The sequence below is a fragment of the Uloborus diversus genome, chromosome 4 (genome assembly GCF_026930045.1).
Source record: "Uloborus diversus isolate 005 chromosome 4, Udiv.v.3.1, whole genome shotgun sequence".
In the NCBI taxonomy this organism is placed as follows: domain Eukaryota; kingdom Metazoa; phylum Arthropoda; class Arachnida; order Araneae; family Uloboridae; genus Uloborus; species Uloborus diversus.
Genome location: NC_072734.1, coordinates 94,412,967 through 94,533,566, shown reverse-complemented (window position 1 = coordinate 94,533,566; position 120,600 = coordinate 94,412,967). Strand labels below are relative to the sequence as shown.

The 120,600-nt window shown below is 32.7% G+C and overlaps 1 long non-coding RNA gene across 1 annotated transcript; it reads left to right on the top strand.

Annotated features, from left to right (window-relative positions):
• The first annotated feature begins 20,248 nt into the window (after nucleotides 1–20,248).
• Nucleotides 20,249–99,437, top strand: LOC129220466 (uncharacterized). The gene is made up of 3 exons (XR_008580469.1): nucleotides 20,249–21,264; nucleotides 93,595–93,672; nucleotides 99,126–99,437. It is a non-coding gene; the product is annotated as an uncharacterized LOC129220466 (long non-coding RNA).
• Nucleotides 99,438–120,600: the final 21,163 nt, after the last annotated feature.

Below are 120,600 nucleotides of genomic sequence, written 5' to 3'. Positions count from 1 at the left end.
AAGATAAACAAGTTTCTACTGTAATTATAAATATGCATCAAAAGTACCAAAGAAAAATTCAAGTTTAGAGTCGCAAAAAATAGCTGATTTCTGACACATTGGTTGACATTGATGTTTTAAGCATATTTAAAACATTGTGTGGATGGAAAAAATATATTGAAACTAAGTCAAAAATTTATCATTTTAGTTCAATTTATTCTCAAAATAACCCTTATATTTTCCAAAGAAAAATTGGCAGCCTCCCGAACTTTAAATTGAATCTCCATTATTATAGTGCGAGATTTTTTTTCCCAAAAATGAGAAAAATTATAAAATTCAACAAATTTGTTATTACATCATTCAAATTTTATAAACGATGCCTTACCTACTCTCCTAACGCGTTTAGCATTTAACCACGATGATAAATAAGATGAAGATTGTTGGGGGCCTCTTTTTCGTGGTCTTTCGCTCTCTTTCTGAATTCAGCTTCAAATAGTTTTTTCGACATATCTTAAAATTGATTTAAAACTATACAAGATGAGCAAAATTATCCTGAGAACGGAGCAAAAAGCAGAAAAAAAGTTCGTGGTACGAGCTAGAGAAGATACTCTTTAGAGAATGGTTTTGCTGGATAAAGATAGTGGCTCCAATTCCTAAGCCATGGGCTACGGCCAAGGGAACAGTAACGATTTTCCCTTAGGCCCTTGGGGTGGGGTAGACAAGTTCTCGTGATTGAAAAAACTAAGAGGAAGACATCATGTTGAGAGCTTTATGACGTTTAATTGTAGAAAAAGGACATTTAAGCATTTCCTTTTTTTTGGTGTGTACTTCCCTCAGCTTAGTTCCCATATTCCTCCTCCGAGAGGAAAATTCTTAGATAAGATATAACAAGTGATAAGTATTGGACACTCTGAGAAAACACATTCATGCTATTTACTGCGCCCTCCTACTCACTCTCTCTGTCTATTCTTCCCCCTCTTTATCCACATTAAACCATGCAAACTTTCTGCCAGCGCCTGCACAGCGTGTTTTTTTTTCTGGGGGGGGGGGCTTCTAATAACTTGTCTTTTTTAAAAAATTAAATTTAAGCATTTATTTAGTCAGTTTAGCGCCCCCAAAATATGGCGCCCGGGGCACGAGCCCCGTCTGCCCCCCTCTAGTTACGTCCTGGACTGAGGATCAGCATTGTGAGAACTAGCATTAATCAGTCAATTGTGTAAAAATATGTCTGGATCTTCTAAATCCATTTCTAAATTAAAATTTTTGCCTTTTGTGATTGTCAATAGCATGGCCGTACTTAAGGGGTGAGTTTTTAGGGTTCCAACACCCTCCAAAATTTTCACAACTGTTCCGAAATATGCTTTTAATATACTTTTTTTCTGAAAAAATTGTTTCAAATTGATTTATTTTTATTAATTTATTTTATTTTGGTTTTCAATTTCATTTAAAAATAGAATTTTTATTGACGAAACACATGTACAGAACTTTATCACCAGGAATTACTTTTAATTGTACTTCTTGTGGGAAAAATCCGCCAATAATCCTTCAATGTAGGTGGAGGGAATTCGCTCCTGCATTGAACGCGGCTTGAAGCCGGGTTGGATGCATAAAACAGCCTTATTTCGCGAAGCCGGGTTGACGCCGGGATGAATCTAGCTGCATAAACAGGGCCTTACTGTAAAAGTATTGAGGTTCAATGCGTTGGTGGTAAAGGGAAAAAAAAAATCACAGATAATCCGTGACTGCGTATAATCCGCACCTCATAAGCTTTGTCTTTTTTAGCAGATAATCCGCAGATTATACGCAGGAAAATACTACTTAGTTTTCTGAACAGTTTTAGGATTACTTGGGATTTTTTTTGAGGGGACAGGAGAACATTCCCCAGTTCCCCTCCTTGGATCCGCTTTTGCAATTCTCACTTCTCTTTTCCTTGCACTTTTCTTCAAGTTCAAGTTCTATAAAACAGAAGAATTTGCTGTACCTGCTGCGAAAATGTTTAGGTACACGTGAGATTTCGGGGGGAGGGGAACATTCCCCCAGTTCCCGAACGGATCCGCCTCTGCTATTGTCTGATCGTTTTTCCTGCAGCCCTTTTTTAAGTTCAAGTCCTATAAAACAATATCTTCTTGCTCTCTGTTCTAAAACCTTTTAGGTACACGTGATATGTTGGGGAAGGGGAACATTCCTCCAGTTCCCCTTCGTGGATCTGCTTCTGCTATTTTCTAATCGCTTTTCGTGGAACTTTTCTTCAAGTTCAAGTTGTATAAAATAGAAGAATTTTCCTGCACTCTGTTGTGAAATTTTTTAGGTATATATGGGATTTGAGTGGTTGGGGACATTCCCTCAGTTCCCCTCATATGCAGTGTTGGGCATTAATCAACTAAATCCTCTATCGACTAAAGTAATCTGACTCCCATTTAGTTCAGACTAATATTTTAAAAATTTAATTCAATTGCAGACGAAGATTAACGTTAGTTTAAACTAACTCGTTAGTTGACTAAAAAAACTAATTTAGTTCTGATTGATTTAGTTCAGATTAAATTAATCAGATTGAATTTAATCAAACTAATTTAATCAGATTGATTTAGTCAACTAAAGTAATCAGATTAAATTTCGTCAGATTAAAATTTATACTAAATCTAATCAGATTGAAATAAATCTACACTGTTAAAACTACAGATTGCGTTTGGATTCTTTAAGGGGTTCCTTTCTCTTCTCCCCCCCCCAATGAATATTAAGTAGCTCCTAATGTGTTACGGGGGGGACATTGGGGGTTGGGGGGCTGCCCCCCTTACCGATTTAAGACCTTAAAAAATCAATAATATTTAAAAACACCCCCTTTGGAGTGACGCAGTTTGCGACATGACCCACACTACCCCCCCCCCCCGCCCCCATTTGGTACACAATACTGCTTTTGGTCTTCCTTATCTTTATCTTCTTTATCTTCTTTACTAATAATAAAGCTGAAAGTCTCTCTGTCTGTAGGATGTCGTAGGATGTCTGTGACGCGCATAGCGCCTAAACCGTTCGGCCGATTTTCATGAAATTTGGCACAAAGTTAGTATGTAGCATGGGGGTGTGCACCTCGAAGCGATTTTTCGAAAATTCGATGTGGTTCTTTTTCTATTCCAATTTTAAGAAAAAACTATCATAAATTACGAAATTATCATAACGTGGAACCGTAACATGGGCACAAGTCAATTGGCGAGATACGAAATTATCATAACGTGTAACCGTAACATGAGTACAAGCCAATTGACGAGAAAATTCACAATACATTATTTGTAAATACAGGCGAACCAAAAGACCTTTTAATTTTTCTATTACGGGCGAAGCCGTGCGGGTACCACTAGTTACTAATAATAAAGCTGAAAGTCTCTCTGTCCGGAGGATGTCTGGATGTCTGTAGGATGTCTGTGACGCGCATAGCGCCTAGACCGTTCGGCCGATTTTCATGAAATTTGGCACAAAGTTAGTTTGTTGCATAGTGGTGTGCACCTCGAAGCGATTTTTCGAAAATTCGATTTTATGAATTTTCTATTAAAATTTTAAGCCCTTTTTCACAGAATCTTTACTAATAACAAAGCTGAAAGTCTCTCTGTCTGGAGGATGTCTGGATGTCTGAATCTCTGTGACGCGCATAGCGCTTAGACTGTTCGGCCGATTTTCATGAAATTTGGCAAAGTTAGTTTGTATCATGGGGGTGTGCACCTCGAAGCGATTTTTCGAAAATTCGATGTGGTTCTTTTTCTATTCCGATTTTAGGAACAAAATTATCATAAGATGGACGAGATTACCATAACGTGGAACCATAACATGGGCATAAGCCAATTGGCGATAAAATTCACCATACATTATTTGTAAATATACAGGCGGACCAAAAGACCTTTTAATTTTCTATTACGGGCAAAGCCGTGCGGGTACCACTAGTACTGGAATAAAGGCTTGATTTTTTTCATATCCAGATAGCCGATGCCTATTCCCTATTGCAGTTACTTATATGAAGGGATGCCCCCCTCTCAAAAAGAAATTCACTCCACTCAAATTATGGGGGGTGGTTAAAAACGCGAAAATTTTCCAAAAACAAACCTTAAAATTTTGAAGTCTGCGCCACCCGCCCCACTAATTCCCCCCCCCCCTGTAGGCCACACCACTTCTGATCTTATTCGAATAAAATGCTTGAATTTTTTTATCCAGATGGCCGATGCTTGTTCTGTTTCAAAGTAACTTACTTAAGGGGATACCCCCCTTAGATTGAACCCCCCTCAAATTACGGGGGAAGGGGCTCCCCCCAAAAAAACATAAGTACAAATTTTTTTCAAAAACAAGCGCTTAAAATTTTAAGTTTGAACCAACCTCTCCACTGACCACGCCCCCCCCCAGACCACACTGCTTCTGGTTTTATTGGAATAAAATGCTTGAATTTTTTAAATCCAGATGGCTGATGCATGGTCTGTTTCTGAGTAACTTACGTAAGGGGATACCCCTCCTTAAATAAGAAAGTCCCTCATATTCTGGGGGGCTCCCCCACCTTCAAAAACCTATTAAAACACGAAAATTTTTCAAAAACAAACCTTACAAATTTGAAGTCGGCGCCACGGACCCCGTTAGTCTGGATCACCGGATAATCCGGCTCGATCGATTTGACCGATTTCCCTTTACATTTAAAGAGCGATCGTCAAAATTCCATAATAATTATTTATTTAACCCTCTCACGGGCAAGACCGTGTTATGTCGTTGATTGAGTTCCATTTTCTTCGCAATGCAACTTTTGAATCAATTTGTTTTACTCGATAGGGAAAAAATTGAACTGTCACAGGAGAAGATTACAGACTTTGTAATAACAAAGTAGACATGTTTACTGTTTATTTGTAATTCTATGTGTTTCCTTTTAAGGTGATTTTCAGTGAGTATGTTTTATTTTGTTTTGTTTTTTTCATTCTCCGGATTTTCGATATTCCGGATTGGGTCGGATTCCAATTAATTCAAATTATCGAGGTTCTACTGTAATGCCCCCCCCCCCACCAAAAAAAAATTCAAAAAGATTATTACATTTTCTCATGGTTTCGATATTTTTTTGTATTTTTCAAGCAAACGTTCAAAATTTTCCCCGCGGTGTGGGGGGGGGAGCGGGTCCTGACCTTCATGACCCCTCTTTGTATCTGCAATTGACATACACTTGGACATAAAAATATACATCTGTACACCAATATACTCGGGATAACAAGTTACACTTATATACTCGTATATAAACGTATTTACTTGTGTTTGCACGTACTTTGATGTACATACACGTGGCAAATACAAAATTAGTGTGTAAACGTATATACTCCGATTAACACGTTTACGCACATACTCGTATATACACGTACTTACTCGTATATACACGTACTTACTCGTATATACACGCATTAACTCGTGTATGCATCATAAATATGTATTTTAACTTACAAATACAAATGTACGTCTGTACACGAGTATACTCGGGTTAAACAAGTATCTACACGCATATTCTCGTCTGTACACGTACATACTCGAAAATACAAGTATTTTTTCTTATATGCACGCATGAATATATATATACACGTTTAAAAGCTAATTTACCTCTGTACACGAGTACACTTGGGGTAACACGTATCTATACGCATATTCTCGTGTGTACAAGTACACACTCGTATATACACGTATTTACTCGTGCAAAAATGCATAAATATGCATATACGCGTAGAAATACAAATGTACCATTGTACACGAGTATACTCAGATTAAACACGTATCTATACGTCTTTTCTCGTGTGGAATCGCACTTACTCGTTTGTACACGTATTTTCTCGTATATGCATGCATAAATATGTATATAAACGTTTAAATACAAATTTACCTTTGTACGCGAATTTAGTCGGGTTAACACGTATCCGTACACAAATTCTAGTATGTACACGAACATACTCGTATATACAAGTATTTACTCGTGTTTGCACACATAAATAAGTATACAGGATGTATCAGTACAGCGTTTACTTTCAGGGCAGATACAGTGCACCTAGACGCGATAGTGACGACACAAAGCGTGAGACAGGGCACGATTAAGAGGAGAAAACATGTTTATTATTTTTAATGCAGCAAAAATACTGCTAAGATTTGTCTGGTGCATACAACAGATGTTGCTACGTAAACCGAAGCATCAGATGACGGTGCATGCGCACACGTGGTTTTTGTTCCACCAGGAAGTCCGGGACCCGCCCGGTATTTTTGCTAAATTTCGATATTACGGGCGGGGTCGTAATTTCGAACACCTTCTTTGATGATGATCGTTGGCCCCTTAATTTTATTTTTCCTTAGTTTTTTGCTGTACTAAAGATTCTGAACACGTTCTCTTCTCTTATTCGTGTTTTGTCTTTTTGGTGATTGGTGTTGTCACTACCGCGCCAGGAAAGTGTTTCCGACCATGCATTGCTATGTGTTTCCCCCCGTCTAGGTGTACTCTATCTGCCCTGAAAGTCTGTAAACGCTGTACTGATAAACATTGTGTACACTTAGAAGTTTGAATATAAATCCGTGCACTAATAGACTCGGGAAATACGTATTTATACGTAAAATTTCGTGTTTACACTTACGAACTCGTATATACACGTATTTACTTCTGTTTGCACGTAGAGATACAAAATTCCTGTAGACACGAATATACTCAGGTTAACACGTACAGCTCCCTATATACACGTACACACTCGTATATACACGTACTTACTCGTATATACACGTACTAACTCGTGTATGCACGCATAAATATGTATTTTAACCAAAAATACAAATGTTCCTCTCTACTCGAGTATACTCGGGTTAAACGCGTATCTATACGCATATTCTTGTGTGTGCACGTACATACTCGTATATACTTGTATTTTCTCATGTATGCACGCATAAAAATGTATATGCAATCTTAAATACAAATGTACCTCTACACACGAGTATACTCGGTGTAACATTTATCTATACGCATATTCTCGTGTAAATACAACGACCTCTACACACGAGTATACTCGGTGTAACATTTATCTATACGCATATACTCGTGTGAATACGTACATACTCGTATTCTCTTATATGCACGCATAAATATGTATATACAAAGCAAATTTCTCTGTACACGAGTATATTCGGGTTAACAAGTATCTATACACATATTCTCTCGTGTGTTCACGTACATACTCGTTTATACACGCATTTATTTATGTATAAACTCACAAATATGCATATACACATAGAAATACAAATGTACCATTGTACACAAGTATACTCAGGCTAAAAAAGAACCTAGACATCTATTCTCGCTTGTACACGAACTTACTCGAATATACACGTATTTTCTCGTATATGCATGCATAAATATATATAGGGTCATTCCATAGTGACTAACGTAACATTCGCAGCTGATTTTCAAACTCTTTTTACTTACACCGGGAGTAAAAATAAATGTGTTTTCGTTTAATATACAGATTTAAAATGTACAAGGTGACTATTTTTCATTTCTACCAAGAATTTGAAGCAAAATAAGCGCTGGCAGGTGTTTTTTCACCAAAAAAGGCATCGTGACTAACGTAACATTTTTGCAACCCTGAGAAACAATGCTTATGTTACGAGGCAAATTTTTCTGAAACTTACGCAGACATTTAAAATTGGCCGATATATTTGTAAGAGGTAAACAATCTATTTTTTAAATCGTACTACAGATTTGTTACAGACGAATCTTTTTTGGCCCTAAATGGTACTTTTCCGAAAAACTGTGTGTGACTAACGTAACGTGACTAACGTAACCATCGAATAGCAAGCAATGAATGCATATAAAAAACTTTTTATAATTAATTTCTTGCTCTTATATTACTTTTATACTTTTTAGGAACCTTCTTTGTGTTGTATTATGGTTCTTTCTTTACTTTTTTTCTATATTAGTGTAAAAAATTGAATGGAAGGATTCAGTTTAATTAACTCAATTTGAATGTGCGAAAAAAAATAAACAAATAAAAAAAATAATTTTACAAACTAAATAACATCATTCTTGGACTAATTAAATCCTAAATATCTATCTTTTAAAAAATTAACTTTTTGCAAGTTGGTAGTTTCACTGAATTCTAGTTTTCTGCTGATGTACTAGTTATCGTTATAAGAAACTCCGTAGTACTTTTCAATGGCATATTATTTTTTAAGGTTTACTGATTCATCGAACGAATAGTGTTGTGCATCCTTTTGAATTAAAATGTAATATTGAGAAAAAAATATTCGAACGTTTTTGCAGAATGCATTTTAATTCCAGATATCACCGCAAATGTTTGAATTTTTAAATGATCATTCTTGTATTTTCTGAAATATATGGCAGCAGCGCTTATCTGTCTCGTCACTGTATCATGTAACATCTTTAAATGTTTTCCAACGAGCAGCCGTTACTTCATTTTAATACTAGGTGGAGATGTATTTTCTAAAAAATAGAGACGTTCTCCTTTGTTAAGACTGTATTTCTATTATCTTACTTCTTAAACTTGGATTCTTGTGTTGAGTGCACATTCAGCAGAGTACTCATTTTGCTTTACTCACTTTTTTTCTTTTTTAATAATTCTTTGAATTGGAAGCATCTTTATAACGATCTTTAAAAAAGTATTTTTCTAAGTAAACAGAAGGTCTACAATGTAATATTACTGGTATTTTTCACCCTTTATATTTTTAATCAATATAAGATGCCTACATATTCAAAATTGCTCATGAAAATTTACATTAAATTAAATAAGTTTTAAATATTAGCAGTCATTTTTAAAATGTTACATTAGTCACAGGCAAACTGTTACGTTAGTCACAGCTCAAATGTTACGTTAGTCACACTAATTATTTATATCTACTGATACTAAAATAAATATTTTGCACTTTTTAAGTAGATATGACACAGATGTAAGAAAATAAAAAGTTCTGTTTGGTTCAATCATCTGGTTTAGTTTTTAAGCAGAAATTAGTACATTTTCGTGACTAACGTAACGTAAATATTTTCATTGAAAAAACCAAACTAATTAAAAGACTTATCTTATAATGTATGCAAAAAGAACTGTCAATTTTATTGGGCCAACATCTATTCATTTAGAATAAACATAGTTCTTTTAAAAATTTGTAAAATATTTTACATTACACAAGAAAACGTAGACGCATGTTTTTTGCACATGCTAAGCCTTTTCTACAACCTCGCACGTTTAGAGCCAGAAGAAAAAAAACCGAATGAAATTTTTGCAAACTGTTATTGGATTTATGTACTAGAAAGTATGCTGAATGAAATGATAGGTCACAATTAAGGCTTTGTGGGAAAAAAATTTCGGAGGTTGAGGTTGACATTTCTATGGAATGACCCTATATACGTTTAAATACTTTACCTCTGGTTCACGAGTATACTCGGATTAACACGTATCCATACGTATATTCCTTTGTGTACACGTATATACTCGTGTATACATGTATTTACTCGTGTATGCACAAATAAATTTGTACATACACTTAGAAATTAAACATATCTCCGTGCACGAATATACTCGGGATAACACGTATTTATACGTATAAACTCGTGTTTACAAATATGTATCGTATATACACATATTTACTTGGGTTCACACGTACTTGTAGGTATATACACGTAGAAATACAAAATTCCTGTATACACGAATATCGTCGAGTCAACACGTATATACACGTATATGCACAAAAATACTCGTATATACACGTACTTACTCGTATATACACGTATAACTCGTGTATGCACACATAAATATGTATTTTAACGTACAAGTACAAATGTACCTCTGTACACGAGTATACTCGGGTTAAATACGTATTTATACGCATATTCTCGTGCGTACATGAACATACTCGTATATACTTGTCTTTTCTCGTATATGCACGCATAAAAGTGCATGTAGTAGATTAAATACGAATTCACCTCTGTGCACGAGTATACTCGGGTTAACACGTATCTATATGCATATTCTCGTGTGTACTCGAACATACTTGTATATACACGTACTTTCTCGTATATGCACGCTTAAATATGTATATAAACGTAGAAATACAAATGTACCTCTTTACACGAGTATACTCGGGGTAACACATATCTATACGCATATTCTCATGTGTACATGTATATACACGTATCTTCGCTTGTGTGCACGCATAAATATGTATATACACAATTAAAAGCAAATTTACCTCTGTACACGAGTATACTCAGGATAACACGTATCTATACGCATAATCGTGTGTACACGTACATACTCTTATATACACGTATTTACTCGTTTATAAACGCATAAATATGCACATACACGTAGAAATACAAATGTGCCATGTTACACGAGTATACTCGGGTTAAACACGTATCTATAAGACTATTATCATGTGTGTACGTATTTACTCGTATATGCACGCATTTTCTCGTATATGCATGCATCGATATGTAAATACACGTTTAAACAGAAATTTTCCTCTGTACACGAGTATACTCGGGGTAACACGTATGTATAAGTATATTCTCGTGTGTACATGAACATACTTGTATATACACGTACCTTCTCGTATATGCACGCTTAAATATGTATATAAACGTAGAAATACAAATGTGCCTCTTTACACGAGTATACTCGGAGTAACACGTATCTATACGCATATTCTCATGTGTACACGTATATACACGTATCTTAGCTTGTGTGTACGCATAAATATGTATATACACAACTAAAAGCAAATTTACCTCTGTACACGAGTATACTCGGGGTAACACGTATCTATACGCATAATCGTGTGTACACGTACATACTCGTATATACACGTATTTACTCGCTTATAAACGCATAAATATGCACATACACGTAGAAATACAAATGTGCCATCTTACACGAGTATACTCGGGTTAAACACGTATCTATAAGCCTATTGTCGTGTGTGCACGTATTTACTCGTATATACACGTATTTTCTCGTATATACCTGCATAAATATAAATATACACGTTTAAATAGAAATGTACCTCTTTACACGAGTATATTCGGGGTAACACATATCTATAAGCATATTCTCGTGTGTGCTCGAACATACTTGTATATACACGTACTTTCTCGTATACGCACGCTGGAATATGACGCAGAAATACAAATGTACCTTTTTACACGAGTATACTCGAGGTAACACGTATCTAGACGCATATTCTCATGTGCACACGTATATACTCTTATATACACGTACATACTCGTATAGACACGTATTTACTGGTGTATGCACACATAAATATGTATATTTACTTAAAATTTCAAATATACCTCCGTACACGAACATACGCGGGATAACACGTTTATATACGTATATACCCGCACGTAGTCGTATGTACACGCAATAACTCGTGTATGCTTGCATAAATATATATATACACGTAGAAATACAAATGTGCCTCTGTTCATGTGATATTTATATTTTACGAATTTAATCTGAATTAAGAAAGTAATCAAATCAATTTGATTACTTTTAATCTGATTACTTTTAGTCTGACTAAATTCAATCTGATTAATTTAATCTGAACTAAATCAATCTGAACTAAATTAGTTTTTTTGAGCAACTAACGAGTTAGTTTAAACTAACGTTAATCTTCGTCTGCAATTGAATTAAATTTTTAAAATATTAGTCTGAACTAAATGGGAGTCAGATTACTTTAGTCAACTAATCAATCAATTACAAATTTAGTTGATTTTTTTAGTTGATGCCCAACACTGGTATGCACCATTCAGGCTCTTAGACATTTCCCCAAGGTTTTCGTTCACTGTATGTCGCTATTGCATTTTTAGTATTTTCCCTGTAAATTTGAACTACATAACATATCGAGCAACGGTTTATATCTTACTGTTGTTCCTGGTATTATGTGTCTTACTCTTGCTATGAGGTGACAATATAATGGATTAAACCTCTCCCATCGATTTTCGTTTACTCTGTACTAACTATTTACTCGAAATTGGCTCTGCGCGTTAATGCCAGAACACTGCACTATGAAAAATATGGCGGCTTCAACATTGAGTTTTAAAGAACTGAATTTGTGTCGCTCAGCTCACAACATAATAGTCCGTTGCGGTATCTACGTTGTCCAGGCTGTCCTGACAGTCGCGTGCAAATGGTTAAAAAAGTAAATCAGCCAATATATATTAGTTTCTTCGTTCATATTCTACATTAAAACTTCTTTTCGTTAAAGTTTGTCAAAAGAAATGGTCCTGCTAGGGGTTAAAAATTATGTAGGAATAAAGTTTATCTGTGAAGAATGACGTTAAACGTCTTGAAACTTTTAAGTTAAACTTATGGAAAAAAAAAGAATATATATATAATATATATATATATATATATATATATATATATATCCTTGCCGAAATTTATCAGACCGATAATACTTCGTTTTGGAAATAAATCATTTTCTCTGTAGGTATTGTGCGTATTTGGGTAAGGCCCCTATAACTAGGGAGCCGACGCATCCGCCATTTTCGATCAAAGTGCCCGTCTGTTCTTGAGTCATTGCCATAGGGTGAATTATTAAAAGACGCAAGAAAGAATGTTAAGATCGTAAAAAGTAAGTGAATGTGCAGCAGTGTACTGTGCAAATAGTTCACAGAAAGGATTTTGTTTCTTTAAATTTCAAAATTAATAACCCAAGATAAAAAAAAAATCAATTTTATTGACGTTTTGCTGGAAGTCCGAAGCTAAAACTCGGCAGTGCGAAAGCAGTAAACATTGTTATGTAAATTCTCGGTACTACTTTTATTGCAATAGAGTAATTTAGGAGGAATAAATATGTTTTTTGTTTTTTTTTATGCAACTGTTACATTTTTAAATCAATTGACAAATTAATTGCTAAGATCCAAAAATGCAATGCTGCCAAAAATAGGACTAATTCACTTTATTGGAAATTCAAGTATATAGTATCAGCACATAAAAATAGATAGTTACACTAATACTACTAAGAACATTAGTAATATAAAGTAATACTAGTTTCATATTTACTTAGCAAGTTAATTAAACATACAAATAACCGAATAATAATAATATAGGTAATATTTCACCGATTGAAATGTTTTCGATTTCTTGATGTTTTGTTGGTTTGTTTATTTTTTCAAAATATGACACTCTGTTGTTCTAATGTCAATTCGGAACAAAAACGAATGCATTACGCTAACATAGAATGAAGCTAAAAGGAAGCGGAAACACATCTAGTGATGTAATATTTCTCCGACTTTTGATCTAAAATGGCGGACAGTTCGGCCTGGTATATGTAGGGGCTCTAGGTTAGGGGATAGGCAGATATGAGGAATTTATGCATTGTCTGTCAATCAGAAAGTAGCCAGACGTTACCCCCCCCCCCCCCCTCTGTACCTACCAAATTCCATATTTACGGTTTATAAGTTTTCAATGAATGCGTCTCTGAGTACTCTGACGGACAAACAGACTCTTCACCAACTCGGAATTTTACTTTAAATAATTTTATTTTTGAAAGAAAATGAGTTTTTTCACTCCTTTGTGATTTTTTGTTTGCTCCTTGTGATATTTTTAAGTTGCTTTGCCACTACTTTGATGCATGTTTTTAGTGCTAAATACTTTTCACTGCATTGTATGGTTCTGATAAATTAAGCAATTATCATGACAATGCTTACCTTATTTTTAAGAGTTTAATAAAAAAAGAATTTGCTTCGAGCGCATTCGAAAATTTTTGGATGACTTTTGCAAAAGTAGAGGAATCTGGGGCAAAGTGAAATGGTGACGTAAAATATTTACTCTACTATTAGCGTCACCAATCAAGTAATATTTTAACTATGTAGTAACACATGTAGTCTTTTCCACTCGAGAAAAAAATTACCTCTGAAAATCAAAGAATAGGAATATGATTAAAATTCTTGTTATTAGCATTTTAAATATTAATAGGGACTTACAAATATTCAGGACACTATTTAAAGTGGGATGCTTAGTGAACATTGGGAAGAAAGGGGTCAAATATGCTAAAAAAAAAGAGAGAAAACCTCTATGGACAGCCCCTAATGAAATAACTCATGTCTTTGCAGAATAGTACACGGTTAGCATAAAACAATATTTCGGTTCTAAAAAGTCATATTTATTAAACTTATCACCATAAATGATACATGAGAATAAAGACAAATTGTGAAAGTTTGTTGCAAAGTGCGTAACTATTTTAATGTGCACGTTCCACACTAGCACAGCCAGAAATTCTTTCTAAAAAGGAATGTTTTGGTCACAACACTCCTTACACGTGTATTAACTACTGTATTAGGATTATTATATTTAATTCTAATCTGTGCGAGCAGTTTTTCGTCCCCATATTAGACGATTTATGCAAAAATGTTGATTAAAATAGGAATAAACTTTAAAAGTTAATTTATCAATTTGATTAAAGAATTTTGCGTCATCATCCGGTCAGATGTCTCATACCAAATTTCAAAAGAATCCAATCAAAAGAAGTGGGTTAAAATAGAGTAGCAAAATTTTAACAAGGTATGTTAATAAATAATTATACATAGGAAGAGTGAACTAACAGTAGGAATTGAAAAAACATGTGCAATATACAGGGTTAGCGAAAAAGAATATACTGGTTTTAAAAATTTGTATTTCATAAACTATTACACTTACCACCATAACTGACACTTAAAGATAAAAATAAACTGACAGTTTTTTGAACGTACGTAACTACTTAAATGTGCACGTTCCGCACTAGCGCAGCCAGAAATTCCTTCCGGAAGTGATTTTTTTTGGTCACAAAAGAGCTTACACGTGTATTAACTACAGTATTTGGATTGGCAACGATGTTAAAACCAAGACCTCTTGGGAGTGTTTTAAGCCCCCATCCCCCTTTGCTGCGCCATTGACGTTCCGCAACACTGGACTGGCCGTGCAGATGATGATGATTTACCCTTTATGCGTTGGCCAGCCAAATCCCCAAACCTAACACCATGTGATTTTTTAAGAGGTTTCGTCAAAGACAGTGTTTATACACCACCATTGCCTACAACATTGCAAGAACTGAAAGATCGTATAGGTGTAGTATTACGAAAAATTGACAGTGAAAAATTCCGAAATGTATGTTATAGATGTGTATCCCTTTACGAACACATCGAAAATTTGTGAGAACTTTCATAGTTTGTCTTCATTTTTATGTATCATTTATAGTGCAATAGTTTATGACATATAAATTTTTAAAGCCGGGATATTCTTTTAAATTAAACCTGAATTTCTCCCCCTATGTTAATTTGTCTTAATTTCTTCCCAGTTTAATTCATTAAATTTATAGAAAAACCAGTTTTTTAATTGAATTCCTAGTATAACTGATCAGCACCATAGATTTTAACTCCTATTTTATCTGGTATAATCTATATAAAGCATGGAGTGAAAGGTAATGTTTCGCAGGACATTTTATATCTAACATCACGCATTTTCTTCTCAAGGATCTATTCTGCTGTTTCCTTTCATAAATTATACGTTATAAAGTCGCTTTCTAAATGCTTTTGGCCCGTTTCCCAGTGATCTTATCGCATCTGAAAATTGCCTTTCCTTTATGATATTACACTCATTTTCATTTAATGACCATGTGATAAATGAAATAGATAATTTTTACGGTGGAATTGACGCTAAACATAAATTTTAGCAACCTTTTCTCAGTTTGAAATGTATTTTTCAGTATACAAGGCAATTGATCAGCTGTTAGAGTGAGACGTAACTGTACCAAATAATGCAATTAATTTCACTTAGCATTGTTTTCATCGTAAATACTTTTTCATGATAATAAATTGCTCATAAGAACAAACAATAGCTTTTCTAAGCTAAACCTTATTAATAAATTTGCTTTTAACAAAAGTTAAGAAGTGAAAAATATCAAATGTATAGACAAGGTCCATAACCGTATGGCTTCTCCTTAAGCGTAACTTCTCAAATAAAACTATTTGTATTTATAAATGATTTTTCCTGAAAGGTATAGTAAACACAACTACTTTAAATTAAGTTCAGAATTAACTATAATAACGCAAAAATTAAACTCCTGAGTTTTTATTTTTGTCAACGAATAAGAATCGTATACCGACAATTTGCATTAAAAGTCTAGTTATATAATGTTTCATTTAAAGTTTTAGGATAAACTTGTTAAAACAACAGAAACATGCAGGAAAATGTGAATTGTGTAATATAATACTTTCAACTACTTTATTAATAAAAAAATAACAATACAATATCCTAACGAAGAATCCAGAAATAATAACAATAATAAAAATTATGATAATGATGGAGATGACAAAGCACATTGAATAATAGCAATAATTTTGAACACCAACTAACAACAACAATACTTATTATAATAATACTTTTTGTAATTATAATCCTCACATAAATAATAGCAGATGATCGAGTAACAATGAAACTCGCGCCATGGCATGACAATTTGATGTTTTGGTAATGTTTAACATGCAGGGAAAGGTTTTATTGTGACAAGGCTGAACTCGATCCAGTAACTTAACTTTTTTACTGGTAAGACTGTGTCATTTCAGGGGAATGAAGAAACGAAAAAGCAGTCAGCTATGAACGCTATCTACTGGAGTTTAGGATTTATCCACTGGAGTTAGGGTTACAATTTCAACTATCAAAATATCACCAAACAGGCAATGGCTTCGTTAAAATATAGAACAGAAGCAATTTTCACCCATCATACCTTGACAGGAGACTTTCTAGTGATAATAATAATAATCTTCCTCAATAGTGATAATTAATGTTATAATCATAGTAATATCAATTAGTGGCCTACGCAGAGTTATTTCGCAGGACTTACATATATATAAATTCAGAACCAACTGTAGCCGCTCCCCTATCCATGGAAAACGTGGCAGTCCAATAGGAAAATCCTTCTTCTATTCAATGCACTAAAAAGTGAAACTCTTATAACTGATACAAGGCAATGAGAAGCAAAGGAATGTAAGTGGACATTTTCAGGTTTTGAGTAAAACGCGTTTGAAGATAACGTCCTAGGTAGACTTTCATTGATTTTTTTTTCTAAATCATTTGTACTGGTCAGCTCCAAAATTTTAATTTTGCCACTAACATCTCTTTGCTTCTCACTGCACTCATATTATACATCTTGCACTATGCAAGCTCTTTAGTTAAAATGTGGTATATGGAAGTACTTCAGTATGTGGCACGCGGAAAATGTGCTCAAGGACATTACACCCCCCCCCCCTTCCTCCCCAGAGTTTCAATTTTAACTAAAGAGTTCATATCGTGTAAGATGTATAATATGAGTGCAGTGAGAAGCAAAGAGATGTTAGTGGCAAAATTAAAATTTTGGAGCTAACCAGTACAAATGATTAAAATATTATTAACATAAGTTTGGTGTTGTTTATTTCTTTATTTTTTTCAATTTCCTATATGATCTTTGTTTATTACATGCAATTAAAATACAGCGTGGACCAAGAAAGATGTTTATCATTCTTCAGTAAAAATTAATAGCATAAAATTTTAATATAGCGAGACCGAAAATGGTGTTTATCATTCTACAGTAAAAATTAATAGCATAAAATTTTAACATAGCGAGACCGAGAATGGTGTTTATCATTCGACAGTAAGAATTAATATCATAACATTTTATCATGGCGTGACCGAGAATGGTGTTTATCATTCTACAGTAAATATTAGTAAAAATTTTTCGCCGAATGTGCCATAAAGTTCCATCACTTGGGGGATCATTATGGTCGACGATGTCTTCTCCGAGTTATCAAATATTTTGATTCGGGTAAACACTATAAATACTGAGCTTTTTCTTGTGCATTCCTTATTTTCTCCCCACCCCCCACAACTGCCTAACAACTAGAGCTATTTACTTCAGACAATTAATACCCGATCCACTTTTTGAGTTTTTTTTTTTTTTTTTTTCAAGAAAACAGCGTTTTATTCCGCCTGCTGGTATTTTTGCTTTTTACTTTTTCTGACTAACTGTTTTATACGCAGATAGCGTGAAGTTATGAAAGACACGAAAATTTTACTTGGTAGTTTACTTACGTGCATATTTAGAGAAACAATAAAATTTACCTTTTTTTGTGCTCAAATAAAGTACAAATAGAAAATAAGTCGGAAAACACTGCTGTGTCTCATTTTATTTTTATTTGATTCTGCAATAAAACAAAAATTCAACTACTTAAACTTTCAGAGCTCCAGAAAATGCTTGCAACTTATTGATAGAATTTGGAAAAGTATTTGTGGGAGCCCCATTGGAGCGTTATCACTTTCATCATTTTTATTCAATAAATTTTGAAAAATCGTTCTTTTGTCTGATTTCTATTTCCGCCGATGAATTTTATCGAATCCTCTCTCCTTCTACGTGAACTACACAGCTCAAAAATACCATCTTAATCTCATCTTCAATTCCATAAATTCTGATCTTCAAAGCTCATAATTCATGCTTACTACCAATCGATTTCAAAAAGTTTGAACTGAATGCATATGTATCGAGTATTTTTCATTACATTTTTTTCGCAACTCTTTTTCTGTAGACTTCCGTAATTAGTACGCCAAAAAAAAAAAAAAAAAAAAAATGTAATAATAAATGAATAAAAAAATGCAATACTTAATGTAAAATTTTTAAGGTTTGTAACGTATTATATCTAAAGTTATTTATATTTATATTTATATGTTAAAATCAGGATTAAAATCACGAACAGATAGGAAATGCATCACGACCCCAATTGAGCTAGTGAGCAACAGGCTGGTAGAACTCCCCCCTCCAACAGTTTGTTAGCGGACATGAAGCACAATCTAATGGACAGAACCCGTGTGTCAGATATATAAATCCTATTTTTACAAATAGTAATTCATTTCAAATCTTGTTACTTCTGGTTTTTTCCCCAAACGTAATTAACAGCCATTTTCTTAAAGTTTACAGAGCATCGAAAAAGTCGCTACTATAGGATTTTGATCTATATTTTGACGATTTTTCATTCAATATAACAATCGTGCACATGTTTCATTGCACAGATATATTGATTTATTGATGATTTCTTTGTGCATCTTAGAATAACTTTCAACGGATCCCAATTTAGCGCATCGAGATTTAATGTGGATAAAAGATATGGAAAAGATGGTGTGAAATTAATGTAAAAATAACTTTAAGAACATTTAGTAAGTAATTATCTATATAATATAGAAATTTGAAAAGAAAAAAAAAGAATCTGAAAAAAAAAAGTTTCCAAACTACAATTCTTGATTGGCCGAAAGAGTGGTGTAGTGGTTAATTGTTAATTGACATCTTACGTCTGAAGGGGCAGGTTTGAACCTGGTTTCAGTCGGTGGATTTTCATGATGCAGAAAACCGATAGCGTTCATATTGTAAAATTATGCGGAATGTAAAAGATCTCCCGAGCATTTGTTTGGCTTTGAATACGCTAGGCAAAATAAATTCTCCAGTTCACTTTCGCACCGTAAGAAGCCAAGTGCCTCCATCAGGTAGGGGTATGGGGTGTCAAAATCCGTGGAAAAAAAAGCAGCTATAAAAATTGTTATTACAGTTACATTGTCTTCATGATTGTTTTTCCTTCAATCATTGTTTCTAGGACTTATAAAGTACTCAAACTATCCGAACCGGTACAATTAATACAATCATGCATTGCAAAGAATGTAATAAAAATAAATATTTTGATTGATCTAGTTGATTCTAAAGTTTTTTCCATAAAAGTAAACTTGACAACGATTTTAATACTTTGCTTACTGAATAGTTTCATGATGAATTTTTTGACGAGAAATATACAAGTAATTAAATTAATTTTTAAATGTGAACCTTTTAAGTTATCATACGATTAAAAACTAAATGCCGTTTGTCACGAAACACTTTTAGATGACCACGAACAATTATAGTTTACGAGTATTAAATAAACAGTGAGCTGTTAAATGTTAAACAAATATTGCGTTACCATAACAGCTCTGAAGAATTTCGGAATTTTATGGGCAGTTTTCAAAATTAAACTCATTCAACTGCAGCCGTTTCTTCACAAAGTAAACAAGCGAGAGAACATTTTCAAAATGAGTTTAAGAGACGTTCGCAGCAAAATAATTAAACTGAAATTCGCATGCTTTGAGGTCTCTCTTTGTACGCCAGGTGTCGCCCGAGCCAACCGCCTGTAGAGCCAGAGGGCTGCGACGCGGAGTCGCAGACGGTAATTTTTAGGAGGCGCGCGCGCGGAAGTGGCGAAATTCTGCCGCGGAGAAAATTACGTTGTCGGTGCGGCGAGCAGACGACAACTGGGGCGAGTGGAACGGCACCCCTTCCGTTTCGGATTCGGCAGACGACAAAGGGGTGTGCGCAAGATGCACCTCGCCCGAATCGTTCTGAACATGAAGCAGTATTACAGTATTTCTCCTTGGCTCCAGTGTGATTTTGCTTATAAAGGAGCATGAACATGTCAAGTATGGCTTCGACGCTATAGCCCAATCTTAAATTACATTGTATAAAGTTTTTTTCTTTTTTTTTTCTCCATTATTACTCATTTTTCAAGTAGTGTCAAATAGATTTTTTATGGTTGTTTACCGATATTCTTAGAAGTTCGTAGTGCCTTCATTTCAAGATACCATCAGCGTTGCCTTCAAAGCAAATCTTCTCAAATAATAATAGCTCTTAGAACAAGTAAATCTTTTAGCATATCAGCTAATTTACATTTTCTGACAATCAGGTAAAAGTCTCTTTATACTTAAAGTTCTATTCGCACTTAGCTAGTACTTTCAAGATTTAGAACTTTTATCTTTGCCTTCTTGCTCTCATTAACTTATCCGGGCACAATTTTTCGGATCGTCTGCTAGCAATAATATTTATTCGACATTCTTTTCAAGAAGCAAAGTAAATGGCTCACCGCAGTTTTGTTTCAATTTCTTCGTGAACATTATTGTTTTTCGTGAACTGTCATTACACGGATTTTTCGAGTAACGGAAGTATATCAAAGCTGTTCTGCTCAAGGAGTTATTGCCAACAATGGATATAAGTGCTGCCACTTTTTTATTGGATTACATCGACTGTTGAAGACAGCGGGTGGAAATTTGGAATTTTTTTCCCGCGATCCGGACGACGACGATTTTTGGGAATCATGGCAATGTTCCGGGGGATCGGAGGACCTGCAGGGGCCTCTGGAATGGGAGGTCCTTGGGACAAGTTGATGTCCAAAGTAAAACGCCAACACTCAGGTCAACACCAAGGAGCGGACTCAAGGTTGGTTTTATTTCAGCCTTTTTTCCTTTTTTTTTCTATCTATCAATATTTAAAATAACTAAACTTATTTCATTTGGGGAAGATTTAGATAGCTGAGGCTCGGTATTTATTTCAACTCTGGCCCAATTTTTGATGCCAATGTGTACTGAAGCTGTCCATATTGATAAAATGAATATATTCTTGCCGAAAAGTTTGCGACCTTTCTAAAATTTCAATTATCAAAATATCCCACTGCACTTTAAATTTTACCTAAAAAAATATTTCTGCTGTCAAGTGGCATATCTATCTTTACATTGAAAAAACTTTTAAGTAAACAAATTATTTCATTAAAAACTAGGCATAAACAGCAAATTTTTGTGATTAAATCACATTTTCACATTACCTCCAATAAAAAGAATATTATAGCACTGTTTTTAATTTAAAAAAAAAAAAAAAATCCGTCCACTTTTAGGGTCTTTCTTTCAAGAAATAAGGCTTACTTTTTCGAAACTTTTATAAATTAGTTCCTCGACTTTTCAACTTCTTACTACTCCAATACTGCAAAATTAATGTACTGAGATCACTGTTTTACCCTTAACATATTGTTAACATTTTCCACACATGTTGCTGAAGCGAAGGAAATCCTACTGATGATTTTTAGGAAATTTTTTAAAAATTGTTGAAGATTAAACGGGGCTCAGAATTCAGTGCATTAATTTTGAAGTCAGTATGAAGCTTAAAAGTCGGTTAACTAATTTAGAAAAGTTCACAGATATCCCTAAAGTGAAAAGGAATCCCAATGAAATTTTTTTGTGTGTTGATGACTTCTTCGAATTCTTAAATTTTGATTTGATGATATCTTTCATTCTCAGAAAAAAAAATTAAATTTAGTTTTTTTAAGTTCAGATGATTCAGCAGGACTAAATTGAACTGTTTATACTGTAAAACGTTAAATAAAAAATTATCATTTTGTAGTCTTTGGGATAAACTGATTTGTTTAATTATTTTTTTGTCATATTTTCCGTAAAAAAGATGAAAAAATATTTGAAATAAGGCTTTAAGCATTGTAAAACTATAGTTAAAAAATAGAAGTCAAAAATAAATTTAAAAAATATATAAATTAATGTTTAAAAGTAAAAATTGAAAAGAAGGGGTTTAAGGTCTGGAATTTAGTGTCTGTCTGACCTAGTAATTTTTGAGGGAAAAAATCGGATTTAAACAAGCCGTTTGCATTCGAAAGATCTAACCAACGACATTGCAATAGCTTATTTCATTTTTTGATTCGAGCTACTTTTCGTTTAGTTTTAAACAGTTCAGAACTAAACAGCACCTTTTGCGAAATTTATGTCATATATTAATTATGCATTTTTTAAATTCACTTACTTTAATGGCATGTTTTTGAGCAGTTCATTAAAAAAAAATAACTTCTAAGTGTGAAATTTGAAACGTTTTAGTTACGAGAACAACTCATCAAAAAAAATGGGCACCTAAAATATGAAAGAATTGTAAAGATTGGGAATACGCTTCAGATTTTTGCTTTAAAAAATAATGTAACGGTATTAAATAAAGCCGAGATGCATTTCTCGTACACTTAACATTGACGAACGTTGGAGGTAGATTGGCTGAATCAAAATGAAGCAAATTCAAACCGTAAGAAAGCTGCATACGATTTCGTTTTTGATATTTATATTTACTTTATAAATAAATTATAAAATTGCCACTGAAATTGCCAGCATTTTTTTGAATTAAGATTTAAAAATATATACGCATTTTTTTTTAACAGTGATTAAGTTAAATGAACTTTGTACTCCAAAAGTAACTCTACTTTTAATATTACTTGATTAATATTTCTAAATTTGTGACGATGCCGTAACTTCATCAATTTCGTATGCAAGTATCATTTTAAAGGTTCTTTTCACCACTTTTAGTTAAAAAAAAAAGAAAAGAAAAGCATTGCAGCATTAGTTTAAAAAAAATCGGTTTATTCTGATTTTGATTAAACAATTCCTTAACGCATAGCGCCACTGGAGTGAGGTCGTGTGGCTAAGGCGGTCAGAGTGTCATATTAGTTGCTCGTGCTAGTAAGAATGGTAACATAAGGGAGGGGGGAAACCCCACAGTGATTTTGTCGTTTTCATTGACTTCCCCCCCCCGGGTTGATCTTGATTCAAATTTCCGAGAATACGTAGTCTAAATACACTGCAGGTTTCTTAACCACAGCCGTGCTGTTGCATTAGAACCAGAAACGAAAACATTTACTCTAGTATGGTAAATCGCAGTAGTGTGAATAATATTCCAAAGGAGATTTTTTTTCCATGATACTGTATAAAGCTGCGAAAGTAAGTAAACATTTTTTAAAAACTTTTTCGCTGATATCGGCGAAAAATTTGCAAACATTTACATTGTAACTGTTTTATTTGAAAAGTTACAAGTAAAAAAAAACAATTGGTAGACACTTTTTAAATGTAATTGAGTTATTTGGTATGTTTCTCCTATTTGTGCCAACTTATATTGAAAAAAAAATGTTACTTTCAAAATTTACGAATATTGTCAGAAATAGCTATTGAATGAAAGTTTTATTTGGTTGCAAGTTACCCTCTCAATTCTGCTTTCTAATTACTCTCCCATCTAAATGATTTCTTTCCATACGCATTAGTGTATTTTGTGTGGAAAAAAGAAAACAAAAGTGTAGTAGTGGAAAAAAGAAAACAAAAAGAAAAAAACCCTGCTTCCGCAGAACCTTGGGGAAAAACACAGAAAAGGGCTAAAATTGTTCATTTAAAAATACATTTAAATGCGTTGGGCGATACATCTATACAACTTTTATGCTCTAGAGCGATTCAAAAGTAAAATCTTTCTTTTGCAGCACCCTGCTGTTGATTCTAGTGGAATTTGTAACTGACTTAAAATGGAAAAATATCAACTGCATATGGACGATTAATATTGTTTCTCAGTTTGTTCATCCACGAAGTATTGGGTTAGGTCGATTTTCTTTCTTAAATTTAAAACATACTCAGCTAAGATTTCGCTCCACATAGCTTTTTAAAAGAATATATTTAGAGGGGAAAAATAAAGGTCATTTTAGGGGTAGAGAGGGGGGGGGGAGAGAAAGGGAAGCAATAACTAAAAAATAACATGACTTAAAAAGAGTAGAAGAAAAATCAAATGGCCATTTACTACACGGTAAAAGGCGCTTAAAATTAAAAGAAAATTAAAAAGCGGTGTGATTAATGCCATTTTCAAACTTAGTTTTTGGTGTCGACTTAAAAATAACACTTTAAAACATCCGTAACTATAACTGAAATATTTATTTAAGCCTACCCAGAGTTTGCGAAAACTTTTTCTTCAGTTAAATAACATTTGCTGTTGTAAATTACTCAAACATACTACAAATACAAAAGTGACGACGAGCAACAGGCTCTTGGCCCAGCTAAACAGGTCCTAGTCAATTTATTAGTCCTCGATGAACATCAAGGGCCCTCTTAAAACTATCCACCCCCTTGCTCGTTACCACCTCTTCCGGTAAATTGTTCCAAGTGCCCACAACTCTACTAAAGTAATAATTTTTCCTTATTCTCAGGTTAGCCTGAGATTTGAATAGCTTAAAAAAATAACCCTTTGTCCTGCTTTCGGTGCAAAAATTTAATTTATTAACATCATTTATTTTGGTAAATTTAAACAACTGGATCGTGCCCCCTCTGATCCTTCTTTGCTCCCCTCTAGGAGAAACCCGGGCAACGTGAATACCTTAAGCTTTTCTTGATTATTGTCGTTTAGTTATAACTTTAGAAATTGAAGCAAATGGTTGTAATCAGTCTTCATTGAATGAACTTGCGTAATGCTATAACAGTTGTCCTTAATATTAATTACACTATTAGATATAAGGCCAGTTTTCAATAATGTCATGAATATCCACTTTGCCCAACACCCCGGGTAGAGTGGATTCGTTACTAGGGCAAAGCGAACAGCAACATTATTTGTCACGAAACTAAACATTAAAAATAAAATAACCATCGAAAAATTAAAGGAACATATCCAAAAAATATTTTTTTGCTTCAATGCTAATTATTGTTGTTATTGCAAACGAAGAAATCAAACTTAAAAATAAAATAAACGTCGAAAATAAAATGAACATATTTGAAAACTTTTTTTGCTGCAGTGCTACTTATTGTTGTTATTACAAAAAAAAAAGGAACTGAACTTAATAATAAAATAAGCATCGAAAATTAAAGGTTCATAGTAAAAAACATTTTTCTACAATACTAATTATTGCAGTAATTATTGTAACAAGCAAAGAAATTTAAAAAAAAAGTCAGCATCCAAAATTTAGGAGCATATTGAAAAAAAAAAAAAACATTTTTCTGCTACAATATTAATCATTGCAGTTATCACAAACAAAATCATTACCATGCTGAACACTCTTTATGACACCACTGAGTACAAATACGACATTGTATCCTGTTTTCCATTGGCTGATCATCTTCTTCAATGAACATTTCATCACAGAAAGTACACCTTATATCATCAAATTTCTTTACTTCCTTCTTCTTATCATTCTCTTACGCAATTCTATGTTTTGTAGCAGAGATTTTTGATCAGTCTTTTTGGAACTTGGTCTTTTTAATAGTCTTCTGAGAAGCTTTAGTCGAAACATCATCTAGTTACTTCATGACAGTCTTTTTTGATTTTTCAAATTTTTGTCTTTGATTGTCCTTTACTGGAGTGCTTGTCTGGAGTGTAGATCTCTGTAGTTTTTTTTTTTTTTACGTGTTGTTATTGGTTTAACAGAATAGGTAGTAAAACTGAAGGACTGTAGTAGTTCGTAGAACATCCAGGTTTGGGTGAAGCGGCGGGAACATCATGGCCTTGGACTTATTCTGTTGTTTCAGATCCCATGGGAGTATAAGGACGGTCTTCAATTGTAGTATTGTCTTGAGATCTTGATATTGAAGGATTTCCGAACTCGGATGAAGTGACTTGTCATGACCGGGCAAAGTGAATATGGTATTCACTTTGCCCAATCCGCTTTGCCCTTCAGGTACATTTTTGAGGTTATTAAAAATTACTAAAAACCGGAGCATTAAAACTCGTCGTCTATGGATAGTTGAAAGCTACATAATCGTACATCAAATCCTACTCATAACAAAGAACATGTCACAAATAGTATTAAAGTTATGAATGAAACACTAACCTCTATAAATAAATTTTGTTTTCCCCAAAACATACTTTGTTCGCTCACTTGGGTCGCGTGAGGCGAACTCGTCCCGACGTGTTTGCCGCACACGGAGCGGCAACAGGCGAACGTTGATATGACATCGCGGCTGCCGGCCAACTAATTATTTGGGAGTTAAAGGCAAAATTCGCTTTGCCCGGGGTATTCACCTTTGCCAGGTTTCCCCTATACAAGTGACGGTAATTATACTTTGCTCAAATTTTGCAAGACTTCTAAAATTATGGTTAAAAGGGGGCGGGGCAATTTAGGAATTCAACATTTTATTGTTTTCCGTGAATTTTTTTAACAGTGAAGGAATAATCAGAATTTTTTAAACTTAGAGAATATTTTATTCATCTTTTGAAGTACACCTTGTAATTTTTTGACCTCATTTCCACAAGAATTTGTGGAGTTAGAAGCTGCTGTTCATCGACGGGTGCCATCAGAACTTGTTGCTGTGGGCATTACTGAATTCAAAATTTTTGTCTGTAATCATTAAGTTTTTTTTTCTCGTAATCAACATATTTCCTAAGAATTGTGATCAAGAAAAGTGGAAAACTACACGCTTTTGAGGTGTTTAATTTCAATGTTATGTTTTCTACCATTTGTTTCCACATTTCTTGCATTCAAAATATTTTTATTAATAATAGCAACCAAGAATTAGGTTCATATAGAATATAACTGAATAAAGAATATTCACACAAATTTTCAGAACGATTGGTCAATAACTCTTTGAGCTTGAATACCACCAGTTGAAAAAAGTTTTTTTTCCAGAGAAAAGTGTCTGAAAAAGAAAACTGCTGAGAACGTTTTCGAATCTATAGCCACTTAAAGTGCTTATAGCATCGGAACTAATCGGATATTTTTTTCCGAAATTTTGGCAACATATTCTTGAATAGTTTTAATAACATTTTTTGGCATGAAGGAGTTGATTTTTTTGATCCGTCTAAACTGATCCCCCTCCCTTAAAGTTTGGGTTGGAACTTCTTTAGAGACGGAAATTTCTTTTTACTTTTTTTTTATAAGTTATAGTCATGTGAATGGTATTTTGATTTTATTCTTCAATTCAGTCATTAAAAATGTTGTGGTTTACTTTCTTTTCCAAAAATTTTATTTTAAAAATAAAATAAATATTTTTCAGTCATTTTTTGTAAAATAAAAAGTAATCTTGTATAATAGGTATTAAAACTTTTTACGCTTAAATAAATAATGTTCTTTTGATTGTTCGGAAAATTGTCTAAAAAATGTGTCAAAAATACATTATTTTCATGCACGTATAAAATTCTTAGTGTATGTTGTTTAATAGGAGTAATATGATATGTTAACACTGCCAAATGCAAAGTGTTTGTAAATGCTATCATAATACAAGTATTTAAGTGAACATACCTAAATTATCATAAAAATATTTTTTTTATTTAGATTAATAAATTTAAAACACAATCTTTCAAATAATAATATTTTAGTTCTACTAATAATAAACACAAATATAGTGAAATATATTGGACATAAAACTACTATTATGTTTAATTTGCTAAAAGCTAGACAAATTTAGGTCACGCTTATAAACAGACATAGTTTGCATATTTAACGTCACTCCATCATATCAACTCCTGACAAGCTTTTAGAAAAGCACTCATAATTTTTTGTTCTTTGGCATTGTTATGCAAAACGGTAATGAATACATTACTATCCTTCACTCTGAAGAGAAAATTATTGTGATTAATCTGTCGACTAGATGTTTTGACCAGCAATTTTGGCTGCGCTAATGGTTTCTAGTTGATTCATGGTCTATTTCGTTACATATTTTCAACCTCAAACGGACTTCAGCTGAACAACTGGACGTGGAGGATATTGAAAATAAAAATTTCTTGTATGAGCAACAGTATTAACTAAGCATTATTAACACTAATGTTACATATAATCCCAATGAATACCTTCTGGTTTCTTAGTTTAACGTTTCGAGAAAACTTGAAATAAGTAGTGCTTTTTTTTTAAACTGATGATTAAAAAGCGTTTCTCAAAATTACCTTAAAGCAAACGAAAATAAAACGGCAAAGATAGCAAATACGAAGAGTAATTTGAAAAGAAAAAACCCCCTTGATTTAGGACATGATTAACCTTTAAACGTGCCGCATGTCAATAAAGATCGCCTAAAGCAGTGATGCTCAAACTATAGCCTGTGGGCCGCATCCTACCGCTAAGCTGATTCGTGTGGCCTTGTAATTTTGTTTAATGTTACAAATCGAAAAACACGATTAATGACAATGTTACAACCGAGGAGCCATATATTCAGAAATTGTCTTCTGAAAAAAAAAAGAAGTATTTAAAAAAGAAGCATCAAGTAAAGATAACAATATTGTTTTTTCATTTTTTCCCCCTTTTCCATACTTTCCTATGTTATGGAGGAAATTTTAGAGCATCTCAAAAATTTTCATGTAATAGGGCCCGCGAGAATTATTTTAATATGAGGTGCGGCATTCGGATATATAAAAGGTTGCGCACCACTGGCCTAAAGCATACCCTTAATCATTTTAATACTCTTTCAGAGTTATAATTATTATATTTTAGAGCAATCTTCGAGGTTTTAAAACCATTTTTTTTTAAAATTAAATTACACTGCATGTATTAAGAAGATCACCTCACCAGTGGAAAGGAAAAAGCATTGTAGAGTTAAATTTGACATTTTGTGATCCACTCAAACAAGCCGCTGGTCCTTTTATTGCTCTTTTAGAAAATTCAGTCAGTGAGATTTTCGATATTTTATTTTTTAAGTAAAGCTCCACTGTAAGATTTAAAATTTAAATGCTTGGCTGCGTAATAAACGGTAAATATTTTCAAAGCAATCAAAAACACGGAGACTAAATGTTTTTTTTTCTTTGGCCAATAATCGGAAGTTTTGTCAAATTCATCAGACTTGGTAAACGCTTTTTCTTCAGATATTCAATCAATTTAGTAATCAATAAATTGAGTTTTTCAAGTAAATTTATTCTGCACTTTATGAGTGGATAAAAATGCTCTTTTGTCCTGAAATATATGGAGAACATAATCATAGAGAAACATGTAAGCGCAGTAAAGTGTTTTACAGTTACAAGAAACTCAATCTTCATGCAAAGAAACGGAACGTAAAAAAAAAGCAGCACATGGAGTCAGCAAATACTTTCCGTCCCATATTGTAGCAGTCGAAAATTGATTAAATTTTGATACCAGATTTATTTTTCTTAAACATCTGTTTATACCATGCATCTTACCTTGCCGGTCCGGCTATCTTGCTGGACCAGCAGCTTAGCCGTGTCTTAAAAGATCCACTAATAATCGCTCACAACTCTCCACCTTCCTCACATGGCTAAAATAAATAAATAAATAAGTTACTCAACCAAGAGCTTTTAAAAATCCCAGTCGACTACAAATAATTATTTTTTCTTTTTCCAAAACAACTCATTTCAATTTTATCACTCTTATCTTGGGACGTAAAAGCGATCCTAAGTTCTCCCATAGTGTTCCGTATCGTCAATGGATAAGAAAAGCAATCTCTTACTCGCTCCAGAACTAGCAAGCGCAAACTCGCGGGCATGTACAAAAAAGTTGAACTTACCCCTGAGGTTGGGATAAAATATGCAAATAAATGAAATTACAGTTAGGTTACTGAAATTACAGTCATACTCCTGTATTTTCTTCCAATGTAGCACCATAATGTTTTCGTAAAAAAATGTCCTGGATAGAGTGATTACTAACCATAAAAAATGTGAAGACTGAACTAAACGTATGAAAAATGTTGATGAATATATTAAAATCCTTCACTCTGGTAAGATAAAATAATTGTTATTAATCTGCCGACTAGATATTTGACCAGCAGTTTTGGTTGCGCTAATGGTTTCTAGTTGGTTCAAGGTCTAGTTTGTTGTACATTTTAACCCCAAGCGCATTGTAAATGCCAATTTCTTGAATAAGCAACAGTATTAACTAAACATCACCAACATTAATGTTACATACACTCCCAAATAAATTCCTTCTGTTAGCTTAGTGTAACTAGTTTTAAAACAACTTTAAATGAACAGGGTATTTTTTTAACTAATGGTTAAAAAGTGTTTCGCAACAGCCTCTAATGACCACTGGCGACAAACGACAACATTTCAATTTTCAGTTCTACACTGAGCACATTTTGGAAAAAAAGTATCTTTCTTTTAGCACCGGAAAAGTTTGCAGACCAGTACGAAAAAAAACCGATGAGAATTTATTTTTTAATTCCAATTCAGGTCCAATTTTGACATAAATTACCGAACGGGGGGTGAAACATTACTTGCATATGTTAATATTACATATCGTTGGAAAGGGTAGAATTTTGCGCGTTCTACGCAATTTGTTTCAATGCCCTAACTTAATTAAAGCGGGAGTCATTTGTGTTTTTTCAGGCTTAGCAGAAATCTAGGAACTACTTTCTTCATTAAATATATCAATAAAAAGTGAAGGAATTGTTTCAGATTTCGTTTTGGCACCATTTGAAAAAGCGACATTTTTTATTCCAGATCTAACTTGACCTATGGTCGAAAAACTAAGCTTCTATATTCAAAGGAAAAAAAATACATGCCTTTTTAAGTCAAATTCAAAAAATCTCATTTCCATTCAAGTTATTAACCATTTTACTCTCGCGTTTCCACGGTTACGCTTTTTGAATCCATTGTTTCTTTCAGTCTTTCTCATTTTAATTTCTTAAACTTATTTCATCTTTTGTTTCAATGGTTACGCTTTTTACATCCATCTTTTTCATTTTAACTTCTTAAAAGTATTTGAATATCTGTCGTAATTGGTTTGGATGAGAATGTTGCATGCTGTTTCTTTTTCTTTTATTTTAGCCTGATTGTCAAATATACGTCACCTGACACAATTTTCATATTCAAGGTAGACCGGGCAAAGCCGGGCGACGCAGCTAGTCCATATTAAAATGCAAATAAATTATTTAACCTTTATCATGCATAATGATGTCTGTATTCTGCCTTCAAACTGCAATTTCCTCTAAAAGGAAACAAGCAGCATCATTTTTCGAATTCGAAAATAAAATTCTTCTATTACGGCCATTGATCGCATATAACGTACGCATAAATAAGTAAACCCGACAGGCAGTTTTCAAAGACGCTCTTAGCCGCCATAAAATCATTCCCATAAGGCACGGATACTTTAGTTCTAGTTCTCATAACAGCTTTTTACAAAAATTGGATAATGTCCAAGAATGCAAAAAAGTTGCACAAAAATGTTGGAACCACCTAAACGCATTTAGCTAAAAGGTTTTACAGTATTAGACAGCGCATCGGAAGAAGCTGGTATTATTTTATAGTGACTTTTTTTGTCTGTTTTGTCGCAAAACTTTCCAAGTAGTGTTTGTTTCTGTTTTTGTAGTGGTTGTTCCTCTATGGTCGAATGCCCGACCCACATTTTAGTGGTCCATCTTTAACCTTTTAATTCTTTTCTTAGTACTCCACTGGAAGAGACGAAAAGTCTGTAAAGTTGTCAGTTGCTTTTTGAGTATTTAGTAAGTTCTTTTTTTTTATTGCGTTATGGGAGTTAAGAATTGTTTACTCGAAGCAATTGGACCTTGTGAAGTATTGATTCAACGCTTGAATCTGCTTTTTATGGGCCAGAATTCAGTTAGTTTTTTTAAAACTTTGGTTAGTATTTTGGACTTGATTAATGATTATCAAAATTCCCAACAACTTCTAAAAGCTTCCGGAAAGTGTAAGAATGATACGGAGAATGAACTTTTAACAACTTTGTATAAAGTTCATCTATTGAATGGCGTCTTCTTAGTTCTTCTGCTGAATTAATGGTTTTATTCTTCAAGCTATTAACTATTACATTAGTAGACAGCGGGGCATAAAACCAACTACTTACCTAATATTTTAAAATAAAATGAACTGAATTACCAGGTGAAAAGCTATGGTTGTGAGTTGAAATCCTATAAAGATAGATACTGTAGTAAGAAGGTGAAGCGCAATTTTTATTTATTTATTTATTTTTTTGTCATTTATTGTATTTTAGTTTTGTTGTACAAGGTTGCTTATTTGCTTTCCTCTGACGACAAAGCACGAGAGAAAACGTCAAATTCAAACCTTTCCCAATTGTTTACATGGAACCCAAAACGAGTTTCTTCAACTATCCCAAAACCGTATTTCTTCAGATACTGCGCTTTATCTTATCATGGAGGTATAGATGACAAAATATGAGTTTCTTTTTGTAGATGCTTAAGTATAGTGCTTTTTTTAAACGTATTTTCCATCTTTTTAAATAAAAAAAACGTAAGTAACAATAAAATAGTTCTCATTTTCAGATTACCTTCAATGGGGTCGTTTCCAAAATTTCAAAAGTATTTTTTTTCTGAATAAGCATGCTTAAAAACAAAAAACATAGAATCTGACTATTTTTTAAATAATTTGCTTATGTTTAATATTAAAAAAAAATACTTAAATCGGTGCTCTTTTATTGTTTACGCTTCTGCCGATGATATCACAAATGATGAAATGCCATTCAGTGTTGCCATTCACATCGTTACTCACGTGTATTGGCAACGATATGGTTGATAGCAAGCGTAGAGCGCAATATTTAATTCGCTTCCTGATTATCATAACGTAGAAACGCGGTAGAAAGATGCGCCAAAGTGATCATTTGTGACGTCATCAAGACCACGCCTTGTTTAAAAGATCGGACATTTAAAAAATTAATTAAAAAATAACTGTTGGGAAAATGAAAGTATTTTCTGGGTCCATGTTATTTTTTTTTGCTTATTCTATCCATTTCAATGACTAAAAGTAGTACTTTTGACTACAGGAAACAACCCCATTGCCAGTTATGCCAATTATGTTGGAAACGTAGAACCGCATAAAAATTTAGAATAGCTTACTGGACGTGATTAGGTGCAGTAAACTTTTTTGTCTGATCCTCTAAAAATGTTTTGTTTGAGTAATGTTTATTTAACTCTTGTTATTATTTTTACATTGATTAATGATTCAAAATGACAATCACTTATTGAAATTTTCCTGAAAGTATAAAAAAAAAAAAGAATACATTTTTTCAGGAGATTAGCAACTTTGTAAAGTACTTCCATTGTATGGGATCTTCTGAGTTGTTGTGCTGAAGAATTGATTGGATTCTAGAAGTGAAACTCTTAAATTAATGGACAGCCGAAAGTGCAACCAATTCATATGTTTTTTGAAATTAACAAAAGACATATTAGAAGCTATGGTGAACATCAGATAAAAACATACAGATGCGAAAATGGTATTTACTAAATTTTGATTTGTCGTAGTATTTGCATTACCCAATTTTAAACAAGATAAATAACTCTAAATAAATAAAAAAAAAATCAGATGCGCAGTAAGTAATCAATAGTTTAAATTTTCAGAACTCCCCTAATATCAAGTCATACGAAATTGTAGATATGTTAATCCAACCACTGAATAATTGAGAGTAGTTTACTACATACAATTAGGCGTCATGGAATCGGTTGATTTAACGATAAAATAAACTTTTTCTGGAGCCATTTCCTTTCAACTCTTGTTAATATTTTGATATTGATTAATGATAGTCAAAATAATAAGCAATTACTAAAAGAAAAAAGCTTCCTGGCAGTGTGGGAATAATACATTTTTTTCAGTCAATGATTATTTAGTAACTTTGTAAAATTTTTATATTGGATGACGTTTCTCCGAACTATGGTGATGAATAAATAATTTAGAAACTGAAACATTTTAAAGTAATTGACAGCTAGACGTTAGACATAATTCTTATTATATCTTTTGAAATAAAGTGAAACAAATTGCCAGAATAATGTTTTCTACGTTCCTTAATGTAACACATTTGAAATAGAATAAATGTCAAATGTTTTCCGCTCACTCGTCAATTTTTTTTCTATTTATATAAAAAGATAATTTTTATGCATTTGATAGCACACAGACTTCTAGCAAAATCATGTCTAAAATAGAATAAATAAGTCTTTGTTAGCCGCAGCCGCGAAAAAGATTACTTGTCATTAAAATAATATAAAAGTTATATTATTTTAATGGCAAGTAATCTTTTTTGCGGTGCATGGGAAAAACTTTGGCAACTTTCTACATGTTTATTAATATTTAAAGACATCGTAATCACATTTATATTACTTTGAAATGCGCAAACGCCAAGTTCGATTATTACAATCAAAGATGTAAGACATTTTAAATCTGAAAAAAAAAAAAAAAAAACACCTGTTCTTCTTTTAGTATTTTGCATATGTAGTTTGAAAACATTTTCTGGAGATGATTGTGAGTGGTAGTAGTAATTTACCTTGAAGCCGCTTTTTAAAATAGTGGCCATTCTTTTTTACCTCAAGTGCTAAACGATATATTTTATGAATTTATAGCCGCTAAAATTAACCCAAACGGAATTGCGTCTTCTTATTCAGTAATATCAATCGGAATTATAGATGTTGAAGGTATAAATGAATAATTTGTCTGTACTAAAAGCCATTCCAATAAAGTTAATCTTGTTTTACAAATCGTTACCTTTTGCATCACTTTTGCGTTATCTAATTGGTTAGTGCAGTGAATAAAAAAATTTTGAAAAAAAAAAAATAGAGCCGACTTCAAAATTGCTCTAAAAAGTGAAAAATAATTTTATTCTTTAAACACCATCGATAATGCTTTTAAACATAATTTTTGAAGTTGGCGCAAAAACAAAACGTAAAATCCAGGGTAACCATGCTTCGTTCATATTTTTTTTCAGAAAAGCGTCCAAAGTTACGAACGAAACATTTATATCGCTATTCAAATATGCCGTCATCAATGCATAATGTATGTGATAGTGAAGAAACTGGTCCTGGTTAAATTTAAAGTTGTATTTGAGTTATGGCTGTGAATGATTTTATCTATCGTTTTTGCGCCAACTTCAAAAATTATGTTTAAAAGCATTATCGATGGTGTTTAAAGAATAAAATTATTTTTCACTTTTTAGAGCAATTTTGAAGTCGGCTCTATTTTTTTTTTTAAATTTTTTTATTTCATTCTTTTTAGTGTAAATGTAGGTATTTCAGAAATAATAAGAAGTTACCATCACGAAACTTCACATTTTTTTCTTAAAAATGCTCCATACTAAAAAAAAAAAACTATTGACACGCGTTAAACTTTAAGCGATTGGCACTAAAAACTTATCTTTGTTCCTCTCTGGAAATCATGCGTAGTTAATTTAATTATAACCATTTCAGTATTACGTTTTTCCTAACTAATTTACATTCCACAGCATCTAAGTTGCTCATGATGCAGTCCTGTATTTTCTTACTTAGTCCCGATCATCTGTTATCGGCATAGATGATAATGATAAAAATACTACAGAGTAGTTGAGTCAAACCTAATGGTAGCATTGTGAAGGCTAAGCAGGTCCTAATCACTGCATCACCTCGCTTCCAGGTTAGGTTTACCCCTACTATGGAGCAATAGCACTGAAGAAAGGAAGATTTTGATAATTCACATAGGGTTACTATAAATCAGCAGGGTTACTAAAATAAAATTATTTACGCCAAAAATGAGACGACAGCACCAGATTCCCCATTATCGAAATATCCCTTGAAGAAATTTGATGCTTGCTTCAGAGAAGCCTTCATTCAAAATTATCATTACAATTACTATTAATGTTATATGGCACCAAACTTTTATAACAATGAGTTTCCTATTGTCGCGTAGATGAAGATAGCGAAGACAATGTGAAAGCCAAATGAAGCGAATACTCGTTAGTCTCAACTCGAGATCTTTATTCAGAACCACGAATGAACGTTACATCTCCTTATATACAACTTGAGAAAGTGCTGGAACTTTCCAGACTTGGAAAGATACAGAAATTAATAGAAAATTCGAGAAAATACGGGAAACAGTAGAAACGAAATTTTAGTAAAATTCACTTTTTCCTAGTCGGGATTTGAACTCGGGTCGCTCGTGTGGGAGGCGAGAATTCTACCACTGAGCCACCGTTATCCACGGATGAAACGTGCGAACTTCGCTACAAAATCATTTAATAGGGAAATTGCATAAAATTTACTGTTTTTTGCCCATAACTTTTTTTCCAAAGAACAAATATGGTCAAACAAAGTAATGGGACCTAAGTTGAGCCATCCCCTATCCATTAAAAAAAGAATCATCAAAATCGGTTCACTAGGTGAGACGCTATGAGTGGACAAACAAAAAAAAAACATACATACGGTATGAATTGATAACCGCCTCCTTTTTGAAGTCGGTTAACAACTGAAAACGACAATCCATTTCGTTTCGCAAAACTTTGAAGAAGTTTCTTTCTTTTTTTTTTCGTTTTTATGCTTGAGTTTCACTTTTTTGTTTAGAAGTTTTGATGTATGATTTAAAAATTTTCTTTCAGAACTTTCGATGCATGATTTTTATACTTTCTCTTTTATTCTTTTACTTTGTATCGATAGAGTTATTCTGCGCATATTTTGGCGAGATATTAAGCTAAGGAATACACTCAATGCACCTTGGATATGCATACGATACTTTTAAACCAACGTAAGCATAATATAAGAGTTATTTCCAATTCCATTTATTGACGGAAAAAATCATTTTTTAAAAAGAAATCATGTGTTTAGCTTAAGAAATTCAAAACTAAAATCCGCTCATATAAATTACCTACTTTTTAAATTTTACTAGCATTCTTATTGCCCTGAAATTTATTGTTTAAGACAGAAAACAAAAGAAAAAACTTTACGCTTGATTCATTTTTCTAAACAAATTTGAAAAATGAGCGCAACAATGTGACAGATATGAATAAATGTGGCAGGAGTTTCATTTTATATTCACTATTTCAAGCTGTCGTGGAGGTATTTTTCAAAAAACTAATGACCCTTTTCTTTAAATGAAACGGAGAGTGTGCATCAAAGATTTGCTTAAATAAAGCTGCTTTTTGAAACAAAATGATAACCTTTCTGAGAGCACTAAATAGTATAAAAATGTTTTCGGAGTGTATTTCATAGAGATATTTTAAAATGTTCTAAATCCATGCAACAATAGGGAAAGTATGTGTCATTAGAGTTAGCAGTGTTAAGGAAATGTTGTAATGTATGCACATTTTGCAAACTAAGAACATGTCGGAACGTTTCTAGTTATTTCCGGGAAACTTTTCAGGATTTAAAGGGTTTTCACCAGTTTACTGAAAAAAAAAAAGAAAAGAAAAGAAATGAGTAGGGGACAGTGGGGTCCAGTTAGCCAAAAAATATAAAATTCAAGACTTTTAGAAACTTTGCTTCAATCGGAATTTTTTTAAGGGGATTTGTAATACAGCTTAAGCGCACTAACTTTTGAGGCACAAAAAACTTCACCGCTATTTAAAATTTTTGAGATAATATAAATAAAAAAAAACATAAAATTTCGTCTTACTGTGCCCCAAGCATGGGGTGCAGTGAGGCAGCATACGGCACACGGTGAGGCAGCATACGGCACACGGTGAGGCAGCATACGGGACACGGTGAGGCAGCATACGGGACACAGTGGGACAGCATACAAGGCACAGAGATTCAGCATATATGATTGAGTGACACATAATATGTTCAACGTTTATGATAAAAATTAAGTCATACTGATAAAAAGATTCAAAATTCATCGTACATTCAAAAAAAGTTAATTTTTAAACCACAAAAAGATTGATTTCGATTTGTATAATTTCTTTTCGCAGGAGCTGTTATCAACAATTTAATACTTTTATTCGGAACGAATGCAATATCTGGTACAGATGATCAAATAAAAGTAGTCAAAATGGTTTTATTTTTGCGCAAAAAAACAACTGCACAAGTCTCCATCATTATCAGCTACCATTGTGTCAAATAAGTCTACATTTTTTCCACATTTTTGACATTTTTTTTCATTTTTATAGTTTTTGTGTTTTCTTCATCTAAAATTTGTTTTCCATGAATATCACTTGCAATGATACTCTTCTTTTACCCTTTTTATGCTCTTTCTTCAATCTTCAACCTTTTCTCTCTTAGGTTTTTGGATATCTTCTGAAACTCTAAGAACCTACGAAAACACTTTTGGCTACACTAGAGCAAGAGTGCTCTTTTGTACCAGTTTTATCTATAATTTAGATTATTGTGATCTATATTATCTGCAGAGTCACTTAGAATCAGAAGGTTAGTTACAATTGACTTTCTTATGGAATCGCCAAAAAATGTTCCTTTTTTCGTCTTACGTGGTTTAATTCGCGCTTTTTGATGAAGTAAAAATACCTGTAAAGTACTTGAAACTTCTAAAATCATAAAATGAAGTTTAAAAAACGTTCCCTTTCGAATCAGAATTTAAGATGGGGCACAGTGGGACTGTCTCTCACTGACCCAACTACGACTGTTTCACTATACTCTACTCCGCCTTTTTCTTTTAATTCAACATTTTAAGTTGTTCGTTCAAAGCCTATCCTAAATGTTTTGAATGATAATTAGCTACATAGGTGTAACAATGAAAGTGATCAAATGGCTAATTTTAATTCATGAAAGAAAATGTTATAAATCGATGCATGTGAAAGTCAAGAAAAAAACTTTGCTTGCCTGAAATCAGAAAAATACACGAGCAATAACTTCATATCACAGAATCCACAAGGTCAATTGCTGCAGATTCATGGGAACCTTGCACCATTTAGTTTATAATCTTTACTAATAATAAAGCTGAATGTCTCTTTGTCTTGCAGGATCTTCGTCCGGATTTCTGTCAGGATCCCTGTGACGCGCATAGCGCCTAGACTGTTCGGTCGATTTTCATGAAATTTGGCACAAAGTTAGTTTGTAACATGGGGGTGTGCAACTCGAAGCGCCGAAAATTCGATGTGGTTTTTTTTCTATTCCAATTTTAAGAACAAAATTATCATAAGATGGACGAGTAAATTACGAAATTATCAAACCGTGGAACCGTAACATGGGCACAAGCCAATTAGCGAGAAAATTCACCATACATTATTTGTAAATATACAGGCGAACCAAAAGACCTTTTAATTTTCTATTACGGGCAAATCCGTGCGGGTACCACTAGTTAAAAATAAAATAACTTTATCCCACTGTACCGCACGTCTCACTGTGCAACAGCCTCCCCTACATTTACAAAACGTTTCCTGAATCACTACAAGTTTCATAAATGCAGACTTCTTGCTTCACGAAAAATATTTTTACCTATTAGTGTTAATAATGTATGCTCAGCTTTTTTAGAAGGTGTTTTGCCCTTAAATCAATTACGAACTCTCCAAATTAACTGGCAGCAAAACGAGGTCGAAATGCAGTCTTTGGATGCTGTAGAATTTCATGAATTGCTGGCAAGTAAACTACTCCGTGTTTGCTTGCAATTGCACTCAAGGCCACGCAATTTGCATATGCTTATAGTTAAAAGCTGTTACTGAATTCGAAACATCTCAAACCAAGACCAACATGCAAATTTCGTTTAAATAAATTATATTCCAAATTTAGTACCTTAAAACATTATGAGCGCCTTTATCCCATTTTTCATTGACGTTATTTTTGATTACAACGTAGTGGCGATAAATTCTGTCCTCTTCGAAGAAAAAATTGTACTGAGGAGAAACTAAGTTCGCGATCATGGTAATCGAATTAGAATTTCACACGGCGATTGACATCTGCTTGTTCCTGGAGCCGCTTACAAGATCGTAGAAAATTACCTTTAGGTTACATTAAAGCACTGTTTTATTCTCTGACATGCACTTTGCTTGGTACGATTATATCTCGTTTAAGGGTAGTAAACAAGGTTCAATGCAGTTAAATGCTTTATTATAGTAGTTATGTAACGAAAAATATTGCTTGTTGAGTTGGAATATTAATTTTCCAAGGCGTTGTATTACTACAAGTATAAATATAAATTTAATAAATCGAAAAATATTTTGAGGTCATTACGAGAATAGACGGACAGTTTAATCATTTTTGAGAACAAAATTTTTTTTGCTTAAAGTAACAATTTGAAAGGGTAATGGACAAAATTTTGTTTCTTAAGAAGTCACAATCGTGATTGCGATTTGGTAAGTTAAAAAATTTTTCATTACGTTTAAAAATTTATAATTTTTTAATGAAATACATAAGTTGTTACACTGTAAAAAAATTCTAAAAATTCTTGGAAAATAAAGGTCAGCTAATGTGTTTTATTTTTGCCCGTAACATATCTGGCAAAAATCAGGAAAGTTTCCCGCTAAAAATTAGTAACCTTCCTGAATTTAACCTGGAATCTTTTTGAAAAAATCAGAAACCTTCTCAATCAAAGCCAGTTATGTTTCTGGAATAACTGAGGAACTTTCAGTGAAAACTTATGTGTATATGATAATAGCATAGCACCGTTGTGATTTGCCAGGAAAGCTGCTAAAGAAAATACAGTCGAAACTAAGTGGGAATTGCAAGCATCTGTTACAACATCTGGAGACTGCATTACGCCCTTGATTGGCGCTCAGTCAATCCGGAAGGGTGTTAACTTTGAATGGGAAACAGCTAATAAAGAAGCCTAGTATGTTTTTACAATGGTAGCTTAAAGTGTTTTTCACCACATTGTAAAATCGACATTCATGGAACTTGTTGTGATTCAGGAAACCTTTTTGTGAAAAATTATTGTTTTTCACAGGAAACTGGTTTAAACCTTAAAGCTTTAATTATAAATGGAGGGAGCAAGTCCAATAATTGGCTTAGCAAAAGCATGGACAAAGATCTTAAATCACGCGACTTGGCAACGACGAATGGTTGACACGTTTTGCGTGAAACTAGAGAAAAAAACCTAATTTCTTCTAGTGCATCGCTTGGTGTCCTTGTTAAACGAATAAAAGTCTTCACTCCCTCCATTTTATCTCTTCTGGATGGTCTAAGCCTTTGAAACTCCGAAGCGTTACCCGGAAGCAATCTGATGTTTCTGATTTTTGTACTGCGTACGAGCGGGACAAAATGGCTGCCTTGTCATGAAATGACTCTTTGGAGTAAAAGTCAAAGTTAGCGGTCACCATCAACCACAGAGTCACTAAATGAAAGAAAAAAAATCCCGATTAAAAGATGTTATGCAAATCGCCACAAGATCGCCATCCCCCCCCCCCGAAAAAAAAATAAATTGATGACTTTTAATAGTACAATTGACATTTAGTAATTATTTTTTTCAAAACTAGAGCCCACATTCAGCGTTTACAAACTAATCTGTCAAAATTAAATCAGTCATATTTATTAACGTATTTCTAATTGTATAGGGTAGACCGGGGCACGTTTACGCATGAGGCACATTTACGCAGTGCCCTTTTTTCAAACAAATTATAACTGGAGAGCCAGCAGTCATAACATATTGAAGCTGCTCCATCTTTATCTTTATCTTTACTAATAATAAAGCTGAATGTCTCTCTGTCCGGAGGATGTCTGGATGTCTGGATGTCTGTAGGATGTCTGTGACGCGCATAGCGCCTAAACCGTTCGGCCGATTTTCATGAAATTTGGCACGAAGTTAGTATGTAGCATGGGGGTGTGCACCTCGAAGCGATTTTTCGAAAATTCGATGTGGTTCTTTTTTTATTCCAATTTAAAGAAAAAAACTATCATAAATTACGAAATTATCATAACGTGGAACCGTAACATGGGCACAAGCCAATTGTCGAGATACGAAATTATCATAACGTGGAACTGTAACGTCGGTACAAGCCAATTGGCGAGAAAATTCACCATACATTATTTGTAAATATACAAGCGAACCAAAAGACCTTTAATTTTTCTATTACGGGCGAAGTCGTACGGGTGCCACTAGTAGAAAATATACATACAAGTTTTTAAGCATCAGTCGAGCTTCGGTCTAGCATGTAGAAAGAATAATCTGTTTTCTACCAAGTCGAGTAAATTTTGAGTTGAAGCTTATTGTGAATGAAAAATACTTAATTAAAAAAGAGTAAATGCATAAAAAAATAGCAGAAGTTTATCCTTTTTTGAGAATTTTACTTGTATGAATTGAAATGTTATTATTTTTTTAACGTTAAAAATAAATCCGAACTTGGCGACGGGGCAAGTTTACGCGCTGACGTCGGAGCACCTTCACGCACGTTCTTACAGTGTCTTACATCTAAACGTGCGGTGACGCGTTTTTTCGCTCCGAACTGTCGCAAACCTTTTTAGCATTTTCAGGCTATTTAGTTTTGAAAACCAACATTTATTTTTTAATTGAGTTACAAATTCGTATCTTATAGGTTACAATCATGGTGTGTTGTCTACATGCTCAATCAGGTTTTACTTTATATACTATTCAGTGTGTAATAAATTTGCTTTATTTTAACGATGGTAAGACATTGTGTTCAAAACACTAACAGAATCACGTTAGGTGTCAAAATAAATATGAGTAAATTTGCCCCGGACACAGAGCACGTTTACGCAACCGATTTGGATTCAAAAATATTTTTTTTTAACGTTTAAAAACATAAATTGAGCAACAACTGATTATACCAGTTTTGACTCCATTAACTAATTCATAAAATAGCCATGTCTAAAATTTCCTAAGTTAAAACGTAAAAATTAGAAAATTCATTGAGAAAAATCCGCGTAAACGTGCCCCAGTCTACCCTACTTCAAATTTGTAAAAAAAAAAAAATATATATATATCGTTTAGCAGTTTGAGTAAGGAAGAATGGCCTCTATTTTGAAAAATGGCTTCAAAGTAATTGCTACTATTGGCTCTGGCAACTAACAATTTTCGCCAGTTTTTCCCTTTCAAGTTTTTTTATTGCATTGTTTACGAAAATACGGTAATTTTCAATGTATTTTGACTTTTGTGTATAGTAATTTGCATGAGATAGTTTATGGCTTTTATATACAGTAGAGTCCCGAAAACTCTCCCTAATGAGGATCGCGAAGTTGACGAATTCGTGAAAACCGGTTACCAGGAATGGATTCGTAACATTTCCTTGCTCGGTATTTTGCGGTTTTTCAAAATGAAACTGAGTTTTTCATCAGTCAGCTAGGATATCGAGTGCCAAATTTTCGGTATCATACTCCATTTTATATTTAAGGGGTTGTAGAAAAAATAGGAGCTGACGCTTCTTTGTAAAATGAAATTTAGATGTTTCTTACTGTCATTGAACTTTGAAAATCAATTCTCAGACAATTTCTAAGTAATTGCTCTCCTCCCTCCCACTCAAAAAAAAAAAAAAAAGCCTCATTTTTTTTCATAGAATTGTAAGGAAACGAATATTTAGACGCTACTCAATTAATTTATCAGAATGATAGCTATTATATATACATATATATATATATATATATATATATATATATATATATATATATATATATATATATATATATATATATATATTTTTTTTTTTTTGAAAAGCCTTAAAAGTTAAAATAGGTAAAAGGCAATTATTCTTTCCTAAAAGAAAAACAAGAGGGTCTTAAAAACCAGAATATTTTTTAGAAAAGGGATTCAGCTCAGAGCAAAATAAAATCCCAGAACAATTTTAAAAATATTGAAGTAAAATAAAAAAGAAACGAAAAATGATATAAATTGATAGAAGATGAAAAAGTTCCGAAATGACTTAAGTCAATTTCGAAAGAGTCATTGATTGAATTGGTTCTTTTCAAAATATTAAATCAAATATTTTTTTGTTTTATTTAGAACGATAAACCTCCACGAAAAATGGTTTTCATGCCAAAAATGTAATCACGTAATTGAAAAATTCTTCAATAAAAACTAAAAGTTGTATAAAGCCTCTCTAATTTCAAATTTTTAACGTGATATTTTTTCCCTTTGCATTTTACGCAAAGATATTAAAATGTTCCAGATCGCCAAATTATTTAAGCTGTTTATTTTCATCATGTTTCACTATTTCAAACACTTTAAGTATCAGCTCGTAAAACTATGCAACATTTAGTTTATTTTTACAATATAATTTTAGCGCAAGATATCTGTTTTCACAGTTTTGACGCCACTGGAAAGAGCGGCTTTTTTTCTTTTAGATCTAACTCGACCTATGGTCGAAAAACTGAGCTTCTATTTCCAAAGGAAAAAAAAAATTACAAGCCGTTAAAAGTCAAATTCGAATAATCTCATATCCATTAAAATTATTGATCTTTTATTTGACGTTGCCATAGTTACGTCTTTTCGATTCGCTTTTTCTTTCTTATTCACAAACTTAAAGAGTTTAAATTTTAACGGAAAATCTTACGTTCAACTCAATTCAAGCCCTGAACTAAATGCAAAATATATTACTAGAGATACGAATATGAAAGCGACTTTTTAAACGTACAAAACTGCAGTTTTGCAATGCTCAGGAATCCCTTAGCTCTTACGACTCTGCAAGTTTGTACAAGTTATATTGAAACCCGGGGAAGGGTTGCTTTTTATTCCAAAGGGAGCAAATGCGTTTTTAATCTGTTTCTTTCTAATTGACGATTTAAATTTTTGCGAATTAAATAAAATTGCGAAGCGATCTTCGGGGGTTGGTGAGCGTTAGCGAGCGGAGGACAGGGCCTCCTAGTTGTTTAAAAAAAAGGATACGCTACTGAGATCAGTGTAACCACTGCTTAGATAATAATCTTTCAACAGTTCTAGTACTCGATGTTTTTTTCTCTTAAGAACCATTTTTTAATTTTTAACTTTCATACAATTTAAGTCGTAGAGTAACTACTAGTAGAAGTAGAGTTTTCTGTAAAATGATTCGCTTTGATCTTAATGTTTGGAGTAGTTGTGACAAAATTAAGATATCTCTTAAAGATCTAAATTTTCATACACTGTTTTCCCGGTATTTTTTTACTTCGATACAAAGAGATCCAACTCTGCTAATAATATTTCCTGCCAGAAAGTTAAATTTTGCTATTAAAAGAGCGAGGCGGATGTTCAAGGATTACATTTTACTTTTAAGAAAATCATTACTGCATGCAAGACAGTAGTCATTACACAAATTCCATATTTTTCCATGTTTTATTTGCCGTTACTTCTGCAAGCGATTTCATTCTCCGATGTTTTTCTGGAAAAGCTCTGCCAATATTAGCGAAAATTCAGCTACGCTGTATAATTTACCACAGAAATTAATGCAAAAATATTACTGTCTTGCAAATCTACTATGTTTTCAATTTATTTATTAAGAAATTATGCATTATACGAAAATCTGTTCGAAAAAGCAAAAGACACATTTTGGTGCCGAGAATATAATGTGATCGTACAGAAATCACCTCTACTCTAGACATTTCTCTATATTAATGGTGACACAGGTATGACAAGTATATGTGCTTGCCAGTGATGTAAAAAATGTCTTTTGAAAGAACATGATAGCCTTTCACCGACAGTTTAGTTGCCATGGCGTCTACAAATGTAGATGTTTTAAGCTGGATTAATCATTAGATAAAGCGCAGTATGTAATTGAAGATTACACACGTATTTTTTCACTCAATTTCTATAGCATAATAGCAGAATGCAGTTTATCTTTATGTGTTTGAAGTTTTTGTTGTACTACTTTGATTAAATTTATGACAACATTTTGTGGTACTAAATTAAGCACTTGCACTGTAAAAAAAGAATTTTAGAAACTTTTTGGAAAATGGCAAATAATGTGTCTACTTTCTGCCATTGACAAAAGCAGGGAAGCTTCCCACTAATAATGATTAACCTTCTTGAAATTAACCGGGAATCTTTCTGAAGAATTCAAAGACTTTCCTAATGCAAGCCAGTCAAATTTTGAAAAGTTACAGAACATTTCTAGTAAATTTAACAAAAGTTTAAGGATCGTCTATATTCAATAAAAGATGAAAATTGTAAGTTTTTAAAACTAATAATATTTTAAGCAAATAAAATGCAATATGCATTAAATCGTCTGCGTTGTAAAAGTAGTTTAATTTTACAGCTGTTTCGATAACTTGCGATTAAGTACAAAACGAGCAGCATTTATCTTCATAAAATCAAATATAGAAGTTTAAGCTCCAAACAAAATGGTAAAATAAAGCTAAAACATCTAAAATGTCTTCTTATGGAGAAAAACTGCAAAATGAATTATGGGCCACAATAATCAATACTTGGAGAATTTTTTTGACTTTCAGACGAAGGTCACTCAGACATGACTAATCCTTTTAGTGGGCATTTCTTGCAAATTTATATTAATGCTGATGGCATCGCTGACGTCGGAAGTACTGAGTGGACAATGAATGGACACCTTCAGCTCTTCGTCGTCAGTGCGGAAGTCCTGACTGCTGGCTGGCCATTAATAATCCACCACAGAAGCTAAAAGTCATTACGGCTGGACATTTTGTATCACTATTGGTGGTTGCTTAAAGAAAATTGGATTACTAACTGCAGATTGGCTGTCTTTAGTTTGTTCTTCTTAAAAGTACCAAGAAGATTTAATTTCTTGTCTCTCAGATGTGCTAAAAAGAATTTGAAAGAGTGAAAAACGCTTTTGCATATTTTAGTATGGTTTTATTTTGCAGTGCAGTGATTTTGCTCATCAGTTGCGGAAGTGAACTACATAATTTATTTTTGTACAAAATAATTGATTACGTCTTCACATTACAATACAGAGATGTAGCAAAACTTTTTTCATGGTGTGAAAATATTTTTTGAGATTTTTAATATGAATAAAATTTATTTCGTAAACGTAAAATACATGAAAACAACGAATATCGTAATAGCAATAACAAAAATAAAGTAGAATAAAACAAAATAAATAGATAAATTAATAAACAGCACGCAACATCTTAGCGTCAAGTCAGCGTAATCAATAATAGGAATGTCGACATCTTAAATTCAAATTTTGTTTCTCTTAATCACGAATTGGTATAGGATCCTACTCGTTGGGTTTCTTGTTTCTAAAAATGGCTGCTATTGCAATTATAATTGCAAAAAACGTAATTTAAGTTCAAGATGTCAAAATTCAAATAAATGCCAGGGGCTAGATGCTGAATGTTGCGAGCTAGAAGCTCTTTTTCTCTAAATTGATTGTGTTTAGTCGGAAGGGTCGGATGTAAATAAAATCGTTTCCTAGGGACAATTACTCTACCGCCCAGGTTGTGGGACATGGACGCTACGTCCCAAGAGAAAGTCCCTTTGGAGGCCGGTTGACAGTGCTTCTACAGGGTTCGTACGCTCCTTCAAAACTCCTCCAATACTCCTTCATTTAGGAAATTTTTTTGAAGTGCCCTTCAAACTCCTTCATTTTGGTTTTAACTCCTTCAAAACTCCTTCTTTCTTAGTTCAAGACTACATAGTCCTCCTCTATGACAGTGACTTAAAATACTTCGATCAGCAACTTAACATCAACACAAGGGCAATGGTATAAGTACAGATTTAATGTATTAATTTTGGTTTTTTTTTTCATAGAGATGTGATTTACAAATTGAGCATAGAAGTCGTTAAAGTTGAAGATGAAAATATTATATGACTAAGACATTTCATAAGTTAAGTAAAACATGCTTAAATAGTGCTTGGCTATTTTTTCAAGTATTATGATTGTTGCTTTTCCCTCCACCACTTTTTCAGTACCAAAAGTCAGTTTGTCTAATTATTATTTAAATACTTAGAAATACATAAGTAGATGTACTATATTAAGTGATTGTGTTAAAAAAACTATTGTTTAGTAAATCGTAGTGACGATATTGTAAAAAGGGTTATATGTTTATGAAAATGTGACATGTGACAAGAGGAGGAGTTAGGTGAAGTGTGACACTTTGGAACAAAGGAGAAGGGGGCAAAAAAAAATGTGATGTCATTTAAGGACAGCTCAAGTACTTGTTTAAAATCTCCTTTTACTCCTTCAAAACTCCTCCAAAACTCCTTCATTTTATTTCTGAAATTGAGTACGAACCCTGTTCTAGAGAACATTCCGGAACAGAAGAGTTTGTATTATAAGTATAGGAAAATAAAATCAAGGGAATGTCGACTAACTTCGGTCAAGTCAGAACAAAAAGCAATTCACGATAGATTAAAAAAAAAAAAAACTATGGAGGAAATGGAAGGGTAGACAAGGGAAGGCAGGGAAGAAGTATTGCGAGCTGTTCTAATTTCTAACAAATGTAAATTTTAGCATTTTGTATTTAAAATAGTAACAAAACACTCAACTAAACTCTTTAATATTTTTAATTTTCACTAAATTTTTAATTAAAATTAAAATTTTGAAAATAAGCTTGATAATTTTTCTAAGGAGAATTTACTGTTTTTAATACTAGAAATTCTCTTACAGATGCGTTAAAAATATCCCTTGCCCTGTATAATACCGTTTGGTGCTTAAATTCATCGATAGCGAATGAAATGTTTGCAAAATATTTTATGCTAAACTTTTAATACTTTTAAATTAAATATATATCCATCTTGAAAACCAAGCTTTTTCCTGAGTAGAGTTTAAATAAAATATGAATCTACTTGGCATGAAAGGCTTAGCCATTTGCATCACTACGTAAGGGTAGTTTCAATCACTGGTACTATCCAACTGTAACGTTAACTTCAATTTATTTCACCCATGCTATTTTATGCTCATTTTTTTCTCGTTTCTTCGTGTAACATTTCGGGAGAAAAAAAAAACTTTTCAAATGTGCTCCAGAAATTATTTAGTCAGTTTGCAATTTTCTGAATTACATTTGGGCATTTTAAATGTTTTTTACCGAAACAAACTGAAAGGTTTTGATGTGGTTGTAATATTGAGAAGAGGTGTAGAACCGTGGTTTACTGAGATGTTATATGCATTTACGAAAAAATATGGAGATAAAGGAAGAAATAACTTCAAGATAAAAATAAAAAAAGGAGTGAAAGAAAGGGCTTTAGCTCCATATTTTTAGGATAATTATGTACATGTAATATTTTTGAAGTACATTGAAATATATTAATAAATATTTATCTCATTCTTACAACTTTCAAAGTCAACAAATAAAATATCACATATGTTTCAAAATCAATTTATCTCAAAATCAAACAGTGCAAATAGTGCCGTTACAATTGTTATTGGGGTAGTTTAAAACTGAAATTTATAAGCATGTAAAATTAGATATGTTACCAATTTATAGTTTTATTTAAAACTGTGTTTATATTAGATACTGTTTCCGACCTTATTTCCCTGTCCGTGCCGCTGAGAGTGTCCGTAGGGTCTGGTGGGGGAAAGTGGTCAATGGGGTAAAGTGGTCATAATTCAAATAAATGGCTTTACCTTAGAAATAAATGTTCGAATGAATGTGAAAATTTTATTTTAGAGTAGTGCAGTTAGAAACTACATTTTGAATACCAAATTTTACAACTGGCAAAATTTTATTTGGTAAAAAAAATATTTTGTGTGATTATGATTTTTTTAAAAATATAAACACCTTTTTTAACTTCCTTGGCAAACTTTGTTTGTTAGAATTATGAACAGATTGACTGCACAGGAAGCTTCCTACATGTCTCAAGAACTCATACTCATTAGCAGTTAGCTGAATCTATTTTGAATAATGTTTTAGAACAATTTTAGTAAGATGGGGTAAAGTGGTCATAATATTAGGCTTAACGAATACTGTTCTTTTAAAATCACTTAATCTTTAAGTATAAGGCAGATATAAATTAAATATTATTTTAACTTAATATGTATTGTTTTTACAGTAAACAAGGTTAAATTATATGAGTATATGCGCATGCATACGCATATACTCGTGTAGGCACGTATATATACGTATTCACATAAATGCACCAATAAACACGTATTTGGGTATCTAGTAGTATTTTTTATCTATACAGATATACATTCGACTATACACGTATATACCCGCTTATACTCGTACAAATACGAACACTTATATACTCAGGTAGACACGACGTATATACGCGTACGTACTCGAGCTGACACTTACATACTAGAATATGAAATACATGTATACAGTGTGAGTTTAAGCTCTCGGGGAATTTTTTAAAAGGTGTTAGAGAGGAGGGTTGTTGCGAGCCTTTCTTGCGATGCGTGTATTAGAACTACTACGGGCCGTAACTTTTAACAAGTGCTCTAAATATTTCTTAAATACTAAAATGTCGGGTAAAATCATCTTTGTGTAACAAATTTGTGACCTGTTTTCATTCCATCGATTTCTGGCTTTGTGTGCATGTATCGCGTCAATGACCATAAGTTCCTTATGATTCTTTGCTTCTTATCCTACTCTTTCACACCACTTAGATTTTGCCCAAGATCTTGGATTCACTATGTAAGCATACATGTAAATTAGCGGATATACTCGTAGATATATGTGGGTACATGTACTAGTGTTTACACGTAAATGTACGTATATACATCTAACAAGTATAGAATCGTGTTTACACGTAAGCATACGTATATACTCTTGCTTCCACATATATATACGTGAGTAGATACGTACCAAACACGCACAGGATATATCCACGAATTAACTCGTGTATACCCGTATATGTATGTAAGTACACTACTGGCCGTTAAAATTGTTACACCAAGAAGGAATAGTCTGAATAAAACAAAATTTTGCACACGTGATGGCAACATTGACACTAGAAAACGATTACAAAATGAAAGCAAAATGATCATTTATTACTGGAAAAATCTCACATTGAATGGAGGTTTAAGTACCCTGTTGCGCCACCTCTAGCTGGAATGTAAAAACCGATACGGTCGAGCATTGAGGTACAGCAGTTTCTTACGATGTCTTACGTCTTCTCGTACCACAGTTGCTGTAAACGCGCCACTAATTTGATCAAACATACAGGCTGTCCAATTTACCGTCTCAAGTGATCCCAGATATGCTCAATTTGTGACAAGTCACAAATCGCAGACCAGAGCATCACGCAGACCAGAGAAAGTGATAATGCGGAAGAGGAAATCCCTTTACACCCTTGTTGTGTGACCGAGCATTGTCATGTTAAAAAATGGTTCCTGGGAGCCCCGTAGTGAGTGCTAACAGATATGAGTTTGATCGAATGAGTGGCACGTTTACAGCAACTGTGGTACGAGATGACGCAGGATATCGTAGGAGACTGTTATGTCTCAATGCCCGATTGTTTCGCTTCAAGTACATCGTACATTCACACTAGAGGTGGCTTAACTTAAACCTCCATTAATTCGAGATTTTTTCAACCATAAATGATCAATTTGCTTTAATTTTGTAATCACTTTCTAATGTCAATTTTATTATCACGTGTGTAAAATTTAGCTTCATTCTGGCAATTTCTCCTTGGTGTCGCAATTTTAATGGCCAGTAGTGTATCTATCTACACTTATATATGCGTATATACGTCGACTATACACGTATAATACTCAGAAACTCAGGTATGAACGCATATACTCGAGATACATGTGCAAACACGCAAATGATGTTCGTTTTGCGCGTATATACTCGCATATACACGTGACTCGTATATACTCGTGTAGACACGTATACCACTCCTGTAGGCAATCACGTATACATGCTAATATGCTCATGTATACACGAATATACTTGAGTAGGCACATGCATGCATGTATCTGATGTATACATGTATTTATTCATACATGAACATGTTTACTATTGTTTACACGACACATATATACTCGTGCATACCCGCACATACTCGTACATATAATTGTAACTATAAAAATAACCGAAATATACAAATAATAGGGTTATTTGTAACAGTTTTGCAGCTGTTTTTAACTATGACCACTTTACCCCATGCTATGACCACTTTCCCCCACCCCATGGGGTAAAGTGGTCATAAATACAAAGGGAAATGAAAATGTTATAAAACTACTTGAATCAATATTTTTTTTTCCTGTAATTCAATGTACGTGTTCTTTAATAATGCAATGTAAAATAATAACAAAAAAAGTTGAAGTATTTAAAGAATTTATTGTATTTATTATCCACCTAAGTTGAAAACCTACGATTTTATGACCACTTTACCCCACCAGACCCTATATAATTGGTATACGATGATAATGGTATGATATATCTGAATGTTGAGGTTTTTTTTTTTCTGTTCCATCCACACGCACATATGTACCTACGAACGTTTGGATAGCCAAAATATCCATTCTGGTGATCTCCAAGTGAAATGTCACGAGATTCCTCGCGCCATCGCCATATACGTATGTATGTATGTGCTAAGGCACGTATTTATCTCGCAATCTCAAAAACAGTATGCCGTAAAAGGTTTATCTTTTGTATAAAGGGTCTATGTCGGGTGTAGTTGTGAACTTACGACTGCTTGAATTCGGATTTTGAAACAGGAGTCTTTTACATGTTTATTGAGGCAAACCTCTTATCTTGAATGCAAATTGATGTCATAAATGGCGTCTACTTGACAATAATTCATCAAGCTTTTGGTACACAAGTTTTTGCACAAATGTTTCACCAACCATGCGATTTATTGCCAAGTTGGCGGCAAGTTCGACGATTAAAATAATAAGAAATAAATAAAAACCTTTGTGCTGAAATGTAACTGGTAATCAACGTTTTTACGTTGAGATTACTGCGTACACGTATTTCGAGGTTTCAGGAAACTCTTTTCCAATGCAAATAGTGAGTTTTTAAATGACTGTTCATTCCCTCTGCTTTTACAGGATGCCTTTTCATCCAAAAGCTCACTCTTTGCATTCAGAGTTTCTCTGAACCTAGGAACATGTGTATGCAGTAATCTGCCAATTTTGTCCGTCAAAACGATGTTGATTTTCAGTTAGATTAAATTGATGTTTTGGTTTTTGTGTCAAAGTGGCGATGTTTCGCGAGTTTCTAGAACTGTTAAACCTGTGTAAGTTGACCACTTGCGGTGCACTACTTTAGTGGTCAACATAAACAGGTGGTCAACTTTTAGAGGTGGATTTATATGATAAGGGCTAATTCCGTTCCTGAAAAAAGCGGTGAACTTACTGTCTGTTCTCGAACTCCGCGACTAGCAGCTGCGAACGGTTCCAATTGATAAAGGGGTGATGGTTTAAGGAAGTGCACTTCCTGATGCATTCAGTTTTTGTTTGCTCGTTACTTCCTTCTTGCTATCACCCCTGTTTTGATAAAATCAGAAGAGACCTGACACATGCGCAAATTCGAGTAAGGTTTCGCGCTAAAATATCGGACAGTAGACAGGTGGTCAACTTACAAGGGTGGTCAACTTCACAGGTTTTACTGTAAAATCAGCGTTAAAATTGTCTTTATTTGGAAAATTAATCTCTAAAAAAGTATTTTCTGCACAGCTTTACAAAAAAATAAGAGTGCAAGTACTTAAAATTGCTTATTACTTTCTAAAGCATTATTGTATTTTGTTTTTATTCCTTATACATGTTCCGCATAGTTTTTGCACAATTTGACGTCTCAGACGTTAGCAAAAACATGCCTTTTTTTAACATTTCAAACTGCCATTCTCTATTCCCTATGTTTACCATACTTGTGTAAGGTAAACATAGGGTCTGAAAGGTCATGCATTCAAGAAGTTATACTTCTAATGCGGGTACGTAGTAGAGATGCGACATTGATGGCAAAACATCGATGTAAAAAATTAAAACGTCGATGGTATTGATACATCGACCAAAAAACATCGATGTTTTAAAACATCGATCTTTTTATCAATATATAACATACATTTTTGAATATATTACACGACAGACTTACATATACGATAATCTCTAACAACTTAGGGGATCAGTGAACTCTTTTGACATTGCGTCAATTCGTTGAATTGTATTCTATTATTTCAGAAATTTCTATGTAAAGCCAAAAACTAATTATATGCCATATATTTGTTAATTTAAGAAACACAAAAGAATATGTAACGGACGAATGTAATAAAAATACTAAACCTCAAATCAGGAATACAATTTAATAGGAATAATTTTGCAACATAGGTGTAAAAATGAGATCTGCATTTAAGAACTATAGGACTTCAGTACTTCTTTCGTCAGACATTAATTCCTTTTGTATATAGTATAAGAGGTATGACATTGATGTCGATGTTTCCGAAAGTTCAATGTTTTTGGGTCAATTTATTAGATACCATCGTTTTTTTTTTTCTTTTTTTCTTTCATTTTGAAGATTGATGTTTTGTAACATTCATGTTTTTCAATCGATGTCGCTTCTGGGTGAGAAATTTTATTATAATTTTAAATTAAAATACAAAAACATCAACATCGGAAAAGCATCGAACCCAAAACATCGATGTTCCAAAAAACATCGAAACTAAAACATCGATGTTAAAAATATCGATGTTTTAACCAAAACAACGATGTTTCCAAAACATCGACATCGATGTCGCACCCCCTAGTACGTAGTTACACACATCCATTTGTTTGAATAATTAAATGGCATCAGTTATGAAAAGGCGTACAAGAAAATAGTGTAGGAGACGTAAAATATTTTTTGCTGTTTACAATTCGCATCGACTCATAAATGCAATCCGCTATATTTGGCTCTAGAACACGACAGTAGTGTCATTAATGTCACTATTAAGTGAATTATTCCTAGAGAAAACAGTGGTATTAACTAAAGTGCATTAATTAATACTACTTACCACCTTTCTTTTAACAAGTGTACTGCCGTGTGCAGGTAAACTGCAGTATCTTCAGAAATGAGTTTTCGAGGCATTTGAAGAAATGTGTAGTAGATTCAATACTAACCATATGAAAATGTTGGAATTTGACGTTTTTTTCGCGCCTCCTTTTTTTTTAACGGAAACCAAATAAGCGAGCATGTACAATAAAGATAACGTACAATAAATGAAAAAAAATGCAAAAAAAAAAAAAAAAAAAAAAAAAGAAAAGAAAAGAAAAAAAAAGCCCTTTACCTGCACGTGGCAGTGTATTAATTAAACAGAAAATGTAAATAATTTACAAACAACAAAAAATTTCTTAACATTCGAATTTTCGATTTGGAATGAGAACAAGTCGTTTCTTTTTATTTAAGCAAGTCTGTTTTTAAATGGCATTTTGAAGGTCGTACTAGACATGTCAAAGAACATATGTGGCTATGAGAAGCAAAGGGATGTAAGTGGACTTTTTAGAGTTTTGAGAAAAACGCATTTCAAGTTCAGATGCTGGGTATTCTTTCATGAAAAGTTTTTCTAACTCATGCTGTATAGCAGCATTTCCTATACTAGTTCTATCTTTTGCCATAATACAGAGATGTGTTCCTGCTATTTGTACGGGCAATCTCGAAATTTTTAATTTTTGCTCTTACATCTCTTTGATTCTCACTGTCTCATGTATAGCTTATTTTGGTGACGATTGTAATTTAGGATTATTCCCCTTTTTAGCTAATAGTTTGATTGCTTGGGGAGTTTTCATTACTTCAGATCATTTTTAAGGATATTCAAGAGCAGTTTTCTTTATCTTTTCACGATTTATTATTATTATTATTATTATTTCCATTTCCCAAAGAAAACATTTGTTAGATTTTAAAGCATGTCCCAAACTTAACGCAAGATTTGAATTGCCGCCATTTTTACTGTTAATTTTTAGCAACCCTGGAAAAAAGTACAATTTGACAGTTGAGAGTTTTGAGTTATTAAAAATGGAGAGTTATACAATACAATAACATGTTTTCATTATTGAACAAGTATTTTAAGAATAATGAAAGTTGAGGCCGGTCAAGCTGTTACTGTTATTGGTGCTCGATACCGCAACATGGTAATGCACGGATGGTTGTGGACTTGTTGACATAGACCTTTGACTTCGAATAACCTCATAAGAAGAAATCTAATGATGTTAAATCACACGATCTTGGGGGCTGATTCTGATCACCGAAACGAGAAAGTATACGACCAGGAAATGACCTGGATACTGATTATCATTGGGATCGTTCATCGTTCCCTTATGAACGTACTTATGATTTGTGTACTAAAAATATCAGAAACTGCTTGGAGATGAAGAAAAGCTCCAAATCGGCCAGGAATAAGGCACTCACCAGAACATAAACGTTACTAATTAGTTTCATAAGCAATGAAAAGAAGCAATATTTCAAATATTTACTTAAGAAAATTTAATGAATTGAAAATATTACTGTAATCTTTTTCATTGTGGTACAAGTACGTGGACTAATAATATTTTCGACGGTTAAGGGTAGGAGGGGTCATGACCCCCATGACCCTCCTCTTGTATCCGCCACTGGAAATTCCACATACTTTAATTGAATTGTTTCACTGGTTGTATGGTAGCAAAACACTCCATTTTTACTAACTCTAAACTCTCAGCTGTCAAATTGTTCATTTTTCATGGCTGCAAAAATGGTGGCAAACTCAAATCTTGGGTTAGTTTTGGGACATTCTTTAAAAAACTTTCTTTTTATGAGTAGCCTCCGTAAAGAAAACACGTTGGTAACTTTGACAGTTCTGCCGTACTTCATTTCGCCTGAACATTTTAAACATTATTAAGAGGATTCAAGTGTTCATGAATATTAGTCATTTATTTCACTTCTCTTAAGCATATAAGAATTATCTACTGAAGAATTGCTGTTTGCACGTTATAGAAAGAATTAGAAGATTAAAAACTTCTTTTTTTTCAAATAAATAGATTAAGATTAATCATAATGAATCTTTTATCACTAACAACAGTTTTGAATGCAATTTAAAATACCCTCAATGTAAGGAATGTATTTAAATGGCAAAAAAGTCCTTAAAAATAGTCTAATCTACACTGGTGTAAGAAATTAAGATAATTTTTAGATTTGGTCAATTATTTCCAGAACTACTGGACCAATTTAAATGAAATTTGGTATGTATATGCATTGAGACAATACAAAACAGACAACCCTCTATGATATAAAATACACACGCATGATCATAAATAACGCTCGTTACAGTCGGATAGTAAGAAACAGCGGTTGCAAAACTGAACAAAAAATGGGTTAGTAGGGGTTATGGTTCCCTCTAACAGACATATAGGTCACGCAGTGTGACTCCATACTTGAAATGAAGCAGTTAATGGGATCCTGGGGTAATTGTTTCGACTCGTTCAACACCGCTATAATCAGGCTAGGAAGGGTCTCCGGATTAGTGTTGCAAGTTACTATTGCCTTTACGAGAGCGTCCCAGACATACTCTATAGGATTGGAGTCTAGAGATCTGCTTGGTCAATCTTTCCAGTGAACATGCTCTCTTTCAGGAAAATCGTCGACCAGAAGAGCTCTATCGGGCCTTGTGTTAACATCCATTAAAACTAACTCAGGGCTAACAGCGCCCCTCAAGAGGTGAGCATAGGCCTCTAAGACCACATCTCTATGCCTCGCAACTGTCACAGAGCCTCTCTCAACGACATGGAGGGATTTGGAGCCATCCAACATGATGCCTACACAAAACGTCAAACCTCCTGGTGGATATCAGAGGGTAGGTAGCAGGTCCCGGGTCACCTTAACCGACATTATTGTTCTGCATTCATATGAATAGAGGCAGGAACTTGCTACTTGCCCTCCGATATCTGCGAAATCGACCATTATCGTGGTGGTGATTTGACGTTCTGGCCAGGTATCATGTTGGATGGCCGCACACCCCTCCATGTCTTTGAGAGAGGCTCTTTGATAGTTGCGAGGTATAGGGATATGGTCTTGGAGCCCTCTGCTCACCTCTTGAGGGTTACTTTTAGCCCTGAGTTAATTTTAATGGATGTTAACGCAAGGCCACATAGAGCTGTTCTGGTAGATGAATTTCTGGAAGGGGAGGACATTCACTGGTTGGATTGGCCAAGCAGATCTCAAGACTCCAATAATATAGAGCATGTCTGGGACGTTCTCAAAAGGGCAATAGCAACTTGCAACACTCCTCCAGGGATCATCTATAGCTTGAGAACAGCGTTGTTGAACAAATAGAAACAATAGCCTCAGAATCCCGTAAACTGCTTCATTTCAAGTATGGAGTCACACTGCGTGACCTATATGTTAGAGGGAACCATACCCCTTAATAACCCATTTTTTTGTTCTATTTTGCAAACATTGTTTCATACCATCCGACTCTATCGAGTACTATTTATGATCATGTGTGTGTATTTTAACTTTTGGACGGTGTTATTTGTTTTGCATTGTTTCAATGTATGTACATACCAAATTTCATTAAAATCGGTCTCGTAGTTGTGGAGATAATTGACCAAATCTGAAAATTCTCTTAATTTCTTACAACAGTGTATAATCGCTGGTCGATAATATATAACTTAGAAATAATAGTAGCTAATAAACTTGCGTACATTTTTAAATTATGATTTAGTTAGCAACAATTTCTCCTTGTTAATGTAAAAAAATATTTACCCGTGAAAAATCAAACTAAAATACTTTACGCCTAATAATTTGCTAAAAGCTTTGCCAAACAAATGATTTTAGTAGAGCGACTACTATTCTAAACATAGAAAAGTCAAAACTTGAATGCCAAAAAACACTAAAGTTTACAGAAATTCAGTACGGAGCAGATGATTCAATTTAAGCATTTTATTTATTTATATTTTATCCAGACAGGTTTAGCTCACAGTTATATTTTTCTCTGCAAGCACTTGTCACCATACGTCAAAACTTTTGAAAGCTACATTTGGCAAAGCATCAAATAGCGCCAAACGTTGACAGATTATGACGAATGGAATTTTTCGTGCGCTGTGTATTTTATGAAAGTGATGGTGTTTCCTTCTAGACTACATTATTAAACTATTTTTTGTTATAATCGTTAATTCTGAAGTCAAAGTTTTATGAAAATACTGTAGATATTCGCTTTTTTATTCCAAAAATAGGAAAATTTCATTAATTGCTTATAAATGCAGGAAACTTTGAAAAATTGAAAATATTTTAATGCATCATTTCAAAACTGCTCATAAGTATTTAAATTATGTCTCAGCTTGGTATTTTTAGAGAACACGTCATTCTTTCTCCTTAAAACTATCCATAGTGTGTGTTTAAAGGCACTTTAAAAACTGTCTTTTAAAAAACTATCGATAAAATTTTCAGCGTTTTATGTCTTTATCTGAACTTCATTTTTCAATGTCTAACTTGTCTAACTTTAACAAGGATACTGATATTGATAGAATAGAGTGCATTTAATCGTCAGCAGACTCCGTAAAGACATCATCAATAAAAGTCCAGGTTTAAAGTCCTTTTAAAACGTTAGCTAATACAGAATTGACACTTAAATTGAATTAGGATTGATAAGAAATCTATTGCCCACAATTCGTAAGCTATATTTGTTAGCGAAACTGATCTCCTTATAGGACAATAGTAACACATCTAAGACGAGGAATAACTGTAAGATATCTTATTGTTGTTCTGAGACGAAGAAATCATATCGTAGGACGAGCACTAAAACTTGATATTTATAATTCAGTATTTTCACACTAATTCAAGCAAAACTCAGCCATTTGCTTTTTTACGATTTTTGGACAATTTTAAAACTTTATTTAAATGGCATTATACTAACTTTTCTAAATTTTTCTTATTAAGATAAATATTTATGTCTTCTATCGATCAAAAGTGTTCAGCAAAGGTGAAACATTCTATTTTACCAAATTTTTATTTGGGTGTGTTTATTTTCTGTGTTTCACTTTTGTAATCATATTACTTCACCAGTTGCTGTTATTTTTGTATTTTTTAAAGATGAAGTCCGGAAGATGTTTACTTTCTTGAGTTTTATAGGCACCAGGAAAAAATGCGCTGTTAGGGGGTGAAACTATTGGCTCAAAAACTGCCAGAGAAGTGACAAAGTCACACATAATCTATAAGAACAACATCACGCGTTCTTTTTATCTGAACTTAAACATAATGATGTGTATACACAATAAACATTGCATTGTACAAATGTACATTTTAGTAACGATAAAATATAAAATCATATATTTGCGAAGGGAAATACTGCATCGACTAACACTAGCATGCTTTATGGCAGTGCAACAAGAATTGGTGTAATATTATTTGAATTTTGCGTAACACTGTCAGCCTGCTTTTAACTTTAGTCTGTATTACGTAGATTATTCGCAAGAGCATAATTTAGCAGTTTTAATGCTAAATTTCAGACTCTTAATTTCGCCAGGTGAGGGTGACATTATTTTTAAGTGATGTGAAAATAAGTTTTTTTTGTGTATTAATAAATATTTTTTACCATGTGTTATGATAAAATGTGTTTTGATGTTTATTTTCGTGTATGATTATGGTAAAAAACATTGTCTCAGGTTATTTAAAAGGAAGCGCTGAACGTGTTTGTACAAAAAGTCTAAAAAAGGGAAGCCAGGGGAGTATACATTTTTAACTATTTTCGGCTATTTATACTAAAATGAAACAATAATAGCGATTTGACTGTGTCGGCCAAATAAAAAACAATATTCCTTTTTAATGATTCAAGCATAGGATAACAGTAATACAGTTAGTTCTACCTAAAAATTTTCTATGCGCCGTTGAAATTCAAATAGCGTATAAGTAATCCATTTACCTAATTGTAGAACTCATCCCACGATTTACTGCTATTTGGGACAGGAGTCGGGGGTACGGGGGGAGTGATGATATTGCTTTTGTTGCCAAACTGAAGAGCTTTCTGAAAACAAGATTAGTTTGGAAATTATTTTGACTTGCGTAAAGTCTATTTCGTTAAAAAATCATGTATTTCACTTCGTTTTCGACGCGGCAAGTTGGATTTCTCTGCAAATTAGGTTATAAAATATTAGTGTTAGGGAAAGATATGAGCTGTTAATTTACCCCATCTTCCAATAGAAACTAAATAAATAGATTGTTTCCTTTCTTTTATTCTATTACTATTACTTGTTTCTATTTTCTTAATCACATTTGCATTTAAATAGTCATACTTATTGAGCTACTGACATAGCTTGAGGTGTTGCCTTAATTTTATACTGTACAATTCCAATATAAAACTCGGATAGGGTAGATATTTAAGATTAAAAAAACATAACATGCACTTGAACATTTTAAAAGTTAAATGAAGTTTGAAAAGACTTTTTTTTTTTTTTGAAAAATTCGTGTATATAGCAAGCATAAAGGGGACAATACAAGTCGTCTTTATTAGCTCGTATAGTAGTTGATGTAAACATTCTTAAGTCATTTTTGTAAATGGCAGCTAACATCCCAAAATCAGTCATTCCATTTTTAAACTTTGATATTATTGTAGTTATTCGGATATTTATAACAACGCTAGAATATTGCTATCTTAATCTTGGAAATTAAGTGTTTCTTTCTAGATAAACATGCATCAGGAAAGCGTCCTAATATGTTCATTAGTAATGTTTTTTTTAAATGCTAACTAGTTTTGCAGAAGATTTTTGTCGTTGAAATTTTTCAAAACTTTCTTTTGCTTTGGATAACGTTATAAAATACACAAAAACGGTTGCAAAGTAGCTATAAAAAATTTAAATTTACTAAATAACTAGTATTTAATGTATCACGATATTGTGTATGTAATGTTGAGCTATTTTTTCTTACACAATATAAGTAAAAAAACCTCTTCCAAAGACATAGTTATTTATCTAGCTTTTAGCAATAAAAGCTTGGAAATGATTGTGCAATCAGAAATCTCAACGATTTGTTTCCTTCACTAATAAAAGTAGAAACCTTTCGCATGCATATGATATAGCGACGAGCGATAGGGGAGGAACATCGACAAAAATATAAAGAGTAGAGTAGTAGAGTTTGCGCATAATTCAACAGAGCAGTAAAAAACAGCTAAACTGTACAAGCATTATGACATTATGATTCTAACATCATTTGTTGGTTATGCATTTTCATTGTTATTTTGCTGTTGCACCCTCTACAACTGCGAAATTTTCGATATGATAAATTCGTCACTTTCTGTGAACGTAACTTAATATAAATAATACTCGAAGCTCCTTTACTGAAGATATGCGGAGTAACTCGTATGCATTATGTGGTACTTCCAGGATTTTTTTCAAAAACCGTTTAGCAAGGTGAAAAAAATTCCGGACCAGGGGTTCATAAAAGGAAAAAAAAATCATGCTTTTGAACTTTCCGCCTCTCTAGCCCCTCAAAAAAATGTCAAGGGTTAATGTAATGTTCCATTTTCCTCCAGTTAAAAAAATAATGTCAATGAAAGCTTCGAAAACTAAAAATACAATAATGGGCATCATTTCCAAAAAAAAAGGGGGGAGGGGACGTAGTTTTATTTTGATTTAAGAGATTATGTTTCATAAAAGTCAGCAACAATGGTGTCAGAAGCATTTAGAAGGTTTTTTTTCGCCACACAGTGTAAGTTAGGTTTACCTCCAGTTTTGCTGACATTTAAAATCCCCCCCCCCTTTAAATATATTATAAGTACATTTGAAACTGAAAAACAGGGGGGGGGGGATTTCGTGTCGGCGAAACTGGGGAAATACCGTTATTTATCATTTTTCAAACCGAAAATAAGAAACGTGACTTCGGAAAATTCATCTACATTTCGATTTTCAATAATCAAAATGCACATATAATCGTGTTTTACTTAATTATTTTAAAACTATGGTATGTAAGGACAAAAAATAGAATCATTTTATGAAATTGCATCATAAATATTTCGTTAATACATAAAAATCACGATATGTTTTAAAGCATCTCAAATAACTAACGTCGTACGGCGATATAAAATTAATAGTCCTGAAAAAAATAATAACATTTCATCAGTAATATTATACGCAACGAGAAATGCAAAATTAAAAATTCATCAGACATTTTTATGTGCTTTTTGAAGTAAAAGAAATCATTAGAAAGTTCACCTAGATATAAGTTTAAAGAATATAATTAATTATAATTGCTTGTCTTTGTAGTTAAGATTAATTTTTTTCCAATAAGTAAAGATGTAATTTTAAATCCGTATATCTGATTTTTATCAAAAACGCTCGTCAAACTCTAAAATGAAGATTTTATTATTTTTCCGAATGCCTGCTTTAATTACGTTTTGGCGACAAATGCTTCTAAAATTAAATGCATTGTCTGTAATATTGGGAAATAACTGTTTTCTTTTGTTTTCGAAAGATTTTCCTTCGCTTCGCTCGTTAGTTTACTTTTTTCCCTATAACTTTCCTTTTCGTTGCGAAAACTCATTTTTCTTTTCTTCGAAACAAGTGAAATGCATTAATGTTATCGACATTGCTGTTTGTTTAATTTTACATCATCATTCTTGTATATTTGTTTATGATTCGTAATAAGTTTGTGAAATGTAGCCTAATTAATCACTAATGTATGTTTATGTTTGAAAGGCTAAACTTTTAAAAGTATTTCTGCTATGCGTTGATTTCTTTCCTGTTGAAGTTTGTACGCTTGAGAACGACTATTTATATACTCTAAACAAAATTTCGAAACATTCCTGTAAAATAATGGGCCGTTATTTTGCCTCATTTCTGCTAATACCACATCTGATTAAAACTAGGAAAGTTTCCTGCTAAAAACTAGTAACCTTTCTGAAAGTACCTGGAATTTTTCTAAAAGAATCAAAAAGCTTCCCAATCACTATTAAGAAAGCCTAATATATTATTGCACTGCAAACTAAACATGTTTTTAATTACAATGTACAATCAGCATCCTTGGAATTCGTTGCAATTCAAAAAACTCTTTCGCAAAAAAATTCCTTTTTCACAGAAAACTGGTGTAAACCCCGAAACGTTACATTAAAGCAATTAGTGACATTTGAGATTTTTTAGTGCACATTGTGAGTATGAACAACATGATAATACTTTACTGAGTGATAGCAAATATCTTCACAAGCAACTCCATATAGTAACTTACAGTCGTGAATGTAGTGTTGACAGGAAACATGCACAAAAAGGCTGGGACTGACAAATGGGAAACATATCTAAAATTTACAATGTAAAAAAAAAAAAAAAAAATCGAAACGTTCTTGGAAAAAATAGGCAACTAATGTGCCTAGTTTCTGTCAGTAACATATCTGACAAAAAACAGGAAAGTTTTCCACTAAAAGTTAGCAACATCCCTGACATTAAACTGGAATCTTCCTAAAAATTCAAAGGTCAATCCCAATCAAAATCAATCAATCAGCCATCACGTTTTTGGACTAACTCAGGAACCTTCAATGAAAACATACATATGTATACAGTACAGTGCTGGCCAAATTATTAGACTAAGACTGTTTTAAAAGAAAATTCTTTATTGATTTTTAACTATAGATACATTAACGAACAGTGAAATAATTATCTAATAGTTAGTACGGCTCTAATATTTATGGCTTAATTACTTTAATATTTAGGCATACTTTTCACAAGGTTTACACAGTTTCTTAACTTTTTAAAAAAGGAGGTAAAAAATTGTTTACACTCACTAATTACCTAAAACTAACTTTAAATATAACAGAACACACTAATAAAAAGAACTAGTGAACTGTTTAAGCTGATTGAGGTTATGTTCCTGGTAGATAGATAAACAAAGAACATAAACAAAGCAGACAGTGCTGCCACCTGCAAACATTAAATTATGCTAAAATAACGTAATAATTAGTGTACAGTATGTACTGTACTTTAACAGTAAAATAAATAGTATTTTAGTACAAATAGTGTACAAAAAATAAAAAAAAACCCTCTTTAATCTAATAATTTGGCCAGCACTGTAATAGCTTGAACCCTTTCTGATTTTCCAGGAAAGCTCCTAAAGCAAATACTGCCGCAGCTAAGACGTAATTGCAAGCAATTGCTTCACAGCTGCACTATCTGGAAACTGTGTTTTGCCCTTGATTGGAGCTCTGTCTCTGGAGGAGTCGTACCTAAGCTGAAGGAGAAACATTTAATAAAGAAGCATAACATTTTTAGCTGGTAGCTAAAAATGTTTTTTACCACCTCACAAAAAAAAAAAAAAAAAAAAAAAAAAAAAAAAACTAGTTTTTCACAGGAAATTAGTGTAAACTCTTAAAGTTCTAAAACGTTTTCCACAAGTAATCTGACGTTTCAGACTGTTTTTTTTACAGTTCTATTACACAAAGACGGTTTTACACAACTTTAAAGTTTGTAAGAATGATTTAAAGCAGGTGTCGGAAGTTGTAGCCTGCAGCTATATTATATTCTTTGCAATCACATTGGATCATTCATTATATTCTGACAAGCTCTCGCCGATCTCTGCGTTGTCGTTGCAATGCGTGTATTAGAGCTACAAGTCGCAACTTTAAACCATTTTATACCTGTCTCGAAAGCTAAAATGTTGTGTAAAATCGACTTTGTTCAATAAATTTGACCTATATGCAATATACCGGCAGCCCGGATGTCTCTTCTATAGAGACTGCAGTTTTGTCCTTGTTATGGACTCATTAGTCTGGAATAGTAAATAACTGAGCTGAATGCAGGTGTCATCTCGATAAAGCTGAGAGCTCAGAAAAAAAAAACCCCCCGGAAGATAAAGTAAATTTATTTTACCAGCGAGAGTCCGTGGCCATAGAGCGGATCAACTCGTAAATTGAAGGTTGTCGGTATGTTGCCTTAGTCCTGGCTTATGGGCGGTAACTTATTGAATTTGACCTGTTTAGCATTCATCGGTTTCTGGTTTTGTATGCATGTAGCGCGTCGAAATTTGCTTTTACGACCATAAGTTCCCCAACTGTTTATGTTTGTTTAGATGTTTTCTATCGTTCAGTAAATTATTGCCGTATTGTACAGGGTCACCCAGCATTTACGTGGCGTACAAAGAAAAAAAAAACATGCATGACTTTCAAAAATTCACATTTTAAAGAACTTCTAGTTCATAAAAGGTATGCTGTAGCTGACAGATTTCAATAAATATGAAATGTTCATGCATTTGTGCCCACAGCAAAAAATTAATGAAACCGAAAAAGTTTTTTGATAATCCTCCAAAGAGGGATCTTTCTGGGAATAAGCTGCAAATTTCAGAAACTGATTTTATTGTTATATACAATAAGTTTAAGGATTTTCGTGAAACTACCACGTATAGTCACAACGATTTTAGAACTTCTTTCAAAAATTTCAATTTCGTTCGCCTGTTTTTGGCTCATAACACCTAGAGTTGTCCATAAAACAGTACCAAATTTTCAGAAAACTTAAAAGCATATAAGAAAATTATTATACTAAAATAAAATGTTGAAAGTTTTCTGAAATATGAGTTTTTAAAGCAACAAATTTCTCACTGCGTACGTGCAAAATATAGATATTAATTGCTTTCATTTTTTTTTCGTTTATAAACTACTAGCGGTACCCGCACGGCTTTGGCCGTAGTAGAAAATTAAAACGTCATTTGGTTCGTCTGTATATTTACAAATAATGGGTGATGAATTTCTCGCTAAAGTGCTATGTTCATTTGCTCGCCCATGTTACGGTTACACGTTATGATAATTTGGTAATTTACTCGTCCACAGTATGATAATTTGCTCGCTAAAATTTTCTTAAAATTGGAATAGAAAAATAAGAAAATCAAAGTTTCAAAAAATTGCTTCTAGGTGCTCACATCTATGCTACGAAATAATTCTGTGCCAAATTTCATGAAAATCGGTCAAACAGTCTAGGCGCTATGCTTGTATCAGACATCCAGACATCCTGAGACACAAACTTTCAGCTTTATTATTAGTAAAGAATATGCAAAACGAACAAAAATTTAGTTTTGTGAAGAGTCACTATTTTTCTGTCACTTCTTTCCATTTTCCATGTGGTGACATTTAGGTGCAAAAAAGTTACCAAGAGGTTGAATATTTAGAAAACAATTAAGTTTCACATTTCTAATACAGAAAAAAGTTCTTGCAGTAATTTTCATTGTTTAAAGTTAAGTTTGTCAAAAAACGTTTTCTTACTGCTCTCGAAGATATTTTCGGTGGAATTTGAAGCTTTCTCTTATGAGTGGAATTTCGTTAATCTATACTAATAATAAAACTCAAGGTTCTCTGTCTAGAGGATGTCTGTAGTATGTTTGGATGTCTGTGACGCGCATAGCGCCTAGACCGTTGGGCCAATTTTCATGAAATTTGGCGCAAAGTTAGTTTGTAGCATGGGGGTGTGCACCTCGAAGCGATTTTTCGAAAATTCGGTTTGTTCTTTTTCTATTTCAATTTTAAAAACAATTCCCGGAGCAAAATTATCATAAATTACGAAATTATCATGACGAAGAATGGGAGAGCAAATGAACATAGCCAATTGGCGAGAAATTCGTCAACAATTATTTGTAAATATACAGGCGAACCGAATGACTTTTTGATTTTCAACTGCGGGCAAAGCCGTGCGGGTACCACTAGTGGACTTTACACAGAACTAAATACTTTTTTTTTGTTTTTTGGCTTTTGGTTTGATTCATTAATTGTTTACACGCGTAAAATTATTTTATTTTTCAATCAGAGTATGTGTTTCTATTAAAAAATAATACATCTATATATACAGAGTGCCACAAAACGAAGAAATGAAATTTTACAGGAGAAGCGTTTGAAGTTGAACTCTTCAAGCAATTTGAATTAAGAAAAGTAAGTTTGCTGTGCTCTCCAGTGGTTAATATTAGAACAAGAAATCTGTCATTATTTTCCAAAGAAGATAACGTCATTTGAAGCCAATTAAGGAAAAAAAAATCATATTGTGACACTCTTCTTCCAAACGAGTGAGATTAAAAAAAAAAAAAGAATAAAGCGTATAATTGCACAAAATTGCAGATTACTGTAGACACGTGTTTCGGGGCTACAAGAAACCCCTTCTTCAATGCAAAATAAGCAATGCACCGAGCTTACGGATAAATCGACATTCGAATTTTCATCCGCTAAATTACTTATTTTGCATTGAAAAAAAGGTTCCTCGTAGCCCCGAAACACGTGTTTGCAGCAATCTGCAATTTTGTGCAAATATACGATCTTATTTTTAGCACGAAGATATTTAGTCAACTTTATAGCTTATATTATTTAATTTTTATTCTTATTTGTCTTCTGACATCATTTTAAAAAATTAGTTTAGATTATTTTTTTTCATTTTTATTTTATTTATTTTTTAAACTATTTTTTATGTTTAAAAATGTATGAGCTTCGCTTTGTTAAAACGCCTTTTAATTTACGATGTCAATTTTCCTTTCTTTTCTTTTCCTTATCCAAACGGAAAAAGGTTTTCTCCCTAATTCACAAGGATAAAATATTTCGATTATCACGCCTCATAAATATTCTTTTCCGATATTTTTGTCAACAATATCTATTTGCAGAAATTTGACGCATTTGTTTTCGCTGCTGATTTTGTCTGGAGATCATCGCTGTGAAAAGTAATGAGATTGAAAATTTTCGCTGAGAAAAACGGATATCCGAGCATTTTTAAAACTAATCAGTCACATATTTTTTATTTGTGCTTTTGAAATAAATTACAGTAGGAGGAGGACACAAAGAGAAAGGAAATGTACGTATGAAATATTATTTTCGATATTTTATTTGGGCGCTAAACATTTATCTCTAACGCAATTTCAATGAGATCACATTTGTAGAAGAAAAGCTTTAAAGTGTAATAGAAAACGAGAGTTGTCTAGAAAAAGAGGAATGTGCTTTTTTAAAAAACATTTTTGGTTTTCGATTTTTAAACTAAATATATTAAGATTAAGCAGCTAATAACTTTACATTCTTGTTAAAAAATCAGTATATTTCTTTCATTTATTTATTTTTTCGTAGATTAGTTGTATTCTTTTAATGCTGCTTTTTCTCCTAAAGAGTCAAAAATACCCTAATGTTTTTTTTTAAACAAACAAAGTACGATTCTTTGTGAAGAAAAATCGGGTAGCAAAAGACATAAATCCAATACTAGTCGTTTTATTCCAGAAAACAAGTTGCACAATTATACGGATGCTTATTGTACGCATGCAAAAGGAAATACTTTTTGAAGTCCTTAATTAATCTCTCAATTCCACAAAACAGAATCGAAAAATTGTGTTGCATGACTGCACTACAATTTTTGGCACCGACTACTCTATTTCGGGACTGTTACCCGGGGATCGAGTCTCTGTTTGAGTGGCATGCCTTTATAGCTTATCAAAGTAAGTATTTTGGGTATAACATCTTCCTTGTTAATGTTAATAAAGTGTGAATTCTCTTTGTCGCAATTGATCAAGGTTAGCCTTGAACTTTTATTTTTGATATTTTCCTTCCACCCACCGCTTTTTGGATCTGAAGTGAACTGAGCGATAGATAAAAATAAATAGAATTGATGTAACACCGAAAATGATTTTTATGCGGTCCGATTTGTAAATTTGTTATTTGAAACTGTAAATAATTTTGTTAATATAAGCTGTAAATAATTTTGTTAATATTGAGTTTTTGTTTTAGATAGTATTGTGCATATTCTTTAGTCAATTTAAATAACTCTCTCGGCAATTAAAGATGAAAACGCCCAAAAAGAATCTGCAAATGGTAGGATTTTTACCTACAATTTCAATTTAAGACACCGATTAATACACTCTTAGCTTTTTTGACTCCTTATGTCACCCTCCAGTTCTTCTACAGCTAAATTCATTAGGCATACTGAACTATGACAGATTATGCATTTGTCGTTATCGATTTTGATTTATTGAGTCCTGAAATTTTCTAACTGACGAATTTGAATTTTTACGTAGTGGTTTTGCTTGTTTTCTTTCTAGAGCAAGTCTATATATTTCAGTTACGAATGCTTCTCAAGTGCCCTTTAGTTTAACATGAAATTACTGACTTTTATACAAGAGAACTATATTTCATTTTAAAATTGTTCTTACTGCAGAAAAAAAAAAGAAACGAAATAGTCTGCAAACTACCTTATTACTCCTCATTATCCGGCATGCCGGAAATCAGCAAGGTTGACCAGCATGCCGGGAAATTTGAATTTTCCGGCATGCCGGATAATTCGAGGTTTATTTTGCAACAAAACAAAAGCAAGTTCAGTTCCAATCAGAAAGCAAACCACTGTACGCAAAAAAAAAAATAAAATAAAAATAAATCCTGAAAGTAACCTTCTTTCAAAAAAAAAAAAAAAATGAATTTTGACATCTTGAATTCAAATTATGTGTTTCGTAATCACGAGTGTGTGTATGTAGGCGTGTGTGTTTGTGTGTGTGGATGTATGAGTGTTTGTGTGGGGGGTATGTGTGTTTGTGTGTAGGGGGTATGTGTATGTGTGTAGGCATGAGTGTTTGTGTCTGTGTACTGGCATAAGTGTATGGGTAGTTGTGTGTATGAATGTGTGTGTGTGGGGGGGGTGTATGCGTATGTGTGTGTAGGCATATGTGTTTGTGTATGTGTGGGTGTCTGTATGTATGCGTGTGTGTCTGTGTTTGTATGTGTTTGTGTATGTGTGTAGGTGTGTGTAGGTGTATGTGTGTTTGTGTGTGCGTGTGTGTGTGTAGTTGTGTATGTATGCGCGTGCGTTTAGGACATAGATGCAACCTGGAGACGACTTTCGCTATAGGAGCAGCATCGTGAGGAGCCGGTCGACGGTGATGGTGCGGAGGGTGGCAGTTTTAAAATAAAATGAAAAGAACGCCAAAAACAGTCAAATGAGAACAATAAGCAATCCTGATTGCTCAAAAAAAGTGCATTGAATTTAATGCGCTTGTTATTTATGGTCATTATTAATGGATTTAATTATATGCCAATAAAGTAATCAAATCGGAAAGAGTCATCGTTACTGAGATTTGATCATATTTTTTTTAAATAAATTATTTTAGGAGATAAGTTAAATTTTTATTTACTGAATAGCTATGGTAAATTCTTAACCACTGGTTAAGAAGCGGTAACTTATTGCTTAAATGTTTGCTTACTTAGTTTTAATTTAATTTTTTAAAATTGTTCGTTATTAAACAATATTTTTCTTGTTAAAATAACAAATGACATTGTTAGTAAGTATTTTTACATTGTTTATGAATACTAATAAGATATGTGTAGAACTTAAATTCGCTTTTAAGCTGAACATATATTTTTTATAGTATTAATTTTTTTTTTTTACAAACCTCGTTTTTTCCCGTCATGCCGGAAAAGAACAGGTAAGTGTTATTGAAAATCTGATGACCCCCGAATTTTGTGGCATGCCGGATAATGCGGGGTAATACGGTATGTGGAGAACTTTCGCTGTTGTCGAAGATCGAAGTTGGTGTACGGGAAAGTAATACACGCATATACACACATACACACACACACACACACATATATATATATACACACACACCTGTATGCGCGTGTAGATTTTCATTTACACTTCAAAGTTTTGCTTTACTTAAATGTACTCAAAAAACTATTTCAAAAAAAAAAAAATCTTTTGAATTGAAAGAATCTTTTTATAAAATTTTACAGAATTCCATTCCAGTGAATATAAATCCTATATCAAGCATAATACTTGAACTAGAAACGAAAAAGGAAAAAAAAAAACGTCCGTCTTCCTAAATTCCAGTGGCGAAAACTTTTGATACATCGGTCAAATCTCCTCTTAAAATTGCAGCAAATTAATTCCTTTCGCATCCGTGTAAGCTTAAAAGGTAGAATTCGAGAATAATTCTGCTTTTCTTTCAACAGATTTTGCTTAACTGTCCTTCAGCCCCCATGGTTACCATAATCGAAAACCAGTAGCGCATAGTTTCCCTTGCTAAATTTGATTCTTTTCTTGTTTCTTGTGTCAATGGTTGTTGAATAGATTAAAGTAAAAACGCACCGGAAAATCGATAAAAGGGTGTATATTTTACATAGGAATATTTTGCTTCGGAAGCTTACATTACTTAACATGCAATAAATTCCTTTAACATCCGAAATAATCGACTGTCGGTGTACATTTTATCGGATTTGAAAAGTATGATTTGTATATGTCATTTTAATAATTTTCGAACGGTTTATATGGATTTATAGGGGGTTGATTTTTTCCATGCTGTAAATATTAATTGTTTAAAACGTATTTTAAAATCAGGCATTCTGTAACAAAACTCCGTTTTCTATAATGAACTTCCTTATTAAAAAAATATTTTTTTAATCTTTTTATTAAAATGATTCAATAAATTCGTAAATATTTCACTCTCTGAGATCGATAAACAAGCTATACTTTTGTCTTACCTTTCTATTAACATATCAGAAAATAACTTATGGACACTAATGATATTACTATATCTTATCACTAATGATATTGTTATGCATAGTAATGATATTATTATTCTAATACAAAACTGTAGGGGGGGGGGTGGATGGGGGTAATTCTGTATTTTTATATATATCTTGTAGTAATGTACTAGGATTGGTAACATGATTTAAAAGCATGACTGGTCTCGTGACGTAGGGCCGTTAATACCTAAAGCATTGGTTTCCTAGGAAGGAAACGCCGACCTTCGGCGTCACTTCTCGCCGAGAGGAAAACTTAATTCTTCTGCGCATGCGCGCCCGAGCAAAATCGACGTTGTGAGTGGCACGCCGGAATCACTTGACTTTGATTTCGGCGTCACGCCGAGTAGCGACGTCAAAGCTCGGTGATTTCGCTTCTAGGAAACCAGGGCTTAAGCCGAGGTTATTGGAGTTTCGTAAAGACGGTTGAAGCTAAGAATTTATACTGAAATGGGAAAATACTTTAGAGTGAAGAGGTAGGGGGGCATGCTTTTCTGTTATAATGAAAAATCTCGACTACACCACCACTACTAGGTTCAACTGGAATGGTATTTTTTGTTAACAAATTATTAACGACGGCCAGCGACTTAACCTTTTTAATGAGATGTAGTCAAAAAGAGAACTTCTTGATTGTGTTCTATTTTTGACAACATTTGCGTTATGATTAAAGGAAATAAGAAAATTACCTTTATAACGGGTCTTATATTGTCTAACTTATACATCTCGAGTATTATTTGGTATGCAAAATGGGAAAATACTGCAACAAACTCTTTTTTTTGCTGCGGTTTTTTATATACTGTAACAGATAGAAGGAAGCCATTTTATATCATTTTTTCTCGAGTATTATGGAAAGCTTAGAAAGTAACTAATTTTGTATAAATGAAGTAGGGCTGCAATCAATGAATTAAACTCTATTAAGTTATTCATAGGGAGACGCTACTGAAACCAGTTGATTTTTAATCAGCACAAGAGGCGCCTTCTTTGAAATGGAAACTGATCTGAAAGGTAAATACAATGCTACACTTGCTATTTCTAGTACGACAATTTCAACGCTATTTCTGCATTCTTTAGGTTTCAATAGCAAAATATATCCACTGCATTTAAATTTGAGAAAAACATTTAATATTAAAAATAAAAAAGCGACATCCCTTACTCGACTAAATTAGGAATAGCTCTCCTTGCGCTTGAGTTTTAAAGCAAATATACCTAGCAGTGTCTATTCAGTAAACAATTTTTCTAGTTGCATCCCGGTTTTGAATTATATTTTTATGGAATTAGGCATCATAAGTTTGTTTTTATATTTATAACTGAAAGTTTTTAAAACATTTGTCTGCAGTGACCTAGCTATCAACAAAAACAAATAAAGTTCTATTGTAGTTTAAATAGTAAATGATCACTTAAACATAATTGAACGTTCAGATACACATAATATCACCAAAAACTGTAGAATTAGTAACATGCCATTAAAAACGTTTTTAATCACACGTGTAATCTTTACTAATAATAAAGTGGAAAGTCTCTCTGTCTGGATGTCTGTAGGATGTCTGTGACGCGCATAGCGCTTAGACCGTTCAGCCGATTTTCATGAAATTTGGCACAAAGTTAGTTTGTAGCATTAGGGTGTGCAAGTGCACCTAGATGCGATTTTTCGAAAATTCGATTTTATTCTTCTTCTATTTCAATTTTAAGAACATTTTCCGGAGCAAAATTATCATTAGATGGACGAGTAAATTTCGAAATTATCATGACGTGGAATGGGAGAGCGAATGAACATAGCCAATTAGCGAGAAATTCGTCATCCATTATTTGTAAATATACAGGTGAACCGAATGACCATTTATTTTTCAACTACAAGCAAAGCCGTGCGGGTACCACTAGTTATTTATAAGACAAAGCAAAACTGGGAGAACTTTATGATAGCGTTTCACTTTTTTTTTAGAGAGAATAAATGAAAAATGGCTCAGCTACCCAGCAAATGAACACGTTTGAACAGCAGATTTAAGAACATTTCCTTTTTGGAATTATATAGTAGAGTGGTTCGAAAAAATTGATTTATTTATTTCGCAATCGCGTCCCCTCACAAAAGTTGCAGTTTGGTATGTTCAATCAGGAAAAATAATTAAAAAATTCTAAGTTGACATCTTCAGTTCGCGCATTAGGCTGAAAGTTTGAAAAAATATGCTAAAAATTGAATTTTTCACAAAGTAATAAAATTAATTTTTTGTATTTTTTCTTAATGCAACAGCCATAAATTATATAGCTTAGTTTGAACCTAAAAAAATATTTTATAGCTTTTACATAAGATATTTAGTTCGCACATACGCCTTAGACTGGGCATAAAAAATTTGCCTAATTTAAGGCATATGCGCAATCTTACGTAAAAGCTATAAAATATTTTTTAGGTTCAAACTACGCCTTATTACTGACAATTTATGGCTGTTGTGTTATAAAAATATAAAAAAACTAATTTTATTTTGATTTTGCGAAAAAAATCAATTTTTAGCTTTATGTTCAGCCTCATGTGCGAACTAAAGATGTTAAGTTAGGATTTTTTTATATTTTTTTCTGAATTAAGGATACCAAACTGCAATCTTTGAGACCTAATGCTGTTTCGAAATAAAGAAATCGATTTTTTCGAACCAACCTATCATATAGATGGAAGTTATTGCTTACCGATTAAGATACAGTAATAAGTAAAGGCATTGAAGTAGGCATTTTCAAGTTTTGAGTAAAGCATGTTAAAGTTCCGGTTCTAGGTGGACTTTCATTGGAAATTTTCGCGAAATCATGCTATGCAGCAGAATAGACCAGAGCTGCCAGTACCATCTCTTGTCCAAAACAGAGGGGCGGTTATCTTACCATTTTTACTGCTTATCCCCAAATTTTCAAATTTTATACTTACATCCCTTTGCTTCTCACTGCTTCAATTCATTTTGGAAAAAAAATATATGAAAACTTACTTAAAAAACATAAAAGAAAAATAGAAGTACGAACTGTTCATTCGCTGGTCAAATTGCACTAACCAGGAAACATCACGATCAAGGAAATTCAAAAAAATTCCAAATTGGTGGCATTCGAAAGAGCATTGGAAAACATGTTTATGGCACTGAAACTGCGTGCCCTCGTGACCACGTTATCGAAATATGATGTCTTAAAAAATGCCGAAATTTTTAGTAAAGTCGCCAAATTTAGCGAGTTTTGTTCAGAAATGGAAGGTACGGCGCGAATTCAACATCTGCATCTGACAAGACATTTCACTTCCATATTTGGTCACCACCAAAGCGCGTGAGAAATATCGCATTAATTCTTTACTCGGGGTGACTACCATGGCGCGGGGTGTCGTGGCACAGACTGCAGCATTGAAATTTTTAGGGGCTTGTGTTCCGGGATATTAACGTGCAACTGTATAGGGGAAAACGCCACAGCCCGAAATATTTGTTTTATTTTATTGTAAAAACAATGGAATTTTTTGTTATTCTTAAGACTGTTAAAAAACTGATGTTTAAAACTTTTATGCTTCTGCGGGTGAAATATTTCCACTGAAAGAGTTTTTTAGATGATGAAACTGTTTTGAAAAAATATGATAACCGTAGAGAAACGGTAAACACACTTTAAAGTCTTTTTTTTTTTGAAAAGTCGTAAATCTGAAGTCAGCATCTAAATACGAAGAAAACGACATTTTTAAAGATTTCAAACCATGTTCTCAAATTAAAAAAAAAGATTTCTGTCAGTTATTTCCAGTGTGTTTTTCGTTATGGGTATCGTTTTCAAGTTATGTGTAAACCCTCTAACAAGTCAAATAAATTAAAAAAAAAAACTGTATTAATTTTTATTTTGCTCGTATTTGAATTCCCTTTTAACGTGAAACATGATTGGTAAAAGTGACTTCAGTATTTTTAAAAATGACTAAATAACATGCAATATGATGTGCATTTACGTTATAGCGACTTTCAGTTGCAGTGACAGACTTTTTCGAACTACAGGGGTTGTAATGAACGTCGACTATAAAATTTTTGATAAGAATCTGTTATGAAGTAATTTCCGACATCGTTAGTTTTGCTGTGCAAATTTTTGACATTTACTATCCGTTGTTTTCTTTTTTTTAATTATTATTTTTTTCGATTTTAAATTAAACATTTTCGCTAGCAGTGGTCAGACAATAAAACTTCATGAATGATAATAACTTTTGAAAAAATAAATAAGAGCTGGGATACTACAATCCATGATCATATTCTTTCAACATCAAAAACTATCCATTTTATTTTCAATATATAAGCTTTCATAAGCAGGTTTTTTTTTACTTAGTCATATTAATTCTCGTACATAATTATTAATTACTTACAACACATTTCATTACAAGAGTACAAACTTAAATTAGTTAAGTAAAACACACTTGAAATGCACTTAAATTCTGAAATGCATTATTATCACGATTACAAAGTTAAATCCTGCGTTCAATTTTGTTATAAAGTTGTAGCTCCTCTGGATAAAGCTCTCTAGTTTCCATTTCACAGGCTTCATAGTTACTTTTTAATTTTACCCACACAAGTAAAGGGTTAATTCGAAACATCGTTTACGCGCTTTGCAGATGACCAGAAATGGAAATGACAGTCTTTCTAGACGCAGGCGATGAAATCACGTGGTATTTTCCATTTCTTGCCAAATCTTTAAATTTGGCGAATTTTCGTAAGATTTCGACAGACTTTGACCCCCCATATCTCAAAAACAAAAGGACGAGGGCACACAATATTTGGGTCAAATTTTTTTCTAAAGATACTCTTTCGAATGCGACCATTTTTAACTTTTTTCATGATTACTGAACTCGTGATGTTTCCTGGTAAGATAAAATTTGCGATTTCTTCGTCAGTAAAACTTTGCAATGTACGATTTTTTTTTTGTATTTCCCTTTCTCTTTTCCACTCAAATAAAAGAGAACACCTTGAAGCTTAGAAAGTATTGAAATGAATGGTATTTAACATAAAAAAATTATCCTACATTTGAAGAGATATTATCACTTTACATAAAGCGACCACAATAGTTATTTTTATTTGATCCAGGAAAATTAAATTGGGTCTCCATTTTAAACAACACATTAACTCTTTTAATTGCCTATCGTTTTTATTAAAAAAACAACAACTTATCTTTGAAATGGCACGTAACCAAACAAATAAAAAGCGTTTACTTTAAAAGAAGTTAAACTTCTTCCAGTTTTTAAATTAATTTTCTGATGTTGGAGAAATTGAAATGTCAACACACTAAAAGTCGTTATTACTGACAAGTTAATGTTTCGTTCTTGCCGACTTCAGCTTACTTAATATATTTCTCTTAGAGAAAAAACAAGTACGTTAAAGTAAGCAGTTTTGTCACTGCTTTCCTCGAATGCTTATTTAAACTAAAAACATCAGTGGTAGCGTGCTTAACCCAATTGCTTCATCTCACTGTAATTAGGTAAAGCTAGTTAGTTGATAAAATCTTATTAGCTCTTGGTGAATTTCCTGTACAATTTCTTGTTCAGAGCTAAAATTTGTTTTCTTCTGCTTCTGCTTATTGAATTTAAAATCTTTTAAGGCCATCCATCATAGGGGTAAAAAATTTCGTTTCGTATTTTAGGAAGTTATAAACATGAAACGCCGGATCTTTTGTGTTTAAAAAAATTTTAAATGGTTTTAAATTTTACTACTTATTTCGTTGCATTTTAGTTTTTAGATTCGTACTAATAGAAATGAAAACAAAGTAAAAAAACGAATAAAATAAAACGTAAGACAGTTGAACTGTTAGTGAAGTTTATCTATCTACGGAAAAGCTTTCATTTATGTTTTAAAAATGTGCAGACTTCGAAAGCATGGTAAGAAGAAACTGCCCATTTTAATATTGAAAAGGCGTTCCTTATAACGCAGAAACACGTGTCTGCAGTAATTGACAATTTGTGCTTTTTGACGTTGTTTCTTACTGTACTTTTCAGCACAAAGATATTTATTTTGCCACATTATTTTGTTTTCTGTTTTTAAAACGGTAATCTCTTTCTGGATAGCTTTCTAACCAAACATAATGCGTTCTACTTGATGAAAGTAAACAATTTTTGAACAATTTTTAAATTAATCAATTTTTGTGAAGATTTCAGTTCTGTTTTTTTTGTGATTTTAACTATTCCCAAAATCGTAGGGATTTCTCTGTTTTTTTTTTTAGTTTTATTTCTTGATCACGGATGCTTAACTAAAACGCAAAAAAATTTACAAATTTCCTATACAATTTTCTGAATTATACAAGGATAGTTTTAGAAAAAACGATTTGTCTCTTATTCTGAGAGCAATTTTATCTCCACTGCGAAAGAAAATTAAGAAGTCAAAAAGCGTGTGGTATAGTTATAAAAAACCCCTTAAGAAACAAAAACTTGACATTTAAGCTGTATAAATTTATGCGTTTAATGAGGTTCAAAAACGTTCTTTGTTAAAAGACCATGAGTATTTTAATATTCTAAGAAAGTTTGCTTTATCTCAAAAAAAAAAAAAAAAAAAAAAAAAAAAAAAAAATCAGCTGCATTAAAAAAAAATAGTTTTTTAATTAAAAGCAGCTTAACAAACAAAAATCTGCTTTCCAGACTACGCAAATGTGTTATTTTACTTTCTTAATTTGTGTTTAAAACCGTTGCAAATTTCGTTGTTACTAAAATTAATAAGATGACAGATATAAAAAGTATTAAATGCATATAAAAGTTTAGTTTCGTGCGGGAAAAAACTTTTAGTTTCAAGGTAAACGTTCAGTAGCTAGAGAAACTGTAATTTTTAAATGTTGCAGGAGGCGAAGCGGCATACGCTCCACAAATAAAAGAACAAAAATACAAAATACGAACAAACATTTATATAAATGGAGTGCAGTTTTCCAAGTAAATGGGGAAAATGCCTCCTCCTACCCTCGTCTAATTAAAGCATTTAGGAGGACTTTTTCAAGTCCAAACATAAACAATAAATTTAAAACGTCAAATATAATAGTACTTTTCATATCTTTATGCAGGTATACAGCGGGAAACATGAGCTAGGGCCGTGCTGTGTGCGGTGCCATTTAACTTTTAAAGGGGAGGGGTTAATGAATCTTAGTCTCTCTTTTGAGAAAGTTCTTGTTCTTGGAGAGGGAAGTTTTGCAATATTTGAGAGAGTTCAAATCGGTCTTGGAGGGCGTGATCATTTCTGAAGCATGCATAAATATGAAGAACATAATGTAAGTTACGATCAGTTCATATTTAAACTTTTATTACACTGATTATTGAAATAAAACAAGAGGTCACCATCAATCAGAAAACATTGGACAAATTTTGCAAACCGGGATCATGCGTTAATTAATATTTATAGTTTGATATTGAAAAATGATTTAAGCAAGAACACCTTTTTTTCCATTACCTGTAACAGACACACCAGTAGTATACGTAGGGACTCTTCTAAGCATGAAAGCTGATCTTATTAGCCATTTTGGTACCCTCCGTGCAGCATTAAATGTTTGTTGCGTTTATTTAATTTGCCAATCATCGGGTTGGGTAGCTAAATGTCTCAAAATCAGAAAGCGATCTTTATGCGGATATAGTAGCCTGATTGTATCTTTTGTTATAAAAATTGCGACAATAACTTGACCCTTGTTTCTTGGTGACTGTGGTATAGGTTAGCGGGAGCTAGGGAAGGTTTGTAGCTTATTTTATTGTAGGAAAAGGTTCCCCATCATTTCTTTAGTATGCTATTTCAGTGAAATTAAAACTGGTTTGACACGAATTTTCCCATGGAATTCTCATTTGGTCTATTAATAATGTTTTTCTTCTGGGTAAAATATGGTACATTTAAACTTAACATTTGTTAAAATAACCTTTAGATCTATTCTAGACACTATTTTTTGAGTGATAGATATTAAACCCCGCCAACTTCTGACTTATTAGCTCAACTTACTAGCTAGATCACCAGCATGTATACCGTTTTGTATACCATGAAAAGAGAGGTATACTAAGCTTCGCTTGAATCATCTGGCAGAAATCTGCTAATCCATGTCAAACTGATTATTAATATACTTTAGCCGTCGATGATTCCTTGTGGGATTCCTGCAGTATACATAACTCTTTTTCGTAATAAATAATCTGAATGTCATCTAAAATGGCAAAAAAAAAAAAAAAAAAAAAAAAAAAAACACCGAGACAATAGAAAAACAACAGGATCTGATTTCATGTGGCCTCCCATGCTAATTATGCCTAGCACTCAATACAGAGCTGATGAGCTGGGCGGTGTTCAATATTTCATTTTTCAGCGATAAAAAACTATGTTTAAATATTTTTCATTTTAGCTATTGTTAAAATGCATTTAATTTTAGCAGGCAAACTTAAAAAAGCATTTTTGCGTTCTCAGTTCTGAATTAGCCCAGCTGCTCCAAGCGTCTTGATCTTTTTTTTTTTTTTTTTTAAGAAATTAGATATTTTTTTTTATTTACACAGTTTATTTTTCCTAAACCAATTTGAAACAAAACGTAGAAAAGTAAAAAAAAAATAATAATAATATTTCAACATAACAAATATGAAGTACGCAATTCGCATTTTACCACATAAGTACTGTTTTTTTCCAAATGCTGCTAACACAGTTCTTTCTTACACTGTAACTGCACACAGTTCAAAATCGTTCTCCAACACATTATCGGCTAAACCTGTGTTTATTAAGACTCTAAGGACTAGAAAATACTTAGAAACTTCAAGCGGGAACTTCATAACTTCCGGAAAATATCTGATTAAGTCTACCCCCAGATTGTCAGTCTCTGAAATAAAATCCCCAGTAGCGTCATTACTTCCACGAAAAGCCCTCTTTCAACAATGCTATCGTTACGCCCTTCAGACTTGGTATATTGGCTTCCATAAACTTGGATTCTTGGCACGATCCCAGAAGACACCGGCTGACTTAATGTACCAGACCTTTATCGAGTGTATCTTAGGTAGGTTAATCTCATTCGCTAATCGAAATAGGTATCAACGGTTTTGTGTAGGTGGGAAATATCGATTAATTTTTTTCCTTCATAGTATAGAGCACGAAATAACACTTAGGAATGATTATTCATAGATATTCGTTTTTCATCTCCATAAATAAAAAAAAATAACATTTTTGAATAAAAGTATACTTATTGAAGAGATGAGTACAGTTAAATCCCCCGGTTATCTCCAAAATAGGACGGCACGGTAACTTTGAATAAGCGAGTTTCACTGAAATTCTGTAAAATAGGTAAAAAATGAATGCATGCAATAGTTTAAATAAGAACTCAAATAAATTCAAATATAGTTAGCAACGACAACAGTGTATGTAAAAAATGTATGTAAATACTGAAAAATGATCGCTCATTATTGTAAACGGATTACACACAAACATAGGGGAAATGTTGTAAACAGATCAAGCTAGGATACACCAAAAACGTATAGGGAAGGAGATATGATTTTTTTTTCTAAAAAAAAGGCCTGGTCATTCGTTCAAGCGTCTAAGTAGAGTAGATTTCAAAATCAGTAGGTCGTGTAGATCTAAAGCAGACCAGTTTTCAACTAGTAGTGTAAATTTCAAAATCAGTAAGCAGGGGAAATCTGAAGCAGTAAGAAGTGTAGTAAAAATCAAGTTTCTACAAGTCAGGTATCGGTGACCTTGAAGAGTTGGATGTCGTCAGAAAAATTTGGTCTCTCGTTTTCGCACTTAAGTATTATATTTTCGTAAACGAGCTGATGTGTGCATCACATGACTTCTTTTTACTCCAATTTAATGTCATTTTCTCATTATCGGAAGTTTTAATGTGATTCAATTAATGTGTGAGTTTACTCTCTAAATATATTATCATCAAATTTTTATCTTTAATTTCATAGTAAATTTAAAAAAAAATAGCCAAATTGGCGACAAAACTTGGCAACCAAGAGACTGGCGATAGATCGCCAAGTGTCCGCCATATTATAACACCATTTGAGTTTACATAAAATTAACAATGATTCTCCCTCAAAAAAGGGCAAAAGACGCCCTTTGAAGCACCCGAATGCAACTAAAAAGCGAGGTGCACAACTAGACCCCACTAGGAGTCTACGTACCAAATTTTAACTTTCTAGGACATTCCGTTCTTGAGTTATGCGACATACATACGCACGTACGTACAGGCGTCACGGGAAAACTCGTTGTTTTTTTCTCGGGAATCGTCAAAATGATTATTTCGCATGGCTGTACGTTCTTAGGCACTTATCCACGTGTGGTCGAGTCGAAAAAAAAAATTATTGCTGTCAATCGCGACTGCTTCGCATTTATCAGCTAGTTATATTTATTGCACCAGCATAAATTGTATCTAAACTAAATACTTCTGCTGGTACTACATAAATAACCATTATTAGCTCACACAATTATATTAAACTCCTACTAGAATTAAACTACATATAATTGTACTTAAATATGTTTTCATATTTACAATATTTTGATTTTGACTTACCAGTGCTCTAAAAGAACTGTGTTACCTTCCATTGCAGCCCTGTTAGTATTTTTATATTTTAGTTACACTCAATCAACTGTAAATTTACTCTTCTCAAACAACCGAATAAGCGAAAATTTAGTTCATGACAAAAAAAAAAAATTTGGTATCTTTGACTTGAGGTGCAGGTAATATGGAACCATGACATTTTTTGAATTTTAATATTTATTTTGTGATTAGGTTTTTCCGCAATGAAAATCAATATCTAAAGATGTTTTTAAGTACAAAAATTGTTTTATTCACATTACATGAAGTTGATTCTTCTCAAATATAACTGCCATTGTCCACTCTAGCACATTCAGTGTGAGTGAAACGTGGACAAATCATACTGTGTGCGATCAAATCCTCACTTTATCTCCTGAAAATTTGCCACCGAAAAACAAACACGTTGCACCTCTGCGGCTCCATATTTTCTTCACCATCTTAGACTTGACATGCCCTCCCACAAATATATTTGGAACTTATACACTTTCCCACCATACTAGATTAAGTGACTCTTAGCCCCATGCAATTTGACGAGAGTAAGAATTTAGCTCCATTAAGCTGCAAAATTCTTCGCATGCCTTTCCGATTTCCTGAGGATGGAACTATTGTGTTCCAACCCAACCACCAGAAATGCATTATTTTGAGAAGATATTTTAATGGGAAACAGAGCGATAAGCTTTCTTTCCCCCATAATCTAATGTTTGCCTACACAATGAAATTTGAAAGAACCAATTTTCCCTTATGCTCTTTTTTTCCGTTTCCTTTTGAAATTCAGTTTGGCGAAAGATAAAAGCTGACGGGCTTTTGTTCTTGCGGTAAAAAGTTCACCAGAAAAGATGTTCAGATTATTTTATGAAGTGAAGCCGAACTGGAAGCATTGCAGAAAGTATTTACAGACCCTTTTATTATTTTTCATTATTCTTATTGATAGTGAAAGTGACAAGTAAATGTGCCGAGTAAACAACTTTGTTTTGAATTCGATTTTTCTTCACTTCTAAGGGTTTCGAGAGTTAAAAAAAGTCCAACTTTCTGAATTATCGGCGAGAAAAAAGCGATAATCGAATATTTCTGTTTTTGTCTTTACTAGAAAAAAATATAGACGTTTAACTTGACGTCACTTGAAGTTAGAAATACAGTGCAGTTCATGAGTAAATAAATTGGAGTAGAAGCGTTTTGGAGGAGAAGTCAATTAGTTCATCAGTTCCGTTCAAAGAGAGGGTTGAAATCCTGTCTCGTTTATTTATCGTCTGCCAAATTAAGCTTATGTTTTATCATCAATTCTAAATAATAATTTCGAAAAAGAATAGCAAAAAAAAAAAAAAAAAAAATCCTACGTCATTTACTCAATTTTGCTTGACTAGTTAAGGCACATTGCCGTGAAAGGATCAAATGATCATGGCAGATATTTACCTATATGATAGAAAAAAAAGCTAAAGAATGTGTACGTAACAATAAAACTGCGATCTGATTAAAAAAAAAACCCAGCAATGTTAGGTTCTTTAGAAAGAAACCCTTTAAAGTCTTAAATGCGAAGAAACTTCACTATTGATGACTGATTAGCATTAACATAACAAATCACACTGAAGAAAATAATGTGGTGGTGTGGTTCTTATAAGGTGCTATTTTGAGAGCCCACTAATGGTGTCCCTGGAATATAGATTACAAACATGATAGTGGCAATACAAGACAAAAATGGCCACTACTGTTTGGCTGTCCATAACTATTTTCCTTACCTTGATCAAGTAGATGGAAGATTCACGGTTTTGCTGTAGAATACATAAGCGAAATTACTACGAAATAACAGCAAAAACTACAGTAAACTCTATGAAATTCTGTTAAAACAAAAGACATAATCGATGTGAAAATCGACAGCAAAATATTCTGCCAACCGTTCTGTCAGTGGTTTCAGCTGTAAGGTTTAAATGATTTTTCTTGCAGTACCTGAGATATCCGTATGAAACTTTTCCTTAAAAGACTATATTGATATTCCTCTTTCTCATTTTTGTTAATGAGTTTGTCTCCGTATAGTGAACAACAGTACAGGTTTGTCCTCTAGCCTGCATATTATTATTAATAACATTACCATTCTTATTATAAATAGATATTTTTATTGCGACTTCACATGTTTCTTAAATGTCTTTTGCTATTGTTATTATTCAAAATACACTTGCAATTAATATTTTTGAAATTTGAGCAATATATATATATATACCCTTGTTGTAAGTAAGTGCTCATATTTTACACATCAGTTTAATAATTGTTAAATTAGAGATTTCTTATTTAAAAAAGCCCATGCATATGTAGATAGATGATTTCAGAACTTTTATGCTTTTATGCTGCATTAAACCTGTTTTAATTAAGAAATATGTTGAGTGTCTTTAAAGAATAATTCGCTAATGAGAGGTAATTTAGTTTTCTCAAAATAAAAATCTCGCGGTTTAAAAAAAATTCGTATCGAAAAGAACGTTGGTTTAATCTTTTTAAAGTATGATGTCATTTTAAATTGCTGTAATTAATCAAAAAGTTAGTATTTTAACAGTCTTATGTAGATCTTAGGCTATTTGTTTTTTTAAACTTGCGTGTAGATTTGATTAATGTCCTTACTCGCTGCCTAATTTGATTAATTTCATTTAGACAAATGTCACCATAGTGAATGGAATAAAATGCACTGGAAAACTTTTCAGTTATAGTTTTTAAATATCAGTAGTTAAACTTAAAGTTTTATATACTAGTTAGATAGTGATGTTGAATTGCTTGTGTTATTTAAAAAAAAGTTTTTCTTTTACCGTCTTAGACAAATTGAAATAAGATTTTAAATATGAAATTTTCAATTAAAAAGAAAGAAAAGTCAGTAGATCAATAATTCATGGCGCAAATACGTGTATTTCTGTAATTATTCAGGTAAACTTTGATTCGCGATTTCTCTATTTTTAAGAAACTCGCTCAAATCTAATAGTGTTTGAGCTGATGTTGCCACTGTCTGCATAAAATGAATAAAAACTCCTATTGTATGTAATCAGGCTCACATAAAAAGATCTCCGGCCTTGGAGGAGTTCATTCTTCTTTGAGTTGAAAAAAGGGCCATTCCACGCCAAATCAATGAGCCTCTGATATTGTTCCATCGTCGATTTCTAGAAAATGTGCATGTTTAAGTCTATCCACGTGATGATTACAAAAATAGTTTTTTTTTTTTTAAAGATTTTGTTCACCATTATCATTTTGTGAGACACCACAAAGTACTCGAAACGTGACATAAAGTGACATTTCTGTAGTTACAACAATTCCTTTTTCTCAGCCTCTATAGGAACTAGAGTGTCGTACTAGGTTTAAAGCTATTTTTATAGAATTACACATATGTCACTTGGCAAGGTTACGTAACATTAATATTTCAAAGTCATGCAAATCATTATTTGACCTTGAATATTTTAAAAAGTAGATTTTCTAAAAATCTGAAAAAAAAAAAAAAATTCTTATTAATGTGATCTATACGTGATAAAAATTTCAAAATGGGACTGCAATGAAATCATACTGAAAATTAATTATGAAATATTTCGATGCCGCAGAATAATGCATTTTTTCCAATGTGCGGTTGCTAATTGAAAAGGAATAATTAATTTTCAGTACGATCCCATTGCTGCGCCATTCTGAAATTTTACCACTTGTAGACCACATTAATAAGCAAAATATATATATATTTCAGATATTTAAGAAATTTACTTTTGAAGTATTGAAGATTGTTTGCAAGACCTTGAAATATTGTCGTTACGTAATCTTGCTAAGTGACATATCATGTGAAAGCCTGTTAAAAGAGCTTTAAAATGACCCCTAGTACGAAACTTTAGCTCTTATAGCGGAGAAAAACTAATTTTTGTAACTACCGATAGGTCACTTTTTGCCATTTTTCGTGTACTTTGGCGGTTCGCAAAAAAAAAAAAAAAAAAAAAAAAAAAAAAAAAAAAAAACTAATGGTCAAAAAATCCAAAAAATTTTTTTTCTATCATCACGTGGGTAGACTCAAACCTGTAAATTTTGCAGAAATCGATAATGGGTCAATTTAAGAGACTTTTTGATTTGGCGTGGAATGACCCAAAAGAGAAATTGTTAAATTAGCACAGCGTCAACAATCGTTAAAATGGCAAATCTTCTTGCCTATTTTAACAATTGGACTCGTTAAGGTTCAAACGATCGGAAGTCAATTTTCGAAAGGCATAATGCAGTATCTAAGATTAAGCAATATTCTTTATTAAAAAAACAATTAAAATATATTATGAACCTGGTCCAACGTTATTTTGCTACCTAGGGTAAATTTGAACCATGTGAGAAATGTGATGTTAAAAATTATATTTGAGGCAGTGAAAAGCAAAAGGATGTAAATGGTTACCTGCAAGTTACAAGTGGTTAATTACACTGGTTATACTGGTAATGTTTGGACATAACCAGAAAACCTATTCTCTCTGATTAGGTACAAGAGATAGTACTAATAGCTCTAGTGGGTGCTGCTATACAGTAGGGTGTATCGAAAAAAACTTTTTTTCGAAATTCAATTTGTAAAGTTGATGAAAAGTTACCTCTACCAACACACATATTACATATAAAATATTATCCGAATCGAAAAATATTTAGGTGTCCCGTACGCGAGACCTAAAGTTTATAACTTTGTTCAAAAATTCATTTTTCTATTTGTTTTTATTAACAGAAAAAAAATGTTAAAAACTTTTTCAAGTTGAAAAATGTACACAGTAAAGTCGGAGAAAAAAGTAAGGGGAAAGACTATCATAAACATAAAATAGATCTCCTGCATTTATTCTAAACTTCCCTGATTTTCACAAAAAATAAGGTCATGTGGCTTGGTTAGAAATAGTGTTTCCAATCCCGAAATTCCGATCCCGAATCCTGTGGGATCGCGTATGATATTTTGCGGGGTTAATCCCGTGGGATTGAGAGCAAAATCTCGCAAGATTTCAAATCCCGCAAAGAGTTTCTCTGCAAACGTTTTCCAACTTTTCCCGTTCAAAAATCGAATACCTTCAAACATCATTTAAAGTTTGAATCACCTTCCTCGTATTTCTGCAAGAAAAACTTTGTGTCGATGAAAGTAATTTTGCATTCTCATTCGAGTTTTCAGCTTCATACGCTCAACAATTGAGAAAATGCGCAGAAATTATAAACTTTTCGAAAACCGTCACTAAAAATCACCAAGAAATTTGCGCTTTAGAAAAAACTGAGAAAGTGCAGCAGAGATTACAAAACCCCCTAGAGTAGCCAGAATACAATGTTAGAACTCTTCAGTAAGCTTAAGAAAAACACTCAAAGCCTTTTACTTACTAAAGGTGCACAATATTTTTCTCCGAAGAAGAAAGCGATGAAAAACATATAATTATTTATGCTCTCTAACCTGTAGAAAGTGCCTGCCGACGTTTTTGTCACCATGAAGTTGATATTATAAATGTGGATGGCACTTTGAAAATTATATTGGATGAATTAGGTGTCAAATCTGCAATATTCGGCAAAGAGTCGACAGAAACTTGTATGAAACACAGGATGACTCGCAGTATGTTATAAGAGGCTCAAGTTTTTGAATGTCTCTTTTAAGTGAGAGGTAAAATTTGCGAAGTTATATAAAAACTTTTACTGAGGCTGTAACTTGGTGAAACCAATCAGCGTTCACTCCCTGCGTTAATGGATCAAATACACTGGTACAATGACCAACATTAATGTAGTCAAATTGGATACAGCAATACACAAATCGAAGACATCGTATTTGTCCGAAATTTGCAGTTCTTGTGCAAAAGCCAAGCAAGACTCCCATAAGAAAAGAAAAATCAAGAGTTTTATGGAGAGCTTTTTCTAAATGTCCACAATTATTTAAAATCAGTAAAACTAACTGCTGTGGAGTCATTGCCCGCGTTTTCATCAATCGCATTGTTTTTTGGGAAAAGATCCCTTCCCATCGCATACGAAGCGATGGATACGTTTTTGTGTACCAAACGATATTTGCTTATTATTATGTAACTTTGCAGTACTCTACAAATGATGTACTGAAAAAGCCTCCAGCAAAATTCCCGCATCCTTTTAGAGCTGTTGAAAAACAGTAGTATGGGAAAAGCTTGATATAATATGATAATACACATAATATTTTACCTATGTTTTGATGTTTAATTTTTTATCTTTAATAACACACTTCTATGTTATAAAATGAAAACGATGTTTGCAAGATTATTTTATAATCGTTAATTTTATTTTGAACTTCACAAAACTAATCTTACAATATAATCAGAAAATGAATTCAAAAAACTTTTTCCTGTAAAGCATCAAGATATGTAGTAAAAAATTTTTATTAACGAAGACATTTTTATACCAACATTTGCAAACAATTTTTAAAAGCTAATACATTTATCTTGAAAATTCTTTAAAAAAAATCTTATTTTTACATGTTACAAGTGCGGGAACCTAAATGCCGCATTAGGGCCTTTTATTTCACGATAATTCCCGGCTTTATTACTCACAATTTTCAGCTTGAAATAGTTTTAACATTTTTTCTGTTGTTCAAATTTTTTTTTTAGAAAAATTGATTTTTGATGAAAATTATATACTTTTTAAGCCTTATGCGGGACACCTGAATGTTTCTTGATCCGAATAAATTTTTTTGTGTGTAAAAGATGGGGTCGGTAGTTTTTTTTTTAAAAATCAACTTGACAAATTGAATTTCTATAAAGAAAGTGTTTTTCGATACACCCTACTCTACAGCATGATTTGGAAAAAAATAAATGAAAACTTACCAAGGATTTGAAATTAAACGCGATTTCTAATAAAATTTAAAACGTCTATTTACATCAAGAGCGTTACTCGACCAGTGAAATCGCTATTATATATATGAAGATTGCATCTGAGTACTATTTAAGATGTAATCGAAGTAATTTCTGATAGAAAAAAAAAGTTTGGCTGTACACGTTAAGTAAAGCGCTTAGGGGGACCACTTAGCTAAATTTCTGATTATTTTTTTTTGTTTAAATTAATGAATCTCAACAATTTCCGCCCCAGAATACTTCTTTATACATATTATGTTTATTAGAACATATTTTATATTTTCAAAGTAACAAATGTTTGTTTCTAGTGGAGAAATTTTAAACAAATCTTACCCTAAACTTCTCACATTTGTTTGAGGCCGGTTAAACTGTGTACACAAGTGGTGTACCTACGTGATGTTTTTGTAAAACCTTTTCAAAAGAAAGTTCTGCCAATTACTGTTTTTTCAAAATTAAGTAAATAATTCGCCAGAAACGTATTGAGAGAAGACATATTTCATTGTACGAAACGCACTCTCTATTAACTTCCACTTTTTCCACAGTGGCGAATTTAAAAAGAAATCATTTTCATTCTGTCAATGGAGAAGAACAGTTTAGACCACTTTAGTCAAGTACTTGAAGTTGTTCAACATCTTTACAGTAGCAAAACGTATAACCTGAGGAACGGAATCATCTCCATGCTATCAGTAAATTTGCAAATTTGAGAGAGAATGTGATGTATCCCACAATTTTTTCTCAAGGTAGGGCTAAAACTAGATGACATTTTTTTTAAGTTAACGCACAGACCATATAAAGTGTTCGGCAAATGATCAGCAATAATGTTAAAACCAGGGCCTTTAGAGGAGGCTTTGATCCCCAAATCTGTGCCACTACCTCTACGGTCTGTGACTTCAACCTACTGAACATGATATTAAGAAGGCTCTTTAGTGTTGGGGTTATCAGGATCACTTGTTTATTTTTTTCAAGAAATAGAAGCTGCTGCCTTAAAGTTTATCTGCATAATACTTGCTGTTCCGATTTCATAATGCCAATATATATTTTTTCAATTTATGTTTAATGCGTTACTAGGCCTTTGAATTACGTGCATTCCATTTTCTCTCAGACCAAGTCAGACCCCCCCCCCTCCCCCAACTAGCAAGCGTGACTTAAAAATAACCCTTGAGCAATAGTGCAATTTTTTGGGGTTATATTCTTCTGTTGACCATTTTTTCTATTTTTTCTTTTGAAATCAACTTCCACTGTTTCAGTTTGCAAAATTATGCGAACTCGCAAACGGAAGAAAAATTTATATTGTAGCACATCGTAAAAACTACTGAATGTTTTGAACTCATATTTTTAATACCCCTATAAAATTTCTTCTACATTTTGTTTTATTTAAAATATAACATGGTTCCGAATCGTTTATTTCTCAAATAATAATTTCATAATTCAAAAAAAAAAAAAAAAAAAAAAAAATCAAAATTTCATATTTGATAAAGTAATGACGTTTTTATTGTTCGGTTGGTTCATACTTTGATCTAAAAAAGCAATGATGATTCATTCAGGTATTATTTTCAAAGATATCGAAAACCTTTTTTACCATTATGAGATGATATTTTCTCAATTTAATTGTGAAGCAATGACTGGAGCAAACTAAACAGAATTCGGTATGCGAAGTTAAAGGATGTTGCTGATCATAATTGTGTAATAAATTAAGAGAGGGCGGGGGTCTCCAAAAATTTAAAAATTGATGCACATTTTAAAATGAAGACTACCCTTTAACAATAAATAAGTTACATAATTATGTAGATTGAATTATTTCTGAAAATACACATGTCTCTAGTGTTAGTAGTCATCGAATATGAACGAGTGGTTTCTTTGTCTTTCCTAACTGTACCACGCGACTTTGCCGACATCCATCTGCAAAGCGCGGGAAAGATGTCTTCCATTTCTTTTCGAAACTCACTAAATTTTTCTTCTATTCTCTGAACTTCAGCAGATTACCAGATCTCATGTTTCGATAACGGGAAGACGAGAGCAAATAATTTATGCATCCAAAAAAAAAAAAAAAAAAAACTCTTACTAGGGTAACACCCCCAGTAATTGGCAGGTCACCAGTAATTGGCACTTCCTACTAAAATGTCCTGAAATAAGATTCGTATCCAATCTTTTAAAAGTAGAAAGTTATATACCAACTGAATTTACATTTACTTTAAAGATTATAATTTCAATTCATATTACTAAATGGTAGCAGTGCTTAGGAAAGGAAAACAATTGTGGCTTGTGTCAAATCAGCCATTTTTGTTGCAAAAGCTTCTTCTCTGGCTTAAGGGAAGCATGCACATCAGTTCATTAAATCTGGCTTAAAATATATTTTAAATTTACGTTGTCAAAGGTTTTGTTTAGTTGAAAAGTGTTACTTTGAGTGGGTAGAAATATATTTTTTGTCCCTTTTTGGATTTTTAAAATAATGATGGGTGCCATTTAGTGGTGCTTCTGTATCGCTAGTCTTCAATAATTGGCACATGTGCCTATAAACACTAATGTGTTGTGCAATATGTCACTAGTTTCATTTCTGATTCTTTTGCACCAACTATATTATATGAGTTCTACTATTGATTCGAATCCTACAGTTAATTTTTTAAGAGACACAATAAAAAACAAATATGTTTGGTCGTCAATCAGATATTGCGACTGTAGAGAATCGGTTCGTTTTTTATGGTCCTTTAGAATCATCAGGTCAATCTTCCTTTTTCTGTGGAAACAGCTATAGTTCGTAAAATCGAAACTGCATACCGACTAATGAAACAGCAATAATCTCGATATTTTTTTTCCACGCAACACTCCAAATTTATTTTTATTTCTATAAAATACTTTTTCAACGTCAAGATTTCTGTTAATTTATGTAAAATTACCTACTTTAAATTAACATTAATTATGTTTCTTATGATGATAAAATTTTTATGTAATATAAAAGTGAAAAAAAAAGTTATTTTCCAGTACTATTACTGTGTGCCAATTACTGGATTACAAAGTGTCATACACTGGGGGGTATCGGGTGCCAATTACTGATGATTTTGGTACCTTTATATATGTATATTTTTATAAAAATATCAATTCAAATATTTTTGATTTTAGTGAACTAAATAGACGCACAGATGTGCATTCTTTAATGCAAAAATATTTGCAAGTGAATATTTTTTTTCTAAGTAATGAAAACAGAGGTAATTTTAAAAGGACAAGCTCTTAAAGTGCCAATCACTGGGGTCGTTACCCTATGATTTTCTGATTGTTGTTTATTTTTCCATAGTTACACTAGCGTATAGTTAACTCGTAAATAAAGATAAAAGAAAGCATAAATAGTACTGTAAAACCCCTCCTAACGGACCCCCCTCAAATGCAGACACCTCTCTTATGCGAACAATTTTTAATTCCCCGATTTCATGGCAAATAACATTATTAAACCCCTATCCTGCGGACACCCCTCTATTGCGGACAAAACTATGTGTCCCGTTAGTATCCGCATTAGAGGGGTTTTACTGTATTCTCATATTTATAATAGCCAATGATCGAGTAATGCTCCTGACGTCATTGACAATGAATCTCGTGCCACAGCATAATAATTTAGATAATATGTTTTGGTAAGATTTAAAATGCAAGGGAAGGCTTTATTGTGACAGGTCGGAACTGCATCCGGTCACTTAACTGTTTTACTGGTAAGACTGTCATTTCAGGGGAATAAAGAAGCATAAAAGTGGTCAACAATGAACGCTATCTACTGGAGTTTAGTGTTCATCCACTGGAGTTACGGTTAAAATTTCAACTATCAAAATATCACCAAACAGGCCATTGCTTTGTTCAAATGTAGAAGCAATTTTTACTCCTCATACCTTGACGGGCGATTTTCTAGTTTTTTAATAATAATTTTTTCGAATTATGCATATTTTTCTATATTTATATTTATGTATTTTATTTTTAGGTAAGTGCTTGAATCCGTCTGTTTCTACACAATAATGGTGTGTGTTCGAAGAAATTATGGCTTTGACTACAGCTACAAGTAATCATTTGCTCTAATCTGACAATTAAGAAACTTTTTTATTGCCAGTTTATATTGTTTTGCTACTCTTCTTATTTAACTAGTTGCTTCGCCCGACTTTGCACTGTCTAGCTCGAAAATAAAAGTTTTGTCAAGTGACGCGTGTTCAACACTCAGGCTTCAACCAAAACAAAAACAGTAAAATTTTGCGACAGATTGCGGAAAAATAACCAAAAAGTAAACATTTTAAATCCCCCCGACTACAGGAAAAGCCTTTGAAACAAAAGCAAGAACTTTACTTGTTCATATTTGAGAAACAAAATAGCAACAGATCTTTCGTCTCAATGATTTTCTTCATGCTATAAATTTTAATAAAAGCACTGTTGCGGAAAGTTGAGATGAAGCACTGAATAATTTGAATGGAGGAAAGCCTTTGAAAAATAGGGATTTTATGTCGAAATCTATGTGTCATAATTAATAGTTTTTAATTGATATCTCCGCTAATTATTATCGGAGGATTATGTTAAATAGCCAAACATAAAGTCGGGAAGATTACGAATTCATTGATACCTGGTTCGATGGTCAGTTCACTGTCGTTCGGGAGAAGTAACTTGAACATACATACATAGTTACATACATAGGTACATACGCTCCGGGTTCAATTATATAAGATGTTTCGTGAATAAAATAAAGCTTTACTTACTGACCGTGCGAAGCATTCACACTTGACGGAAGGAGTTAAAAAATCCGATTTTTAAAGAAATTTTTTTAATGTCACTAAAAATTATAATTTTTTGTTTACTTTTTGCTGATAGCGGTTAAAAAGTCTTTAAAATTTTGACTTACTTTTAAAGTTTGATGAAATATTAAATAATTTGAGGAATTGTACCAGCAAAAATTAAATTTGACAAATAACACGTATGATACTGCGATTTACCGTGTTCAAATAAAGGTTTTTTAAAAATTATTATTTCAATGCAACAACAAAACAGTGGTTTAAAATCGTGCCCCAATGGTTAATATTATATATTCATTAAAATTCGGATCAAGAATCAGCTGAGGAAAATAGTCATTCAGAAATACATTTTCTTACCCATGGGAGGATCAATTCCTTTGCATTATTAGCAGGACGCTTCTACAACCTGAGCTACCAGGTCTCCATCTCAGGTTGCTATACACTGAAGCACTGTGTAAAAAAAGCAACAAAATAAGTTGGAACTGACGTCTGTATTTTGTTAAAATATTTTTCAAAATTTAAACTGCGATCTACCATGTTAAAATCTATATCTCGCTGCCTGTAACATCGACACAACTGCAGCTAAAGAATCCTGCTGTGAGTTTAGATTATACAGTAATGGAAATTTGGATTATAATGCTTCTGAAGAAATTACAACATTAACAAGATGTTTTTCGGTCCCTGGGAATTCGAACTCACGCCCTAAGCATTATTATAGCACGACGTGGAAACCAGATGAGTCAGTTTTTTTCCACTTTAGGAAGATAGCTATTGAAGTAATTCGTAATAAAAAAAACTGAATAAAACTTTTTTTTTTTGACAATACAAGCAAAAGGTGCACCTCTCTCTCTTTATTTTTCCATTTCTCTTTATTTTTCACCGAAAACGGTGTAAAACAGCTTTAAAAGGATACCTTATGTTGGTTGCCTTACATAAGTAAAGCAACTTACTTATGTAAGGCAAAAGTAGGCCCCAATAAAAACAAGAACGCGTTGTCACAGAAAAACAGTTTTGAGAAATAATATGTATGGTGACTCTTTATATTTCGTCGAAAGCAGTGTAAAAGTTTTAAAGTGATGCCTTACTGATGTAGTTTGATCAAAAATTGAGGGAGTTATGACTTTGGGTCAAAAAACACTTTTGAGAAATAATATACTATATGATTAGAGCTTTATGTTACATTTATAGATAGTTTCGCCTTTTCGACGGTTGATGCATAACGCCTTTGCAAATACGGAAACAAATTAAGGGTTTTTTGTGGAACATTTTGCTCTCTATTTTTTCGTAACATTCATGATTATGACATAACCTTTCAAAATGTTTCTATTGACATATATTTTCCGGACTAACTGCAACTATAATTTTTAAATTTGGTAGAACAAACACAAAGTTTCTGAAGAAAATTTTAGGCATATTTTCCTTCATGTACCTACATTGACATGGGCATATTGAGAAGGTGGCTCAAAGATTTTTTGGGTGAACCTCCCCCACTAAAATCTTTAGACGTCGCTTTTCCTAGGAAATAATTAAAAACCTATTTCTTTATATTTTAGAAACAGTGGCAACAGTCATAACTACACTGTTAAAAATTTTCCGGAAAATTTACGGTAATTGTTACTGGCATCCATGTTGCCAGTAACTATTACCGTAAAAATCAAATGTTACTGTAAAATTTTACGGTTTCCTCGGTAGGCCACAGCAACCAGTTGGCGCTGGGATTGCTTATTTCTCCGGTATAAATTACCGTAAAAATCAGCGATGCGTCGGCGATGCAATTTTACAGTAACAATTACCAGAAAATCTTCCTGAATTTTTAACAGTGTATAGAAAACTGTCTCGTTAACGTAATTAAAAAAAGGACCCAATCTGTAAGTCCACGGGTCCTCACAATTTGTGAATCCGTCCAAGATGGGACTATGACAGATTTCTGGAGCCTTGGGAAATTATCTTCAAAGATACCGACCTACAACTTAATAAATGCGATATCTCCGATCTGTACATCGCATTATACTATTGCTTATATAGATTAAAATTCCATAGAGTAAATTTATATTCAACTTTTTGAAGCAGCGATAATTTTACACTACCTTTATTACGTAATTTGCTTTTTCATTCTTTTTTAGAGAAAGTACGGTAAAGATAAATAACGTTGTTTGCTATGTTCTTGATGACTGTAAACGGATATTTTTGAAACCATGTAGATATTTTGCTGTCATAACAACAAATAGATACAGTACATGATTTGGGCATATTTTCACAGAAAAGTGCACGCAATGGATGAAAAATTGTCAAAATGCCATCTGTGCACCTAAATAAATAAATAAACAGCTTAAAATGCTTTAATAGCTAGAAGAAGGCGTAAAAGAATAATAGCGAAAAGGAATTAAAATTGTTTACATTGTATAACCATGGTGACCAAATCGGTCGAAACAACTCAAGGGATATTTATGTGCTTTGTAGTTTAACTTAAGGGTTTTTTTTTTTTTTTTTTTTTGGTATTGTTAACTGTGAAAAGATTCACGAAATGAAAAGTTTTGTAAAATTGAGCAATAAGTGAATTTCGACTACCTAACCCAAACTACCAGTGAGAATAAGGATTTTTCTGTAAGACTTAGAGTTGTATAGTATCGATAGTTATATAGGAGAAGATAGATTAAATAAGGTTACCCTGTTTAGACCTGAGTAGTGAGAAGGTCTCATGAAAAAAAAGTACACACACAAAAAAGAAAAAAAAAGTGAAAAAAAAAAAACATATGCCAATGAAACTTGATGAATCATGAACTATCGAGGGAAAAATATCGAGGAGGGGTTAATATATAAAGGAAAAAATGTAATTACAAAATAGTAGTTAATTTTTTTTTACTGCTAGATCTATTTTTTTTACCCCTTTGTGGATAATTTATCAATTGCAATTATCATTGCGAAGTTGCGGTAATTCTTAGATAAAACTTAATCGCTATTGTTGAACGCGCTATAACACGTTTTGAACATCTAATTGAACCAAATGAAAAGCACATCAAATCTAGACTGTAAGTTGTACTTTTGTTTATGAATAAATTTGTGGAGTAGCGAAAAGAGTAAACTATATGAAAACCATTAAGGAATTTCTCATTTAAAGTCAAACCAGATATACTCTGGCTAGTTTATGCATTTGAAATATACTACTACACCCTTTTTTTTCTTCAGTAAGCAATAAAGTGTAAAAAGTGTGCGATTTTTTTGAAATGCACACACTTGCCTAAAATTGTTAAGTGTTAAAATCATATCATACTAATTACTTAAGCTGATTTTGAAGACTTAACGAGCTGAATATATATTTCTCTCGATTTCTATATCGAAAAAAACAAATGACTCTTGCAATGACTCTTACAAGTGAACTTGCCATTTGTAAGTGGGACATCATAAAAAAAAATAAGGCAAACATGACGAAATGAGAAGATACGTGGGGGCGTTGAGTTATTTTTGACCCTGTCACGTGAGGCATCGTTGCTAACCTTGGGCCGTGGAAAATGCAACTATTTGGGTGTTTGTCGTTGGCAGCGAAATTTATGTTCTCGACAAGTGCGCTTAATGCTGTCAACTCGCTCTTTTGCTTGAAAGTTCTTGCTGGTATAGTGCCAAGTGCACAATGCGCTACACATCACTCTGCACATATTCAAAAACTGTATTGGATTGGTGAATTCTTGCTGGAATGTATGAATTATGGCTATTTTCGTTTTAGGGTGGCCAACATTATCGTGTCGTCGACCGCAAAAGCATATCCTTGATGCTCATAAATTTTCTAAACATATTGCGGTCGGATCTTACTCCTCATGTCGTGTGTTCTTCTTGACGTCAAAAAAAAAAAAAAAAAAAAAAAAACTGTGTCTCTGCGTCGAAACGTTCTGTACTGGAACACCACGCAGTAAAAAATCATCTTGACAGTAAGAAATGAAAAATGCTTTTGTACTTAATTGCAAATCTATGCACTTTTCACATTATTTAATTAATCTTTATCTCCCTGGACAATAACCATAGAGCCAAATAAAAATATAAATAATACAAGTTAAAAATAAATACAAAAAAAAGAAAAAGAAAAAATTGAATTGCTTCAACAGAATTTTTTTTATAGTTTTTTTTTTTTGTAAAAAGAAAAAATATATAATTTTGCACACGTGACAAAACAAATAAATTTTCGCATTGAATAAAACTTCATGTTTCAGAAAAATGTCTCGTAAAGCAAAAATAAGTTAGATAATAATGAATTTTTTCATAAAATATTTAAGTATAAAAATTTGAAAATAGGCTTGAGCAAACAAAAAAAGACATAGGGGAAGGTCGTTTAGTATCGGACAGCGGGTAGTATCGGACAAGGCTGCTTCTTAATTCTGCCGCCAGGGGCAGCACATACTGGGTCAACATAGTGTGCCGTATTGGGGAAGAAAGCCACAGACGCCATATTGGTTCAAATCAACCGTTCGTTCTGGTGTGCAAAGCTAGTTGTTTGTTTGTTGAGAGAATTGCAGTGCACGAACTTAACTTCTGGGGCATATATTTACACATAGAGTAAGTTATTTTGTTTCATTGTTATACTTTTAGACTGATAGTATATTAATCTAAGTATTATGGGCTATAAAAGTGCCTAGCTTAAGTAATAACATAGTGGTGGTTAAACAACTGTAGCTTTACAGTCGGGTTGTATCGGACAAAGTTACTGGCACTAAAATAAAATACTGACGTATTTTTCTTTGTCCAACAGGTTGAAATGGAAAAATCACGACATAAATGGGATGAAACAAATATGAAAGAAGCCATTGAAAAAGTTGGACTTAATAACATGACAATTAGCCAACCATAGGCTATATTTTTCAACTTTTATAAAAAAATATTACTTATTTTCATTTTTAGACATGTATACTATTCTAAGTAACCAACTACTTTGTTCGTTTCGTTTTTTTGCACATTAAAATGTTATTTCTGAACTATTTGTTTTAATTTCAACATTTTAATGTTTTGTCCGATACAACCCTCCAAAATTTAAAATTGGCCAAAAATAGAGTTTGACAAAAATTTGTTTAAAAAATAAGAATCCATGTTTTTTTAACCAAAGTTTACAATCTATGTTAGATAACTTAGTACAACATAATTTAGTGTAAAAACTAATTCCATACAAATAAAACAAAAAGTGTTATGATTGAAATGGCTTAGGTGTCCGATACTACCCGACCTTCCCCTATCACACTCCGGCAAGGATAGTGACACAACTCAAAATTTGGGGGAAAATTACTAGCTATCAAAAGCGGTCATATAGGGGGCAAGAAAGGGGGGGGGGGCTCAAGCCCCTCTTAGAAATGAGAACTTCCTTGCTTTTAGTATTTTTTTCTTTTTAAAAATGTAAAAACATTTTTTCTCCAGTCATTAATGAATAAGATAGTAAAAACTTCAAATTGTAATGACAATAATCTGTCCTGAAATCGGTTTCCATGGGGAAAATACCCAGCTAAACCATAGGTAAAATATCTGAGCCCCGTTACGATTTTGCGTATAGGCGCCCTTGCTAGCTATTGATTTCAAATCTAAATTTAATGCTTCTTCTGCCGCAAAACTCGCACAAAGTTAGCTTACATAATTGGTGCAAGATAGCGTAAAAACGATGTAATTAATAGGGACACTTTATAAAAATTTCCTAATTTAGAAGAAACACTTTTTTCTTAAGTATGCAGTATTAATTTATAAAATATAAATTAACCAGTAAAAGTCACATTACAAATTGGTGCGCGTATTGTAATTTTAGAGACTAAATCGCTTAGCACTACTATTGTGTAAGACCTTGATTATCTCCAATGCTTTTTTTTTCTCCCGAAGTGTGATATGTGGATGCCTTAATTGCCAAATCGATTAACTCCACTTAAAAAAATCCTCATTTATGCTTTAATAGTGCTTTATCAATTATCAAGAATTTGTATTAAAGTTTTGGTTCAGTACATTGCTAACCATGTGATGGCAGAAAATGTAGCACGAGAGCCTGTTTACTCCTATTGATAACAAACACCATCTTCTTCATAACTCTTCTTTACTTTTTTCATGGAGTTAGTCGATTTGTCAAGTGAAGCATCCATGTGTCAGTCGATTTAACGTTCCGATCGGACTCCTGCTTTGAAGTGGCCCTTCTTAGAAGATGCCACTCCCTTCTGTTTTAAGTTATACCAGCTTCAAGAAAACTATTGAGTGTCTCAAGATATCAAAAATGTGAAGAAAAACCGTTGTTTACCTTTTCCAGTGTGAAAAAGTTAAGGAACCATTGATGTCTGCACAAGTGTAAGCAGCTCAAAACAATCAAACAGCTCAGTTACAGCTTCTAGAGATTGCAGTTTTGCCCTTGTTTTGTCTTCAATACTCTAGCAAAAAACTCATGTAGGAGCTGGGTATACCTCAAATGCAATTTTGAGCTTCAACGTAAGATGCTGTTTTTAACCCAATTCACTAGCTTTAATCTTCACGTTTTGATGTGAAAACGTACCGTGTGGCACGCTGGTGTATTGAAACATTTTTTTGCTACCAGATATACTTAGCTTTCATGTGAAGTTTTTTGACTGAAGCTCATAAATGGCTTTTCCAGACAATTTGGCCCGAAACAAAGGCGAAACTACCATATTTGGATAATGTAACTGAACTGTTTGGTATTTCCTTGTTATACAATAACAGATCTCGCAATAAGGTTTGCACTAACAATTTCCTTTTTCAATAGCAAGTGCAGATTGCGACCCTTGGTTAACACTTTAGACATAAGTTTTTGGTTTTCCCAAGAAATGAGGTGAAGTAAATTGGGAAAGCGGTTAGCTAAATTTTGCATTGTACACTACTGCAATTAGAAACATGGCCTGCTCATTTGATATTCTGTTCTTGAATTTGACAACTAGCTAACTAATTCACATAAGTTAAAACAAACAAAATCAAATCAATCCTTTGTCACTATAAAATAAAAGTCGGGGAAATTATTCAACGGAGCATGAGTTTACACAACGGGCACAATATAAAATATGATTGACATTAGCGAAACTTTTTTATCAAATATAATCTATCTTTCTGTCAAATATAATTTATATGGGACAAATAAGAATTGTTTCATCGCATAGTTTTGAAAGAAAAATAATTCTAGCGTAATGAAGGCACTTTACTTCCCACAAACCTCATTAATTGTGTTTTAAAGTTCATTTAATTTAATTACTTTTTCATTGCAACTCAATGAACGTAGGTAAATTTATTACAAATGCAGTTTATTCTAGTTCACCATCAAAATTAAGAACTAAGTTTTATATTTGGAAGAAGTTACGAAGTATCATTGCGAAACTAATAATATTTCCCTTCTATCTTTAAGCAGTAGTAAACTTTTTGTTGATAAAACGATGTACTTAAATTTGGTTTAAGGCCATTTAAAAATTCGAAGAACAGTCGCACCTTCTCAGATGAAAGCCATTTTTCAAAAGACCCTGTCAGATTGTTTATCATTCTTTCGCCATTTAGCGCATGGGACAAAAGAAGACGCGTTGTTACCATGGTTATTTTAAAAGAGAAGGAATTTTCGGCTCTTTTGAAGAGCGTTAAGTACCTTAAGGTTGAGTTTATTCTTTAAAACAATATTTTCATGAATCTTTGTTGCAATGGAATTCGAAAATGCTTTGCACGTTTTAAATATTTCCAGTGATTAATTGTAATGTTACGATTATAATTTGCTGCAAAAATGAAAAATTATGAATGCGTCAAGCACAATGATGATGATGAATAGAGCAAAGAGACAACATAGAGGTGAATAATAGTTTTAAAGCTTGTCTTTTATTCAATGCATATCTCAGTAAAAACTGAATTGACTTTTGTAAATATTAACGATTCATAAACTAGGTTGTGTCGGTTTAAAAGAAGTTGTGTAGAGATGCATTTTTGATCAAATAATGGTCAAACGTATTGTAAATTGCTGTGAAATGTAAGCACAGAATAATAATTAACTAACACATGGTGTGTTTCTGGAATAATAGAGAAGATATTTATTTTACACTAGCTTACTACCCGGCGTTGCCCGGGTGCTTCTCAATGCAACATATCTTTTAGATAATTAAACGGAGGAATTCTATCTAAATGACAGTAAAAACCTGCATTCACACCACTCAAGGCTCAAATTTTCAAAAGACTGTAAATAGCACAGAAAGTTGAGCATTTGCAGAAAAAATAGCATCAAGTAAAAACGAAAAAGCATGAGGCATGTTATCGGGGTTATGTCAACAATGTTCTTTGGTTCTGTCGTGTCCACTGGCACGTTGTCTGCGGTTGAAACAGACAGGCGGTACATCCATTTTCTTAATGCAGAGACAAATGATTGTCTTGCATATCTTGTGGGACAACCTTTTACGTGGTGCTTCGAATACGAAAACCGTTGTGCTGTGTTTGAAGGTTTTGTATACCTCAAGACATTAAAGCATGCTGTAGTACTCTTCACATACATTTTATTCTGGAAAAAAAATCATGGAATGTCTTCCTAGAAAGAGTCGTGAGTAAAATTCAATGGCTTTTATCAGTTACAAATATATGCAAAATATGACACCGTTACAATATTTTCAGATATAAAAATCATCCTCAATAGCCCAAAAGCTAAACAGGTAGTCCACTGTACAGAAAATACGGAATCCGGTCATTGTTATTAATAGTCGTTTACGTTCCGTTTCACGGATTTTCTGGAGGTGTTTTTACTTTCACGGTTTCACGTGTTAGGTAGACTCATTTTATAAGTTTTTGTAAGTGTTCAGGTACGCAAGCACATTCCGTAGAAAACTGTCACTTCGTATAAATAATTTCACAAAATGTGTCTGTTTGCCCTTTCCGTGTAGATTTAGTAGCATGCCATGTAGTAAAATTGGATAAGTGTAAATTGCATAAAAAGACGTACGTCAACTACATTTTATTTTTTTATATTTATGTCAAATTTCTATTTTCGTAGGTGAAAATGACAGTTAGACATTAATATTGGTGTCTTGCAACGATTCAAAACTTGTCTTGATTAAAATTTTATTTCCAATTTTTAAAACCTCACACTTTTGCCGTAAATGTTGTACGCGATAACTCAAACTGATGCAAGTAGTAAGAGCACTTATTTAAGTTTGCTGCTCTAAAGTATTCCTTTGAAAATGTCGAAATTTTAATTTACAGAGGCACAGTCGTCATGAGGGGTAGGAATGATTCCAATGAATAATAGTTGCCATAGATATAGTTACAGTTCTTAATTTAAGTTACATAAAGCATTAAAAATGAAGTACGTGGGCGCGAACTTATGGAACGAACTATGTAAAACCTGTCAATTGAACTGCATTATAGAAAAAGAAATAGGCGTGCACATTTTGGTCACTATCCGCGTCATTTTTTTAAAAATTATTTGCAGGTCATGAAATTAAAAGAAAGAAAAAACACCGTCTTGTTTCTACTTGCAACTGTATAATAGACAATTCTTTTGTTTATGTTTTACAAAAGCTTGTTGCACATTCTGTTCTCCTTATCCACAGCTTTAAAACGGAGGAAATGTATTTCCACGTTTAGAAACGTAATCCAAATACTAAAAAGTTAAATTATTCAAAATTTTCTAATTCGTCAATTAAACTCAAATGTTGCTCCTAAATACAATTCTTAGTCCCCCTTCCAGCAGCAAAATGAAATACATTTTTGAATGAACCCAACCTTAATCATGCAACATAAAGCTATCTATATGAGAAATAGGTAAATTTCACATGCATTTAAAGTACTTAATCGCCTGCCCTTCTGACTTATTGATCGTGATACAGAACTTAAGTCTCACTGGAGATTTTAATTCCTTGAAGTTTAAAGAATAATGTATTACGATTAGTGGTTATACGTGAGATACAAATTGTTTCACCTTATTCCTCCACTGCGAACAGAGTTGCTTCTATTACACTGATACGTAACCATTTTAACCTTACAGAATTTTTTCAATGACAGTTGAATAACTAAGTGATAAAGTAAGACAAACAACGTTAGAAAAAGCACAAATTTCCCAATTACAGCAGACACGTGTTTCGTGTTACAGGGAACGCCTTTTTCAATGCAAAAAAATATGAGCTTATGGATGAAAAGACCTATCTCGTTTTGGTATTTTCTGTGCTATTTATGTAGAAAATACGGATCAAAATTTCGCTTATTGTTACGGTATTATTACTTGAAAACTTATTAGCGAAATGCGCAAGCAAGTTGAAGAAGAACCGACGGTGATTGCGATTTAAGAACTACTGAAAGACAGCATTTCTTTTTCGTTCGGCTTTCTTGCCAAACATGCTTTACGGTTGTCGCTAATCGACATTGCCGGCCATTGTTGAGGATACTTTTTGTGTTGATTGCATTTAAAATATCTCCTGGTGGTTATATGTTGCTAACCATTTTCATTTGCTTTGAACCAAGGTTCACAAATTTAACGATTACAGTTAAACTTGAAAGGAACTTCATTTCGTTCATTTTTTGCAAACTTTTCATTCAGACCAAATTCATAACTATAAGAAATCGTTCGTGTCGAAAAGAGCAATTTTATGATTAAAAATATGAACTTGAACCTCTTTGGATCTTCCTTAAATTTCAAAAGCCTGTCTATATGAATTCCTGAGCAACAATTTAACTCTGCCAAATTTGGAAGAAATCCGACTAAAACTGTAGATTTGTATAAGGAACATACACACACACAAACACATACACCCACAAACATACATCCATTTATATATATATATAGATACATGTAAGGAAAGCCTTGACCACATCCCTCCCCTTTGAAAGATAAATTCCGAATGCGCTATTATGCATTACTGTGAGTATTTTGCAATTTATTTGCTTTATTAGTACCTTTACCGCTGCTCTTGGACAGCCTGAGGCGACTTCTATTAAACCGAATTAGGTTATTGGTTATAGTTGAAACGATTTACTTAAAGATTAGACGTAAATCAAAGAATAGTGTAAAGAAAATGTATACATTGCAAATTGGTTTCATAAGGATCATAGAACATTAAATTAAATTTCTGTTGTAAGGATGAAATAGATGTGGTTTTAATAAAAGTAGTCTAATGCTGAAACAGTCAAAGATTGTACGTCAATATTGAATGCAATATTATTACCTTACTCATGTTTGCGATCAAAAATTACACGCAACCTTACTGTTGTGACTTTTTTAATTAAACAATGTTTAAAAATTATAACTTAACGGTAGCATTCAAATTAAGTAGAACCATGAGTAGCATCACTGGATCCCTTGGCTTCGTAGGTCGCAGTTCAAGAAACGATGGACAGCATCATTTCTTAGATCTACGGCTTTCTCGTCAAACATGCTTTAACGCTCATCGCTAAACAGCATTGACGGCCGTCGTTCTGGATACGTTTTGTGTTGATTGCATTTAAAATAGCTCCTGGTGGTTATATGTTGATAACCGTTTTCATTTGCTTTGAACCAAGGTCCACAAATTTAACGATTAAAGTTAATCTTTGAAGAAACTTCATCTAAGACAGTTTTTACGGGCTTTTCATTTAGACTAAATTCAAAACTATACAAAAATTCGTTCGTGCAGAAAAGAGCAATTTTATGACTCAAAATATGAAATTAGACCTCTTTGGGTCTTTTTAAAATTCCAAAAACTCGCCTATATGAATTCCTGAGCAACAATTTACCTTTGTGCCAAATTTGGAAGAAATCCGACGAAAACTGTGGATTTGTATAAGGAACATGCACACATAAACACAAACATACATCCATTTTTATATATATAGATTTTACTTTTGCAGTTTTTTCTATTGAATATATTTGTTTCAAAAACTCCGAATAATTTCGCATCATATAACATGAAAATTAACTGTAATGAGTAATAGTAAACGCAAAAAAAATTCTATTCGATCTATATATAGAATAAAGATCTGCCGTGGGAAAGTAAACAGCAGCAACTAAAGAAAGTTTTTTTTTTTTTCATTTTTGTCATTTATTGTACTTTAGCTTCACTGCATAGTGCACAACCTTGCATATTTTGGTGTTCAATTTATATTAGTTGTAAATTAAATTAATTTTTGATCTGCTACTAAACACAAAAATAGTGTATTCTGCCGTGCTAAACGCAAAAGTCGTATTTGTAGCTGTGTTAAAAATGAGAAATTTACGTTTAAAGTTTTGCACGTCCATGTATCTGATTCAGATGCAAATTTCTCAGAATTAAATAAATATGTATATTTCCCAATGACAAATTACCATTAAACTTTGATTTCGGTGAAATATGTGGAAAAGAACCCCCTGATGACCTCACATAGTACTGCACATATGAGATGTAAGCGCCAAATAAGGCCACGTAGGCCAATCAAATCAATCCTACATTTGCTATGTAGGATATCGAAAACTTTCAAGAACGTGAATTTATTGACACCATAAAGCCAAACTAATGATGAAGTTAATAACAAGATGTTTCTTTTCAACAGACAAAAGTGTGTTGAATGCTAACTTGCAAAAGTGCAAGTTAACTGGTATTACAAAAGAGTCTTGTCGAAATTGCCTGGATCGTATCTTACAGTAAATTTTGGTTTCTTCATAGTCTACTATATAGGTACTTGGTATAAAAAAGTTGCAAATTGCTCTAGGAAGCCTTATTTATGTTGTTGAGGAATTCAAAAAAAAAATAAAAAAATAAAAAAAAAAATGCTGCTTTTTAACATCATTTTTTTTCTGTGATTTGATAACCCTAGAACAGAAGACTGCTGCCCAACAGGGTCACAACTGGCATTATAATGCCTGCAATGGCCTTATTAAGACACCGAAGGATCGGATAGAGGATATGATCCAGTGTTGGAAATGCCGCACGTATGTGTACTAACCGTGGGCTTGAATGACTAAAAACAGGAAATATCAAATCATTATCAGTGCTCTGAATATGACGATTGTTTTTCTTCTTTTCATTAAAGTCAAGATGTAATTTTAAATAATGTCTTTCAGTTCATCAAATGCGGTTTAAAATGTTTTTATAATGACACTAAAGAATATTTCATTTTTTTTTCAGTTTCATAGTCCTTTTTGGCGTTTTTTCAAAGTTGGCCCCTGTTCCAAATATGGCCATTTTTCTATTTTTTGTTAAAATGGTGACAAACATAATTCAAACTTACTATTATTTTTTCGTTATTTTTATAAGACATTTGATGAATGTACAAAATAAGGAGCTAATTGTATTTTAAATGAGCTAGAAATTAGATCCTGAACCTTAGATTGGCCATATTTGACGCACTTACCTTAAAAATAAAAACAAATACAGTGGCTCCCAAAAGTCTTCGTACACCTACGACTTTCAACGAAATAGGCCCCAATCCATTGGTTAGAATTAATATTTCGGAATAGGTATTTAATTTTAAGATTTATGATCAATTTTTAACAAAACTACATTAAAAGTTTTTAAAAAATATTAAAACTTAATTTTTTAAAAATCGAAAACCAAAAAGTGCCAGAAATTTTATCTCACAAAAGTCTTCGTACACTTTATAAAATGTATATATTATTGAATAATCTAACTTTTGATTAAGTTATTAATTAGTAGAATATCATGCAGTATCAACAACACCTTTTAAACGCCTGGGAATAAATTTCATTCTTTTTTATGTCTTTTTTTTGCGTAATTTCTGAGTAAGTGTTCAACCGCACTTCGAGTCTTACTGTTTTTAGCTCTACTTTCGTTTCAAAAACGTATTTTCGTAATCTAGCCAACAGATATCTCTAAATATGTTACATTAAGTTCAAATCTGGAGATTGAAGGGGTATTTTTTAAACTTTAGGACAATTTTTGAGGCACTAGAGGAAAACGTTGAAAACCGTGTGCTTCTTATCATTATCTTGATAAAAAACAAAGTAATTTCCGATAACCAAATTTTTGGCTAAGAGTTTAAAATTGGTTTTTAAAACATTTAAACGAACAGCGTTATTCATTATTTCATCAAAAAATTCCAAACTACCAAGTCCTAATGCTGATATGCACCCTCACACAAGAACTCCTTCACCGACCTTAAGATTAAGTTCCTAATTTTTTCTTCTACTTACAATTATACAACAATTTAACCAAAAATGTTGAATTTATTTTTATATGAAAGTACGACGTAATTCCCAAACGTTTTGAGCTTATTTATCATTGATTTTGCGACGAAAAGCGTAAGCTTTCTGTTTTTCGCACGGCCAAGAAAATTTCTGCGGGAAGAGGTCCCATTTAATCCAGCTAATCAGAGAACTTGGCGAACAATTTTAGGGGAAAATTAAATGTAAAAAATTTCATTTAACTCTGCAGAAACTTTTACGGCACTCAAATGTGTATTTTTCATAAATTTTTTAACTGTAAATATCCGATCACGCTTTGTCAACTTTGCTGGTTGACCGTTTCTTACCTTATTTTCGGTCCGATTCTTTTCTTTAAAGCATTTTATCAAGCACTTTACTATAGAATGGAATAAAATAACTAATTTAGAGACATTTCAAACCAATTTAGCGCTACTGTGATTAAAAAATTCAATTTTCGAATGGTGTTTGTGGTTTTTTACGAATACCAGCCATTTTGAAGTAATAAGCACAATAATAAGGAATAAATAAACAAAAAATTCAAGTCAAATGCCTTTTAAGGGTCAACACAATGCAAAAATAACAAAAAAAACGACATATGATAGTTTTAATCACGAATACATTCGAAAATGTTTGAGTGTACGATGATTTTTTGTGGCGTATTATTTCTCTGTCTTCGTTTTTTGACTCATTTCAAAAAGAAGATCCGTCAATATTTTTTAAAAACTACAGGGTTTTATTTATAGGAATGATGTAAAAAATAGGAATGATGTAAAAAATATTGGACTTCATATTCGAATTCAGTTTCCCGTTATTTTGGTTTTACTAAAAAATTTCAAAGTGTACGAACACTTTTGGGAGCCACTGTATATATTTTTCGAAGAATAAATGAAGGATTGTTTCTTCGTGTATTCTTCGACAAATATTCATATTTTTATTTATTAAATAATCATTTTTTGAAGCAAAAAAAAAAAAAAAAAAAGACAAACGAATTTGCAACACTAATATACTAAAAACGCATCCATTAAAAAAAAAAAACCCTGAAAGTGAAAACATAAACATTACATAAAATATCCTCTAACTTGCCTTTAAAACTTTCTGAAATTAATTTTTCCTTTCTTTTTCTGTTCACAGCATAATTGCACTTAATTTTAAGAGGTCTTAAATATGATAAAAGGAAACCGCACCTTTCCTAAAAGTAAGTGAATTTTTCAAAAGATTTTGTCACACAGTTTATCACTTTCGTACCATTAGCGGCTTGAAAACAAAAGACAGCGTGATGTTGCTATGGTAATTACGCGAAAGAATTTGACTAAATCCTCCTTATGGGAGTTAGTAAATCTCTTGAGTGCCGAGTATCAATCTTATTCTTTTAATTCACATACGCGCGCGGTAAATAGTAACAAAAGTGTATGACATTTTTAAAATCTTTTGCATGGTCAGGTTATTTGTTTTGAACTTCAATAATAAATTCATATCAAGGATTTCCACTAAGATGGTTTTCAGGTTGTTACAAATGTCTTTAAAAATCAAAGGTGATACATTAATACTCAAACATAGTTGAAACTAAAAGGTATATTACTTTAATTTTGTAAAGCAAAATGACATGAATAAATAAATAAATTAAAAAAAAAAGAAACAGAAATGCATAAAGCAGAAAATGAAAATAAAACGATAATAATAATAATGATATCTTAAGCTTGTTTTTCACTTATTTAAATTACAACTATCAATAAAAAACAGGTTTAGGAGCTTGAGCGCGGAGTATCAATCTTGTACGTTCAATTCACATACATGCGCTGTAAATGGTAACAGAAATGCATAATTGTTTTCATCTTTTGCATAATCATATTATTTGTTTCAATATTTAACAAAAAGGGCAATTTAAGCATTTCAACTAAGATTATTTTTATTTTACTCAAAATATTTTAAACAAAACCCGGGTGCAGAATCTATACTCAAAAATAGTGCAATTTAAAAATATTGTTGTTTTAATTAAAGAAAAAAAAATTAATTAAAAAAAATAGAACAAAAAAATTGGCGAAAATAATAGTAATAGATTTTTCTCTTGTAACATTTATTAATAAAAAAAATGGGTTTAAGAACTAGCCATAAATGATGACACAATTTTTTTCATCATATTTGATCCCCTTCGCCACTTTACAAAGTGCCACGGTTTACCTTACCTCATGTCTTCCCCTTGTCACATGGCATGCTATATAACAATCATATTGTTATAAAAATGCATGATGTGACATTTTTCGTCACCTACTCCCTCTTTCTAATTCAATTTAATGACACCTCTTAAAGCGTGATATCATTAGTGAATGTCCCCTTACACAAATTTTTATAATCAATTGATTGGAGATTGACAAGAAGTTTCTGAAGCATTGATTTTCCCAAGAAATTAAAAGTTTTGAGTAGCATTAAAAGTTGGTTACAAAACGGGAAGAGGGATGGGGGTCACGGGAGGGGGAATAACTTTTCTATTTCAAAATATTTTCCAGTCGCTATATTTGTACTTGTATCACGAGCTTGGTGCTCTAGTTTTGCAGATATCCACTCAGTGCATGCGAATTTCAAGGTTAGATGCTTGTTTAAATCCTGCGAGCCTAGAAGTCCTCTGTGTCGGTTGAGTATTTACCAGGGGCAAAGGAGACTGGAGAAAATGTTTCTCCCTTTCAGCCTGGAGTTTGAATTGTGGAGGTACAAAGGACTAATGGAGCCATCCGGATGGCTAATCCAATTACAATTCTTTTGTTTGACAAATGATGGATAGGCACCCCTTAACAAATGGCAATCGTTGCGGTGTCGTTGACAAGGGTTATTGCAGAAGGCTTTGTTAAAAAAAATGTTTTTTTTTTTTTTTTTTTTTGAAAGAGTAATTGGAAATTGGACAATGCCTGAATTAAAGTTTTTAAACTTTTTTTCGCCTCATTTTACCTGAAGACGTTTGATTCTAATTTCTAATGGAGATAAATCTAGTGTTTTTACGTAAATATTTGAAATATTTATTTAAAAAAAAAACTTTTATTTGTTTATTTATTTATTAAATTTATTTATTAAAGTGTGATAAAATTACGTTATAAAGGTATTTCCCATTTGTATAAGGACTAAAGGTACGAACCACAGGCACCAATAATGCAGATACTTTCCGAGGCTATGGGCCATGTCGGATAAGGAGACATACCAAATCGTGCAAACGTCTTGCTTCTCTGATAACAATTTCGTATAATCTATACGGTAATGGGTGCTCCTTTAGTGAGTTGATATTGTGGGGCTATTAGAACTAAAACAAAACAACTTCTTTTCTGTTATTTATTAGAAATGCAAAAATCTCTTGTCGATTTATTCACAGATATAACATTCGGAAGAACAGCTTCCTAACTGATGTCCTTACGCAAGTAATTTGGCACGCTAAAATCATTTTAAGATTTTTTTTTTCAAATAAGCAATTTATTTTACAAAATACTTACGATTACTGTCTGTTATACTGTATTACTGTCTGTATTACTGTCTGTTTACTTACTTCGCTGATAAATATTCCCCCCCCCCTTTTTGTGTGTGTCAGTGTATATGTGTGTGCCCGTTTATTTAAAGGTACGGTTTTTCAAATTTCTGACATCCAATTCGAAATTTTATTTTTCAATTTGTAAGTTTGTTCAAGTAATTATACCTGGGCTATAAAACTGTAATAACGTTTTGAAAAACGCAATTATATTTTTTACATAAAACATTTACCAGTAGTCCTCTTTGTAGTTATTTGATAGAAAAGAAATAATTGTGCTAATGCGATTATTTTTCCCTTTTTTAATGTATTGTTTTTTTTCTTTGTATCGTTGGTATTATTTTTCAATTTTTTTTCGCTGGTACGAAGCAACTGTGCTTAAAGTTTTTAATCTAGGAAAACGATTCCTTGAATTATCGATTTCCGATTCAAAGGATAAAATCCATACATCCTCATTATCTCGTAAGTTTCCAAACAATTCTTTTTTTAATGTATTTGCTTACGCAAAAAGAATCCTAAATACAAATTTTTATTTAGATAACTGTGTTTAAGTGTTCGATAATTTTTAAGCTGTACTCTTTATACGAACTTAAACAAAATGGCAATCATCTAAACAACATTGTACAGGATGTCCCAGAACGACCACCTAAACTCTGCAGAACTATATTCTCATTGGGAGGACATAAAAACTGGCCAAAGAACCGTTCCTTTACGATCCATAGTTTACGAAAAAAATACAAAAAACAAAGTATGACGTCACTGCAAGTCGGTGACGTCGGTGCAAGAAAAAACACTTTATTTAACATGTCAACAGCAGTATACCTACATTATGTATAACAACAAATACGTGTAATGATGTTTTAAACATTATCGTCAGGAAAGATATGCAAATACTTTTGTTGATATGTCCAATAAAGTGTTTTCTCCTTACACCGGACGTGACGTCATACTTTGTTTTTCGTATTTTTCTCGTAAACTTTGGATTTTACAGGAACGCTTCTTTTACTCTTCTAAGGCTCGAACTCTCATCGAAGAATCTAGCTATGCAGAGTTTGTGAGGTCGTTTTGGGGCACCCTGTTTATGTATGTACTTTCTAACACAATTTACAAGATTAGTCATCAGTTTCTTCTCATTCAGATATCCGTAGCTGATAGCTGGCAGTCATTGTCACTCCATTTTGTCTGGTTCAAGATTTCTACATGTAACGTAAACAAGTGCTTTTGACATCCCCTTAAGTCAGCTTCCTTTCTTAAATTTTCTCAAGCGCGCGCGAACATACACACACACACAGTTTGGTGGATTTCATAAAAATCAAATGTGTATTGGTAGTAAAAAAAGTTTAGAAATTATAATATATTTAAACCCCCTACTTGTCTCGTAAAAAATCCTAAATTTGTAAAAGTAGCATTTGAATTTAAAATTTTTACGTATGAATTTTTTAAATCGCCAATAGAGAAAATAGTTGCACGCACGGTAAGCTTCTTTGTTCATTAAATAATATTCTCAACAATATAAGCTCTCCGTCAGGCCCTTGAAGTTTCTCCAAGTATTTAAAAAATAGCATTTTAATTTTTATTTAAAAGAATTTTAATACGTGAAGTTTTAAAATTACGTGTAGCGAAAATAGCTGCACAGTAAGACTCTTTGTTAGTCTGATATCGTTTGATCTTTTGTTGAAATTCGGCTACCTATCATCATGCAATATACCAGAAAGTTCGATTGTCACATCCAGAGACTGCAGTTTCGTTTTAATTAGAACTCATCCGTCTGGAATAGTGAATAACCGAGTTGGTGGCAGTTGTCATCTCATTGAAACTAAGAGTGCCAACACACTAGTAGATAAACCTGACTGAGGAGTTCTGTTGAGAAGGAAACTGCAATCTCTGTATGTGATATTCGGGCTGTCTGGTATATTGCATGTAGTTCTTTCTGCCTTAGCACTGACTTAATTGGGGTAACTTACTGCTAAATATATATATATCTTCGGTAAAGTTAGTACTTTCTTTTGCGGTGGGGGAAATCCATATGCAACCAATGGATTTGCACTCGTATTACAACCCAAATTCAAAATAATAGTATACTTCCCTCTTTTTAGAAAAAAAAATATTCTAACGAAATATAAGTGCAAATTAGGAATTTGAATGAACGTGCCATATTTCTTCGACTTTAAAGTGTGCATTTTATTCCAAATATACTCAATTAAAAATAATCTTAGACAGAATAATCTAAAAGTTTATAATAATAAAGATTTACATTGAGTCAAAAAATTGGAATATTCAAATTAAAGGGGGGAAAACACTTAAAAAAAAACAATATTAATACTAGGATGCGTCATTTTTTGCTGGATTCAATGCTTTAACCCTTTCTCACACGGATTCTACCACCTGTTTATATTAATCGTTTCTGACAGTGTCCATACCCCCCTTCAATGTGGCAACGAGCTCAATTTTGTTGTCGGGCACTCAGGTCTTAAACCGCTTTCTTCAGATTTAACGGTACCACAAATTCTTGATAGTATTGAGATTGGTAGAGTTGCTTGGCCAGTTTAATACCGAAATTCATCTTTCTGTTTAAAATGTATGAGTCGATTTAGAGATGTGACACGGAGTAGAATCTTGCCGAAAGATAAAATGTGTCACTAAATGTGGAACTGCTGTGCCTCAGATGAAGTATCTTGCAGTATTATTGATAAACAGCGGTAGTCACGCATTGTTTTATTTTAATAAATATATAACTTCCCAATTCCAGCAGCCTTCATGCACCCACAAACCAAGAAGGATGTGTCAAAGTGTAGAGAACGTCTTACACAAGATTTCTCATACGCTTTCCTTTTTAAACATCAAACCCGAACACCTTTTTTTTTGTTCACAGATATTTCAAAAAACTATTCATCAGTGAATATAATACTTTTCCAACCTTGTTGCCCCTGTTTGCGCTTCTCTCGCTCCAGGAGAGTCGTGCACGTTTATGATTCATGTTTATCTTTGGTCTTACTTCTTAGATTCGCAAATTAAAACTGTAGTTTATGCAACCGTTCAAGTGTAGTTGACATGGATAAGATAACTATGCATTCTGTCCAACACTTATGGACGTAAGAAGCTTTTTTCAGCGATTATTTTAGACAATTTACTTGAAGTTAGGTTCATCTCTGCCAGGTGTTGCAATTTTTCTACCTCATTTACTTCGGTTACTTTTTAGTTGGTCAGTCTTTCTATATTCCTTTAAACATAGATTGTAAAACGTTCATTTGAATTGAGTTGGATAGTTTTTTTATAACTTTAAGAAATGTTACAATATTTAACTTCATTTTTTTCCTATTTATTACCTTGACGACCGTTTTTGAGCAATCAAAGACTTTATTAAAAAGCGTAACGATATCTGGACGCCAAGTTCCATACTTGTGACAAACTATAGGATAACAGGTATGCCAAAATTTTTGTTACTTTTCAAAATTCACATTGAATGAATAGATTGTTCTAATTTTTTGGCCCATATAAAAAATCTATCTATTTTTCCAATGTGTTAATGGTCCATAAATTGTTAAAATAATGTCTGAAAAGTTGTTTAAATTGATTTACCCATTCATGAATAACGAGTTTCATTCTTTTTACTTTGCATGCGTTCATTTCTCCCGACTCAGGGAAAAGTTTTGTTCAAACAGTTCTGATATTCTATTATTTTGAATTTGGGCTGTATATTAAACGAAAGATGCACGGTCTTCACAGCACAACACTTATTTACGGTAAATAATTGATTATTATATATAAGTAACACTGCATACGAACACATAAAATCAGCGACTCGTTCCTTTCAATTCGAATTTTAGCTAAACCTATGACGAGCTGTGTTCGGATATATCCATATCATCGCTTCAAGACAACATTACTATGTCTTACTGTCATTTCTGAGATTGGATGTCTTACTGTTGTTCTGACTTAATAAGCATAAGTTGGTCGCAAAGGCATGGATTAAAATATATGATTTGCCAAATGAAAAGCGACGGCCGAGTTTGAAGACGGAGTGTTTCGTGTTAGATGAATAGTTTTAGGTTTGCTTTTCCGGGACGATTTCACGGACATTGCTGGATAAGTGATTTTAATTTTCGAATCAAGGTGATTATAAATTGTTGAAATCCTTAAGCAAGCAGAAGTTTTCTGATGTCAAAATTATCTGAAAATGTGTTCGAAAAGAATAATATTGCTCTCGTATCCATTTTTGATAGTATGGTACAAAAATTTTAAATGTTAACACACAGTCTTTTTTAAAAACAGTTTCGATTTTTTACTCGGTTTCATACTTGCTTCAACGTTTAACTTTTGAATATTTCTTTAGTTCCGTTCAAAAGCGAAATATAAGTATGTATATTATGGCATTGGGAATACACTTGAAAACTTTCAATTGCATGAGGAAGATTTGAAACGCATTCGTAAAAAAGCTATGATAAATGTTTTCAGGTATTTGAATGCGTCAAGGAGATAAAATTCAAAGTCGTTTTTCAAACTTCTTTGGCAAAAACCTACACAAGTCATTTTCCTTTTTATTTGCTTTCTTTCGTTTTTTGAGTGGAATGGATTTGAGACATTTATCCCGCTACAATAAGCTCATATATTAACTTTATAAAAGGAAAAGTTTTTGACCAAGCAATATATAAATGTTTTGTTTTTCATAACTTGGAGAATGCTTTTCCTCTTGTCTGTTTTTAAATGTGAAGAAAACAGAGAAACTTAGACTTAAGAATTAAGAAAAATGGCTTTCTAAGCTATTGCTGCAATTCAATCGAAAAGCACTTACTGTTAATGGCCAACAGTCACGTTGCCAACAGAAAGAACAAAGCTTTGAGTTTTTCCTAACCTTTGGCTTTTGTACAGTTCATGGATTACACTTTAAAGTCAGATTTCCTATTTCTGAAATTTTTTTTTGTCATTTATTTCAACCTTGGATTTTCAGCCGGACGTGACATCATTGGTCAGGTATAGAAAAATTGCTTTTCTCTATTTTTTTCTCCATGGAGTGTACACAAGAGATTTCCTGTAGAATGAAAATTAGATGAATATATTTAGTTTATTATTCAGCAGCACTAATTGAAAAGCAAATCTGGACAAGACAACAGCAGTGTTTTGGATATCAAATCAAAATGTTCATACACAACATAATACGCATTGAAAATTTGATGATAAAATGAAATAAAAACTTGAAATATCTGAACGTCGGTTCTGATATTATGAAAAACGAATCTAAGCTCTGATTATAAATAGTTAAAAATAATATAAAACAAAATAAGCTTTATTCATTAAAAATTAAAAAAAGTAATTAAATTTACCGGCTTAAACATCTTTACCCCAAGAAATGTTTGTGCGTGATTGTAGAGGAAGATAACTGATATCTATTAGAAAAAAACAGGAATTAATTACTATACATTATTAAAATGTTTAAACTAAATTCAATATAATATACCAAAATTTATTGTTTTATTTTGGTTTGATATTTTAGCGGAAAAAATCCGCAAAGCATCCAGCGGCTAATTAAATTTTAATTCCATGGTAGAGGCAACAGTGAAAAAGAAAATATTACTCTTCATTAAATATGATGCCTTTAATGAAATTCACGGGTGCTATCAATGATCAAATTGAAAAAAATATCATAAAACGGTACACCTTTGAGCCAAAAGGGGCAACAATGGGCCACTGTTGCCATGACCATGATTTTGCTCTCTAGCGGCCTCTTTTTCGAACTTACGAGCTCCAAAAAAATTCACCTGGTAGTGTAACCATTTAGGTAGCTAAAGACTCTTTATCACAGATTGCCATTGTTTTTGTATACCTTAGAAAAATTTGTCGTTCTAAGTGAGTGATTCGACTCACTCGTGAATGAGCCAAAAACCTCCTTTGGGCAGAACACTTATACTGTTTTCCAAGATCTGGTAAGCTCAGATTTGCTTCACTAGTTTGTCAGTTATGAATTAAGCCGCTTGTTGACTTAAAATGTTTCATAATTTTCACAAGCTCTCAACATTTATCGAAAATGGGAATGTTGGAGTACAACGATGAACCACCTATTTTTCACGGATTTTAGTGGCTTGGAGCTTCATTTTATTCCCTGTAGGGATACTTTTGTCATATTTTGTGTTATTTATCTCAAATAATGGCAAGAAAAGACAGAAGAAAGCTTAAATGTCGCCCTATCACCTGTACTCTTAGGGGTTTTCAAGAGGGTGATGATTGAAATCCGGACCAAATACATACTGAGATTTTTTTTTAAATGTTATTTTGATGAGATTTGGAATAAGAAGTTTGAAATAAATAGTGATTTCGCATTTCAGTTTTTTTTAAAAAAAAGGTCTTGTTTAAAATATGTTAGACCTACGTATTTTCTGAGACCTAAGTATAGGTACCTAGTCTTTAGTTGGTCAGATTTTTCTAGTTTTCAAATGTTTCTATGTCAAAACATAAGCAGATAATAAAGAACGTTACCCATGTTTACTATGTTGAACTTTATTAATCCGTGTAGACGACAAGTGATAATTAAGTCTTAAAAAATTGAGAAAAAAAAAAGGTGACGGACTAAGAAAATTCTTTATACAGTTTCAAGCAGAGGACAACGTGTAGTCTCAGAAAACACTAGGCCAGATCAAGTTTTCAATGTGCTTTATAGGTTAAAATGAGGTGGCCCATAGTTATACCCCTATGGGGTACAACTATAGGCCACGGGAAAAAAATTCCCCTTCCTCTTCCTTCCAACTTAGATTTTTTTTTTTTTACATTTCATTCGAAAGACGAGATGTATAGCTAACAATATTAAAACCCTCAAATTTCTAAACCAAAAATGTACACGGAATTTTCATTGAAAACATCGAAAAGTAGCTTCTAGTTGGACCATTTTACAGTGAGCATTGTAAATAATTAGGCACATATCCTGAGCACCAAACTGATTTATGATAAAATGTATTCTACTTAGCAAAATGATCAACATTTAATAGGAATAAATCTAATAAATACAATTATTCTATTCATAAGAAATGTAGTCGAAAAAACAATCGCATAATGTGATAAACAGCGCTTTGCACTCATTCTTAGAAACAATAAAAAAAACTCTGCTGATTTGTATATCAAAAGAATATCTGCATTTCTCTTTATATTTTGTGTAGTAGTACGCAGGGTTGATCGCAACGATGTGTGGCAACTTTTCTCTTAATTTATTGTTAAAAAATTTTTAGATTTCAAAGATCACTAATAAAATGAGTAATATTAAAAGTAGTCACAGATTTAAACAAGGCATATTCAAACAAGTATGGTTTTGTAAATACAAAATTCTGTTGAAAGCTAAATGACCGCAGTAACTTAGTAGAGACAAAAGTCGTGTAAGAATCAAATATTTTAGATTTATAAATATTGAAAGAATAATATCAACAAATCTGAAGTAAAAAGCACTCAATTTGATTAATTTTCATCGATTTTTACTTTTTCCAAACACTGTTTTAATAATAAAATCAGCGATTTCAACGCTAAAGAACTTCCAAGGAAAAAAAAAGTTACATATCTATGCACAATTTTTCTTTTTTTTTGAACCTTAAATTCAAAAATTTTCACCTCAGCGTCTCACTTTTACTTCCACTAAATCGCAGTTTTGAAAAAATCGTTGTCAGACACTAGCAGAGATAGAATTTGCCCTCTTAAGATGGGAGTTTGGCCATAACAATCCTTAAGCGTCTATATACTTCCGTATTAGGAAGGTCAATATGTGTTAAACCGAAGGGTTTTAGGTGATAGGTACACACTCGCCAAGCACCTGGCACCAGGTATTGGAATATCTGTTGTAAATGACCATATCGCATCCATTATTATTTCCTTTAATGAGTCAGTATATGGGATGAGTATGCAAACACTTTGTCAACAAAAAAACCTCTACGGAAAAAACAACGCCCAGAGTTTATTATTTTTTTAGTGCTTATTTCAGTCATCGACGTTAGCGCAACCTACATTATCTTAATGGTGCAACATCGATGAAAAAATACCGATGTTTCAAAACATCGATGGTATCGGTACATCTATCCAAAAATATCGATGCTTAGAAACGTTCAACCTTTTTAATTTTTTTTCCTGCGCAACAAACTCTAAAAAAAGTGTTTTTAATGTAGAGCTACATTCAAAGCAATCAATTTATTATTGTAATTAAGAAGACTTTTGATCTGTCAAAGAAAAGCTAATAATGATAGTTAATTTTTAACATTATAAATTAAGTAATGGGAAGGAATAAACAATTTATACCCCCCCCCCATTTCAAAGACAGAAAAACTGAAACATCAATACAAATTAATTGGAATAATTTCGTAATGACTTTTGAATTTCCTCCTAAATAATACAAAAACTGAAAGTTAGTTATTTTATGATAAATGTAGATCAATTAGAGAAATTTGTAAAAAAAATATCACCGTCAATAACATGCACGCACAAAAAATTAAGAAAGTGAAGAAAAGAAAAGGAAATTTATTATAAATGATTGTTCCAGTATACTTACTACTTATATTTAAAATTCAAATTAGATTCAGAGACTAGATATATTTAAAGTGATTTAAAATGTATATTAAGTACGCGTTTAAAATTAAATTATATATTTTTTAAATT